At 43.0% G+C, this 103,697-nt stretch overlaps 7 protein-coding genes and 1 pseudogene across 13 annotated transcripts; 3 read left to right on the top strand and 5 right to left on the bottom strand.

Annotated features, from left to right (window-relative positions):
• Positions 1-1,068: 1,068 nt before the first annotated feature.
• Positions 1,069-6,122, bottom strand: LOC115131624 (transcription factor 19-like). The gene is made up of 4 exons (XM_029663473.2): positions 5,900-6,122; positions 4,361-4,979; positions 3,199-4,183; positions 1,069-2,985 (listed from the first exon to the last, which is right to left on the bottom strand). Exons 2-4 carry the CDS (start codon positions 4,617-4,619, stop codon positions 2,664-2,666), a joined length of 1,566 nt encoding a protein of 521 aa, XP_029519333.1. The 5' UTR covers positions 4,620-4,979; positions 5,900-6,122; the 3' UTR covers positions 1,069-2,663.
• A 935-nt stretch (positions 6,123-7,057) lies between these two features.
• On the bottom strand, positions 7,058-25,734 carry LOC115131623 (uncharacterized). Its single transcript, XM_065020492.1, has 9 exons — positions 25,621-25,734; positions 21,384-21,442; positions 20,978-20,998; positions 20,545-20,817; positions 19,901-20,200; positions 19,423-19,710; positions 15,919-16,097; positions 12,819-12,917; positions 7,058-12,562 (listed from the first exon to the last, which is right to left on the bottom strand). Exons 2-9 carry the CDS (start codon positions 21,427-21,429, stop codon positions 12,140-12,142), a joined length of 1,629 nt encoding a protein of 542 aa, XP_064876564.1. The 5' UTR covers positions 21,430-21,442; positions 25,621-25,734; the 3' UTR covers positions 7,058-12,139.
• An 880-nt stretch (positions 25,735-26,614) lies between these two features.
• LOC115131622 (tubulin beta chain) lies at positions 26,615-32,075 on the bottom strand. Its single transcript, XM_029663472.1, has 4 exons — positions 31,908-32,075; positions 28,881-28,989; positions 28,409-28,519; positions 26,615-28,237 (listed from the first exon to the last, which is right to left on the bottom strand). The coding sequence occupies exons 1-4, from the start codon at positions 31,962-31,964 to the stop codon at positions 27,180-27,182; spliced, it is 1,335 nt and encodes a 444-aa protein (XP_029519332.1). The 5' UTR covers positions 31,965-32,075; the 3' UTR covers positions 26,615-27,179.
• Positions 32,076-33,369: 1,294 nt separating this feature from the next.
• LOC115132743 (flotillin-1) lies at positions 33,370-49,626 on the top strand. 2 transcript variants are annotated; one of them, XM_029665473.2, is made up of 13 exons: positions 33,370-33,501; positions 34,134-34,196; positions 34,450-34,525; positions 34,663-34,753; positions 35,310-35,453; positions 37,649-37,768; positions 37,916-38,011; positions 43,146-43,298; positions 43,532-43,713; positions 43,962-44,007; positions 44,299-44,436; positions 44,657-44,821; positions 45,458-49,626. In XM_029665473.2, exons 2-13 carry the CDS (start codon positions 34,154-34,156, stop codon positions 45,476-45,478), a joined length of 1,275 nt encoding a protein of 424 aa, XP_029521333.1. In that variant the 5' UTR covers positions 33,370-33,501; positions 34,134-34,153; the 3' UTR covers positions 45,479-49,626. The 2 variants fall into 2 exon arrangements, with proteins under 2 accessions (XP_029521333.1, XP_064876563.1); XM_065020491.1 differs by having other exon boundaries at positions 34,134-34,525.
• LOC115131621 (zinc finger protein 384-like) lies at positions 48,716-67,462 on the bottom strand. 6 transcript variants are annotated; one of them, XM_029663469.2, is made up of 12 exons: positions 67,322-67,462; positions 65,975-66,042; positions 65,434-65,683; positions 65,102-65,224; positions 64,608-64,646; positions 58,936-59,087; positions 58,657-58,733; positions 58,253-58,477; positions 54,938-55,105; positions 54,334-54,412; positions 53,944-54,102; positions 48,716-51,711 (listed from the first exon to the last, which is right to left on the bottom strand). In XM_029663469.2, exons 2-12 carry the CDS (start codon positions 66,035-66,037, stop codon positions 51,313-51,315), a joined length of 1,734 nt encoding a protein of 577 aa, XP_029519329.1. In that variant the 5' UTR covers positions 66,038-66,042; positions 67,322-67,462; the 3' UTR covers positions 48,716-51,312. The 6 variants fall into 6 exon arrangements, 5 of the variants coding, with proteins under 5 accessions (XP_029519329.1, XP_029519327.1, XP_029519331.1 ...); XR_010464337.1 differs by lacking the exon at positions 67,322-67,462 and adding an exon at positions 56,448-56,665 and having other exon boundaries at positions 51,623-51,711; positions 65,975-67,214; XM_029663467.2 differs by lacking the exon at positions 67,322-67,462 and having other exon boundaries at positions 65,975-67,208.
• A 2,666-nt stretch (positions 67,463-70,128) lies between these two features.
• LOC115132575 (carboxy-terminal kinesin 2-like) lies at positions 70,129-76,115 on the top strand (annotated as a pseudogene).
• Positions 76,116-79,769: 3,654 nt separating this feature from the next.
• On the top strand, positions 79,770-86,350 carry LOC115131620 (zinc finger and BTB domain-containing protein 22-like). Its single transcript, XM_029663465.2, has 4 exons — positions 79,770-79,944; positions 80,710-80,939; positions 81,332-82,234; positions 82,395-86,350. Exons 2-4 carry the CDS (start codon positions 80,715-80,717, stop codon positions 83,355-83,357), a joined length of 2,091 nt encoding a protein of 696 aa, XP_029519325.2. The 5' UTR covers positions 79,770-79,944; positions 80,710-80,714; the 3' UTR covers positions 83,358-86,350.
• Positions 86,351-87,396: 1,046 nt separating this feature from the next.
• LOC115131619 (death domain-associated protein 6-like) lies at positions 87,397-98,654 on the bottom strand. The gene is made up of 11 exons (XM_029663464.2): positions 98,573-98,654; positions 97,429-97,682; positions 96,592-96,975; positions 96,296-96,427; positions 95,999-96,115; positions 95,565-95,796; positions 91,321-91,490; positions 89,797-89,956; positions 89,098-89,659; positions 88,853-88,985; positions 87,397-88,635 (listed from the first exon to the last, which is right to left on the bottom strand). The coding sequence occupies exons 1-11, from the start codon at positions 98,607-98,609 to the stop codon at positions 88,576-88,578; spliced, it is 2,241 nt and encodes a 746-aa protein (XP_029519324.2). The 5' UTR covers positions 98,610-98,654; the 3' UTR covers positions 87,397-88,575.
• Positions 98,655-103,697: the final 5,043 nt, after the last annotated feature.

The following is a 103,697-nucleotide window of genomic DNA, read 5'->3' as shown; positions in this document are numbered from 1 at the left end:
TAGGCCTCAGTAAGCCTGTGTGTCAGTCACACCACACCTCTCAGGCACCAGAGCACATATGGGTCAAACTCTCGCATCTGGACCTGTTTGGCTGGGGTGTCTGATAATATTCTGTGCCAATAAGTGTACTGTAATCCATCCATCCAAAGCCTAATTTTGTCCCTCGCAGTAACTTATATCAATATTGAATTCTCTTTGAATTGTGTAATGAAAACATATGATTTTCAGTGAAAAAAATTGGGAATGACTTCATAATTCTATCCAGACTTGGGTATTTTTATACCAGGCACTTATAAGTGATGTCAACAGCCATATAACGGAACAACACTGCCTTCTGCTGGTGAAAAATAAAAACGCAAAATAGCTTTTTAGCTCAATATTCTCATTAACACCCTCCCAATAACAGTATGGTATTTTCCCTCAAGACTACAATTATTTGAGCCAAATAGATGTTCTTCTCACTACTGTCCCATTTCCAATCCCCTCCAAGGTTCCAGAACTAACACTTGTCTGTCGCTGTGGCTGGCCCCCAAAAAAGTGTTGCCATGGAAACACGGACAATGTAATTTTCGCCCGTGAGGGTCTGGCGGCGTTTCCCCCCTCTGTATTCTGTTTCCTTGGCCGTCTGTGAGTCTGTCTGCACATATCGGACTTCGTATCATGTTAACCAGGGCTCTAGGGCACACCTCACTAACCTGAGAGCAGACATGCTCCAATTGGAGAGAAAAAATCTGGATGAAAACCTATTATAAAAGACCAGAGAATGTTATTACGACCCAGAGCCATAGATGGATATGTACCCCCAGAGGGCCCAAGTCTGAGTCATGGTAATATCATGGTGAATTGAAAAGAAGCTTCAGCACACACGGGCGATCTTGATGCTCCATGAAATCTGTGAAGCTGTTGCGTCGAGATCCCCGCTGTGCTAATTTCTTTTCAATATAGTAGTTTTTTATCCAGGCACTTGGTAACTCAATAGCCAATAGATGTGTTATAGTTTCACAAATAAGCATCATGGTGAACAGAACGGACTTGCGAAACTACAGGTCGAAAAATATATTCCATCAATACATTTGTGAAATACCTTTTATTTCTTCCCTGGTTAACTTTCAAGACAAATACCAATAATCGGAGGCATCCAACTGAGCAAACCCTACTCCTGGAGACGAAATGGGTGAGCAGGCTTTTGCTCTATTATATCTCACCTGTTTCAGCCGATCAAGGGCCTAAGGAGCAGCTGATTACTACAATCAGGTGAGTTATAGGGCTTGAACAAAACCCTGCACAAGGGTAGCTCCTCAAGAGTGTTGGTCATGCCTGCTCTACAACTTGATGAAGGAAAACTCCACCCACAAATCTTCTGGTATTTGTTTCATTAGTCCATTGTTGACACGTTTTCCTGACCAGAAATCAAGGGGCGGCAGGTAGCCTAGTGGTTAGAGTGTTTGGCCAGTAACTGAAAGGTTGCTGGATCAAATCTCCAAGCTGACACGGTGAAGATCTGTTATTCTGCACCCGAACAAGGCAGTTCACCCACCGTTCCCCGGTAGGCTGTCGTTGTAAATAAGAATTTGTTCTTAACTGACTTACCTAGTTGAATAAAGATTCCGAGATATGTAACTTTCAAAATACAGAAATCATCCCTGTATGATTCATCTTGGAAAAAAGTCGAATGCATCATATGGGGATGATCTGTCATTTAGAAGTGACATATCTTGAAAACGTGATTGCTGACGAGCAAAATAGTTTTGAGACTTATGTCAACAATGGACAAATACCAAACTAGTTTCTGGGTGGAGTTTCTCTAAATCGATGTGTGTCATGGACAGATATACGGTACACTGTTAAGAGACGTAAATCAAAGTCACCAGAAAGCTTACGTTAATTAGAAGACAAAAAAAACAAGTCCGCGTGTTATAGATCTGAATTCCCATATCAAAACAGTCTTTTAGAGAAGATTAAAACAACTACTAGATGGTAGGAACACAGAAAACACACGCTCCTCTTTGCGTAAACATCTCTACCCAACGGGATAGAACCAAGCTAAGCATATCCTTGCGCGATTCTTTTTGTGTGTGTGTGTGTGTGTGATGAGAGTATTGCAATGCATATTGTGCAACTGCAGATACGAATCCGGTGAATTCTCCAATACCACCTCCATTAGCCCCAATCAACAGCGGGTTATTCACAACCCGATATCGAAGTACTTAGCACATGAAGTTATAAACCTGCTCTCTGTCACTGTGCATCTACTTGTTTCCCAGACTTATACTGTACACCAGAGTAGCCCTTGTGTAGCTGAAATAGTTCCAACACAGTTCATATCAGTCCCCAGGGTCTCCACTGCTAACCCGAGTCCTAGCTGTCACTCGATTTGTCAAACAGAGCGAACGTGGAAGAACACTTTGAAAAATGTCAAGTTTAGGACCGCCTCTTAACTATCACGTAGATGAGACCCACCCCACTGTCCATGACAGCCTCAGTCACAGCTAAAAACCTCCACAAACACTGTACAACATCTACTTTTTAAAAATTCATACAATCCCCATTATACAACAATCGTCTTTTTTCCTCTCTCCATAAACAAGCCCCAAATTCCCTGTGGTATGATTAAGGCATTTAAGTGTGTTCTAGTTTAGGGGCTGTGACCCACTCCCGCTGTATCAGCAGCAGCCACAGTGGAAGTCTGCGTTGGGGTCCAGCAGGAGGTTCTTGCGGTCGCAGTGCAGGCAGTCCAGGTGGTACCAGGCGTCGCAGTCGTCACACTGGACCCACTGCACCGTGTCCTGCTGGGGCAGGCGGCAGCGAGGCGCGGCACAGGGCTCCACCCCCTGGGATACCACCCCCTCCTCTTCGTCTTCTGAGGAGGACGAGGAGGAGCTCGAAGAGGAGGACGAGGAGGATGTGGAGGAAGAGGAGGAAGAGGAAGGAGGGGGAAGGGAGGGCCGCGGAGGAGGGTGCTTCCTTGGTCGGCCTCGCCGCTTGCTGGAGAGAGGAGAAAAGCAAGGTGTGAGTGTCACATTTGACTTTCAATATATTAACTCGATTTCACAAAAAAATATATAATTTGAGAATGTGAAGAGAGAACAGAGCATATATATGTACAGGGAAGGAAAATGTCAAATGAAAATAAATGACTATGATACGATAGAGAAATATCACTGCAGTTTGGATGCTGTCACATGAGGGCATTCTCACCCAGTGGTGACATGAAATCTGGCAAACTGCCCTGGCCGTGCTCTCTCCTCTTTGCAGATCCTAAGGGACGGGGACACCAGCGAGTAGCTCTCTCCTCCCACCACCATAGGGGAGTACACTGGGGAGCTGTGAGCCCGTCGCCTTCCCCTCCCAGAAGATGGCGGCGGAAAAATACTCTGCTGGCGAAACACAGAGACGTTCATATTTGGGCCAGTCCTTTGATGGTTTGGGTCGATCTCCCGCCTCTGATTGATGTTGAAGGATACGTGGTTGAGTTTGCCGTTAGCGACGATTGCGTGACCGTTTGCAATCGGTTTAGGCACAGGCTTCAGTTCGAACTGGCGTGGTACATCATGGTCTGTTTTGGCTAAAGAAGCGTGGAAACCCTCAGACTCAGACTTGTAGAGGCGTCTTCTCTTCGTCCCTCTCTGGCTGTCCTTCACGCTTCGGTGGTTCCTGGCCTCATCCGAGCTGTCATCCTCCAGAAGTACAGTGTGGGCTGACTTGCGCCTGCTCTTGGATGACGCCGGGAGTGACTTGGATGAGACCACAGAGGTAGTGGGCGGGAAGGGAGGAGGGGTGGAGGGCGGGACCAAGGATGTGAAAGGCGGGGAGGTGGAGTTTAGGTCTGTGATACTGCCATCACTCCTCTTAAATGTCCAAGGACTCCCATTGATCTTGCTCAGGCTTCCAATGGAATTCAGAATGACAGTCGCCCTGTTGATTGACCAAGTGGAGAGATCCAAGTTGGCCACCGCCTTGCGGTCCAGGCTCGTTCTGATTCGGTTCTTCAGGTCGGAGGAGAAGGTGCCGGCCTTGGGGATGGTGATGGCGTCAAAGTCCAACGGCCGCACGCTAACCTTCTGGAAGAGAAAGTAGAACTCTGGGCTCCCTCGCTCTGATTGGCAGCCGAAGGTGAGTGTGTCACCATCTGAGAGCTCCCATTGGACACTGGGCTGCAGACGGACCTCATTCACCCAGGTACCTGGCATGGGAAGGTGGGGGAGAAAGCTCATTAGATGAAAGGCTTGTAGAATAGAGATTAATGAGACCTAAGGAAACTAAACACAAGTGTGTGTAGTTCTAGAACATGTAGATATTTCTTTATAAATAAATGTAAAAAAAAGTGCACTGTAATCATGTGGGATGGTGTGGAACTCACCATGGCTGCTCCGGTCCTTTAGCTGCACCTTCCAGCCCCCCTCGGCCGCCCCCTCCACCTCCCTCTCAGCATGCAGCTCGGCGTGGATCCGGGACACGGACGTCGAGTCCAGGGTGACATCACACAGCTCTGCCGCACGGCCCAGCCGAAACACTGAGTGGGTCAGCGCCGGCCGGAACGTGTACAGGTCCTGGGCCAAATCTGTGGAGGACGAGCCGATTCTCAGCAGCTGGAAACACGGCTGGACTCCGGACAGCATGGCCACGACTCACCGATCCCCACCCCAGTCAGTAACAGCTACTTTCTTACATAGAGCTTTCCATGGCTTAAATAGCACTTAAGTCAGTAAATGTGATAAAAAGCTGTCTGTAATGCTGGTAAAGGCTTTGTTCTTAGTATGTGGTGTTGAATGAATTTGAACAGAGTAAACATTAAAACTCTTGTTTTAAAAGTTAAAACCTATATTGTATACAATCTATAACCTGCACGGTTAGTTGCTGAGTAACGTCATCTAAATATCAGTTGTAAATGCTAATGGTTACAGTTGACTAAGCTAACTAGTTCAGAAATGGACACTAAAAGGCTGGGGGCTAGAACTGGCAGCTTGAGGTAGTTCAATCTGAAAAGAAGAGGGAAATTCTAAGACAGCATGCCCATGATTCTCACCAAACTATATATTTAAAAGAAGAAGCAAAGTAATTTAAGCATATTTGTTCATTTCAGTCTCCTCCATCTCTCATAACCGAAGTTATTTGTAAGGATCATTTTTCTGTTAATAATGGAAAGTTAACAGTTGTACAGAAAGACTCATGTGAAGGCTAAATTACAGAGGAGGAACTTATTGACGCAATTAAAGCCTTTAAGTCCAGGAAAACTCCAGGTCTGGATGGCAACTCCAGGTCTACAACAAAATGTCACTTAGGGACCCCAAAAGGCTAGGGCCAGCTCTGACTGCATGGATTGGTATCGAGGTGGGTATGAGCCACTGTGGCCCCCTCATGATGAGTTCAGATTGTGGCCCCCACCACCATCAAAGTTGCCCATCCCTGCCCCATCTAGTGCATTCATCTGGATCTGAGAGAAGTCACATAAATTCAAAATATGCATCAAAATAGACTTTTATATGTAGTTGAACAGTAGTAGGTGCTACCTTGGCGTTATGATCACTCACAAATATGATGCACATTGTGATATGAAAAACTAAAATTGCATGTAGGTAGCTAAATAGCTAACGTTACTGGATGCCTGACAGACAGTGCTCGTGATTTGCTCGTGTAGCCCAAAGCTCGTGCCATACTATGGCACAGGGACAAAGCAGGGGACAGCAAGTGAATCACTTTTGTTAGCTAGCTAAATTACAACGACTATTTTTGCAAAGATGACTCTACAAATGTCAACAAACTGTAATATATCGTTACACCGATTAAGAGGCGCATATCATTAGGAACTCAAAATACACAACTAGGAAAAATTATTTCACAATCGAGGCGTAGACAGCTGGATAGTTCCTATAATCCACATTGAAAGTAATAACGTTACCTCCACAAACGTGGTTCGAATCTGGTGCACTTGAATTCTCTTCCACTGCCTAAATATGATGCTAACGGTGCCGATTGTCTAAAACTGTGGATATACTTTAGTATTTTGATCACTTTTGACTTATGTCCAATTTAATCGTCGTTCTTTGCTAAACAGAGGTTTTCGCGTTCTTTTCCCCAGGAAGTCCTTTGAAATTTGGCGCGCCAGCCGTGCTTTCTTGCGCGAAATTCCACGCCACTTCCGCCCGCCTCCGTGCTGTCACTCACAGCTATGGCACAGTTTTATGAAACTCAGTCACTGCACAGAGGTAGCTAGCTGCTACTTCATATGAAACTTTTAGTTAGTTAGTTTAGTTAGTTAGAACAGTGCACTGCAGCACCTGCTGTAACTACAGATTGTAGGCCTACTACACCAGATAATGTTATATAACCATTACTAAATGTTACCGGTTTTCCTATACAAAACTGCTCCATAGATCTTTCAACGAACCTGCATTTGGCGATAGGCCTACTCTCTTCGTTCTCTATTCTGGAAAAAATAAATGTCCCTGTCCAGTTGCAGGTGGTTCTACAAAAAAAAAAAAAAACTAAGAAAGGTTCGTCACCATCTTAGCTGCCGAGCATCTTTGCCGGAACTAGTCGTTTCTAGGCAACAGTGCAAGTAAAATAAAGATACATGCAAGAGGCATATCTCACTCGATACAAATCATGGATTTACTATTTGAGTTTTCTCTGGTGTTTGCAGAACCACCTGCAACTGGACACTGACATTTATAAGATACCTGTTTTCCTGCATCGAGAATGAAGACAGTATCGCCAAATGCAGGTTAATCGAAAAATTGTTGGTATAGTTTTGTATGTAGGCAAACCTGTAACGTCCAGTAATGGACAACAAAAATCTTTGCTTATATCACATCATCTGGTGTAACAATCTGTAGCCACACCTGCAGTAGGCCATATGTCTGCACATTACAGGAGGAAACTCGATTCACTTCCAGAATTTGACTTCATTATGGAAATTACTTTCCCAATCCTGCTACACCAAGAAGGTTCCCTAGTGAGTTTACCTCAGCTTAGTATTTTTGTTTCTTATATTGGAAGAATATATTGCAGACAAGGCACTGACACAAGACACAATAATGGCATCCTTTTCCATCGCTATCTCTTCAAAATCCTTTAATGGGCATTGCTCATTCATTACAGAAAAAAACAACATATAAAACAAATTCTGTGCATGATGCCAAAAGTATTACATTTTATAAATTGTTAATTATAGCATACAAGGGCATAGTTGTTTCTACATGATAGCGAAGTATTATAAAAGTCAATGATAATATAGCTAGGGAAACCAACAGTAAGAATTCTGGACTTAAACCTAGCAGACAAGTTTGGAAAGGCATTCATTTTAAATTAAACAAAACAATCAAATGCAATAATAACAACCAAGGTTAGCATGCATCGTTTAATTTGCAGAAGCAGTTTTCCTGAATATATCTGACATTTTCCCACCAAGGGATCTGAAATAAACCTGCCAGGTAGATAAAAACATTCAGTTGATTTCAACTATGTACTTCGGGCTAGTGAACTCAACCCTGAAGTAGGTAAACTGGACATATATTGCTGAATACTAAATACTACTGAGTCTTGTTTAAAGGATGCACATACATGGTAGGCTCAATAATGAATGGTCAAACTTTGTCGCCAAAATCACACATTCTTTTCCTGTATATAGCATAAAGTCACCCCAAGACTTACTCTCCCCCCTGGGTGACCATTTGCTTGCATACCATGTAGGCTGACATCAATATTAAGAAAATAGAATTTAATGCAGGTCTACAAAAAACTTGACCTCTCTTTCTAGCATTCCGGCACGTTTTCTCCCTTTATTCTTCATGTTTTCTCAAGACAAACCTTTCCTACGTCGTCACATCATAGTAATAAACTACTCATTCCAATGAACCTCAAAAAAAAGAAAGAAACTGGTACACTTGAAAATTGCAGAGCTGATTTTGTCATGGCTTTTGCGGGTCGAGGTGTACATTATTCCAGTCTTAGCCATAGTAATATTGACATTTGAGAATACCTCATTGACTGCATGAACAGACACCAACAGGATAGGACCTACAGTGCAATTTAAATAGTGCAGTATTCCTGCTGTCTCACAGGCAATATACAGGTCAGCATGCAGCAGTAGCTCTTGGGAATACTACAGCTATGACAGCAGTTATCTGCATAAGAAGAACAAAAATATTAGTTATAGTCGTGATACTACGAGTTTTGACGAAATGTTCAAGCGCGTCAAGCATTTTTTCCAAAAACATTCTCAGGTGCTGATACTATTGAAAAAAAAAATGAAAAAAAGGTGCTGATACTATCGCGTGATAGGTAGATGATATGTGATGCAACAGAGAGCGGAAGAGAAAGAGAGACAGAAAAATAGGCATTTTACTGCTATTACGTCTTCTCAGCCACTCAGTCTAAGGCGTCTCATATATTATGTGTATCAGTATCTATCTACTGTGAACTTAGTGAAAGGATAAAAGACGCAATTCAGGGATATAAAATGTTGCATAACTTTGCAGTAAGAAACAGTATTGGCGATGCACATGCAATATATCTAGGCTATATACAAGGGTGCTTGAAAGTGAGCTTTGGGTAATGTTTGTAAGGTATAGTATGTGTGTATGAATTGTAGATATACTTTTTTTTTACCCAGTTAAAAAATACAATAATAATTTTGGTGCTACAGCACAGATATTGCTCAAGATTCAATCAGAAGTCAATTAGCTAAAATAGGAATGGGTCAAATATACCTCCCCAGACCATGGATTCAGTAGCTTGTTACCTGATATGGAAGGGTTAGCTTTAAAGATTAGGTGGCTTTTACATTGTCTTTAGTCAACGTTGTTATCCATCCTAATCTAATCAGTGCAAATTCAGTACCAATTTAACACACATCTATAAAATTGTAATACTCCACAAAACCAAGATAATAGCCGATAGAATATCAACGATCAAGTAGCTACATCATATATGATTCATTTATACATAAGATATTTATGCTGTCCAGTATTCTTATGTTGCATTAAAAACAATTAAACCTTCATTTTAAACAAAAAAGCAAAGTAGAATTATACTTGTATTTTGCAGGTAGTATTATTTACAACAGCTGCAATAAAAAACAAAAACATTTTAAAACATTTTTGTTACACGGGGACTTTTTCTCATGTAATTATATTTGTGCTTTTTCTTTCTGACACCAATCATGTTTGACTTACTCTCTTGAGTTCCTCTCACGGACATCCTAAATCGGTTACAACACGAGGCAGCGATATTGCTAGCAGATGCTGTCCCCCACCAACTACTACACCATGTCCCAGAATGCCTGGGACTGTTACACCCCTTCATTACCTTTGCTTTGACATTTTTAACATGGTCAGCTATACACCCACCTATTATCGACATACAGAATGCCTTCGTTAATAATATGCAGTACCTGATTGGACTAGAGTTGAAACCAATGGGAGGCCTTAGTGGAATGGTTCGTCAGATGTTGTAATGGATGTAATAATATACTGTTTCTGAAGCAAATGGACTGAGGGTGGATGTCTTTGTAATGTATATTTGCAGCAAATGGACTGATGTTATCTGAATGGTCGGCGAACGGTTCTGTGTTTTTCCTGTTCAGATTGAACAGATTGAATAGATCTGGGTTAACAACTCGAATAGAACTTAAGACAATACAATCATCACGAAATTGAAGAAGTTCAGCAATCACGGTGCTGGATAAGAATGATGTTCTATTTTGCATTGTGACTTTGCCGCTTCGTTGTAGTGTAGTCATTCATCCTCGCCTATCTGGAATACGACGCGTTTGCAAAAGATGCTGCACTGAATTGAGATGAGGCAGCTACTGTTATTCGTTTAGAGGTTCTGGGTGGGACGTGTGGTTCAAATAAGTGACTCTGGCATTGTATATTGTGTTAAAAGAGAATGCGTAAAAACCTTCCCCCATAAAGACTGTGATGAATGCAGCAGCAAATACATTGGATCTTAATAATGGCTTTAATGGCTTTGTTGGCGCTCCAGTCTCACTCAGTAAGCAGTGTTTTCAGTCTGTCAGGAAAGTAAGTTGGCTTAATTGTTAGCATTTATCAATTCAGCATTCAGTTCATTTTGGCTAAAAGGGCCATGGAGTCAGGCAAAATAGGAATGAAAAAGGACATCATGCATGTAATTCCTTCTCCATAAGTCTGCCTTACTTACTTGCCTTTATTAAAGGGCAGCGATCCAAACGTTCAGGACCCTTCCAAAGGGATCATTGTCATGTCCCATCTGTCAGAGACGTTCTAGATGTCTCTGTTCCAAGGCTTGTTCTGCAGTGGCTGGGGTTCTAATGAGAAACGTGATGTGGAGGGGTTTAGAATGACCTGATGTGAAGTTCCCGTTGTATTAGTTCCAGGTCATTTGTTTTGCAAGATGAGGGATGTAGTAAACATTTACTGTGCTGGGATTATGTCATCAAAAGTGGCAGAGATTGGACACCTTGTTACATGCTCAGGGACACTACTAGCTTTCTTGCATAGCATGGTGTTATTCAATCTACTAGCTTGTGTCAGTTAGCAAGAATGATGTAAGAAGATCTTGGGGGTTTTAGCTCTCCAACTCTGCTATTCTATAGAGGCTATATGCTGAGACAAACGCTTTCTCTGAGTTGGTGCCAAAGCCTAATGCCATGCCTGTACTTTCTGTTAATAGTGTCTCTCTGGATGTAATGAAATTGTAGCGGTATAGGCCTATGTCAGATACCCTGGGTTTATGTTTGTCAGAAGCATTTTTTTTACAGAGATTAATTAAAAAATAAAGTTGTCTTTATTGGTCTTGTTAATCTAGTATTACAATGTTATTTGTAGAATGATTTGGTCTATTACCATATGTCATATATTTTGCTGCTATGTCTATGTCCCCACAAACAGCTGCTATGTCTATGTCCCCACATACAGCTGCTATGTCCCCACATACAGCTGCTATGTCTATGTCCCCACATACAGCTGCTATGTCTATGTCCCCACATACAGCTGCTATGTCTATGTCCCCACATACAGCTGCTATGTCTATGTCCCCACATACAGCTGCTATGTCTATGTCCCCACATACAGCTGCTATGTCTATGTCCCCACATACAGCTGCTATGTCTTTGTCCCCACATACAGCTGCTATGTCTATGTCCCCACATACAGCTGCTATGTCTTTGTCCCCACATACAGCTGCTATGTCTATGTCCCCACATACAGCTGCTATGTCTATGTCCCCACATACAGCTGCTATGTCTGTGTTCCCACATACAGCTGCTATGTCTTTGTCCCCACATACAGCTGCTATGTCTATGTCCCCACATACAGCTGCTATGTCTATGTCCCCACATACAGCTGCTATGTCTATGTCCCCACATACAGTACTGGTGGTAAGAGCATTCAATGCTAATAAGAAATATAGATCAAATATATTTTCGCTGTCAAAAATGTTTACATTTTTGTCATTAGAAGAATTCTGGGATTCATTTTTACAGGGGTATAAAAAAAGTTACTCAGATATCAATGTATTTTCATGAATCATCATAATGACTTTTCCCTTAGTCCACCAAGTTATCTTAGATATTATCTCTGTCTCTGGTTCTTAGGCCAAAGAGGCATGCATGCACTATGCAGTCATCAATACTATAAATTGCCTCTTGGGCCAGCTAAGGCTAAATCCTGGCTTTTAAGTCTAATTTAAATGCACGTGTAACAGGGGTCAGTCTGCTGCTAACAGCTTAGCTTCCTCCACTGTCCGACTGCCCCAAACTGGGCTCAAACCAGTGATCCTCTGCTTCGCAACACACGTGACCGCCCTGCGTGACAACGTTCCAACGTGCTGAGCCTCCCAAAAGGTATCAATTGGATGGCTCCATCCGCGACATTTCAAGCTAGCTGTGGAGTGAGCTTACGGTACGTTCTTAACTCCGTTACACATGCATTTCCTGTATGCACAGAATTAATGTATTCTAATGAGCTAGGGTCTTGTATTTTTTATTTAGGGATTAAGTCGAGTGCATTTAGACTGGCAATTTTTACACCAAGCATTTTTGTGTAGTTTTAGTTTATAAAAGCAGTGCTCAGGATTTGGGTTATGTCTGCGTGAGGGGGTGGGGGGTAATTGAGGCTGAAGAGTAAAGATTGTCAGGGTGTCCGGTGGTTTGCGCTCAGGTGGTGGTGCTCTCTGCAGTGGCATTGGGAACTGACGGGCTGATAGCTTTATCGGCTGCCTCAAGTGCTGCAGACAGCTCGGTGCCACTGGATGCCCTTTCTGGCGTGGTGACACCCATCAGGTCTTCTTCAGGGGCGTCGGCCTCAGACCGGGCCTGGGTCACGTAGCTGGGGCTCATGGCAGAGTCGGGGGTCCGGTTGGCACTCTGGTCTCCCTCGGGGATGATGGTGGCGGCCACACTGTCAGAGTTGTTGAGGAGCAGCTTGTGGGAGGTGAAGGTCTGGGGCACGTCCGTCTCACATTCGCTGTCCAACGGGAGGGTGGAGGAGTTGAACTCTACCCCCGAGTCGCTCATCTCCAGGAAGTTCTTGTCCGAGGAGAGAGTGTGGTAGCGACCTGCTTTGGATACCTCCAGACCCTGTGGGAGGAAAGTAACGTGGAACATGAATAATTCATTTCGTATGTGTCTGCAAATGTAGTCTAGGTACTGCTTGGCGTGGAGACGGGTTATTTTCAGCCTCTTATAGAAACATTACCCCAGCATTTCTGTTTGTTCATCTACAGTTAAAACATTTGCAATTAATAATGGTGGGATGTGTTTTCCTCTTGCACTTTAACATGCTCACCGGTAAGACCACTTCCCACCACATTATGTGTCCCCGAGCACTGCTTACCTTAATGGTGACCTCCGTGCTCTCTGTAGCATTGCTGTTGTCCCACGTAGACGTCAAAGTGGATTCCTCAGCGAACCGTGTATAGGCCTCTTGAACAACCTACCGACGACAACACACGAGGGTCGTCATTTTAGCAGGAATTCCGCGGCAAAGCACATTACAGTAGCAATCACAGGTTCACTTCACCATGTACGCTGCGAGTCATAACGATTACGGGTAAATAGGAGTTGGCACACAAAAAGCACATGTACTGCACGCAAAGCTCTTATATGGATTTATAAGATCATCGGGTGTATATATAGTGACACATTGAGAGACTGGAGTTGTTGGCTCGGAAATAACACCCTGGAAGTTTAGAGGAAAAGGCTTCAGGGAACCATCGTTCTCGAGGGACAGGGAATCGCATACTAGAGTGTGTCAGGAGAGAGATCGAGGTAGATCAATCGATTTTCATGTCGGAACACGCCGGAAACTGCTGTTGCGACCGCAAAGCCAATCAGACAAGCTGTCCAGGTTTGTCGCTTAGTCTCCAGAAATCTCTGGCTAAATCCATAATGAAGTGGAACATGAAGCCTCGCTGCATTTGAATAGTTTTGTCTAAACCTCCAGAGGGGACACCTTACAGGGGGATTAGAACAGTAGAGGCCCCTCACATCATGTCACAATATATTCAATACATGTCAATTATCTACGGTACACCACGCTCAAACACAAAAATGTATAGCATCAGGTGTACAGAAATGACACCGACACACACATAGACACAGACAAAGACGAACAAACATAGAAACGGCACACCTTTGACACAAATTCTGTTGGGCTAGTAGCTGATTAAGCAATACCCCCCCCCCCCCCAAAAAAAAATATTTAAAAAAATAAATAATAATTGTAATCAAGAATAAGATCTTACATGGATGTACAGTGCCGCGAACTTTGAATAATTACTACAGTGCTTGAATTGGCCCGGCTTCCCAAACCCAGATTAAGACAGTAACTGGACTAAAAATCACCCTCAACAGAGATTCTCCATTGAGCATACATTTTAGACCAGGAGTAATCTGTGTCCAGGAAACCCATCCAATGCACAATTCTCTTGATGCAGTAATTCATGTGTAGGTCTATACACTCACTCCACAGTATTCCAATACTAGAGAACACTAATTGCTATTATACCAGAGTGTACGGCTGTGATAATCTTAGTCCAGGTGGCAACTTAATCCATACTATACAGCCTAATCCCACATTATGTCTGTGTACTCTGCATGTACTGTATGTGTGCTACTAACTACGTGTAAAAATCCTGCAATTCACAACGTACCACAGCATATAATCAAGAAAACAAGTGGTAGATCTAGTCCAGTATCACCATCCCAATTAATATGTTAATCGCTACTGCCCCGATCTTAGACAAACGCACTGCAAATACACACACACACACACACACACATCAGCACATACTCACACAAACACATAAATACATGTTTACCTTGTAACTCCGCCTCCAACAACAATATATGTGCATGTGTGCTTGAAAATAGCTGAATCGTATTGGACGGCTGCATCTGTATGCTTATTTGCACTGAGGCTAGGACTGCAGTTATCATGAATAAGTAACTGCTGCAGTTATTTGTCCGTTTGGAGATTAGCGAAAGGAGGGAGGGGTGAGGAATGGATGGCACAGACAAATAATCACTGACGGTGGTAGGAGGCCCACACAGCATAGTGACGCTATGACCATCCCCTGAGCGTTAGTACAAACACCAATACAGATTCATCCACTTAACACTACGGAATGAAGCCAGAACACAGTTCTCTCACCAAGCAGAGGCTCCGTCGGAGGCTCCTTTAAGAGGGAGAAACGTAACGCAAAGGCAAAACGTTAACTAGATTTTCCCCCCAATTTGTAATTAGGCCGACATCTATTGTGTGGACCAATTGAGATTGAGATTAAGATGACTGGTGGACAATGGCAACATTGTGGGCTGCAGACAAAACACTTGAAATTACAACTATGATGGAATCTGCCATATGGAGAGAGTGATGACTGATGATATATGGGTGATCTCATTTTGTGTAATTCAAAGCACCACACATGCAGGAAGCCGACATTGGGCAGACTGGTTTTGTTCCTTGGTGAATTCCAGCAAATTAATCAAAGTAAATTAGGACCTGAAGTCTAATTAAAGCTAATTGTCTGAGGTTTATAGGTCAAGACTAAAGACGAACACAGGAACGCACACTGCTGGAGGAAAAGAGAGCGGGACAGGCAAAGGTACACACAAACACACACAAATACAGTTAGATGTACACTGGCATCTTTCGTTGACCATACTTAAAAGGATAGTGCAACATTTTACAAAATTCCGTACTGGTTACCTTACCCTGTAAGCAGTCTATGGACAAGGTATGACAGCAACCCATGCTTTGGTTTGATTGAACTTTTTAGCATTTGTGGCACAAATCCAATGCAAGTCAATGGGTACAACATTACAATTTTCCCACTTCATGTCCAAATCATCTCTCAGTAACTACATTCATTTTCAAAACCAATTTTAAGATACTTTAGGATGGATTGGACATGAAGAGCGGAAAATACTAATGTTGTTCCCATTGACTTGCATTGGGTTTGTGCCACTGATGCTAAAGGGTTAGCAGTTGAAACAGTGGAAAGGTAAACAAAACAATAGCATGAATTGCTGTCATACCTTGTCCATAGACTGCATACAGGGTAAGGAAGCCAATAGGTCATTCTGTAAAATGTCTCACTATCCCTTTAAGAGGTCTTACCATCACCATTATTTCTCTTACAATCACTTTGCAATCTGCGACTTGTGTAATAGGAATATGGCATTATCATTTTGGCATCATATTGAGCCATTGTCGCAGTGTGCGATGGTCTACGAGTATATTAGGCCTGGAATCATAGTAACAGGGTTCCAAAATACATAAAAATGGCCGATAATTGTTAGTAAATTAAGTGTTTCGACGTGAGAATAGCATACATATATGATAAAGCAGATGCTGTTTAACTATAGTACAGGGGTTGGATCATGGTGTCTTAACGTCCCCCCCCCGTTGAGGAGGTGTTAGGGTGAGTTACCTTCACGAATGCATCTCCATCCCCCTTGCCCGCCTGCTGGGCGATGAGGGCAATTTGCCGCGCCTTCTCCGCCCGACGGCGCACATTTATCAGGCAGGAGAGCAGACACACCAGCAAGAGGAGGACCAGGAAGCCCAGTAAGGAGAGGATTGCAACATACAGCGTGGGTAACTTATAGGCTAAAAGAGAGAGGAAAGAAGATAGAGAGAGGATGGAGAAAGGAAAGACATAAGGGTAAAGGATGGACAGGAATATGATAAGGAAGATAGGAGAAAGACAAGCAGGCAGAAAGGAACACAAGAAAATAGGAAAGATGGGTGAGAGGCGAATGTGGAGCGTTACAACATCAAAACAAGAGAGTGAAATATACAGTGTCATCGATGACAAGAAGAAGAAAGGGAAAGGAAAGACCATTAATAGAGGTGATAGATGGATCTATAGAATCCATAGACTCTAACCACTTCTGGGAAAATTGGAAAACACTAAACAAACAACAACACGAAGAATTATCTATCCAAAATGGAGATGTATGGGTAAACCACTTCTCCAATCTTTTTGGTTCTATAACAAAGAACAAAGAGCAAAAACATATAGATGATCAAATACAGATCTTAGAATCAACTATTAAAGACTACCAGAACCCACTGGATTCTCCAATTACATTGAATGAGTTACAGGACAAAATAAAAACCCTTCAACCCAAAAAGGCCTGTGGTGGTATCCTCAATGAAATGATCAAATATACAGACAACAAATTCCAATTGGCTATACTAAAACTCTTTAACATCATACTTAGCTCTGGCATCTTCCCCAATATTTGGAACCAAGGACTGATCACCCCAATCCACAAAAGTGGAGACAAATTTGACCCCAATAACTACCGTGGAATATGTGTCAACAGTAACCTTGGGAAAATCCTCTGCATTATTATTAACAGCAGACTCGTACATTTCCTCAATGAAAACAATGTACTGAGCAAATGTCAAATTGGCTTTTTACCAAATTACCGTACAACAGACCATGTATTCACCCTGCACACCCTAATTGACAACCAAACAAACCAAAACAAAGGCAAAGTCTTCTCATGCTTTGTTGATTTCAAAAAAGCCTTCGACTCAATCTGGCATGAGGGTCTGCTATACAAACTGATGGAAAGTGGTGTTGGGGTAAAACATACGACATTATAAAATCCATGTACACAAACAACAAGTGTGCGGTTAAAATTGGCAAAAAACACACATTTCTTCACACAGGGTCGTGGGGTTAGACAGGGATGCAGCTTAAGCCCCACCCTCTTCAACATATATATCAACGAATTGGCACGGACACTAGAAAAGTCTGCAGCACCCGGCCTCCCCCTGCTAGAATCCGAAGTCAAATGTCTGCTGTTTGCTGATGATCTGGTGCTTCTGTCACCAACCAAGGAGGGCCTACAGCAGCACCTAGATCTTATGCACAGATTCTGTCAGACCTGGGCCCTGACAGTAAATCTCAGTAAGACCAAAATAATGGTGTTCCAAAAAAGTTCCAGTCACCAGGACCACAAATACAAATTCCATCTAGACACTGTTGCCCTAGAGCACACAAAAAACTATACATACCTTGGCCTAAACATCAGCGCCACAGGTAACTTCCACAAAGCTGTGAACGATCTGAGAGACAAGGCAAGAAGGGCATTCTATGCCATCAAAAGAAACATAAATTTCCCATTGCCCTTTATGATTGTGAGGTCTGGGGTCCGCTCACCAACCAAGACTTCACAAAATGGGACAAACACCAAATTGAGACTCTGCACGCAGAATTCTGCAAAAATATCCTCCGTGTACAACGTAAAACACCAAATAATGCATGCAGAGCAGAATTAGGCCGATACCCACTAATTATCAAAATCCAGAAAAGAGCCGTTAAATTCTACAACCACCTAAAAGGAAGCGATTCACAAACCTTCCATAACAAAGCCATCACCTACAGAGAGATGAACCTGGAGAAGAGTCCCCTAAGCAAGCTGGTCCTGGGGCTCTGTTCACAAACACAAACACACCCTACAGAGCCCCAGGACAACAGCACAATTAGACCCAACCAAATCATGAGAAAACAAAAAGATAATTACTTAACACATTGGAAAGAATTAACAAAAAAACAGAGCAAACTAGAATGCTATTTGGCCCTACACAGAGAGTACACAGTGGCAGAATACCTGACCACTGTGACTGACCCAAAATTAAGGAAAGCTTTGACTATGGTCCTAATCCAGGCACTTGTTATCTCCCGTCTGGATTACTGCAACTCGCTGTTGGCTGGGCTCCCTGCCTGTGCCATTAAACCCCTACAACTCATCCAGAACGCCGCAGCCCGTCTGGTGTTCAACCTTCCCAAGTTCTCTCACGTCACCCCGCTCCTCCGCTCTCTCCACTGGCTTCCAGTTGAAGCTCGCATCCGCTACAAGACCATGGTGCTTGCCTACGGAGCTGTGAGGGGAACGGCACCTCAGTACCTCCAGGCTCTGATCAGGCCCTACACCCAAACAAGGGCACTGCGTTCATCCACCTCTGGCCTGCTCGCCTCCCTACCACTGAAGAAGTACAGTTCCCGCTCAGCCCAGTCAAAACTGTTCGCTGCTCTGGCCCCCCAATGGTGGAACAAACTCCCTCACGACGCCAGGACAGCGGAGTCAATCACCACCTTCCGGAGACACCTGAAACCCCACCTCTTTAAGGAATACCTAGGATAGGATAAAGTAATCCTTCTCACCCCCCTTAAAATACTTAGATGCACTATTGTAAAGTGGCTGTTCCACTGGATGTCATAAGGTGAAAGCACCAATTTGTAAGTCGCTCTGGATAAGAGCGTCTGCTAAATGACTTAAATGTAAATGTAACTATGTACAGACTCAGTGAGCATAGCCTTGCTATTGAGAAAGGCCGCCGTAGGCAGACATGGCTCTCAAGAGAAGACAGGCTATGTGCTCACTGCCCACAAAATGAGGTGGAAACTGAGCTGCACTTCCTAACCTCCTGCCCAATGTATGACCATATTAGAGAGACATATTTCCCCCAGATTACACAGATCCACAAAGAATTCGAAAACAAATCCAATTTTGAAAAACTCCCATATCTTTTGGGTGAAATTCCACAGTGTGCCATCACAGCAGCAATATTTGTGACCTGTTGCCACGAGAAAAGGGCAACCAGTGAAGAACAAACACCATTGTAAATACAACCCATATTTATGCTTATTCATTTTATCTTGTGTCCTTTAACTATTTGTACATTGTATATATATATATAATATGACATTTGTAATGTCTTTACTGTTTTGAAACTTCTGTATGTGTAATGTTTACTGTTAATTTTGGTTGTTTTTCACTTTATATATTCACTTTGTATGTTGTCTACCTCACTTGCTTTGGCAATGTTAACACATGTTTCCCATGCCAATAAAGCCCTTGAATTGAATTGAATCTATATGTTAAAGCCCTAGTCTCCTCCCTGACCCACGGTTTACCTTCCACCTCCAGGTAGATGTTGGTCACAGGGAACCCCAACAGGTCTGTCACTCTGAAGAGCCCCATGTCACTAACCCGGACCCTCTCCAGAATGCACACGGAGCCTTCTACAGTCAGCCTGCCGTCCAGTGAAGGGTCCAACGGCACCACCAGCTCTCCTTGCTCTAGTATGACCCGGTCCTTACGGTCCCAGTCTGGAGTGTACATGAGGTTGACTTTGGTGTGGTCCACAAACAGGTTGATCTTCAAAGTACTGCCATATGATAGGTGGACGAAGTTCTGGTGCTCTTTGGAACAAAGTGGAAAGAGAAAAGGTTGTCAAATAATTCTGGTTGCTCTTATTTTGACTTGTGTCTTCAAGCTTTGTCAATCCTATTTTACCCACACCACTAACCACAATTTCAACCCCCCTAGATCAAGCATTATCTCCCTCTGACATTGACCACTGCCTCTCGGCCAATGTCTTCCTCATCTCACCTTTCACGTTCAGGCATGACCTCCTCCTGACTTTCCCATCGCGGTCCAGTACGGTGAAGCTTCCCTCATCTGTCCCCCGCACCATGCCTAGAGTCACCCTTTTCTCGGACACACTCAGACGACCCTTGTACTCTTCTGGGGGGGTGGAAGTCTGGTTGAGCAATACCACTGCCGGGGGCTCCGTGGTCTGATTGGCCTGAGCTTGACTGGACCTGAACTCCAGGGTGATAGGGCCCAAGATGTCACTGAGTGGGATGTGGTATGTCTCACCGTACTTGACCACCTGCTCCAGCGCGCAATCTGCCAGAGAGCACACAACAGCACAGCACTATCACTCAGGGCTCTTTGGGAGTATTTTCTTCCTATACAGTTGCATTCGCATCAGAACAATGATCGTAATCGATTGCAGACCAAATGCAACTACGTCAATAATGCAAAGAAACATTCATTTCGATTGACGTCTGCCTCTGAGGGTTACACAGTTGGCGCAGAGTTAGGATACAACCTTAGATAGTGAGTGTGTTGGATAAACAGTGGTTTTAAGAAGTATAGAAACAAGTCGATTTGCAACGTTGAGAAGAAAAGTTTGAAGAATTAGAAGAGCTGAAGATGAATGAACTGTGCAGCAAGAAGAAGAACAGTACCCCTGACGATGAGGATGATGTGTTTGACATCGGCAGGCGCCTCGGTGTTCTTGATCACGTACATGCCCTCGTTCTCCTCCCCCACATCCTCCAGGATGAGGTGCTTGAGGGAGTTGAGCTGGGCCTGGTGGCCCACCACCCGCCCATCCCTCATCAGGACCACCTCGGCGGTGCGGTTGGAGGCGGGCTTGAACAGAACATCAGTGCTGACTAGGGATGGGAGTGGGATATGCACATCCTCGCCGAAAAAAGCTATCTTGTGTTCTTCTTTGACTGAAGAGAGAGAATGTAAAAGAGGTAGAGATTGACAAGGGTATGCAGAGTTTAAGGAACAATATGTCAGAATCAGGGTAAAGTTACTGGTGGTATTCATACTTCATCTTCAGGTGTTGACAGTCCCTGAAAAAAATCAGTAGATCATGCGTGACTTTACCTTTCAGAGATGCAGTCAGAACTGTAAAGTAAAAGATAGGTTTATTTTAGCATTTCTTTACGTTCTTTGTCAATGTTTACAAAGATCCTTCAAGAAGTTAGAAATCATTTGTACTACTGGATGAGAAACTACTAAACTTGGCAAATATCACAAAACGTTTGCAATGTAAACGGCCTACATTCTCACTGCAAAAATAGAACTGCTGTCAACATCAAACCCTCCATAAATTAGTGAGGGGAAAAAAAGAGGAGCAGATAATAAATGACTCATAAATGATAAATAATAAAACCATTTTGTACTCATTTGAATCAAATCTGATATAATCATGTGACTGTGTCAAACATTCTTTATGCTCTTTCAGCCTCTCAACCTAAATCACTGGTGACTAATCCGCCAATATGCTTACCAGTGCAGAACACGGCTCCAAACACGGCAACACCAATTGTTTTCATCTTGATTGAATCTCTGAAAACACATAATACATTTTTCTTTTTTTTTACAGCAGGATATTCCTTATCTAAATATGGATTTAATTATTGTACATGCATGCACAGTATACAAATACCTTTCAAACTAAATTGTAGAGATACAGTATGAAGATTAAGAAAACATCATATGGAAGAGTTTAAATCTGGACATGCAGAGCTCAAATGTAATAATCTACTCCTAGTCAATTCTACTGTAACTGGGAGTCTGCCATGGTAATGACATCATTTCCTGAGGTTAATTAACAGGAGTGGTGTGTAGTTCCTCCGGGCATTAGTCAGCTCTTTTGTGTGATGAGGCTGACCACTATTAGACTAGAGTGGACATGAGCCTAGGCTTGAGCCACCATTCTGCCTACAGCGACAGGAGATGGGGAGTAGGAGAGGGGGAGGATCTAAGTGGCTCCAAGGATCCTGGTGTACAACCATGAAAGAACACAGAGTGCTGTTTAATAAGCATTGCCTCTTTCAGTGGCATAAATGAAGAAATTACAGAACTGTCTATTTGCATCTCATATTCGGGACACAGGCTGAAAAGGCAATGGGTTTCCAATGGGTTGGAAACATGATGTGTACACTAAAAACTAGGGGTTCAACAAGAGTTCTTCTAAGATCCTCAAAGTTCTTTGAAGAACCTTAGGGTTCTTGGGATTGAAAATGGCCCAAATGAGGAGGTGGGGTTCATTGAGGAACCTCCTTAGTTGGTGGGGGTTCTTGCAGGAACCTAACAGCCCAGATGAAACATTTGGATTCAAGGTTGAAAGGACAGCAGGCACAGGTACTCAATTTAAGGTAAGGTCTGTATGATCTAAATTCATATTGTTTTATGATAATACCATCTATCTTTTCATATTTGTGCAAATCTTTCTAAAACAGAAAAAGGACACAATTCAATGGATATCAATCAACAAAGAGGTAAGAATATGTGGGCTATAAGAATATGTTGACGGCTAGCTGTATTGGGTGCAGATGACTGAACTGCTCACTTTTGTGTCTGTGTCTTCAGGTATATAGAGGAGGAGGCACATACAGGTATGTCATTTGGTATTGGTATGTTATGCAGATCACATGCACCAGCTTCCTCCCTTACCTCTTCATGAAATATCCCATAGGCCTCTACATTATGGACAAGATGTGCGTATGAAAACCATTATCAAAACAGTTTTTTCATTCACATCTACCACAAAAACCAAGGTATGAATACTGTCGTATGCATGTTTTGTTAATCATCTGTATAATTACTCTTTTTTTGGATTCACAGACTTCACCCTCCCTACAACTCTGATGAATATAACAGGAAACATGTTCGATCACCATGCACTGCAAAATCATTCTGGCTATGGATACGGAGAACATCAACACATTAACATCAACACGCCAGAGGATAAACCCATTGGACTTGGGTCTCTTCTGGGATTTTACCTCATATTGATTTTTTTTTATTTTGCCTTGCCTCTAAAATCATAATTAACACTGACAACTAAAATATTGTGTTATTGTTATGCATATTGTTATTGTTAATAATAATAATAGGTGAGGGGAAGTAGTTCAGAAATGAACCCCAAAAGGTTCTCAAATGGTTCTTCGAGGATCCATTAAAAGGGGTTCTTTGAAGAACCCTTTCAAACTTTTCGGGTAGCCTTCCACAAGCTTCCCACAATAAGTTGGGTGAATTTTGGCCCATTCCTCCTGATAGAGCTGGTGTAACTGAGTCAGGTTTGTAGGCCTCCTTGCTCGCACACATTTTTTCAGTTCTGCCCACAAATGTTCTATGGGATTGAGGTCAGGGCTTTGTGATGGCCACTCCAATACCTCGACTTTGTTGTCCTTAAACCATTTTGCCACAACTTTGGAAGTATGCTTGGGGTCATTGTCCATTTGGAAGACCCATTTGCGACCAAGCTTTAACTTCCTGACTGATGTCTTGAGATGTTGCTTCAATATATCCACATAATTTTCCCCTCCTCATGATGCCATCTATTTTGTGAAGTGCACCAGTCCCTCCTGCAGCAAAGCACCTCCACAGCATGATGCTGCCACACCCGTGCTTCACGGTTGGGATAGTGTTCTTCGGCTTGCACGCCTCCCCCTTTTTCCTCCAAACATAACGATGGTCATTATGGCCAAACAGTTCTATTTTGTTTCATCAGACCAGAAGACATTTCTTTAAAAAGTACAATATTTGTCCCCATGTGCAGTTGCGAACCGTAGTCTGGCTTTTTTATGGCGCTTTTGGAGCAGTGGCTTCTTCCTTGCTGAGCGGCCTTTCAGGTTATGTTGATATAGGACTCATTTTACTGTGGGTATAGATACTTTTGTACCTGTTTCCTCCAGCATCTTCACAAGGTCTTTTGCTGTTGTTCTGGGATTGATTTGCACTTTTTGCACTAAAGTACGTTCATCTCTAGGAGACAGAACACTTCTCCTTCCTGAGCGGTATGACAGCTGCCTGGTCCCTTGGTGTTTATACTTGCGTACAATTGTTTGTACAGATGAACGTGGTACCTTCAGATGTTTGGAAATAGCTCCCAAGGATGAACCAGACTTGTGGAGGTCTACAATTTTCTTTCTGAGGTCTTGGCTGAGTTCTTTTGATTTTCCCATGATGTCAAGCAAAGAGGCACTGAGATTGAAGGTAGGCCTTGAAATACATCCACAGGTACACCTCCAATTGACTCAAATGATGTCAATTAGCCTATCAGAAGATTCTAAAGGCATGACATCATTTTCTGGAATTTTCCAAGTTGTTTAAAGGCACAGTCAATTTAGTGTATGTAAACTTCTGACCCGCTGGAACTGAATTATAAGTGAAATAATCTGTCTGTAAACAATTGTTGGAAAAATGACTTGTGTCATGCACAAAGTAGATGTTCTAACCGACTTGCCAAAACTATAGTTTGTTTACAAGAAATGTGTGGATTGGTTGAAAAACGAGTTTTAATGACTCCAACCAAAGTGTATGTAAACTTCCGACTTCAACTGTATCTCTTCAGTTTGACATCCCGTGTCGCTCTTCCGCACATACCCGCGCGCGCGGCATCTTTTTTTTTTTCTTCTATCGCTCGGCGGTAAAACAGTGTGCAGTCTGTACACCCGTGGTGCGACAAGGGCGTGTCACGCTTCGCTGCATGGGCTGTCCCAACATGATAAAACATAGCTTTGGTAATGATGAGGAATATACTGCACTGAGGAATTTGGAAGACCTGGGGAGACCCCTTCTCGTTCCAGCTACGATTTCTGTCATCCATGTGGATTTTGGCAACGCTCGCACTCTCTTTTTTTGCGCGCATCACACGCGCACAAAGGCTCGCTTTCTCGCGTTCCCCGTTCACCCCTTCGCACGAGACCAAGTGCCATTGAAAAACCTGTATTCTCTCTTCAGTACATTGAGTATGTGACCAGATCAAACACTTACTTAGCGACTATGCAAAATGTGCCATCTGTCGTTCCCATTAATTACGTAGCCTAACGATTGGGTGTCCTGGCAGGATGTCCACGCATGAACGCATTGGGCAGGACGTCAAACAAATATTGAAGAATAACCAATTTCACATTCAACTACTTACCATTCGTTCATCAATTACATAAACGATTGAGGGGGAGGGTGGATCAAATGTAATAGGCTTATGATTTGTCTTTTTTATTCACAGACCTATAATAAACTGCACCTTTGATGGGGAGAAGAATAGCCTAGAAAAAACGAACCCTCCTCATATTGTCTGTTCTGGTGTTCATTGTAAGGATATAGGCTAGAATCTGAAGGTGCAGAGACGCCGTTTAAGCTTTCGAAATAGCATAAATAGCCTATGAAATGCTGCCTGGTGCCCAACAATAGTCATTGTCCCCGTTTCAAATGTTCTATTATTAGCCTTTGTTTATGGGAAGTGCTTTACTTTACATGTAAAATAATCATGAGATTTTATGTTTTGTAGGTGAAGATGACGGTAATTACTGTCCTCCTACCCGTCTCTGCTGCATTACCGGTCTCACGCCCTAAATGACCCATATTAGATATAGCTGTTAGACATGCATAAAAAACAACCAGATAACCTGCCAGCAAACGAAAAAACTGCAAAATTTAACCCATACATTTCTCGGTGAAATAAAAAACCAGTAGAACTGAGTAGATATAGATGCATCATAATTGCTGGTAATTACCTTTCAGACAGGCTTGGATCCGAAAACAGCAAATGGGATTTACGGGGTACAGAAAGTAAGGTTTTCTACAAAATGCTGTTTTTTTCTTCTTAATATCTTCCCCCTCTCCCTCACCCCCAACCCGTCAAAGAAAGGGACTTCAATGGTGTTACGAATCGGGATTATCTGGAGAGTTTCGGTAGCTGTCGGCTTGTGGTCTGTTAATGATCGGTGGAGCTCGTGCCATTTCGTTAGAATCCGGATGGTCGGCTCTGGAATGCCGCCACTCATATTCATGTGGGATTATGATATGATATGACTTCACATCTTGTTTGCCTTGATGTTTGATGAAATAACAAATATAACACATTTATTGCAGGAAAGTACCAACAAATTGAATATATATATAAAAAAATATAATTTTACAACTTTAGATATCCTGTAGGCTACAATATCTCACGCATAGGTGGGTTAGTTACAGTGGTGACTAATGAATTAAACACATTCAAAATGGCCCTCCATTCACAACCTAATTAGTTTTTCATTTATCTGCTTTGACTCTTTCCCCCCCTTCTCCTTCTCCTGAGTTCTTTCCCCACTGGTGGTGAACTGTTTGTACTAGCGTCATTGGAGCCAAGGGATACTCCAATTCCATACCTGTGTTTAAGAAGTACGATGTGACAAATACAATCTGATTCGTCTGTCACTGCTTATGCCTTTTTTGGGCCCCATCACAGATCCAGGCGGAGGAATCCACATATTCTAATCTAGTGCTGGACAAGGTAGCAATATTTTTGGAAGAGCATTTGGGGCTGTCTGTTGTTTTCAAGTGCTTATTCATATTCACACCCAACAGTTTATTGATTTATTATTTGTTTCTATTGACCTGATTTTCAAAATGTTGCAATGCAACAGTGTTACAGTAAGTGTTTCTTATAGATTCCTTGTGAGTGTATTTTTGCTTCATTATACCACACTAATATCAATATTTTCCTTCCAATAATAACAACAGAGAGAGGTTTTCTAAAAATGCCTTTTTATTTCTCCCCGGAGGCACCTTGCTTTTCACTTTCTCAAGGATCAAAACAATTATAATACTTTTTATTTTATTTTTACATGCAAGAAGGTTGCAGTTTCAGTCCTTCATAGTGCAGTACAGATGTCAACAATACCTGACACTATAGCAGGGTTTGGACATATAGACGAACTGGCTTGACCTAAAATAACAATGGCTTCTATTTGAAAATTAGTTCAATGTGTAACCATTTACTAAAATGTTCTGTACACACACATTTGCTGAGGTTCTTTCAGATAATCTTGTTTCAAAACCTTGCTATTGTCTAATGGAATTAAATTCCTAGACCTCTCTATATTGTGTTCCAGGTCATTTTCAGATATGATCCTCCATTTATGGGTGTGCAATTGGGCTCCTCCTCTTCTCAGCTACGTATACTATTCCTCCGGTTTTCTTTTCGTACTTTACTTGTTTTTCACTTTTTGTGGTATTTTGAAAAAATTTCAGACTTTTTGTAGGACTTTTCGTCATTCTTCCTCCTCGGTCGTGTTGCTTCACTCCGTCTTTAAGCGTCCTCCTCAGCCTCCTCCTCAAACTCACCTTCCTCCTCAGCGGTGGCGTCCTGGTACTGCTGGTACTCAGACACCAGGTCGTTCATGTTGCTCTCTGCCTCAGTGAACTCCATCTCGTCCATGCCCTCTCCGGTGTACCAATGGAGGAAGGCCTTGCGGCGGAACATGGCGGTGAACTGCTCAGAGATACGCTTGAACAGCTCCTGGATGGCCGTGCTGTTGCCGATGAAGGTGACGGCCATTTTGAGGCCTCTTGGAGGAATGTCGCAGACGGCGGTCTTGACGTTGTTGGGGATCCATTCAACGAAGTAGCTGCTGTTCTTGTTCTGGACGTTGAGCATCTGCTCGTCCACCTCCTTCATGGACATGCGGCCACGGAAGACAGCGGCGACAGTGAGGTAGCGACCGTGGCGCGGGTCACATGCGGCCATCATGTTCTTGGCGTCAAACACTTGCTGAGTGAGCTCAGGCACGGTGAGGGCACGGTACTGCTGGCTCCCCCTGCTGGTGAGGGGTGCGAAGCCGGGGATGAAGAAGTGGAGACGGGGGAAAGGCACCATGTTGACGGCCAGTTTACGGAGGTCGGCGTTGAGCTGACCGGGGAAACGCAGGCAAGTGGTGACTCCGCTCATGGTGGCCGACACCAGGTGGTTGAGGTCTCCGTAAGTCGGCGTGGTGAGTTTGAGGGTCCGGAAGCAGATGTCGTAGAGAGCCTCGTTGTCAATGCAGAAGGTCTCGTCTGTGTTCTCCACTAGCTGGTGGACTGACAGGGTGGCATTGTAGGGCTCCACCACAGTGTCTGACACTTTAGGGGAGGGCACCACGCTGAAGGTGTTCATGATGCGGTCGGGGTACTCTTCACGGATCTTGCTGATGAGCAGGGTGCCCATGCCCGAGCCAGTGCCCCCACCCAGGGAGTGGGTGAGCTGGAAGCCCTGGAGGCAGTCACAGCTCTCAGCTTCTTTCCTCACCACATCCAGGACTGAGTCCACCAGCTCTGCTCCCTCAGTGTAGTGGCCCTTTGCCCAGTTGTTTCCTGCACCGCTCTGACCTAGAAACATCAGAGGAAAGGAGGGACATAAAGACCTCAAACACCTGAAATGACAGGACTGTTTCATAATGACTTTTTTCCTTGTGTTTCATTATCCTATGTGCCAACTAAAAGTGATGTGTCCCTTCAATGTCCAAGCAGTGCTAAACCCAAACCCCTCTAGTTCCTTACCAAACACAAAGTTGTCTGGTCTGAAGATCTGCCCGAACGGTCCGGATCTGACAGAGTCCATGGTGCCGGGCTCCAGGTCCACTAAGACCGCTCTGGGTACATACTTGCCACCTCCATGAGAGACAACGATAGAGAGACACACACCAGCTCAATACTGCAGGGAACAATGGGTTATTTGATGTCAAGAGGAGAGGAGCTCCTATCTGTCCACCAGGGGGAGGACAAAATACATCACGTCCTGTACACCACCACTAGTCCACGAATTGTGTGACCCTATCCAGTAACTCCTGCCACATGGAGATGTTCACCCATTACGTTACATTAGGGATAGAATTGAAATTAATCTCAATTTCAATAGAATAAATGCATATATGTACATGTATGTTTGCATATATGTACATGTCCGTGTAAGCACCAAAAGATGTTCTTCTGTTGAAAAGTTCTTTAACTGTAGAGAGTAGAGATGTGCTACCTGAAGCCTCGTTGTAGTAGACACTGATCCTGTCCAGCTGCAGGTCACTGTCTCCATGGTAGGTGCCTGTGGGGTCGATGCCATGTTCATCGCTGATCACCTCCCAGAACTAAAGAGGTCGAGACATGTCAACCGAGAGGCTTGAATTGACACAGGCCAGCACTGCTAAAATGCAGGTTGCGCTCAGTGGCTGAACTACCAACAGAATGTGGGGTGGTGTGAGGTCAAGTGGTTGGGAAGCTGAGCTAGTGGTAGTACATTTGGTTATTGTTGTTACTATATTATTACATTAGAAATGTCATGAAAAAATGACTATTGCTGTAAAGGTGAACAAGACCCTATACCATACAAGGTATCCTCTACAACACATAACATACAAAACATCATGCAATACACTCTATTATGTTAAGTTGAATCATATACCATATGGATATTCAATACACAACATAATTCCCAAACTATTCAAAATGTTATCCAGTTGGGTTGTCTATCTTGGCACAGTGTGCTCCTGACCTCCCAACTACCACAGGTGGAGAAAAAACACTCCCTGAGAATTCTCTCAGGGAGTATAGAGGCAAATCCAAGAAATAATTGCCTTCGCAGTCACAAGGCATTGAGCAGCACGTTCAAAATCGCATTTCTATAGCTGAATTGGTGCTTTTCGAGCTAGGCTACAGAGTCGTCGTCCCCCCGCCCCCTTGTGCAACGCACAGTGCAAGGACAGTTGTGGTGTGCTCGGCGTATTCATTAGTTCAGCTTCGCAGTCACACTGCAAAGCTATGGTGTGTGTGTGGTATTGCGAAGAAGTGTGTGTAGATGCATGAGTGTTCATGTGATGCCTGCACACATCCATGCGTGCATGGTCGTGTCACTACTACTGATGTCACTTTTCTGACCTGGGAGAGCTGCAGCAACATCAAGGGATTGGAGTAATGTGGAGAAACATCTAGCCTTGGAGTGGGAGACCAGCTCAAGAGATGGGCGTAAAGAGCTGCTTAAAACAACTCTATACTCTATATAGAATATCTACCGTCCATGAAGACGTGTTATAAACGGCTGAACAAGAGAAAGAGAGAGAGAAGTAATACTCTGTAGGCTACCACGTGAGCGGGCAAAGTGGAACCATCCCAGAGGAATTAGCCCACTGGGACAGATTGATGCGAACTCAACTGACCCTAATCTGAAATAGAGAGAGCGAGAACCTTGTTCTATATGAAACACCTCTTTGAGCGTTCACCCCACTTTACCATCTATTCTTGAACCCCTCTGAATATCAAGAAATATTAGTGAAATGGCCCATTTCTTGTTCACCGTGCTGTCTGGTAATACACATTCGCATTTAACACATCAACAAGTTAGGGCTACCAAGTTAGCCTATTGACACACTCTGTTTCCCATCAGAATTCCATTCACCACAAAGGGTAGGCCTGAATAGACTTATGTAGCTATTTGCTATAGACAGCATATTTAAAGAGAGTTATTGAGGCCTTGTGGATATTACATTATGTTGATGACGTTTCACTGGCCCACTGGACATGGCTGGTGTTGCCAAATGGTGTTGTGTAAAATAACTAAAGTTGTGGATAAAAACATATAGGCTACACTTAAGTGTGTACTCGACTCCTTATCACAAGCATGAGTCATTTAAACGATGTCATGTGCTCTCATAGTCCACAGCCTGCTCATATCCCTCCACAGAAGTCCCCTTCACAGTTGTTGGCGTTTTATATTTATTATTTAACTAGGCAAGTCAGTTACAAAAAACAAAAAATCGTATTTACAATCACGGCCAAACCTGAACGACGCTGGACCAATTGTGCGCCGCCCTATGGAATTTACAATCACAGCCGGGTGTGATACAGCCTGGATTCGAACTAGGGACTGTAGTGACGCCTCTTGCACTGAGCTGTTGTGCCTTAGACCGCTGCGCCACTCGGGAGCCCGATCATTAATCTCTCCCTTGCCTGATTCAGCAACTTTCCCCCTTTTTCCCCTTAAATTAAAGGACGTTGATTCAGCCCCAATAAGACAGCTGTAGTGTCCCCGCTATTCTCTTTAAATCACCATCGCGTTAATAATGGTTTATTTTACTGGTCGATTATGCGTACTCAGCCAAGATGCGACGTGTCAATGCGCAAAAGGACATGCGTTTTTGTTGTAAAAAGCCCATTACTCTTTTACAAGTTATGTTTAAAGTTTGACTCGTGCCACTGCCTAAAGATGACTCAATAGTATTATAGGAGGCTATCTAGAGACATAGCCTACTTAACTAAATGTGTAATGCAAGGGAATACACATAGTCTACTGAGACTAAAAGTATAGGAAATGTAAACTTGTCAAACCACAAAACAAAGTCTCGAAAATGCCATCTTTGCGCGTCAACATCTGTAAACCGCGGGGGGTGAACTAGCCTTTGTGAAGCTATACCGTGTCATAACTTTAGGACTAAGTGTCTTGTGTATAAATGTCTAGTTGTTTTTTTCATCTGTGTTTTAAAGTCTTCATTTTAGACATCTCTTTTTCGTAGTCTATTGAAGAAAAGGCTATTCCAGACACGAAACAATGAGCGTGGCAGAAAAAGCAGACAGACGCCCAGCGAAATCACGTCTCAATAGTCCCGGGGATATCTTACCATAATAAAATAACTGTCAGCGTTTTTCCAGTTGTGCTTTCTTCTAAGACTAGTTTACATTGGCAAAAGATAAATGTATATCCCATAAAAAAACAAAAACGACGTAGAAGCTTTACAACTGGACTGAAAAGCAGACAACAAAAGGCATATTAATTCCGGCACTCTTCATCCATTGAGAACTTTAAATGGCCTCATGTTAGAAAAAGAGACCATAACGGAATATACTGCATTGAATGTTCAACATTTAGGCTAAGTGGATTTTTAAAAACTTAAAATACCCATAGCCTAGAATACAACTTTTTGAGAAGCAACAAATAGTTTTAACAATGCATTTTTTTAATTAATTCCCAAATGTAAGCCTAGATATTGTTCGTTTAAGGTTTTAAGATTCTTACCTTGGCCCCAATCTGGTTACCGCACTGCCCGGCCTGAATGTGTACAATTTCCCTCATTCTGTAAGCGTGTAGTAATAGAAAATACAAGAGAATAAATTGAAGTGCTGTTATGTGGACGCTGTTGACACACTCACCACTGTGAAATATGTGGATGCCACCTTTGAGTAAGGCGGGACAACAAATGTAAAAGTCTGGACAGTGGCCAACCCGAAGTTTGCACTAATGATTGGTCAAGGACTTTGGAAACCCAATCTTGATTGGCTGAGGAAAGAAAATCAACGGGGTTTCTCTACCGTAAAGAAAGGGGCCGGAAGTCGAGAGGGAGTGCCGCGTCCCGTCCTGTTACACTGCCCTGTTGGAGCTGGCAGGACATGGAGCCAGCGCACTCGCTATCAAATATTTTCTAATCTAAATGATCATGAACTGTATGACTTGCCTCGAATCCTGTAAGACTCATATAAAATGGTAGATGTGGAAATAGTTCCTAGAATAAAACAATACAACAGTGATATTATGTACAGCAATTGATTCCCTTAAATCAGATCAGCCAAGACAAATGACGTACATATTGATAACCTTACTACAATAAAACCAAAATGATGTTCATCATCCTACATTTGGAGTTGAAAACAGATATAATGATTATGCAGAATACTATCTTCTGCTGTTTGGTTATAACATCCAATGGCCAAATATATATATGTAACCATGCTACGTGTTGTGCTGGTTACCCCGGTCACTGCGTCTGAGGCCTTAATAAGACAAATATTCAACGGGGTGGTTGTATGAAGCAACACATTTAAGCTCCACACCAATCAAATGTATATATAACAACTTTTTTTTTTTTTTTACATAAGCAGATGTCACAAAGGGTTTATACAGAAACCACGCCTAAAACCCCAAACAGCAAGCAATGCAGATGTAGAAACGCGGTGGCTAGAAAAAAAACTCCCTAGAAAGGCAGGAACCTAGGAGGAAACCTAGAGAGGAACCAGGCTCTGAGGTGTTGTCAGTCCTCTTCTGGCTGTGGCGGTGAAGATTATAAGAGTACATGGTCCTTAAGGCCAGATCGCTCTTCAAGATGTTAAAATGTTCATAGACGACCAGCAGGGTCAAATAATAATTACAGTGGTTATAGAGGGTGCAACAGGTCAACACCTCAGGAGTAAATGTCAGTTGGCTTTTCATAGCAGAGCATTCAGAGGTTGAGACAGCAGGTGCGGTAGAGAGAGAGGGGCGGGGTCACATCAAATAAACAACAAATAAAAAAGTGCAACTAAAGAGCAGAAATGCAATACTTTTGTTGACCTAGCTAAGTAATTCGATATTGTATCCTAAATACTGAACTATTTCACACTGATCATTGAATGAAATTAAATTCACCACCGCAACACCAGATGGCGACAGCACATTTTGTAATGGGCGTGAGACGATGGATAGACTCTTTTGACGGGAAGGGCTATAACGGTACAAACGCTTCATATATACATACAGTCATTGGACAGACGATAGCAAGAATAACGCTGCTGTATTTTGAGAGCAAAAACAAGTATCTATACATTTGCATTCTGCATTAGTTCATTCTGTCAAATTGGTAAGTGATTGGACATACTTCGCCTAATCATTCGATTGATTTGATGCATCTCGGATTGCAATGTATGTAAACAGCAGTGGGGTCTGGCAAAAAGGATAGTGGAATTGGACACATTTGTATCATTTGGTAACGAGTTGCTACACCCTTGCATGTTTTATTTATATCCTATTTGCATGTGTGTTGATACATTTGTTGATACATATATTAGCTTATGCTCTTTATCAGCAAAATGTCCTGAGTGATGATGCGCAACATTTACGCAAATTAAATTAGCTATCAGTGTTGTCTCGAGAACTTTCTCAAGGCTCCTGCCCCCTTGGATTTTCATGGAGAAGATCACAATAGTTCTAATACGGACTACCAGCTCAAATTCGGATTCAATCTGAATTGAAATATAGAAAACGTTTAGTCACATGTTACTTAATGTAGCTATATGAAATTATTATTAGGCCTACTATATAGATTCCAGTCAAAGCTGTCAAGCATGACTGATGAATGAAGCTAGAAATGTTTGAGCAATAGGCCAATGTAGGACTCTTAAGTAGGCCACTGTCAGGCCCATTGCCAAGCATTGAAGCTTGGTATATGAAATTGTTTAATTCAATTGTGTGTGTTGTTTTTTGTCTTTCTAGAATCTGAGGGAGAAAAAAACATGTTCTACACATGTGGTCCAAATGAGGCTATGGTGGTGTCAGGTCCATTCTCTAATCAATACAATTATATTCTCCATTTATAAACATATTACATTAAAGAGCTGTAAGATGGTAGTAATACTCGCATGCGTATCTCACCATCCTCTCGCTCTCCTTCTCTTGCTCTTTCGCTCTTTCTCGCTCTCTCTCGCTCTCCCTCTCTCGCTCTCTCGATCTCTCTCGCTCTCCCTCTCTCTCTCTCTCTCGCTCTCCCTCTCCCTCTCTCGCTCTCTTCCTCTCGCTCTCTGTTTCTCAGGGCTCTGCCGTTCTCCTCCAGTAATGATTTCTGGAGGCAGAGTGTTTGTGCTTCCCTGTGTTCAGAAGATCCAGAGGTGTGGTCTCTTTTCCTGTTCACGTCTGCAAACACATATATTGTCCGTGCGTTACCATTTGCCATTGTTTTGGGATATCATACTACAGCATTGTGGAATGACTATATCTCTCCCTTATTTCCTCTCCTCTCTCCCAGGATCTCCCTGAACACTCTGACGCTAAACGTGAAGAGTGATAAAGTCTACACCCGGCATGGGGTTCCCATCTCGGTCACTGGTATTGCCCAGGTTTGTCTCTCCATCTTTCTCTGTCTCCATTTCTTCCTGAGCCAGTGTAACAGCACTATTCTGTTACATCACCTTTAAGCCTTGTATCAACGACCGCAGCACAGCTGTGCTCAAAAGTTTACCTTCACAGTCAGGTGGGCAATAATGGCCCTAGTTTTGAACACAAATGTAAAGGCTCTCTTTAAGTAAGTAGGTATCAAGTAGCTAATTAAAACATGCCAACTGTTTTGCTTATATCATTCATTTATACACAGGTCTTAAATGATTAAATACCTCACTCGCTTGTGCTTTGGACAGAACTGAGTAACCTTGCCTGTTGGGAGTGTTAGTACTACTACTACTGCTGTGTAGTCGGGTAGTATACAGCAGATGCTTCTGTTTGTTTAGCAATGTGCACACCTGAGTCATGCTCATTAATCACCAACAACAGACTAAAACAGGGAGGGACTACCTGAACTTGCTCATAAAATGCACATTGTCTGTTTCAAAACATTTAAAAATGTTTTCGGTTGCGTGCCCTAATGAACTATTAACCTGTGTGCTCTCCTCCTTCCAGATGAAGATCCAGGGGCAGAACAAGCAGATGCTGGCCGCAGCCTGTCAGATGTTCATGGGGAAGTCGGAGGGCGAGATCGCCCAAATCGCCCTGGAGACGCTGGAGGGTCACCAGAGGGCCATTATTGCCCACCTGACTGTGGAGGTAAACTTGACCTTTTTAGCACAGCCGTGCTGCGGTCGTTGGTCCAAGGCGAAGTCGAGTACCTGCCGAGTACCCAATCACAATGCTTGTTTTGACCAACCTGTTGTAGAACATCTGTTTTGCAAGATGTCACAAACAGATCTGGGATCAGGCTACATTATAGCAGCTCACTCATTTTAGTGCAATATAGAAACATTTTGGCACCATTTGCCTTCTTCACGGTTGCATGAGGTTAACTGGATAGCACTCTTACTGGCCACATCCACAGTTACAGATAAACAAACAGCACATTATAGCATATCACGGATTTCGATGCTTTATAGCCATGACCAAACCCAAGAGCTATGGCCAGAGATACACTCCCCTACCCATTTATTTGGACAGTGAAGCTAAAACTTTTAATTTGGCCCCATACTCCAGCATTTTGGATTTGAGATCAATTGTTTAATATGAGGCGGCTGTACATAATGTCACCTTTTATTAGAGGGTATTTGTCTATGTACACCACCGTTCAAAAGTTTGGGGTCACTTAGAAACGTCCTTGTTTTTGAAAGAAAAGCACATTTTCTGTCCATTAAAATAACATCAAATTGTTCAGAAATACAGTGTAGACATTGTTAATGTTGTAAATGACCATTGTAGCTGGAAAACGGCTGATTTCTAATGGAATATCTACATAGACGTACAGAGGCCCATTTTCAGCATCCATCACTTCTGTGTTCAAATGGCACGTTGTGTTAGCTAATCCAAGTTTATCATTTTAAAAGGCTAATTGATCATTAGAAAACCCTTTTGCAATTATGTTAGCACAGCTGAAAACTGTTGTTCTCTGATTAAAGAAGCAATAAAACTGGAATTCTTTAGACTAGTTGAGTATCTGTGGCATCATCGAAGGCCAGCATCCCGGAGTCGCCTCTTCACTTTTGACATTGAGACCTGTGTTTTACGTGTACTATTTAATGAAGCTGCCAGTTGAGGACTTGTGAGGAGTCTGTTTCTCAAACTAGACACTCTAATGTACTTGTCCTCTTGCTCAGTTGTGCACCAGGGCCTCCCACTCCTCTTTCTATTCTGGTTAGCGCCAGTTTGTGCTGTTCTGTGAAGGGAGTAGTACACAGCGCTGTATGAGATCTTCAGTTTCTTGGCAATTTCTCGCTTGGAACAACCTTCATTTCTCAGAACAAGAATAGACCGATGAGTTTCAGAAGAAAGTTCTTTGTTTCTAGCCATTTTGAGCCTGTAATCGAACACACAAATGCTGATGCTCCAGATACTCAACTAGTCTAAAGAAGGCCAGTTTTATTGCTTCTTTAATCAGAGAACAACAGTTTGCAGCTGTGCTAACATAATTGCAAACAGGTTTTCTAATGATCAATTAGCCTTTTAAAATGATAACCTTGGATTAGCTAACACAACGTGATATTGGAACACAGAAGTGATGGTTGCTGATAAAGGGCCTCTGGACACCTACGTAGATATTCCATAAGAAATCATCAGTTTCCAGCTACAATAGTCATTTACAACATTAACAATGTCTACACTGTATTTCTGATCAATTTTATTTTATTTTAATGGACAAAAAATGTGATTTTCTTTAAAAAATAAGGACATTTCTAAGTGACCCCAAACTTTTGAACGGTAGTATTTGTACCATATGCAAAACAGCACATTGCATACTAGAAATGGCTTGTGACAGACCATAACAAACAGACCAAAACACACAGACCATAACAAACAGAACATAAACAGACCATATCAAACAGAACACAAACAGACCATAACAAAAAGACCGTAACAAACGGACCATAAACAGACCATAACAAACAGACCATAAACAGACCATAACAAACATACCATAAGAAACAGACCGTAACAATCGGACCATAAACAGACCATAAGTAACAGACCATAAACAGACCATAACAAACAGACCATAAACTGACCATAACAAACAGATCATAACAAACATACCATAACAAACAAACCATAACAAACAGACCATAACAAACAGACCATAACAAACTACAAATCAAACCGTATTATATATTTACAGTCGAACCATAGTCATATGGAAATCTATTTCTGGCTATGTGTTCAACTACATAGTAGCATGATGGAGAGGGAGCACTGCATCTTTTCATTGTCAAACGAAGGTATATCAACATAGGCTCTAACTCTGTTATTTCCCCCATCAGGAGATCTATAGGGACCGCAAGAAGTTCTCGGAGGAGGTGTTCAAGGTGGCCTCGTCTGACCTGGTCAACATGGGCATCAGCGTGGTCAGCTACACGCTCAAAGACGTTCACGATGACCAGGTGTGCTTTCTCTCTCTACTTTCAATGGAGACTCCATTTTTCCGCAGATGCTCCAATAAAAGGTAAATAATGGACACTAGATGGATGCCAGGTAAATAATCGACCCTAAACTAAAAGCATGTTGTCGTCTTCCTCTCTGTGGTTCAGGACTACCTCCACTCCCTGGGGAAGTCCAGGACCGCCCAGGTGCAGAAAGACGCCCGCATCGGAGAGGCCCAGTTCAAGAGGGATGCTGTGATCAGGGTGAGCCACCTCTCCCTTCTCTCTAGTCTCTCATTCTTTCTACCTTCTCTTCCTCAACCCGTTATCCTTTACCTTGCTCTTGTTTATTTCGGAATTCACCATCATATTCTGTTCACCTGATTTAGAATTCCTCACAATCAAATGTCGACCGCATTATCTACCAAGGGAATTCTCTTCGATTATAATCACAGCCATATATATTTCCCACCAAGCAGACACATCGATGGCTCTGAACGAACTTTATTTGACTCTTTGCAAACTGGAATCCATATAGCATATCCTGATGCTGCATTCATTGTAGCTGGGGATTTTAACAAGGCTAATCTGAAAACAAGACTCCCTAAATCCCTACCTCTTTCAGGAATACCTAGGATAGGATAAAGTAATCCTTCTCACCCCCCCCCTTGAAAGATTTAGATGCACTATTGTAAAGTGGCTGTTCCACTGGATGTCTTAAGGTGAACGCACTAATTTGTAAGTCGCTCTGGATAAGAGCGTCTGCTAAATGACTTAAATGTAAATGTAAAATGTAAATTGTATCAGCATATCGATTGCGCAACCAGGGCTGGAAAAACCTTGGATCATTGCTATTCTAACTTCCGCGACGCATATAAGGCCCTGCCCCGCTCTCCTTTCGGAAAAGCTGACCACGACTCCATTTAGTTGATCCCTGCCTACAGACAGAAACTAAAACAAGAAGCTCCCGCGCTGAAGTCTGTTCAACGCTGGTCCGACCAATCTGATTCCACACTCCAAGACTGCTTCCATCACGTGGACTGGGATATGTTTCGTATTGCATCAAACAACAACATTGACGAATACGCTGATTCGGTGAGCGAGTTCATTAGAATGTGCGTTGAAGATGTCGTTCCCATAGCAACGATTAAAACATTCCCAAACCAGAAACCGTGGATTGATGGCAGCATTCGCTTGAAACTGACCGGAAACATGACCGAATACAAACAGTGTAGCTATTCCCTCCACAAGGCAATCAAACAAGCTAAGCGTCAGTATAGAGACAAAGTAGAATCTCAATTCAACGGCTCAGACACAAGAGGTATGTGGCAGGGTCTACAGTCAATCACGGATTACAAAAAGAAAACCAGCCCCGTCACGGACCAGGATGTCTTGCTCCCAGGCAGACTAAATCACTTTTTTGCCCGCTTTGAGGACAATACAGTGCCACTGACACGGCCCGCAACCAAAACATGCGGACTCTCCTTCACTGCAGCCGACGTGAGGAAAACATTTAAACGTGTCAACCCTCGCAAGGCTGCAGGCCCAGACGGCATCCCCAGCCGCGCCCTCAGAGCATGCGCAGACCAGCTGGCTGTGTGAGAATACTGTTCATCGACTACAGCTCGGCATTTAACACCATAGTGCCCTCCAAGCTCGTCATCAAGCTCGAGACCCTGGGTCTCGACCCCGCCCTGTGCAACTGGGTACTGGACTTCCTGACGGGCCGCCCCCAGGTGGTGAGGGTAGGCAACAACATCTCCACCCCGCTGATCCTCAACACTGGGGCCCCACAAGGGTGCGTTCTGAGCCCTCTCCTGTACTCCCTGTTCACCTACGACTGCGTGGCCACGCACGCCTCCAACTCAATCATCAAGTTTGCAGACGACACAACAGTGGTAGGCTTGATTACCAAGAACGACGAGACGGCCTACAGGGAGGAGGTGAGGGCCCTCGGAGTGTGGTGTCAGGAAAATAACCTCACACTCAACGTCAACAAAACTAAGGAGATGATTGTGGACTTCAGGAAACAGCAGAGGGAACACCCCCCTATCCACATCGATGGAACAGTAGTGGAGAGGGTAGTAAGTTTTAAGTTCCTCGGCGTACACAACACAGACAAACTGAATTGGTCCACCCACACAGACAGCATCGTGAAGAAGGCGCAGCAGCGCCTCTTCAACCTCAGGAGGCTGAAGAAATTCGGCTTGTCACCAAAAGCACTCACAAACTTCTACAGATGCACAATCGAGAGCATCTTGTCGGGCTGTATGCCTGGTACGGCAAATGCTCCGCCCACAACCGTAAGGCTCTCCAGAGGGTAGTGAGGTCTGCACAACGCATCACCGGGGGCAAACTACCTGCCCTCCAGGATACCTACACCACCCAATGTCACAGGAAGGCCATAAAGATCATCAAGGACAACAACCACCCGAGCCACTGCCTGTTCACCCCGCTATCATCCAGAAGGCGAGGTCAGTACAGGTGCATCAAAGCTGGGACCGAGAGACTGAAAAACAGCTTCTATCTCAAGGCCATCAGACTGTTAAACAGCCACCACTAACATTGAGTGGCTGCTGCCAACACACTGACTCAACTCCAGCCACTTTAATAATGGGAATTGATGGGAAATTATGTAAAATATATCACTAGCCACTTTAAACAATGCTACCTAATATAATGTTTACATACCCTACATTATTTACATTTACATTTAAGTCATTTAGCAGACGCTCTTATCCAGAGCGACTTACAAATTGGTGCGTTCACCTTAAGACATCCAGTGGAACAGCCACTTTACAATACTGCATCTAAATCTTTTAAGGGGGGTGGGGGGTGAGAAGGATTACTTTATCCTATCCTAGGTATTCCTGAAAGAGGTGGGGTTTCAGGTGTCTCCCGAAGGTGGTGATTGACTCCGCTGTTCTGGCGTCGTGAGGGAGTTTGTTCCACCATTGGGGGGCCAGAGCAGCGAACAGTTTTGACTGGGCTGCGCGGGAACTGTACTTCCTCAGTGGTAGGGAGGCGAGCAGGCCAGAGGTGGATGAACGCAGTGCCCTTGTTTGGGTGTAGGGCCTGATCAGAGCCTGGAGGTACTGAGGTGCCGTTCCCCTCACAGCTCCGTAGGCAAGCACCATGGTCTTGTAGCGGATGCGAGCTTCAACTGGAAGCCAGTGGAGAGAGCGGAGGAGCGGGGTGACGTGAGAGAACTTGGGAAGGTTGAACACCAGACGGGCTGCGGCGTTCTGGATGAGTTGTAGGGGTTTAATGGCACAGGCAGGGAGCCCAGCCAACAGCGAGTTGCAGTAATCCAGACGGGAGATGACAAGTGCCTGGATTAGGACCTGCGCTGCTTCCTGTGTGAGGCAGGGTCGTACTCTGCGGATGTTGTAGAGCATGAACCTACAAGAACGGGCCACCGCCTTGATGTTAGTTGAGAACGACAGGGTGTTGTCCAGGATCACGCCAAGGTTCTTAGCGCTCTGGGAGGAGGACACAATGGAGTTGTCAACCGTGATGGCGAGATCATGGAACGGGCAGTCCTTCCCCGGGAGGAAGAGCAGCTCCGTCTTGCCGAGGTTCAGCTTGAGGTGGTGATCCGTCATCCACACTGATATGTCTGCCAGACATGCAGAGATGCGATTCGCCACCTGGTCATCAGAAGGGGGAAAGGAGAAGATTAATTGTGTGTCGTCTGCATAGCAATGATAGGAGAGACCATGTGAGGTTATGACAGAGCCAAGTGACTTGGTGTATAGCGAGAATTATTATTATTATTCATCTCATGTATACGTATATACTGTACTCTATATCATCTACTGCATCTTTATGTAATACATGTATCACTAGCCACTTTAACTATGCCACTTTGTTTAGATACTCATCTCATATGTATATACTGTACTCAATACCATCTACTGTATCTTGCCTATGCCGCTCTGTACCATCACTCATTCATATATCTTTATGTACATATTATTTATCCCATTACACTTGTGTCTATAAGGTAGTAGTTTTGGAATTGTTAGCTAGATTACTTGTTGGTTATTACTGCATTGTCGGAACTAGAAGCACAAGCATTTCGCTACACTCGCATTAACATCTGCTAACCATGTGTATGTGACAAATACAATTTGATTTGATTTGATTTGATATTTTCTTTTGCTTGGTTTTCCTTATCCGTTCTTACTTGATTTTTTGGGGGGTAGACCAACTTGAATATTGCAGATAGATTGTAGTTTCCATCAATGTAATTGTCTGCATCATTTACAATCCCCCATATATATATATATATATATATATATATATATATATATATATATATAAGAAATATATATATATACATATATCTCTCCTTCCAGACTCACATTAAGCATCTCCAATCTAAAATTAAATCTGGAATCGGCTTCCTTTTTCGCAACAAAGCATCCTTCACTCATGCTGCCAAACATACTCTCGTAAAACTGACTATCCTACCTATCCTTGACTTCGGCGATGTCATTTACGAAATAGCCTCCAACACTCTACTCAGCAAATTGGATGCAGTCTATCACAGTGCCATCCGTTTTGTCACCAAAGCCCCATATACTACCCACCACTGCGACCTGTATGCTCTCGTTGGCTGGCCCTCGCTTCATATTCGTCGCCAAACCCACTGGCTCCAGGTCATCTATAAGTCTTTGCTAGGTAAAGCCCCGACTTATCTCAGCTCACTGGTCACCATAGCAGCACCCACCCATATCACGCACTCCAGCAGGTATATTTCACTGGTCACACCCAAAGCCAATTCCTACCTTGGCCGCTTTTCCTTCCAGTTCTCTGCTGCCAATGACTGGAAGAACTGCAAAAATCAATGAAGCTGGAGACTCATACCTCCCTCACTAGCTTTAAGCACCAGCTGTCAGAGCAGCTCACAGATCACTGCACCTTTACATAGCCAATCTGTAAACAGCTCATCCAACTACCTCATCCCCATACTGTTATTTATTTTATTTATTTAGCTCCTTTGCACCACAGTATCTCTACTTGCACACTCATCTTCTGCACATCTATCACTCCAGTGTTTAATTGCTAAATTGTAATTATTTTACCACTATGGCCTATTTATTGCCTTACCTCATTTGCACACACTGTATATATACTTTTTCTATTGTATTATTGACTGTACGATTGTTTGCTCCATGTGTAATTCTGTGTTGTTGTATGTGTCGCACTGCTTTGCTTTATCTTGGCCAGGTCGCAGTTGTAAATGAGAACTTGTTCTCAACTAGCCTACCTGGTTAAATAAAGGTGAAATAAATAGATACATTACTTTTCTCTTTCCTGGTACTCCATCTCAAGCTTTCCTTGTCCAAACTCTTCTTGTTTCTTTTTCCCCTCTCTGTATCTCTCGTTGTAGGAGGCCCATGCCATGCAGGAGAAGATTTCAGCCCAGTATGTAAATGAGATCCAGATGGCCAAGGCTCAGAGGGACTATGAGCTGAAGAAAGCATCCTATGACATCGAAGTCAACACCAAGAAGGCGGAGTCCGAGATGGCCTACCAGCTACAGGTATGTCCATGATATTACGCTAAGACACGGATGTATTGTACTGCACACCCAATCTCGTTATTTGTTTGTTCTCAAAATGGAAAGCAGCTCACCAAACCAATTGAAACAAAACAACACAAAAGTAAAACACGGAATACAAAAAAAACACATAGAGGTCAAACGTAACCTCTTAAAAATGGTCACAAAGAGCGCCACTGAGATCTTGGTCTTACCGTTTGAACCCTCCCTGTCAGGTGGCCAAGACCAAGCAGCGCATCGAGGAGGAGAAGATGCAGGTGAAGGTGGTGGAGCGCTCTCAGCAGATCATGCTCCAGGAGCAGGAGATCACCCGCAGGGAGAAGGAGCTGGAGGCCAAGGTCAAGAAGCCCGCTGAGGCCGAGAGATACCGCCTGGAGAAGCTTGCCGAGGCCCAGCGGTGAGTCACGGCCACAGGGTCTCCAAATGACCTTTCACAAATTATATATTGTAGTTTGTGAAAGATGTATTGCGTAGACAATGAAAATATACTAGATAATTAATGTGTTCTATGGCGTATGAGACAGACAACAACAAAAAACACATATACAAACTATACTGAATATGTACAATGTACTATATCCGTACTGTATACCTCACTGGCCAACCAAGGTGTATGAGATCTAATAAATGTTTCTCTTCCCACAGTGCACAGCTCATCATGGAGGCAGAGGCTGAAGCAGAGTCCATTAGGGTGAGTGAGCATCACATTGTTCGAGATTCTGAAAATGACATTGTTACTGTTCCAAGCTTGTTTTACCCCTAAAAGCAGCTCATTCTTGTGTCTGTGACTCGTATAAGCAGAGAGAACTTTAATGGTAATAGGAGAAGTCCACATTCACCACACTGAAGCCATTTTGCTTGCTCAAATCAATACTACTAAATATTGCAGTCAACTTACGATAAGTTACACCCAAGGAGGCTGGAACAACATAGTGTGACCATCATAACAGAATGTTCTTCTCTTTTTCTCTCTCTCTCTCAGATTAAGGGAGATGCGGAGGCCTTTGCTGTGGAGGCGAAGGGGAGAGCCGAGGCGGAGCAGATGGCCAAGAAGGCCGAAGCCTTCCAGCAGTACAAGGAGGGAGCCATGGTGGACATGCTGCTGGAGCAACTACCACTAGTGAGAAACAAACCTTTGAAGAGACGAAGCTCAAATACACATATGAGATGTGGACGTTTAACGATCGCGTAAAATCCTTCATGGAATCGAAGATTTGCATGAAAAAGTCATAACACTGATAGAAAGTTAGTTCGTACACATAGTTGTAGAGCCCAAAATCGGATCACCGGGCATAGAAACTGGACGGACACCTCTCGTATGTGCCTGTGTCCTCCTCTAGATGGCGGAAGAGATCAGCAGGCCTCTGGCGCAGGCTCACAAGATCACCATGATATCCAGCGGCGGCGGCGAGGTGGGCGCGGCCCAGCTCACAGGGGAGGTGCTAGACATCATGACCCGCCTACCAGCGGCGGTGGAGAAACTGACCGGAATCAACATCTCACAGGTGAGACGGCCTAACCAACGATGTGCGTGATGTATTATATTACAAGATGACTTCTATTTGTCTGCGTAACAACATTCTCAGTCGGTCTCCAATTAATTATACCAGTTGTTACCCCCCAAAATGATAATAATAATGTTTTATTGTCACATACACCGGAGAGGTAAAACAAATGTGTTGTTTTACAAGGTCAGTCATGGTAGTACAGCGCCCTCGGAGCAAATTAGGGTTAAGTGGCTAACTCAAGGATATATCAACAGATCGGGTATTCGAACTAGCGACCTTTCAGCTACTAGCCCAATGCTCTAGAGTTATATTTCACAGGATAGGATATATGAATAACTTGCCAGATAACTGTGACAAACACGCATGTACATGTATAACTCTTCATTTGACGGTTTATGAAGAATGCTAAAGGTTAGTATGTGTCATCGTAAGTACCATGTACGAGATAGCATAGCATGCTGACTGCAGGTTAGTAATGTTTGTATTGTTGGTAAACCTAGTTGGCTAGCTCACTGATCCTACTTTGTCCTTACTCCTTCATTTTCTCTCTCTCTCCAAATCCCCCCCAACCCCACCCTCTCGCTCTCTGTCTCTCCATCTCCCTCTCTCTCAACCTGTCCCTCCATCCTCTAGGTGGCGACTCGTATGGGCTGAGGAGAGGCTCCGGGTGCTCAGGTAGACCTATCATCATACCCCTGCCTGGCTGTAGTGTCTGCGTATGTGTCTACTGTCACAGCCTTACCTTCTCTCCTCAAGTACGTTATGCCAACGACCTATCTGTTTCTATGATCAACCCTTTCTATCGATCCCCTCTTCTTTCCATGTGTCTTAGTGCCCCTTTTCTCTGCCTGTCTCACCTTTCACCTCTAACCCGTTTTCTATTTGGCCCTGGATTCCTCCTCCTAACTGCCTGTGTCCACTGTCTTGCTGCCAAGCCCTAAGTGCATCTTAACTGGCGAGTTCAATGCAAGCGCACAATCAACTCGTCCATCCAGTATTGTCATTCTCAGCGCTCGGTCTTACGCATCAGAAGAAAAGGGGACCTGACCAAATCCATGTTTCAGTCTTTCATTGTTTTTAATGTTACTGGTTGTCGTTTTAGTCTGACAAAATGTAATTGGTTAAGAGAAAATGTCATGGCTCTGTGGGGACTAAGTTTGAGTAACAATGAATGTAAAAAATATTCACCATTCAAAGTATCCAATATTCTAATCTATACCTATATCTCTTTGGGAGAAGTAGTCTGAATAGGCCAGTCAACTTGTTTCTCAATATATTATTATTTTCTATGGATTTCTATCTGTGAAATGTGTGCTTTCCCATTGATGTGTGTCTACAGTCACTGTTACGACACGTAACGTGCGTGTTTTTTTATGTTGTTTTCGTTGTACTTTCTCACACTGAATTATCCTATTTAATCAATATTCGTTAGAAAGGACCTTCTAGTCAAGCAGATTATGTAGCAGTTCTCACAAATGTGACTTGCATTACTTTTGTCCAGAGTGCTAGGGGACTGGTTTACTGCTCTGTTATAGCTGTCAAAATGTAATATGACCTTATAATCTTGGAATTATTGCACTTCTGCCTAACGCTACGTACTGTAATGTCAAGCTGTACTATTTATGTTAATTGAGATGTACTGTTAGCATTGAAGCTACATTATTCTTAAGGTGGTCCTCAGATCAACGGAAATAGTAGCTGTGATAAATGAATAATAAAGGGAGTGATTTTCAGTTAGAAAAATGTTGATTGTCGTCAGAAGTAGAAAGAGAGGAGGTGTCATGTAAAAAGAAGAAATTCGGAAAGCATGTACTCTCTTTTTGGGAACCTTTTGAAGCCCAAACTAAAGCTAGCTGTGTCGTATTGTACTACTAATAGAAATAACTACTAATGGACATAACAGCATGATATACAAGCATTGAGTACATGGCACATACAGAATATACATCCATTGTTGCCCTCAGAACAGCCTAATTTCATTGGGGCATGAACTCCACAAGTTGTTGAAAGCGTTCCACAGGGATGCTGGCCCATGTTGACTCCAATGTTTACCACAGTTGTGTCAAGTTGGCTGGTGGACCATTCTTGATACACACGGGAAACTGTTGAGTGTGAAAAACCCAGCAGCGTTGCAGTTCTTGACACAAACCGGTGCACCTGGCACCTACTACCATACCTCGTTCAAATGCACTTACATTTTGTTGTCTTGCCCATTCACTCTCTGAATGGCACACATACACAATCCATGTCTCAATTGTCTCAAGGCTTAAAAATCCTTCTTTAACATGTCTCCTCCCCTTCATCTACACTGATTGAAGTGGATTTAACGAGTGACATCAATAAGGGGTCATAGCTTTCACCTGGATTCACCTGGTCAGTCTATGTCATAGAAAGAGCGGGTGTTCCTAATGTTTTGTATACTCACTGTATTTCATGACACTGCATTTCATCAGAGGAAAGACAAGTGGTCATTCCTCATCCCCGTATGCATTGGCTGGTGCAATCAAGTTTCCCCTCTGGGGGATTAATAAAGTACTATCTTATCTTATCGTCCAATCAATGTCTCAGATCAGTATGTTCAATGGAAATCATCCAGATAGCATAGCGTGCTAGCCCTGTGTGTCTCATGGCATTGTCGGGTCTAGTGAGATGACTGATTCAGTATAGGAAGTGAGGCTGACTTGCCTTATCCCCCACACACTGTCACCCTTGACCTCATCGTCACCACACAAGATTGCGTCTTATGTACTGATGATGTTACACAGAATAGTCTGTAATGTATTGAATTGTATATTTAATTTCATTGATTTTTTGTTGTATTTATTTATGGTTTTTTTTTCTATGAAATTTGTCAGGAGCCTGAAGGCATGACCCATAACAGGTACTCCTGCTATGGATAAGTAACCAAACCAGGGACTGAACCAGAGGTTCAAAATATGTCCAAAGCATCAAAATAAGGGATATTTTGGATGTTGTAATTACTGTAGAAATGCATCTACAGTACCTGTTTTAGTGAAGTATTTTAAAATGTGTGTTCAATTTAGCTTAAAACATGTTGTACTGTACTCAAAGATAAGAAAATCATATCTGAAATCAGCTGTTTATGTCTTGTTGTCACATTTATCATACTTTCTTAAACCTTCTGAGCTCAGCGTCTTGGCCTGGCTTGTCAAAAAGGGTTTACCTTCAGTTGCATCACAAGACAAGAGTAATCAAACCTCCTTATCCTGACTAACACAATGTTACCCTGTTTCTGTGTTGCATCTTACTATAACCAGGACATAATCTACTTTCATGGTTGTCTCTTGTTTTACCAAGAAATAATACCAACAGTTGCTGTATTATATATTCTTAAATGGCATGTTTCAGTGAAAACCAAACCAAGCTTGGGAAAAAGTTACATCCTATACATTTAATGAAAATAATGAGACGAATTCCATGGCAAGCAGATTGTATCCAGGACTGGTTTCATGTCGTTTTCTTTGAGTTATATTAGAATAGTGTGTTGTTTAAAACTTGCCAAAATTGTAATGTGTCTCTGTATTGTTTTCAAATGGCTGTGCACTAGTGTCATGAGGAACCTTAGACATTTGTATTTTATAGGAAACATATATCCTTAAATGATATCAAATACAGAATTCCTTTGATTCTATTAACCACAACCCTCGTCTTCCCTCGTCTTCTTTGGTGCTTGTGTGTAGGAAGGTTGTGAAATGGGCATGGCACAGGGGACACTAATGGCAAATTAGTGTCCCTAACACAATAACCTAGCATACACAATATTCTACACTATTTCAATGTATAATTTACCTGTGTACTGTACATTGATACAATACCTTCAAACTGACTGGCCACGGCATGCAGGAAAAGGTGAATCGGACAGAAAGATCGTCATCTCCGACTGTCTCACTTTATTGTCCTTACAAGGAGAAACAGTCTGTTCATATGAATGTGTACTGTGCATATACAGCGAGTGTAGCATAAGGGTAGTTAATAACGGCATTAGGAGCGATAACAATAAGAATAATGAGAACTGTGTTATTTCAAAAGACACATAATGAAGTACAAGGAGTATACGTAAGATGACCAGCCAATCACAAGCCAGCTCAATAAATACAGAGCAGAATAGAGCTCTGTGATTGGATGGGTTACAAATACATGTCAACGATTCATACTTTTGAAGTTATTTTGTTTTCTTTTTCATATGTATTTAGATCTCTGTTTTTTCTTTACAGAGGCAGTACATCATTCCCTTTTTTGAATGAAAAAAAAGTCACTTCTATATACAGTACCAGTCAAAAGTTTGGACACATACTCATTCCAGGGTTTTTCTTTATTTTGACTATTTTCTATATTGTAGAATAATAGTGAAGACATCAACACTATGAAATAACACACATGGACTCATGTAGTACCCCAAAAAGTGTTAAACAACAACTCATCCCAAACCATCTCAAATTGGGTTGAGGTCAGGTGATTGTGAAGGCCAGGTCATCTGATGCAGCACTCTATCACTCTCCTTCTTGGTCAAATAGCCCTTACACAGCCTGGAGGTGTGTTGGGTCATTGTCCTGTCGAAAAACAAATCATAGTCCCACTAAGCGCAAACCAGATGGGAAGGTGTATCACTGCAGAATGCTGTGGTAGCTATTCTGGTTTGCCTTGAATTCTAAATAAATCACTGACAGTGTCACCAGCAAAGCATCCCCACACCATAACACCTCCTCCTCCATGCTTTATGGTGGGAAATACACAGGCAGAGATTATCCGTTCACCCACACCTCGTCTCACAAAAACACGGCGGTTGGAACCAAAAATCTCCAATTTGGACTCCAGACCAATGGGCACATTTCCACCGGTCTAATGTCCATTGCTCGTGTTTCTTGGCCCAAACAAGTCTCTTCTTCTTATTGGTGTCCTTTAGTAGTGGTTTCTTTGCAGCAATTTGACTGTTACTTAACTCTGTGAAGCATTTATTTGGGCTGCAATTTCTGAGGCTAGTAACTAATGAACTTATCCTCTGCAGTAGAGATAACTCTGGGTCTTCCTTTCCTGAGGCGGTCCTCATGAGAGCCAGTTTTATCATAGCGCTTGATGGTTTTTGGCGACTGCACTTGACTGACCTTCATGTCTTAATAAAGTAATGATGGACTGTCATTTCTCTTTGCTTATTTGAGCTGTTCTTGCCATATTATGGACTTGGGTCTTTTATCAAATAGGACCATCTGTATATAGGACCACCATTCTGTATTCCAACTATACCTTGATTGGCTCAAACACATTAAGGAAAAAATAAATTCCACAAATGGACTTTTATCAAGGCACACCTGTTAATTGAAATGCATTTCAGGTGACTACCTCATGAAGCTGGTTGAGAGAATGCCAAGAGTGTGCAAATCTGTCATCAAGGCAAAGGGTGGCTACTTTGAAGAATCTAAAATATTAAATATATTTTGATTTTTTTACCACTTTTTAGGTTACTACATGATTCCATATGTGTTATTTCATAGTTTTGATGTCTTCACTATTATTCTACAATGTAGAAAATAGTAAAAATAAAGGCGTGTCCAAACTTTTGAGTGGTACTGCATATCTACATAGATTACAGTATCTTCCAATGGATAATAATGAGGATAACATTGATAGTTGCGTACAATAAGAATAACGAAGGTACTAATACTCTTTATGAAAGGTAAAAAAAAAAAAAAAAAACTGTTAAAAGTACCTCATTGTTTCAACACAATCCGCCTTTCTCCCCCATACCCCTTGCTTTGCAAGAATGAGTTGGGAATATAGAAAATGATCATTCTTAAATACAAAATCTGCTCTGTTTCTTGATGTTTCTTTTCACTCACTTTCCTTGCACAATCTTTTTACTTTCCCATGTCGTTCGTTAACACATTCCAATGTTGGTAGAAAAATACATACATATGATAATATACATACAACTAATACGTGAAACATTGAGAAACCATGAGGGTAAAAATACAAGATTGATCAAGTGCCTTCTTTATATCAGCCCCCCCCTCATCTCTTTTCGATGTCTTCTCCTTTAAGTGCCTTCTTTGAACCATTCATAGATTATCTCTTCATTCAATACTGGACTACATATCCCATACTTCCTCTTCATCTCAGGTTCCCTCTTCACGCCCTCCTTTCCTTCTCTGATTGGGTCTTGCATCGCCAAACCTCATTCTTCCATCCATTCCTTCGCCAACCACAAGGCAGTGTCGCTTTTACGTAGTCCTTTCTCCCTGTCAGTGTAGGCTGGTGGGAGGAGAAATCGGAGAACGGCCTCATTGAAATAGCTGGAATCAAACACATTGATTGTGTTTGACACAGTTCCATTTATTCCATTCCAGCCATTGTAATGAGCCTATCCTCCCATTTAAAGTGACACCAGCCTCCAACTCCCTTCCTCCCTCTCCATTCTGTCTATCTTCTGCTCTGTCCAAACTCCTCTCCTCCCCTCTGTCCATCCTCCTGCTCTATGAGTTCATGTGCTCCACCTGGATGGCTGAGGTGGACACGGTCAAGCAGAGGTCCTTATGGGCCGATAGATCAGCCACGCTGACTGGCTTGTACTGGATCTCGCCGGCCGACACCGTCTTGTACTGGTGCAGGTCGAAGGAGCATGGCACGCCCTCCGTATGTGGGTAGCTGCCCTGCTGGGGGTTGTTGGGGTTCTGGGACTGGTTCTGCCCCGGGTTCTGGCCCGCCCCTCCAGGACCACCCACTGCATTTGCCCCGCCTCCTCCTCTCCCACGGCCCCTCCCCCTGCCCCCTCCTCCGGGGGTGTGGCCCTGAGCCTGCTGGGCGGCGATGGCTGCCGCCACCGTGAGGGGGTCAGGGTTGTGCTTCCGCATGTGTTTCATCAGGTAGGTCTCCTGGAGAAGAGGAGTGGGGAGAAAGATGGTGAGGGAGGTGGACAGTGCAGTGAACTCTTACTAAGCAGCGGGTCTTGGGGACAAAATGCAAGGGATTGGCAGCACCTACACCTGAAGTCGGAAGTTTACATACACTTAGGTTGAAGTCATTAAAACTCGTTTCTCAACCACTCCACACATTTCTTGTTAACAAACTATAGTTTGTCAAGTCGGTTAGGACATCTACTTTGTGCATGACAAGTCATTTTTCCAGCAATTGTTTACAGACAGATTACTTCACTTATAATTCACAATTCCAGTGGGTCAGAAGTTTACATACACTAAGTTGACTGTGCCTTTAAACAGCTTGGAATATTCCAGAAAATGATGTCATGGCTTTAGAAGCTTCTAATAGGCTAATTGACATAATTTGAGTCAATTGGAGGTGTACCTGTGGATGTATTTCAAGGCCTACCTTCAAACTCAGTGCCTCTTTGCTTGACATCATGGGAAAATCAAAAGAAAGTGAAGCCAAGACCTCAGAAAGAAAATTGTGACCTCCACAAATCTGGTTCATCCTTGGTAGCAATTTCCAAACACCTAAACGTACCACATTCATCTGTATAAGCAATAACACGCAAGTATAAACACCATGGGACCACACAGCCGTCATACAGCTCAGGAAGGAGATGCTTTCTGTCTCCTAGAGATGAACGTACTTTGGTGCAAAAAGTGCAAATCAATCCCAGAACAACAGCAAAGGATCTTGTGAAGATGCTACGGAGGAAACAGGTATAAAAGTATCTATATCCGCAGTAAAAAGAGTCCTATATCGATATAACCTGAAAGGCCGCTGAGCAAGAAATAAGCCACTGCTCCAAAACTGCCATAAAAAAGCCAGACTACGGTTTGCAACTGCACATGGGGACAAAGATCGTACTTTTTGGAGAAATGTCCTCTGGTCTGATGAAACAAAAATATAACTGTTTAGCCATAATGACCATCGTTATGTTTGGAGGAAAAAGGGGGAGGCTTGCAAGCCAAAGAACACCATCCCAACCGTGAAGCACGGGGGTGGCAGCATCATGTTGTGGGGGTGCTTTGCTGCAGGAGGGAATGGTGCACTTCACAAAATAGATGACATAATAAGGAACAAAAATTATGTGGATATATTGAAGCAACATCTCAAGACATCAGTCAGGAAGTTGAAGCTTGGTCGCAAATGGGTCTTCCAAATGGACAATGACCCAAAGCATACTTCCAAAGTTGTGGCAAAATGGACAACAAAGTCAAGGTATTGGAGTGGCCATCACAAAGCCCTGATCTCAATCCTATAGAAAATTTGTGGGCAGAACTGAAAAAGCGTGTGCGAGCAAGGAGGCCTACAAACCTGACTCCATTACACCAGCTCTGTCAGGAGGAATGGGACAAAACTCACCCAACCTAATGTGCGAAGCTTGTGGAAGGCTACCCAAAACATTTGACCCAAGTTAAACAATTTAAAGGCAATGCTACCAAATACATCATTGAGTGTATGTAAACTTCTGACCCACTGAGAATGTGATGAAAGAAATAAAAGCTGAAATAAATCATTCTCTCTACTATTATTCTGATATTTCACATTCTTAAAATGAAGTGGTGATCCCAACTGACCTAAAACAGGGAATTGTTACTAGGATTAAATGTCAGGAATTGTGAAAACTGAGTTTAAATGTATTTGGCTAGGGTGTATGTAAACTTCGACTTCAACTGTACATACAAACTCAGTCATTTGTAGTCTATGCAAATTACTGGAAGGAAATATGGGCCAAGCGTATATAAACTACAGTAGAGGGGGGGGCAGTGTTTTTAACTACATAGCCAAACGCCTATCTGTACAGTACTATACAACACTATAGGTTACCATCAAGCCAAACTACTGCGTGTACTTGTTCATCTACTCTTCTACTGGTTGTTCAACTGTTTTCACTACCAACCAACTTACAGTAACCTGAAGTACTGTAGTCCTTCAAGTAATCTAATATTGCAGTTACTGAAAGAAGTACATACAATGAATTAATCTCCACCCTCACAATGCTCTAGCCCCTCCCCTAAAATATGACATTGCTGAACACCACTTTCATTCACCAGGCCCCTCACAAGTGGGGAGGCCCCGCATCTAGAAAGCAAAAGTGGGTGTGACTCTTGTAAAAGGGGTGGGACTTCATGTAGTTGAGGAGGAGGTAGAGGTTTTAGGGTGATTGGCAGGCGTACCGAGGTGTAGGCGCGGTTGCACAGGCCACAGGAGTAAAGCTTGGCGTGTTTGACCGTGTGAGTGGTCAGGTGCACCTCCAGACTGGCCGCATCTGTGTAACCGCGGTTACAGTTGTGGCACTTATACGGCTTGTCTTTGTTGTGCTGCCGGCGGTGAGACTGGGGTAAGCAGCAATGTAAGAGTTAATACATTATGATTATTGTGACTATAACGTTATCATGCCTACATCATATCATTATGCTTATGGTATTAACTGTACATAGTTCATTTAAAGATAAGTGCATTTTTGCTATGAGAAACTTACAACCAAATAAATTGAACTTGAGATGATTATTGTCCAAATTTGAGATCTATTGGACTTGTGAATTGGATGTAGAAGTCCTGCCTACCTGTAAGTTGGACAGCTGAGTGAATGCTTTCTCACAGCCAGGATGGATACACTTGTAAGGTCGATCCCCCGTGTGGATCCTATGGAAGTGAAACACAGTCTGTAATGAACTACAGCTCCCCGAAAACCCCAGTAGCCTGACTACTTTCATTACAGTGTCACTCACTCCAAGGAACTGACAGGAAAGATGGAAAGAGAGAGATCCAATCCCAAATCAACCACACTAACTAATGGTCTTTCTTGACGGCCTCTCATAGATAGAGTTTCCACCATAATACTTACTGGTAAATCCAACCAGTCCATTCAGATGTCAAAGTGTAAGGGATACGTATATTGGCAACAGCCTCATGTCCAAACTGATGCTGACATGAGGGAGGAGCTAGAAAATGTAGCAAACTTTAATGAGACTTGTAATCACATCAATTTATCCTAAACACTTTATTAAATAACTCTGTGGGTTGTTTTGAAATTGAGCAAGAAGATAAAAGAATGAGACAACGATTGAGAAGGAAAGAGAGAAAAAAGCAAAAAAAAGAGGAGTAGATGGAACTAGAGAGGGTGTGTGATGACGTGACTGCCCACTATCCCTGTTTAGTAGTGTTTACCTGTGGTGTTGCTGTAAGTGACTGAGCTGCCTGAATGTTTTCTGGCAGAAGGAGCAGGTGTAGGGCTTGGACCCGCTGTGGATGCGGATGTGCTGGGCAAGGTAGCTGGAGTTGGAGAACGATTTGGAGCAGTGGGGACACTTGTGCGGTTTGCCCTCAGTGTGGTTTCTAACAAGGGGGTGGGGAGATGGAGAGAGAAAAAGAGAGAGATTTATAATGTATCAAATCAGCGACAAATTATCCTGAGATCAAATCATAATCAAATCACCCCAAATCAAGTTTAGAGCAGTTTGATTGACAGTGTGCACTTTTTCGTTGTTGCTGTGTCTGAGTTGCAAAACACAGTACGAAAACAGACAGCAGGCAGTCCCCCTTTCCTTTCTCTCTCTCTCTCCACCTATGGTGTGCTAACGATATTGTGTGGTAATTCTACAGAGGCCTACAACTTAGACATTTGAGTGAAGGCATGTGCTCACCTTTCTCTTGAAACATAAGGCAAAAAAACTGTGAGGGGCATGTGAGGGAGGAAATGCAATAGAGAAGGCAAAGGGAGCACTTTATTCTAACAGAACAGTGAGGGTGGGAGGAAGGGAAAAGCAATTTATTTAATTCCTCAAACATTCAAGAAACCAAAGACTGGTTGAAGAGATGGTGCACAGATAGAACTGAAAGTGTCAGGGAAAGCCATCCAAATAAAATGAAGAACTCGATATGGAAAGATGTAGTCTTTGGATATCTAAATGTACAGATAGAGCCATATTATTTGTCTGAAATAAAAACATTTACGTTATGACGCTCTTTCAGGGATAGTTTACCCAAAATGACATCCTTTCCCCAAAGATGCACGTGACTTATTAGACTTTGCTATGGTTCTCCAGCCATCTAAAAGGAAGAATGCAATCTGTCACTTTCAAAGAAGTTAACCCCTCTTCAGATCAAATGTGGTGTTGCTTGGACCTCTATTATTTCTAGTTTACCAAACGCATAAAAACTACTTTTTCAGATTGTGTTTGTCAATAACATAAGGAACTTTAATTCCCCCAAAAATCTGCAAACTACACATAAAAACTATAGCCTCCAAGATAGCAAACAACGCATACACTTATTGTGATCTCTCTTGAATACAACCACGGCACTCAATCTGTACTACACTTGAAGCCTGAACTGTGCTTTTTGACCTCCCCTACACATTTTGTTTTTAACCTAGCACTGAATGTTGTGTCAAAAAGCTTTGTCTACGTCCTTGGTAATGGTTATATACGGTATCACTGTCTTCCATATGTTCCTGCTTGTATGTACAGTACCAGTCAAAAATTTGGTCACACCTACTCAATCTAAGGTTTTATTTATTTTGACTATTTCCTACATGGTAAAATAATAGTGAAGACATCAAAACTATGAAATAACACATATGGAATCATGTAGTAATCAAAAAAGTGTTAAATGAATCAAAAAATATTTTGCAATGATGACTGCTTTGCACTCTTGGCATTCTCTCAACAAGCTTCACCTGGAATGCTTTTCCAACAGTCTTGAAGGAGTTCCCACATATGCTGAGCACTTGTTGGCTGCTTTTCCTTCACTCTGCGGTCCGACTCATCCCAAACCATCACAATTTGGTTGAGGTCGGGGGATTGTGGAGGCCAGATCATCTGATGCAGCACTCCACCACTCTCCTTCTTGGTCAAATAGCCCTTACACAGCCTGGAGGTGTGTTGGGTCATTGTCCTGTTGAAAAACAAATCATAGTCCTACTAAGCCCAAACCAGATGGGATGGCATATCGCTGCAGAATGCTGTGGTTGCCATGCTGGTTAAGTGTGCCTTGAATTCTAAATAAATCACAGACAGTGTTACCAGCAAAGCATCTCCATACCATAACACCTCCTCCATGCTTTATGGTGGAAAATACACATGCAGAGATCATCTGTTCACCCACACCGCGTTTCACAAAGACACAGCGGTTGGAACCAAAAATCTCCAATTTGGACTCCAGACCAAATTTCCACCGGTCTAATGTCCATTGCTCCCATTTCTTGGCCCAAGCAATACTCTTCTACTTATTGGTGTCCTTTAGTAGTGGTTTCTTTGCAGCAGTTTGACCATGAGGACCTGATTCACACAGTCTCTCTGAATAGGTGATGTTGAGATGTGCTTGTTACTTGAACTCTGTGAAGCATTTAGTTGGGCTACAATCTGAGGTGCAGTCAACACTAATGAACTTATCCTCTGCAACAGAGGTAACTCTGGGTCTTCCTTTCCTGTAGTGGTCCTCATGAGAGTCAGTTTCAACATAGCGATGGTTTTTGCGACTGCACTTGAAGAAACGTTCAAAGTTCTTGACATTTTCCAGATTGACTGATCTTCTTGTCTTAAAGTAATGATGGACTGTCATTTCTCTTTGCTTATTTTAGCTGTTCTTGCCATAATATAGACTTGGTATTTTACCAAATATCTTATGTATACCACTCCTACCTCAAGCTGGTTTAGAGAATGCCAAGAGTGTGCAAAGCTGTCATCAAGGCAAAGTTAGGCTACTTTGAAGAACTTGTTTAACACTTATTTGGTTGCTAAATGAATCCATATGTGTTATTTCATCATTTTGATATCTTCACTATTATTCTACAATGTAGAAAATAGTAAAAATAAAGAAAACCCCTGGAATGAGGTGTATCCAAACTTTTGACTGGTACTGTAAGTGAACATGTGGAACCGAGAGCGGGGAAGCAGACAGTCAGAAAAGTCAAATGAGGGATAAGGATGAGATAGGAAGAAAAGATGGATACCACAAAATGAAGAGGGCACACGCAAAGAAATCAACAGAAACAAGGACATAAACTGAACAAATTCATCAAATTTCACAAAAAGCAATTTGGCAAGAAAAAACATGTCAAACAGCACACACTCTGCTTAGAAAAGTGGTGACATTTCGACAAGAGAGGAAAAAGGTGGTGCTGCTTTTTCACACGTCACCAGAAATATAACTATTGGGCTTGTTTATTCTAAATCTGCAGTCATAGATGAAGTACAATAAGACGTTTTTAAATCAGTATTCTTGGGGATAATAATGTATTATTTGCATTGTCAAAATAAAAACCCATGTATCTAATGCAGAGTAGTTACTCATATTGTAATGGTCAAATCCAAAGCCAAATGTGGAAAGGTACATTGGTATCAATATCCCTGAATTTGTAGTGATAGTCTTTACTACCAGCCCTTCATTCTTGTGTGACAGTCTATACTCTGCAGTCACACACCTATTCCCTGAAATCAATCATCACACACACACTCACACACGCCAGGGAGGCAGCAGTACCGTGTGTGCTGCTGTAAGTGACTGAGCTGCCTGAATGTTTTCTGGCAGTAGGAGCAGGTGTAGGGCTTGGCCCCGCTGTGGATGCGGATGTGCTGGGACAGGTAGCTGGAATTGGCGAACGACTTGGAGCAGTGGGGGCACTTGTGCGGCTTGGCCTCCGTGTGAGACTTGGCGTGGATCTGCATGTCCGACTTGCTGAAGAACGTCACCGCACACATCCGGCACCTGGAATATGGGTATGAGAGAGTGGCAGGTGGTGGAAATGGAGAGAAAACAAGAAGAACAGAGATACTGTATAGACACAGGGATACGTTGAATGGGGAATACATTACAGGGTCAACTTGGGTAACAAATTGTGAGAGTTAAGGGGTAAAAAGTATGTAAGCACAAAGTCTCTAATCTACCTGTATGATTTGGTCCCATCTTTGTTCCCATGCTCATCCTCATCATTTGATAAGTCATAATGGTCGGCAGTGTGGTGCTGTAAACAAACAATATTTGTTTTTATAAACAACACTTTGCTTCACTAATCCTGAAATAATGACACTACATTATGTAGTCTTAACCTATTTTATCACTATGGATTGGATTGACTGGGGAGTTGATCTAAACACAACATAATACTCAACATAATTTCTGTAGAGGCTTAGTTCTTATGTGACATCCCTTAGACTCTCAATCACCTGTCCCCCAGCAGCCAGGTGTGCCAGAATCAACGCATCACTTCCTGGGGGGAGGGTGGCGCCCGCCCTCGGCATCATTGACTTCTTCTTCCTGCCCCGCTTCCCGGGCGTTGGCATGACAGCAGGAGGGATGACCAAATCCTCTTTCTTGCCTGAAACGGGTGCAAAAAAACGGGGTGGGGAAAGGAAGGATAGAGGGAAGGGGAGAGAACGGGGGGGATACAGCTTTGATTAAAAGACACCAAACACCACACTACATATCCCTTGGGCCTCTTCTTGGTGAGTATCATCCAAAACGGTGTCGCCTGGTATGCAATGGTGAAAGCAACAACGTGTGAGTGGTATATAACCCCAAAACACTGAGGCATTTTAATCTCTTCACCCATGTCATGACTGTCCTGTGAGGATCCGAATGAGTCATATCAGATTGGCAAGGGATGACAGTAACCACAGAGGGGGGAGAAGGGAGCTGGTGGATGGTTGACACCTCACACCCTGTTGTAAATTAAAGGAGAGGAGATCTAGAGTCTCCCTCTCCAAAATTCACACAGGAATGTTAATTTGTCTCCAGAGACCGTTTTCCCGCTGAAACTCTTAACACGTTCTAAAGCGAATACTGGAACAATATTTCTAACATAGAACGTGTGGAATGGTCAGAGATAATCTAAAGAATAATAATGTCATATGGGTTGTTATTTTGTGATGTCATTAAAAAGGTTATAAAGGAAATACTGTAACTTGAAAAGTATATACCGTAATTGCTGGACTATTAAGCGCACCTGAATATAAACCGCACCCACTGAATTATTAAAAAATATGTATTTTGTACATAAATAAGCCGCACATGTCTATAAGCCGCAGGTGCCTACCGGTACATTGAAACAAATGAACTTTACACAGCCTTTAAACGAAACACGGCTTGTAACAAAAATAAATAGGCTTTAACGAAACACGGCTTGTAACAAAAATGAAAACAGTAGCCTATCAAGAAAGTCATTGGTCACTATCTTCCTCCTCCTGTGCACTGAAACCACTGAAGTCATCTCCTTCGGTGTCGGAGTTGAATAGCCTCAGAATTGCTTCATCCGATGTTGGATCGTTTTCATTATCGCTCTCGTCACTTTCATCCGGAGGCAAATACCCCGCTGAGCTCATGCTGCCCCTTCAACACGCAGCAGTCCAGCCTTTCGAAACCCGTTGATGATAGTGGATTTTTTGACAATGCTCCACGCTGTCAGGACCCACTGGCAGACTTGACCATAAGATGCTCTTCGCCTGCGGCCCGTTTTAGTGAAGGATTTCTCCCCACTTGTCATCCAAGCCTCCCACTGAACAAGGAGCGCCACCTTAAATGCACGATTTACACTGATGTCGAGTGGCTGCAAATACTTTGGGCCATCTGCTTTTCTTCCCTCTGAAAGCTTTTGTTGTCTTTCTGCACTGAGTCAGTTCCTCACGCTGCTGTTTCCAACGTCTTATCATCGACTCATTAAGGCCAAGCTCCCATGCAGCAGCTCGATTTCCTTTTCCAACAGCCAGATTTATCGCCTTCAACTGGAAAGCTGCATCATATGCATTTCTCCGTGTCTTTGCCATGATGAGGGTGTCAAAATTACTACCGTAATCAGAATGATGGGAAGTTTGAGCGCGCTCGATTTACGTCACATTATGTGACGGTGCTCAGTTTTTTGGCGGCATGAATCTTGTGAAAGCGGGAAAAATCCATAAATTAACAACGTCATTGTATAAACCGCGAGGTTCAAAGTGTGGGAATAAAGTAGTGGCTTATAGTCCGGAAATTACGGTACACTACATGTACGAAGTCTCCATCCTCTACTTTGTATATGAAATATGAAAAACGATTATTGTATTTTTGTTAAGATAGGAATGTGATTTTAGGAGCCATAAGAGATAATTTATCTCGAATAAACTTTGCACAGTAAGTAGCCACACCCCGAGTGAGGTCAAATAGCATGTCAGCTTGACAGAACCATCCCTTTCGTCATGAGTTCATAAAAGGATTAGTAAAGAAATTAACATTTAGTCCAGGAAAGACCAGGTGTTGCAACCCACATCTAAAGTGGTTTGAACACTGAATCTCAACACGAGGTTGAAACAATAACGTCACCTTCCAGACAATCACTGGTACGGCTGATTAGCTGTCCGAAGTAAAATCTCTTCGAAAGTGAATTTAAGTGGGACTATTCTGTCAAATCACCATAGTGCGCTACTCTCATCACAGCACGGCTGGCTAGCCTATCTTCAAAGAAACTTCAGGAGAAAATGAGAGAACAGAGAAACACCTTTTGGACAATCAGAGCCTTACAAGCGTGCAGAGGAAAAGCCCAACACCCTTCCTAAGGAGGCCTGGTTCAGACAGAGAGATAAACGGCAAACGAAGGCATTCACATGTAAATACATTCATGATTTCTTACACCAAACGGGCCGCAGTTGGTGTGCAAAGTATATGATTACTGTGAGAGTAGTTCCTAAAATGTATTAACAATTAAGTGTCTCTTTCTCTCTCTCCCCCTCCCTTCCATCTCCTTTGTAACAAGCCACCATAGGTTGTGTCAGTCCGCTAGGGGCCCTTCCTAATGTAGTAAGTGTGTATGTTTATCCTGTGTTATTTATTTACCAGCTAACTTAATGATAATTAAACCAATTTGTGTAGTACCGAATCATAAGTAAGGCTGGGGTTTTGCAGATGCAGGAGGTTACGACTGTTCAGAATTAGTTTCTTATTTAACCTTTATTTAACTAGGCAAGTCAGTTAAGAACAAATACTTATTTACAATGATGGCCTACCGGGAAGAGTGGGTTAACTGCCTTGTTCAGGGGCCGAATAACCGATTCTTACCTTGTCAGCTCGGAGATTCGATCCAGCAACCTTACTGTCCCAACGCTCTAACCCCTAGGCTACCTGCCACCCCTGGCTAGCTTGTCTTCAAAGAAGAATGATGATATGAGGTTATGATTAATACGTTGACTGTTTTATGGTTTTGATAGGTAAAGACCTTTAGAGTTTAATTCGGGAGATGGTAACTCTTTAAACAACCACTCTCGTGGTGCCCCAAATTCCTAATGAGTTAATTGTTACATGATTAATTTAAATCGGGTAACAATTAAACATAGTTAGTTGATTCGATAAATAACAGTCATCAGATTAATGAAAGTAAAGTCACAACAGCCATATACTGAAATACCTGATAGACTTCATCGCTGCAAAAATATTAGTTTACACTCAACTGCCTATTTTGACAGCATTGCACAGTTACACAACTAAACAAAATTGATTTTGCTTTTTGAATGGGCCAGATACTGTAGTTTATATATTTTGGACATTAATCCAGGACAATGGTTTTCATCAATCTTTGGATGATCACATTCATGAATGGAATAGCACCACCAGAGAACATGGCGGCGTACTCCAGATCACTCCATTGGTCCTCCAGATAACTTGCTTGGACCATTAGTGGATGTGCATCAGATAATATTCCTAGACTTTCAGATATCATTTTTGGAGTTACACACTCAGATAACTCTACTAGACCATCAATAGGTCGCAGATCTGATCATCTTCATAATATGTTGTGAGATTTATAGTGTGAGCTTAAGTCCAGTAAAACTTAACATCCAAGACATTTTCTTTGCAGCTTATAACAGGCCTTTCAGCAGCGTTTCCCAAACTAGGGGGTCGCCTGATTTGAAAATGGTGTGGCGAAAGAAACTCTGAAAGAAACTGCACTTGGTTCATAGAACTGGGGTTACGTCAGTAACCTCCGATAGCCGCTAGATGCGGTTGTAATAAACAGAGTGGTTTCTGTTTTCTTCCTACAATTGTGGCTCTATCTTTTGAATGATTTAAGCTACAACATATGACCCCATCACTGAAACACAAGACGTACCGTGGTTCCTCCATTAAAAGTTGTGAGCTTACACCGCGGGACGTAAAGGTAATTTGTGGTTTAGTACGGTACCCTGCGTCACCACTTCATTGCTCCTGACCAGTGCAAGGGCGACATAAGCCTAAATAGAAACTGATAATTGAGCACGACTTCAGTATTACTTACTAAAACGGTTGGTACACTAAGGTTTTTATTATTTTATTATGATTATTTTGCTCTTAAAGTAGTACTGTAGGCCACTCCCGACCAGTCACGTTGTACAGTACCTGAGTGGTGCAACACTTCATAGGAGTGCAAGCTGTGTTGCTACAGATGCTGGTTCAATATCCGTGCTGGCCTCGACTGGGAGTCCCATGAGATGACAGTAGGTTTGAGTTTTTTCTTCAAAAACAGAAATAAATTATTCTAAATAACAAACTGGCTTTATTTACAAATTAGTAACAATGTCTCACCCCCTGTTCAAGAATGGCCTTTTTCTCACTCATTTCACGTTATTTGAAAATGAAATCATCTCCAAAATATTTAGGTGGCATTGCACTAATAATGGAGCTGACTAGGGAAGCGTTCCCGCTGTTCTGTTCTTAGTGCCAGTCTGCACGTTCAAACTAAAACAATGTAACTAATAATGGCATCTTTATGCTTTCGTTAATAAAAATAATGATAAAAACCTCTTTCAAAATGCCGATGTTTATTTAGTTTTGGATCCATAATGAAGTACTATGGGAATAAATATCACTTAATTACAGAAATATCCCCCAATCCTCTATATGTAATTATTGGCGGAGAGTCCCGTCATATTTTTCAATATACTGTAGGCCTACTGTAGGTGACATGAGTCTCACTAGTGTAGGTCTTATTTATTTAAAGAGCATATTGAAGTTAGAAGCAATAGCCTACAACTATTTTAGCACTGTTCCACGCTGCTCTGAGACAAGCATGGGGACTGGTCTTGATAAATCGATTAGATTTTTATTTTCACTGAATCTCCGTTTGAGTATTGGTTAGACTAGAATTAGAAAATTAGGGTGTAGACATGTTATGCTCTTAGTGTAACGTTATTTAACTAGGCAAGTCAGTTAAGAACAAATTATTCTTTACAAGGACAGCCTATTCCTTCCTCCCCGTCGGGGAATTAAACCCCAGTCTCCCGCGTGCCGCAGGACACTGGATTCTTTAGCTAAATAGCCCAGTACTGTACTCCCGACCGTCACGTTGTACAGCGCCATATTTTCCTTCAATCCTAACGGAAACCCAAAGGGATTTTAGTTTTCCTTGGAATAGAAACACCATAATATTAATCAAATTAATCCCAAACTCTAAAAGTAATTGTAAAGGTAGATACAAATTATTTGTGACATTGTGGTTACAATAAAGAACGTAAACAAGATGCCGTGTTTTTATATGCATTTCAGTCACTTCAAACATACTGTCAAAAGTACTGTCAGACTGATTTGTAAGAAACGGTCATAACACCAATTTAAAAAAGTAAACATTGGCTGTTGATTACATCACCATTTTTAATGGGAACCCCTGCCTTACAGTATCTCCACGCAGACAAGTAATCTAGAAAGCAACTCAACTGCACATCCAAACCAGCAATCAAACAGTTCAGAGTGCAAGTAAACACAACACAACCACAAGACTGAACATGGGCTAATGTTGCAGGGCTTTGCTGCTAAGCAGTAGGGATGGTTGATGGCATATGGGGAGGGAGTAGTCAGCTAGGTGGGGCAGGGTGGAGGGGAGATGGAGGTGGGTACTCACTGTGGCTGTAGAAGTAGAGAGAGGAGTGCTGGCTGCTCTCTGACAGAAACCGAGAGAAGAGAACACACTCAACACACGGAGCTCACTACCCGGCTCGATCCCTCTCGCTCACACCGCAGAGGGTGGGGGTGGGGGGGCTGGATCAGGTCATGGGTTAGTGGTTGGCTGCTGGCTGCTGGCAACGCGTTGCAGGGGTTAGCTCAAGCAGCAATGAGTGTGTTACTGTGTGTGTGTGTGTGTAAGTGCATCTCTGTGAGTGTTGAGTCTAAAAGACTTTAGAACGTGGTGCCCCCCTTGCTGGGCAAGCCCATATCAACCATATTTTTTTAATGCTCCAATGAATGTACAGTATGTGTGTATGTGAGTGTGTGCCAGTGAGTCTGCTACGGTTGTTGATAAGCCAGGACAGGTTTGCAAGCTGCTCAGGCACACAACCTATCACAATGTGGAGGGGAAAGGTAAACAGATTTGGGGGAACGGGGTGGAGATTTTACCTGTGTTTGTGGGGTGCAGTGAGGACACTATCATGGTGGTGGCAGGGGGTCCGGACACAAAAGATTGTGTGGAGGTGGGTTGAGAGACCAGGGTGCCTTGGGGAGTGGTTATCACTAGCCCCGCTAAGAGGGAGAGAGAGACTGTGACCTGACTGCACCACGCCCCTCCAAGAGAGAGCTGAGGCACACACTAGACACCCAATGAAATACAGAGAACGTTTGACAGACATCACTATAACATGATTAAGCCAGACAGAAACAGGGAAAAGATACACATAGAACAACCACAGAGGATCGCCAGACAAACGGACACTGGTGTTTCGTCTTCTCACCTGCCGTCATGATGCCCGTGGACTGGACGGGCACCACCGTGATATTCTGTGAGGTGTGCGGCTGGTGCAGGTGCCCACCTATGGCGTTCAATTGGACGCCTCCACCTTCCTGTTTGGGCACCACCCGGCCTCCAGCGTCCATGGTGAGCACGGCGGTGGGATAGTGCGAGGAGTGAGGGAACGATGGAGAACCCTTATTGTCTGGACTCAACTGCTCCTTCATCTTGTTCAGGAACATGGCATTTTCAATCTATAGTGGAGGGGGAAGGTGGATAGGAAAGGAGAGGAGGGAAAGACAGGCAATAGAGAGAATGGGTGAGATGCCAAAAGGAAATAAGTAGAGGTGGTAGAGGTTGATAAGGGAAGTGGGAGAGAGGGGTAGAAGTTATCATTTAGGGAGGCTCATTGTTTTGTTACTTACACATGAATTACAGTAAATTGTATGTTTTTCCATCCTCACCTAAGGTGTAAGCTCATTAATAGTGCCAACTAAAATGTATTATGTACAATTCAAGATAAGGTCCAGTAATAAGGTTTCTACCTGTCCTTGTACTGTAGGAACGGGAGACCAAAAGTATGATGAGTTGAAATGGGAATCTTCCATTATTTCTGTAATTGAAAAGCAACATGACTTATAAACACCTGCTCGCTCAAATGAGACCATGCCCATCTCAACTGATGTCTGGCAAAAGTTCTTGGTCTCTTGCAACTGCTAAGCATATCCAAGAAGTTGAGTAAAAGAAAGATTTTTCCTCAAGGGAATGGGGAACGTTGAATGATACAAATGTTTTTTCTTCACTGGTATGCATTTTTCCCACTGCCAATAATTTAACTAAGATTAAAAAAAGGGTGAGCCATATTGTATGTAAGAGTCCGTGGCCCCCGGACAGAGAGTGTTGCTGTTGGTCAGGATTGTAAATGGCATGTTATTGTTCACATACAAGTAAATGCATGCAGAGCACAGTAGTGGGGGTGTACAAGAAAGTATGTTTCATCAATGGCTACTTAAACTTATAACAGTCTACAGATGAGATAACAAAAAATGAGGGATACATTATATTGCATACATAATAGAATATTTAACAGAAATATGTAAATATGCCATGCATGGAGTGGGCACTATACATTTTAAGGAACAATGAATGTCAAGTCTGTCATTGAAAATCATCCAGCTAGTAGGTGTAGAACAGTGGAAGTTATTTATTGTAGATTTGTAACTCAATACACCAGCAACAGAGAGGTGTCTGCAAACCATTCTGAAGTGGAACATTAAGTTCTGTCAAGTTATAGTATGTCCTATCCCAGGCCAGGGCACACACACACAAGACAGCTTGCCAGCCAACGGGATAGCCGCCGACCGTCACCTAACGTTACAATAAAACACTCGCCTACCCTTTCTTTCAGCTAAATGTCTGGTGGCAAGCTTGATAGACTGCTATTGATGTTATCTAGCGAGTTAATTATCTAGCAACAACAGAGGAGTGAAATCTGAGCTAGTTAGTTAACGTAGAAGCTAGCTAGCTCCTTGAGGTTAGCTGGCTAGCTAACTTGCCTCCATTAATTTCAGCTTTTGTTAGCTAGCTTGCTACTATGCGGCCTATTTTTAAAGTCGACAATAAACAAATAAACTCCCGCTTGAAAACAACAATGCCACAACCCCTTAAGCCTCCATCCCTCTCCCTGTTCGTCACACTGAGAAAATAAAAAAACAAAAAAAACCTCACGAATAAAAAAAACACAGAAAAAAACGTCGACGCCAATGCCCCTGTGCGAGACGCAGCTTCATGCAGACTTCCGGCTGTCCAGATAGAGGAAAGCAGCAGCTCCTATGAGCTGCTCTGTCATACAGAAATAATTAACGATAGAGTAATAACTCGATGTTAATTACCGGTGTTGTCGATTCCCTCTCAACCCCGGGGGTCCCGCGGGTCGGGACAGTTCGGAAACTCAGTCCAAATCCGCCCGAACCCTCAGATTCGCCGATTTTTTTCCACTAGATTTTTTTTCTTTTTCCCTCTTGTGGGTCTGCTCCGCTCTACACTTCCGGTGCCGATACATTGATTTCCGGTCCTTGGAGTCCTGTACAGAACTCTTAAAATGTATATAATCATATATTATATGAATATTTAGTTTAATTTATGACTATATGGAATTTACTGTTGGTAGCCTTCCACTATCAATGATGGCTAATACAGGTATGCCACAGTACAGGCAAAGACACTGGTCCCCAAACTGGAATCCTGGTCCAGTTTCCAACAAGGTGCAAGAAAAAAAAAAATGCTCCCCCATCAGATATTGTTCCCCCACTATATTGCAGCGAACAGAGGGAGCGGGAAGTGCACCCTGGTCTCCGGCGTGAATACCCTGGTCTCCGCATCGAGTCTATAGGTTTAACCCACTTGGTGGGAAATGTAATGTGGCTCATATAGCGAGGATTGCTACATTGCCCTCTCTGAACGGGAAGCCACGTCCCCTTAATTCGACTAGATTCAGCCCCCTCATGTCCCGGACTGTGTGTTACGATGACCTAACGGCCACCATCCCACTTCTGACACCAATGTAGCGAACGCAAAGAGCAGGAAACAAATCCTGGTCTCTGGCATGAAAGTCAAACACCCTAAGCATCGCCCCAATATGGTTAACCCACTTGGTGTAAATTGTACCATGGCTCATATAGCGAGGATCGCTACAATATACTGTTCTCTATCAGATACTGCTTTCCCATCATAAAGGCCTACTGTTGTTCCCACATCATGGCCATAATTGACATTGCTGCATGTGAAATGGACAACAGCTGAACATGATGGCCTTAACCTGCTTAATTCCTGCTGAGACATTACCACGCAACCCTAAATAGCCTGGGATACATGGGTCCAAGTCAGCAAAATATTACTAAACCCATCCAAATGCAAAACCACCTTCACCAAAAGACCTCAACCCATAATAATCTTACTGTGTATAGAATACGTGCCCCAGGTCACCCACCCAATGAGCAACCCTGCTTAGCTTCAGGGGCAACCCAGCGGGTGGGATGGCATGGCTGCTGGCAATCTATAGGAAACCAACTCCAAACATTTTTTCCTCTGATGGCTCAAAAGACTAGGAGTTTCCAGGGAGGATCTCACCAATACTACTCTGGGTGCATCCACCCGACACAGTGCACATGCAACCCAAACAGTACATATGCAGCCCCAGCTGGTCTTTGATCCCTGTTATAGCTCCCTAACAACAGCTCTAACAGAATGTGATAGGAAATGAAAAGTTGTTATTGGGTATACAGGTATCTTAAACAATAGTAGCCTATCTGATGGGGGAACATAATGGGTGAACAGTATTTGCTAGGGAACAGTATATGATGAGAGAACAATGTATTTTAGGTCCAGTAGGTTTTGATCATTGTGAAAATTTATAGTATTTTATATCCATAACATAATAATTCATTCCCCCCCCAAAAAGTTTGCCAATGTGTTGTGGAAATATTGTGGGTAAAAAAAGCTAGATTTTAATGAGTTCAAACAGATAATGAAAACTGGTTTACGTAATAATTCAAATGTAGACTAGAAAGTGATTGTGTGAATCCATCTATGTTTTTGTTTTCTCTCAATTCCTTCTTGACTGTATCTGACCGAAGTTCCATATTCATTTTGCTCATATGTCCATATTTAATTGAATATTGTTATTTTATAGAGCCAAGATGATGATTCAGAGCTATATTTCTATTTTATATTCGATATCAGAATACATTTCATTGATCCAACGACTGATCTGATCAATGGATTTTCTGTATTGGGAATGGAATTGGCGAAAAATTGCCCACCCCTTGAACGACTTTCATTTACATTGGATTGGGTAGTAAAGCAAAATGAAGGCGGGATTGTGTTTCCTGTAACGGGATGTTATAAAGTCAACCAATTACATTGGACGGTGTAAAACGGTCAAACGGGTGTGGTGTCTGTAGCGAAACCAGTGTGAATGCCCGGATTGGTAAATAAATATTGCTCAATTCAAATTTGTGAAATGTCTTGTTTATATGTTTGTAAGGCTGTTGCATTTTGTATGTCTGTTATGGCTTTACCGTTCCCTCAGCTTTATCACGACTTGCTGGGTGTGTAAAGTTAGCCAACTAAGGTTGGCTATTTAGTTAGCTACTGTAAAGTAAGCCAGTTCATTTTAGTTACTCTAACCACATATTATTATAGTAAATTACACTCCTGCTAGCTTGCTATTTTCACACGACTAAAACATGGATCTCTAGCTACATGAATCTATACGAAGTTGCAGTTCGTAATTCAACCCACCATTCTACTTGGCTTGCTAACGTTAACGAGCCAATGGTTTCTTTTTTTAACTAGCCCTATGTCATGCCATTGATTCCATTATGGTTAACGTTACATGTTGACCCCTCTGTTTAGGTACATACAAATGCAAGTCATATGAATAAAGAGGTGAGTGGGACTCTGATATAACTAGCTAACTATCAACCCAACGTTAGCTGTCAGTCTGAATTGGGTGATTTTGGATATCATCAAGCTTAGGCCAGGAACTAGTCAGTTTACTCTCTCTTTCTCTATTGACAACTACAGAAAAACATGTAGCTAATTGGAGTGCCTTCTGCAATCTGTTATCACGTTGTAACATTAGATTTAAAAAATATATACATATTTCACTAACAAATATTCCTCCCTCTGCCGCCTACCAGTCATGTCTGGTAAGAGTCCTCTAGCAACAGCAGTGAAAGCATGAACTCTGACCAACAACCTGTTCAGGTGTGGCTATCTTCTGCAAAACTGTAATACAGGCACTGATGACAAACATGTTAAGTTCCTTTATACAGCACAAACGGTTAGATGTGTCCGGTTTCCAATGTGTCCTTATTTACCAGTAAAAAAAAGCCTCCTTTAGAAAAAGATGCGAAGGGTTGATTCTGACCCAAAGATGAGACAGGCAGTTAATGCGATGGGAACAAAGATGCCCCCTCCACCCAAGCGAGCTGTTAGTGACTGGTCCTCTCAAACACTTAATTGACTGGCTTGGTCAATGTCATCACCTCTTGTTTCTTATAGTTTTAGCACAGTCTTTCTGTAATTCCTGTATGTGGTTTAATAAAAAATAAAAATAAACATTAGGTCTCTTGCTCCTTCCCTTCCTCTCTTAGCAGTCAAACTGATTCAGCCCACAAGAGCAGCCACTATAGCTGCTGCTCCGTCTAGAGGTGAGGTGCTGTGTATTGAGAAAGATATACATATATTTATAGCTAACCGTACCAGTCTACTGTCTTGTTTGTAGGGCTGACCCAATTTAGTCGACTGGTGATTGTTTGGTCGATAGGCTGTTGGTCGACTGAGATTTCTTTAGTCGAGCAGTAGGGAAAAGAATCGCTGTGGGGGTGGCACAGGCCATCAGTCTAAGACGTGTTACTGAAATTGTAAACTCAGCAAAAAAATAAACGTCCTCTCACTGTCAACTGCGTTTATTTTCAGCAAACTTAACGTGTGTAAATATTTGAACATAACAAGAACATGAACATAACAAGATTCAACAACTGACACATAAACTGAACAAGTTCCACAGATGTGACTAACAGAAATGGAATAATGTGTCCCTGAATAAAGGGGGGGGGGTCAAAATCAAAGTAACAGTCAGTATCTGGTAGAGGTCGACCGATTATGATTTTTCAATACCGATTTATTGGAGGACCAAAAAAAACCTGATACCGATTAATCGGTAGATTTAAAAAAAATATATATATAAACATTTTAAAAAATGGATTATTATTTTTTAAAAATTTTAATATATATTTGTAATAATGACAATTACAACAATACTGAATGAACACTTTTAACTTAATATAATACATCAAACTCAATTTGGTCTCAAATAAATAATGAAACATGTTCAATTTGGTTTAAATAATGCAAAAACAAAGTGTTGGAGAAGAAAGTAAAAGTGCAATATGTGCCATGTAAAAAAGCTAACATTTATGTTCCTTGCTCAGAACATATGAAAGCTGGTGGTTTCTTTTAACATGAGTCTTCGATATTCCCAGTTAAGAAGTTTTAGGTTATAGTTATTATAGGACTATTTCTCTCTCTACCATTTGTATTTCATATACCTTTGACTATTGGATGTTCTAATAGGTACTTTAGTATTGCCAGCCAAATCTCGGGAGTTGATAGGCTTGAAGTCATAAACAGCGCAATGCTTGAAGCACAGCGAAGAGCTGCTGGCAAATTCAGGAAAGTGCTGTTTGAATGAATGCTTACGAGCCTGCTGCTGCCTACCACCGTGCTCAGTCAGACTGCTCTATCAAATCATAGGCTTAATTATAATATAATAACACACAGAAATACGAGCCGTAGGTCATTAATATGGTCAAATCCGAAAACTATAATTTCGAAAACAAAACATTTATCCTTTCAGTGAAATACGGAACCGTTCCGTATATTATCTAACAGGTGGCATCCCCAAGTGTAAACATTGCTGTTACATTGCACAACCTTCAATGTTATGTCATAATTATGTACAATTCTGGCAAACTAATTGCGGTCTTTGTTAGGAAAAAATGGTCTTCACACAGTTCGCAACGAGCCAGGCGGCCCAAACTGCTGCATATACCCTGACTCTGCTTGCATAGAACGCAAGAGAAGTGACACAATTTCCCTAGTTAAAATAAATTAATGTTAGCAGGCAATATTAACTAAATATGCAGGTTTAAAAATATATACTTGTGTATTGATTTTAAGAAAGGCACTGATGTTTATGGTTAGGTACACATTGGTGCAACAACTGCGCTTTTTAAATCACCCGTTTGGCGAAGTGGGCTGTGATTCAATGATAAATGACCAGGCACCACATCGATTATATGCATTGCAGGACAAGCTAGATAAACTAGTAATATCATCCACCTTGTGTAGTTAACTAGTGATTATGTTAAGATTGATTGTTTTTATAAGATGAATGCAAGCAAGCACCTTACCGTGGCTCATCACAAGTGTAATTACACTGTTTAGCTCACATCTAAAGGCTGGGGGGGGGGGGGGGGCATTTAGGACGTACTGTAGATCGCTACAATATCCTCATGATTATGATCACACTTCCTCAATTCAAATATTATGGCGACACTATAGGAAAGATGGTTTGGTATGGTTTAGATTAGACACTTGGGATCCAAGCTGGAGTTATCAGTGTGGCCCCATCACCTGAAAATGTTGAAATACTGTATCTTCACGCCTAGAATAAAAACCTCCAGGCTTCCGTCATAACTGTCAATTTCTTGGGGGAAAATAAAGGATTACATGGGGCAGTTTTGGAGAAGGAAAAAAAAACACTAATCCTGTCCAAATTGTCCTCTGGAATAACGGAGAGTAATAATGACAACCAACGTTCTCTATTAACACTAGTCCCGTGTGACTAGGGTTTTGGTCTGGTGCATACGATGCATACAGGTGTCACATAAAGAGAGCAAGTGTTGAGGGAATAGGGAATGTTTTTGTCTAAACAAATTAGGGATTTAGGAAACAAAACTTTCCAGACAGAAATGGCTGCAATTATGTTGCAGCTTCACAAAATGGACAGCGAGTGATAAACACTTTGATGTTCTGTGGTGGTCGCTGCAGCACAGAGCGAGACAACTGGTGCTAGTCACTGTCACTCGCTGTGTCTTTTTAAATTTCAATACAGCGCAGCAAGTCTATGCCTGGCCCAGCACAATCAAATAGATTGCAGGCCGGACTCCAGCTAGTTATTTGTGTGTCTTTTTGAATTATTTAATCAACCTGTTTGCTTAAAGCATCAGACAAACTCAGTGAATATAGTTGACTTGATTAAAACGCATAGGATGTCTATATATGGAAAAATACACCACATGATTGGTAGAAATAACAGACGACTCTAGGTCGACCAATATGTTTTTAGTCTGGGACAGCCCTACGTATTTGCTATCATTTTGTGTGTGTGTGTGTGTTGTGTGATTTATATTTATATATATATATATATATTTTCCTATACCATGAAAAGGTTTTCAGAAGCCGCCCATTGCATCCGCCACTATAACAGGTAACTACCCTAGTCTGTTTTTTCCACATGGTCCTTAACATTTTCTGTATCTTGTATCCACAAACATTCTCTTCCATATCTTAAGACATGAGGGTGTTGAATGTGTTTACTTAGCACCAACAGCAGCTGTTCACGGCGGCCTGCATGGGACCTCAAGGGAAAAGTTACTGACAGGGCGGGCAAGATGTCCTATTACCAGAGCAAAGTCAAAACGGTGGACCAGGAGAACGAGAGTCTGAAGGAGTCTGTAGCTAAAAGCAGACGGAAGGAAGCACAGATGACTTCAGAGCTACAAGAACTCCACACTCAGCTCGGGTACATGGAGCAGTACCATGGAGCATGCATAGGGTGGACCATTATGTGAAAATGGGTGTAGTGGCATGGGAAAGGGCATTGTAACCACATAGGAAAGAGTGACTTATTTTGCGTAAGGAACGTCAGAGGCAAGCGTTGATTTAGCAAAACAAGTGGGCGTATAGCTGACATGATTTCTCACCTTTCTTGAGTCCTATACCAGTCATAACTTTATGCATACGTTTAGCCAGTAGTGCAGTAATAATAACATGATAGCATCACTACATGTTACTCTTTTGGTCCCTTTGGTGTGTTTGCCAATCTTAGCCAGTTTTGGTCTGTGTTGCAGCCATTATGAGCAGGAGCTGGCTACCCTGTCTGGTGTCAAAGAGCAGCTGACCATTGTAGCCAGTGAGAAGGCCTCCCTGGAGAAGACCTCAACCTCACTGAGGAGCACTATGTTCTTCTGGGCTTGAGAAAGAGCCTGAAGGCCGAGCTTCACAATGTGCAGGTAGAACATCTTCTTCGGTGGATTATTATGGCAGACTACAACCCAAAAAGGTGTAATGCCCCGACCAAATGGACAAGGAGGGAAAAAATATATTTATAAATCCCGTACGTGACAGGATAAACATACTTAATCCAGCCAAAATAAAGCTATCAAAAAACACATTGACAGAACTTGTTCTCCCACACAAGAAGGGAAATAGCACGCAGGCCTACTCATTGTGACAACTGATCACCTTGACTGCTGTGACATGAGATGAATGGTGTATAGCTGTATTGAATGAGGCAGTCTTGCCTCTGCTCCTTGGTCAGAAATAGGAAGGAAGTCTGGCATAATCATTTTGTCCAGCCTCATTCAAACCCACTGCCATTACGTCTCTTTGCCAGAAACCCCTTTGCAGCCCAATATATATATATATATTTTTTATGTGCATCTGTTGGATCAATGTCTGACTTCTCTCTTCGTACCAGACCCAGCTCTCTGCAGGGCTCCACTCTTTCCCGTTGCTAGACAACCCTGAGGGAGACCCAGGACATGGTCTGCAACTTGGCGGAGACTGTGACCCGCCAGACAGGGGTGATTCACTGTGGAGAGATGGATCGCAGGGAGCTCCACAACGCAATCCAAGAGCTCAAGGCAAGTGGGTCATACAGTAGGGTGAATGCTCAATGCCCTGAATATAGGATTGCATACAATGAAATTGTAAATCTCCCGAGCCTATTGAATTAGTTTTTTTTCTCTTATATTTCTGCTTCAAACATACTGTATGTTCTCGTTGGATAGGCCCCTGTCCATTTCAGCTCATAATAGGAACAAAACGTTGCAATGCTCTTCTCAAAATAATAAGACTCTGACCGCTCTATTGTTTCTATAGGGAAACATCAGTGTTCTGCAGAGTGCGCCCCCTGCAGACCGGTGGGCAGATTGACCATATTCAGCGACAACAAGGCTCTCACACTGGCCAAGACTGTGGAGGTAACAATGACACACCTGAAGCACAATCTTGAAATAAGTCACCATATAATATAGTTTTTTGGTAATTGTATGTTTTTCAGTGTGGTCCTCTAATCTTACTTTGCAAGTGTCAAAGACGGCAGAATTTATTTTCCTTATCACTCCCCCATTTCCATGTAGTCTCACATAGGGCGCTCTGGAGACACCCAGAAGAGCGACAACTTCACACCGGGTGTTTGGGCCCTCCACACAGCAACAGGATGTATTTGAGGAGATTTACCTCCTGGTGCAGTCAGCCCTGGACGACTATGTCTGCTGCTTCGCCTACGGCCAGATGGGCAGTGACAAAACCTACAGCATGGAGGACATGCGTGAGGTCATCCCCCGGGCCGTGCAGCAGATCTTCCAGGCCTCCAAGAAGTTACGGGAGCAGGGATGGCAGGTAGTGATGATACCATTGGTTTTCATCAGTATGCGTGGTAGCTGTCTCTTCAGCTGAAACAGTTCTATTACACTGAGCACGGAATTTGAACTTGTTCATTTGACATTTACTGTATCAATGCGTTTCTGTTTTTCAGATCATGTATTTCCCATTGAAGTGGAATGAGTTGAAGCTGGTGTAAATGCATGGTACTTGCAACATTTCACTTTTTTGACTGGATTCTTGTTCATTTTTCCCAGTTTACATTTAGTGCCAGTTTCGTTGATCTTCAATGGAACTCTGCGTGATCTCCTCTACACTGGCAAGGCCGACAAGAGACCGGAGCACGAGATTCGCAAAAGTGCCTACAACGAGGTCACCGTCACCAATCTGACCTACCAGAAGGTCAACTCTGAACATGTGGTCATTTCAACACTCATATTAGCCTAAATTTGACTGTTCGATGTATTGTATTTGTACATTTTAGATTTAAAGGTAGACTCAGCAAAATCATCAAATTTATTTATATAGCCCTTCGTACATCAGCTGATATCTCAAAGTGCTGTACAGAAACCCAGCCTAAAACCCCAAACAGCAAGCAATGCAGGTGTAGAAGCACGGTGGCTAGGAAAAACTCCCTAGAAAGGCCAAAACCTAGGAAGAAACCTAGAGAGGAACCAGGCTATGTGTAATAAAGTAATCTCACGACTCTACAATATGATGTAGATGCAGAAAAAAAACTCATAGTGGGTCAATTGTTTTGGTCTTGTGGCTACCATGTTGTAAAAGCGTGAAGCGAGCCCATGCACATGCGCAGATGCTGTGTGAAAGCGAAGTTGTGTATCTCACTCATCACAATATCTGCGGTGCTGCTTGTGGCAATGTAATTTTGCTGAGTCTACCTCGTTTAGATGGCACTTATCCAGAGAGACATGAAGAATTGTCTAGAATTAAAGTATAGATATGTACTAGTGATGGGGAAGTTGGCCTCTTGTTTTCACGACTGGATCATTTCGAAATGTTCCGTAAAAATAACGAATGGCGAATGATGACCTGAACATGAAAGAGTCATGATTCCACGAGCTTCTCGTTCAATATGTCTTTCACCATAGGGAGCTTATTGGAGCTGTCATTTGTGACTGATTTATAAATGTGTGCTTTAAACAATGTAGATTTTTTTATTGCTAGGCATACAAATATGATTATTTCTTGGTACATTTGAAACGAGGTCTAGTTTTGGCCGCAGCCGGAATATATTGTAAACCACTCTTGGCAGAATGCATTGCTTGTGAAAAGTAATCTCACGACTCGCACTAAATTATTCTGCCGCTCTGTCGTTCTCAACATGCATCTCATGATGCCGAAAAGGAACTAGCGTCTGTGGGCGTGGCGTAGAATTTGGCTGGCTCAAGGAGTCTGGGCAGCCAGGCAAGGTGACGGACACAGTCATTTGCGAACTGCAGCCCCTCCAGGGATTTGTTTTGAGTTTGTTGAACGGAGTTGTGTCCATTATAACATTCAATAATCAATTAATTGCAGTCATCCTTACACCATTCGGTCCATTACCAGTTCTAAACATGTATTTTTTTCTTCTCTACGCTCATGATGTATTTTCCTGCGTGCATATGACAGACTGTTAGTTGGTGGTCGGAGCACGTCTTGAGCCTCTGAGCTGGGGGAGGGTGTATCAACCCTGCTGTTGGAGTCGCTGCGGCCAGCATAAGCAGGTCAAACGAACGACTAAAATGAATGAGTCAGTCAGAAAAAATGAATCATGACTCAAGTCTGTGAAAAGTAGTTAAAACTGCAAATCACTAGTGTGTACAAATGCATACCAGTATTGCTGTAGGGGTGCTGTACTATATACCATACATTTCACTGCACGTATCTGGTGTATGGGACAAGAAAACATATATTGCAAAGTGATTTGAACGTCCACTACAGGTTTATCAGAACTGCTCTACCTCCCGTGTTCGACATGTAGGACACTTTAACCACTATTGAGGTAATGTATTTATAGTGGGGCAAAAAAGTATTTACTCAGCCACCAATTGTGCAAGTTCTCCCACTTAAAAAGATGAGAGGCCTGTAATTTTCATCATAGGTACACTTCAACTATGACAGACAAAATGAGGGGGGGAAAAATCCAGAAAATCACATTGTAGGATTTTTAATGAATTTATTTGCAAATTATATGGTGGAAAATAAGTATTTGGTCAATAACAAAAGTTTATCTCAATACTTTGTTAGATACCCTTTGTTGGCAATGACAGAGGTCAAACGTTTTCTGTAAGTCTTCACAAGGTTTTCAAACACTGTTGCTGGTATTTTGGCCCATTCCTCCATGCAGATCTCCTCTAGAGCAGTGATGCTTTGGGGCTGTTGCTGGGCAACACGGACTTTCAACTCCCTCCAAAGATTTTCTATGGGGTTGAGATCTGGAGACTGGCTAGGCCACTCCAGGACCTTGAAATGCTTCTTACGAAGCCACTCCTTTGTTGCCCGGGCGGTGTGTTTGGGATCATTGTCATGCTGAAAGACCCAGCCACGTTTCATCTTCAATGCCCTTGCTGATGGAAGGAGATTTTCACTCAAAATCTCATGGCCCCATTCATTCTTTCCTTTACACGGATGAGTCGTCCTGGTCCCTTTGCAGAAAAACAGCCCCAAAGCATGATGTTTCCACCCCCATGCTTCACAGTAGGTATGGTGTTCTTTGGATGCAACTCAGCATTCTTTGTCCTCCAAACACGACGAGTTGAGTTTTTACCAAAAAGTTATATTTTGGTTTCATCTGACATTCTCCTTCTGGATCATCCAAATGCTCTTTAGCAAACTTCAGACGGGCCTGGACATGTACTGGCTTAAGCAGGGGGACACGTCTGGCACTGCAGGATTTTGAGTCCCTGGTGGCGTAGTGTGTTACTGATGGTAGGCTTTGTTACTTTGGTCCCAGCTCTCTGCAGGTCATTCACTAGGTCCCTCTGTGTGGTTCTGGGATCTTGTGATCATTTTGACCCCACGGGGTGAGATCTTGCGTGGAGCCCCAGATCGAGGGAGATTATCAGTGGTCTTGTATGTCTTCCATTCCCTAATAATTGCTCCCACAGTTGATTTCTTCAAACCAAGCTGCTTACCTATTGCAGATTCAGTCTTCCCAGCCTGGTGCAGGTCTACAATTTTGTTTCTGGTGTCCTTTGACAGCTTTTCAATGACAGCCTATGTAATGGGTTAACTGCCTGTTCAGGGGCAGAACAACAGATTTGTACCTTGTCAGCTCGGGGGTTTGAACTTGCCAACTTCCGGTTACTAATCCAACGCTCTAACCACTAGGCTACCCTATCATTTGAAAGGAAACACTTTGAAGTTTGTGGATATGTGAAATTAATGTAGGAGAATATAACACATTAGATCTGGTAAAATATACAAAGAAAAAAAAGCACACCTTTTTTTGTTCCATCTTTGAAATGCAAGAGAAAGGCCATTTAAATCAATAGTTTAGGCACAATTTAGATTTTGTACACTGCTGCCATCTACTGTATGCAGCGTTTTAAACTGATCCAATGAACCACTGCATTTCTGTTCAAAATGTTGTATCAAGTCTGCCCAAATGTGCCTAATTGGTTTATTGATATATTTTCAAATTCATAAATTTGCATGCTCCTCAAACAATAGCATGGTAATCTATCACTGTAATAGTGACTGTAAATTGGACAGTGTAGTTTAACAATAATGTACATTTTCTGCCCATACCAAATAAGTCTGGGAAATGTTCTTGTTATTTACAACCTCATGCTAATCACAGTAGCCTATGTCCCGCCAAGCAGAACGCCGATCCCAAATGCTTATTTTAATGACCGCCTACTCCGGCCAAACCCTGACGACGCTGGGCCAATTGTGCGCCGCCCTAGTGTCTAGAATAAGCCCAATACTTTTCTTTGGGCTTAATATGGAGTCCTAAACTTGTCTCCTGCCTTCCCGTCTATGGTGGAGACATGAGCATCTCGTCATTATATACACCTCTATGGTTTAATAAACATTTTACCAATTTGACTAAACGCCACAAGAGGTCGTATTTGTCATAGCTTGGTTTTAGTCGGCTGGTCAGTATGTCTGACATTTCGTCAAAGGCGGTGCATGACGGGTTGTCTGCCAAATATGATGGGAAACAAATCATATCATTGGAAATGTATATGTAATCAACGAATAGACGATAGCTTGTCAGGATAGAGAGAGTCTGGCTTTACGTAATTGTTTCAAAGGTGCACATTCTAAAACGGTAAGTGGTGTTTAGCTTGCTAGCTAGATACATTTTAGCAGGCTAACGTTAGCTAGCAAGAGAGACATTTAAAGGCAGTTTTTAGTTGTAGCTAAATTATGCTCTCATGGTTGAGAGCTTGAAGCTACTTATCTATGCTTTGTCATGAGAGAAACTCACAACACTGCCTTTCCAACGCATGTCCACCGTCGCAGACTGCTGACAAACCAGCTTGCTTTGTTTTTCGCTATATTTGGCTACAAATGCTGGCTGGTTAGCAGGATTGATTGACTGCAAGCATGTGCTAAGCTAAATAACGTTAACTAATTGCATTACAATATACTATGCATGTGGCAAAATAAAGACTACTACGCATCACGTTTTAATTGTCTACTGCCAGTTGCTGTAGGCTGTTGCATTATTTATCAACAATATTGTTTTTTCCCCCACAGTGTTCGTAAATGTTTTTGAGTCTCAAGCAAGGTGGTGTCTGTCAATCAGATACATTTGAGTCAGTGCATTATAAGAAAGCATCAGTAGTGATTTTTAAAGCTTACATTAAAGGGGTCTTGATTGGTTAATTGACCACCTAGAGCAATTTCATATGACTGTTTTGGGAATGTGGTTGACTTTTTTTTGTGTAGGCAGTAATAAGCACTAATAAAGGGTTAATCTCAGGAAAACGGTTAACTACTTGTAAGTAAATGAAAGGATATACACTATTCATCCACCACGTCATGTAATGAATTATTCCTTCACAAACGACATTTTCCATCTCTTCAAAAGCCTAGATGCATTCTCTGTCCATGGGGCAGGGCTGTAGCAGCAGCTCAGGTGCCCCCTCTGGCTCGGTGGTACAGGTGTGCTTCCCCAGCTCCCAGGCGTCTGTACTGGACAGCCTGAACAGGCAGCGCGAGGAGGGCCAGCTCTGTGACCTCTCCATCCAGGTCCAGGGGCAGGTGTTCAAGGCCCACCGCTGTGTGCTAGCTGCATCCTCACCCTACTTTCACGACCAGGTGTGTGTCGTTTTGTTTGCTAGGGCGTTGTATAGCCGGACCGAACAAAAATATAAATGCAACATGTAAAGTGCTGGTCCCATGTTTCATGAGCTGAGGGGTGCCAAACTCTGATATACCCTCCCAGGCCCACCCACTTGGGAGCCAGGCTTTCAATTGACTGATTTCCTTATATGAACTGTAACTCAGTAAAATTGTTGCATATTGCTTATATATTTTTGTTCAGTATAGTTTAACTCTAACAGCCACTGATTGTGTCTCATCTAGATGGTTTTCATCCAAGGCCGATTGCAACTTGCTACACTGACGTGAGAGTTTACATCAATAATTTTGATCCTGTGCACTGATGTTGCCAACCATCATTAACAGTCTCATCAACCCCCTCCCCCCAGGTGCTCTTGAAGAACATGTCCACCGTCTCCATCCCTGCCGTCATGGACCCACTGGCGTTCGAGAGCGTCCTGAGCTGCGCCTACACGGGCCAGCTGCGCATGCTCCGCGAAGACATCGTCAACTACCTCACCGTGGGCAGCGTTCTGCAGATGTGGCACATCGTGGACAAGTGCACAGAGCTCCTCAAAGAGGGGCGGGTGACGGGGAGTGGTAGTGAAACCCAGGGTGTCATTGGGGGAGCGCAGGGGAACCCTGGATGCAGTAGCAGTGAAAGCTCCCTAGGGGCTGGGAGTGCCCAAGCTGGGGGAAGCAACACCCAGCCAGCCCCTCCCCCTCCCAGCCGCTCGTCCCTGAGTGAGAGCCAGTCTCCCAGCAGCACCAACTACTTCAGCCCCAGAGACACTAACTTCGGAGGGGGAGCGGCGGCCGCTGGAGCTGCAGGGGAGGGAGGCGTGAACTCCACCCCCAGCTACTGCACCCCTTCTGGGGGCGAAGAGGCTTTCCTCATCGAAGAAGAGGATGAAGAGGAAGAAGAGCTCCTATACCATAGGAAGCGAGGGAGCAGCAGGAGGAAGCCGACAGCCTCTGTCTCAGACCAAGAGGTTGGAGTCAGCGACAGCTTCGGGGTGTCGTCCTACCAAGACGGGGATGCCTCCCCTCTCCAGAAGCGGCCCACATACAGCCAGCCCAGCATCATGCCCCGGAAGCAATGGGTGGTGGTAAAAACAGAGAGGCCCCAGGACGATGACCTGATCGTGGTGTCGGGTGAGGAAGGACCAGATGAGGAAGAGGAGAGAGGGTTGGAGATGCTGAGGGAGAGGGAGAGGACGTTCAACATATCCAACATTAGGACTCTGTCTGGAGAGTTGAGCAGCAAAGCGGACCATGAGATGGAGACACAGGTTAGTCAAACCCTTGATGCAAAATATGTTTGTCAGTGGACGTGGCTAATTACCATTCTAACTTATCAGGAGGACAACTGTATTTGATTGGTGCATTTGGAATGAGTGTCAGTTTCTGTATTTTTGGATCGTTACCAAACTGAATCACTTTCTCTCATAGATGGATTACTGCCAGTCTTCTGAAGACTACCTCAAGTTTGACAGTGGTTTGATGGACCAGACTCCCCCACAGCACCTTCATGACAGCGCTGGTCAGGGTGGTGGCAGAACTGTCTCAGCCCTACTAGGCCAAGTCCAGTCTGCTGCTGCTGCTAGAGCTCAGCTCTTTCCCATAGACATGCAAGGCAACCAGATCCTCATGTACAGACAATCCTCTCTAGATTCCTCTCAACCCATAGGAATGGGAGGTGGTATGGCCGGGGCACAATTTAAAGGGCCAAACCTGGAGCATGGAGCAGTCCATTTGTCAGCACAGGGGGGTTTGGGCGGTGGCTTAGATGGACTGGACGGGGGTGGTGGCGGGAGTTCAGGGAAGGTGTTCATGTGCCACTGTGGAAAGACCTTCACCCACAAGAGCATGCGCGACCGTCACATCAACATGCACCTGGACCTGCGGCCTTTCAACTGCCCGGTTTGCGCCAAGAAGTTCAAGATGAAGCACCACCTGACGGAGCACATGAAGACCCACACGGGGCTCAAGCCCTACGACTGCCACGGCTGCGGCAAGAAGTTCATGTGGCGCGACAGTTTCATGCGGCACCGCTCCCACTGCGAGGGACGGAGCGGAGCGGCTGGCAGGAGCGAGGATGGGGGAGGGTCAGACCGCGCTGATGGGATCTCCCCACAGCATCTCCCTCATCTCCCTCTCTCGATCAGCGAGGCCGGTCACGGTGTCGTTGGTGGCAGGAATGGGAACTCTGTCTTGTCCCCACATCATTCCAGTACAGGTAGCAGCAGTAATGCTGTCTCTTGCCTGACCATGGCCAGTTCTGGAGTGCTCTTAGGGGTCAACTCTCAGAGCGTGATGCAGGGTCAAGGTTCATCTGTGTTTGGTCTGGGTGTCAGCCGAGGTGGGTGTGAGGAGGAAGTGTGTGAGGTTGGTGCTAATGATAGTGTCACTTAAACACTCGTGTTGTTCACCCGTTTGGTTAAGACAAGAGGCTTTGAAAAGGCATTCCAATGACCATTGGAAAGTGCCCCCCTTTGGCAAATGGCTCGGGACCATTGTACAGTTAGTTCAGTATACTCTTAAATGTCAAGTTTATTCTCTGTATGACTGTTTAGTGGCACATTCTATGTCAAGAAAACCAAAAATCAAGAGACAATAACTCACCAATGACAGCTTTGGCAAAATGCTAACTAGAGTTCGAGAGGAAAGTTGCTGTTGTAAGTGATGTGTCCTATGATATTATACGCCTTTTCTGCCAGAGAATGTGCATTTCAAGTAAGTGTCTGAAGAAGACACTTGCAGTACTGCCATCTTGTTTCACACTGGTGATGTGTCCACTATCCAATTGCAGTGTTATGGTACAGTATTACTGTAAATATAATCCTATTATCAGTTACTAATCTGTTACCATTATGATAGGTGCAAAACTATACAGTGTATAGTGTGTTTTTACAAGTAATCCTCATAAGTAGATGGTAGACAAAAGCATTAGTCTGGAGATTAGGTTTCTTACCGATCGTTCCCTACTCAAACTGCCAAATTCCAACGCCTGCCTTGAGACATTGACTACTATTAACAGTAGGGTGGCTAAACAAAGCAGCAGCCACCGTGATTCTGTATGTTTTTAACCGAGGTTTTACCTTCTATGAAGGCTCTAGATGTATTTTTCTGCAGGAGAAAAAAACTGGTCTGGATCTAAGAGAAAGACGTGGTGTTTTTAGTTTATACTTATCTGTTAGGTCAGGATTGGTCAAATGTATGAAAGATGTAAGCTCGTGTTTGCAGCAGTTTGATGGATGAAATTTGATTTGAAGTGAGCTTAAACTAAGTGTATATAAAGATATTTATGTTTAGATAGATTTATCAAATAGGGAATATAGAACTATTTAACTCTAATTTGTCATTTGACTGCCTTACTATAGCATACAGTGGGCGTAAGGTTAGAAATTGACACCCTTGATAAAGATGAGCAACAAATGACTGTAAAGTAATTGAAATACTGAGCTATATTGTATCCCCCCCCCAAAAAAAAGATAATTGGGAAATGATTTTATACTGATACAATTGCTCAGAGATTTTGTTTAACAAGTAATATTCATTCTCAAAAGGTAGGGCTCAAACTTATTGACACCCCTGTTTTCAGTACCTTGCGAGGATAACAGCACTGAACCTTTCTCTAAAATGGTTTATGAGTTGGAGAACACGTTATGAGGGATCTTGGACCATTCCCCCATACGAAATCCATCCAGATCCTTGATATCCGTTGTCTGTGCTTATGTCAAGTCCGGAGACAGACTTTAAGGTAAACACGGCATCATGAACTTTACCCAGAACCAGGAAATGTATGCCAAAAACCTGGTTACCTCCAGTGGTGTAAAGTACTTTTTTAAAGTTTTTTGTTGTTGTGAATATCTGTACTTTACTATTTATGACAACTTTTACTTCTACATTCCTAAATAGAATAATGTACTTTTACCTCCATAAATTCCCTGACACCCAAAAGTACATTACATTTGGAATGCTTAGCAGGACAGAGAAATGGTTAAATTCACACACTTATCAAGAGAACATCCCTACTGCCTCAATCTGGTGGACTCACGAAACACAAATGCTTCATTTGTAAATTGTTGGTGTGCTCCTGGCTATTCATACATTTTTTTTTAAAGAAAATGGTGCTGTCAGGTTTGCTTAATATAAGGAATTTGAAATGATTTATGGTTTTACTTTTGATACTTAGTATATTTTTGCAATTACATTTACTTTATATTTAAAACAAAACACTTTTACTCAAGTAGTATTTTACTGGGTGACTTTCACTTTAGTCATTTTCATATTTAAGGTATTTTTAATTTGACTAAAGTATGAGTATTGGGGACATTTTCCACCACTGGATGCCTCTGCCAGGAATATAAAACTGGTCCACAAGTGGATCTTCCAGCAAAACAATAACCCCAAGCACACATCAAAATCCACAAAGGGTTAATTAAAAAAGAAAACTTCAACAGCCATCTGTCTCCAGACTTAAACCATTGAAAACCCTGTGGTTTGTATTGAAGAGGGCAGTCCATAAATGCAGACAAAGGATCTGGAAGGATCCTGTATGGTGGAATGGTCTAAGATTCCTTCCAATGTGTTCTCCAACTCATAGCATTTTTTTGATAACAGTTCAGTGCCATTATCCCCACAAGGTGAGGTATTGAAAACAGGTATACATTTTTTACCCTTAGAAAATAAAGTATTAAACAAAAAGCAATTTCTCTGAGCAATTGTATTAGTATAAAATAATAATTTCCCTTTTTTGTTACATACAATATAGCTCAGTATTTGAATTGTCATTTTTGCTGAACTTTATCAAGGTTGTCTAATTTCAGACTTCACTGTATTTAGAGATAAAGTGCTTCTGGTCAATAGTGATTATTGTATTGACAGGTGTGAGTCACAGGCTCAAAAGAAAGAAGTCTAGACTCCCTCTTAATAGTCAAGTTGGCTGCTATTTGTGTGGGACTGAAAGGGAATTCCATTGACTGTTCAATAACTTGCCTGGCTGCATTTCATAGCATTTACACCACATAATAATGAATTCAACTTCTTGTACTGTAGCACCTTTTCATCCAATCTCAAAGTTCGTACCATTGTTTGAGGCTTAGCAGCCGTTATTCAGTTGTCATCTTTATGGCAGGACAAATACCTTTTTTTCATCAAGGGAAAAATGTAGAAAGCTTGTAGCTGCTGCACACTAGGTCTGACACAACGCTACTGTTCTTTGCATCTTCTGAATAGTGCATATTTTGGGTTACATTTGATTTGATATTGAACACATGATTGTTGTTGCACATGCTTATAGAGCCGGAGTTGTCTTTCTTGGCCTACGGTAACAATGTCTAAGTACATCAATGTTATCTTTACTAATCTGTATCAAAAGGCTAAAATAAAACTGGTGTAATTTAGCAAGCTGTGCTTGTGTGATCTATTTCAGAAAATAACTTCTCAACTTCTCTTAAAGCCCTTCAGTTGTCTTGATACAGTCTTATACTCAGCTGGCCCCTCAGATTTCGCATTGAACGCTCTACAACAAAGCTTTCTTACGTCTCCAGCAAGCTTTCGCTGCCCTTAACCTTGTTCTAAAACACCTCCAAAACAAAAGGTAATGTGGTTTGGTCAGAATGCTCCTCTCCCCACTGGTGTGATGACTACCTCTGAGGGTGTAAAGCTTGACAAGTACTTGGGAGTGTGGCTAGACGGTACTGTCCCCTCAGCACATATCCAATCTGTTCTTGTCTATTAATGTTTTGTATTATGTCATGCTGCTGCTTTTGCAACCGCTAATGGGGATCCTAATAAAATACCAAAAGCTGCTAAATCTAAACTTTGTTTACTCGCTGACAAACCAACCCCGATTCAGATGACCATCCTACCCATGCTAGATTACAGAGACGTAATGCTCTTTACCATTCAGCCATCAGATTTGCCACCAATGCTCCTTATAGGACACATCACTGCACTCTATACTCTATAAACTGGCCATCTCCATATACCCATCACAAGACCCGGCTGGTTGATGCTTATTCCAACTGTGACATTCTGTTAAAGATCCTCAAAGCATACACATCCCTGGGTCGCTCCTCTTTTCAGTTCGCTGCAGCTAGCGACTGGAACGAGCTGCAAAAAAACCCTCAAACTGGACAGTTATCTCCATTGCTACATTCAAATCATGGACACTTACTGACACTTGTGGCTGCTTCCCGTGATGCGTTCTCTACCTTTTTGTCCTTCGTGCTGTCGTCTGTGCCTAACAATGTTTGTGCTGCTACCATGTTGTGTTAGGCCTCTCTTTATGTAGTGTCACTTTTGTCGTGATGTGTCCTACATTTTTTATCCCCGTCCTCACAAGGGGGCCTTTTGGCTCTTGGTAGGCCGTCACTATAAATAAGAATTTGTTCTTAATTGACTTGACTTGTTAAGTAAAGGTTCAATAAAAACATTGTCTTCAAAGTTCATTTCTGTAATCTGTATTAGCATGTCACTCTTCTTGTTTTCCAAATGTACAATTCATGTTTTACTTTACCTTATGCCTTTACCCACAAAGCACCTGGTGAGCGTTATCAAAGTTTATTTAAAAGGAAATGTGCCCTTTGCTTCTCAGTGTACTAAAAGGAAAAATGGATAACAATTAAGCAGTCTTCCCCCGTAATCTTATTGAATTGGTAAAAACAAGGGAATCCAACCAAAGCATTTTAGGGAGATTTGAAAAATATTGAGTTTGATTAATCATTACCACTGTTTGCAGTCTCAAGCAAGAGGGATTCTGAACATTCCTTTGATGCAAACCAACCCAAACACCACCTTACTACATGCTGAGATGGGCATTGTTGGAGGTGTAGTCCATCACCCTGAACACAACTATTTCTGCAAAGTCAATGTGGGGGTTATGTCTGCATTAAGTAAGACACTGCTCTACAGTTCACGCTAATGCAAAGCTGTACCTGGTCATTTAGGTCAACGCATCTGCTTAATTGTATTCGTTTGGCATCTTGAACACAATTAAACTGACGGCCAGTCTGACTGCATATTACTTGGGTGAAATAGCGGCGTTCAGGCCACAAGGTGTCACTATGTGGACATAGCAACACCAAACGTACAACAAATGATTCATGACAAAGTTGATGTAGATCCTGTATTGGCCTTGTATAAATCTAAGTTACAGTACTCCTGTGTTCAACTCGTTCATCTTCTATTGCCAGCATTCTAGCATACTAACCCCAGACACCCAATTCATTCACCCATCTAAAATAAGAAGCAAAAAAAAATCTAAGAAAACAGGTCAAATAATATCTAATTTAACTAATTTTTACAGCTAAAATAAAAAAAATAACCTGACGTGATGCTGCTCCCTTCCTGCTCAATCCAGACACTGGGAAATAAAATTGGCATATAAATATGAATGTAAACATTGGCGGTAAACTACCACGTCCGTCGCCAGTTTAAATCTGTGGTGAAAGGTTTGCCCTCTCCCGTCTGAAAATGCGTACATTTTCAAGAGTTCACATTAGCAGGCACTAGTTTGGAAGTCAAGTGGGATAGCCTGGTCTCAGATCTGTTTGTGCAGCATAAACAGACCTGGTTTCAGACTAGTAATGGGAAGCGTGAACACCCAGAACGGTGGGGGCAGAGGTTATTCCGAGTCCGATAGGACGATCACTTCGTCCGGGTCACACTGGGTGGCCACGTTGACCTGAAAATGACACAAAATGGACGTTGGTAAGAGGTCTGCATACTGTACCGACAAAGGTTTTTAGTGACATGTCATGGCTGCGGAGCATGTGTATGACACACAGAGGTGACATGTTTTTGTTTTTTTAGAGGGGCGAGACGTGTTTCAGTGCAAGGGTACGATGTGCTGAGCATATGTGGGGTGGGGAAAAATGTGTAGTGATATCATTTACTCTCACCTTGTTTTTCTTCGGTGGCGGGGTGGACTGGGAGCTGGTGACCATCTCCTGGGTGGGAGTGTCTGCCCTGGTGGAGTCTGCCTGCAGGAGGCTACTGGTCACCACGCCCATGTCCAGAGGGATGTCACTCTGACTGCAGATGGAGAGAGAGATAATTCATTCATTCAAGTCTCTACAGTTGAAGATGGATAGATATCATCCATGGACTTTATTTAAACATAATTAAATGTGGGTGCTAGACTCACCTCCCATTGTGGTGCCTTAGATCCCCGTTGTGAAACTTCCTGGATTCCACCTCTTCTTTCCTCCTTCTCTTCCTGCCTCTGGAGGTGTCTTTGGGACTGGGTGGCCTGGGGCTGCAATTTGCTGACCTCGTCTCAGTGATGACCGTGCAGGAGTCCTCATTGGTCGAAATCAGCACTGGTGACGGAGGCAAAGAGACCTGATTCGCCGCCATGGGGGAGGCTGAGGAGTCCTTAGTTTCCACACTAGTGCTTACAGAGACAGCCGAAATGTGATTGGAGGAAACAACGTCTTCCTTTCTGAAGTTGGTATCGGATGATTCGTTCCCCTTGTCGGCCTCTATCGCCTCCGATTGGCTGGGGCTGTCTGTGGGGGATTGGTCGACTAAGGAGGAGATCCGCGGGGTGTCACCCCGGGAGACGGGGCTGATTCCTCTCGTCACAGAGTCTGTGTCCTCCTCAGCGTTCTCTTCTTTCTCTCCTCCAACCTGGTCTCCGTCACTCCCCCCATCAACCTCGGTTTCACTCTCGATTGCTGCCTCTACCTCGTTGTCCTCCTCCTCCTCTGAAAAAAATAAAACTCAAGTCAGTTGAAACTAGATTTTTATTTTATCTATCTATGTTGTCGCCAAAACCCAGGCCAACCAGTGTTAAAACACAATTTGAGAAAGGTGCTATGTAAATGCAAATGATCATCGTCACCTGGCCCTGCTTGTGCTTTGCTGGCCTGGATCTCCTCCTCGATGTCTGGATCAGACGACTCATCGTCTTCATCATCCTCTTCCTCAGCTTGTTCCTCACAATCATCCTCTCCCTTCGTCAAGGGATTGTCATCGGCTGTGGTGGCCTCCTGCGCCAATGACTGATACACAGAACAGACAGTGAGTGGTGCCGAGTGGTGACATAAGTCATTCATATACAGTTGAAGTCGGAAGTTTACATACTCCTTTGCCAAATACATTAAAACTCAGCGTTTCACAATTCCTGCCATTTAACCCGAGTACAAATGCCCTGTTTTAGGTCAGTTAGGGTCACCACTTTATTTTAAGAATGTGAAATGTCAGAATAATAGTAGAGAATGATTTATTTCAGCTTTTATTTCTTTCATCACATTCGTGGGTCAGAAGTTTACATACACTCAATTAGTATTTGGTAGCATTGCCTTTAAATTGTTTAACTTGGGTCAAACATTTTGGGTAGCCTTCCACAAGCTTCCCACCCAGTTGGGTGAATTTTGGCCCATTCCTCCTGACAGAGCTGGTGTAACGGAGTCAGGTTTGTAGGCCTGCTTGCTCACACACTTTTTCAGTTCTGCCCACAAATTTTCTACAGGATTGAGGTCAGGGCTTTGTGATGGCCACTCCAATACCTTGACTTTGTTGTCCTTAAGCCATTTTGCCACAACTTTGCTTGGGGTTATTGTCCATTTGGAAGACCCATTTGCGACCAAGCTTCAACTTCCTGACTGATGCCTTGAGATGTTGCTTCAATATATCCACATCAGTTTCCCCCCTCATGATGCCATCTATTTTGTGAAGTGCACCAGTCCCTCCTGCAGCAAAGCACCCCCACAACATGATGCTGCCACCCCAGTGCTTTTGTACCTGTTTCCTCCAGCATCTTCACAAGGTCCTTTGCTGTTGTTCTGGGATTGATTTGCACTTTTCGCACCAAAGTACGTTCATTTCTAGGAGACAAAACGCGTCTCCTTCCTGAGCGGTATGACGGCTGCGTGGTCCCATGGTGTTTATACTTGCGTACTATTGTTTGTACAGATGAACGTGGTACCTTCAGGCTTTCGGAAATTGCTCCCAAGGATGAACCAGACTTGTGGAGGTCTACAATTGTTTTTTTGAGGTCTTGCTGATTTCTTTTGATTTTCCCATGATGTCAAGCAAAGAGACACTGGGTTTGAAGGTAGGCCTTGAAATACATCCACAGGTACACCTCCAATTGACTCAAATGATGTCAATTGGCCTATCAGAAGCTTCTAAAGCCATGACATACACTTCTGGAATTTTCAAAGCTGTTTAAAGGCACAGTCAACTTAGTGTATGTAAACTTCTGACCCACTGGAATTGTGATAGATTATTTCACTTATAAATCAATGTTTCTAATCAATTGTTGGAAAAATCATTTTTAAAGCAGATGTGGAAAAGCTTTGGCTGATAATAACAGGTGACAATTACAGAATTGCCACCACGTTTCTCCTTCTACGTCTCTTACCTCTTTCTTCTGCCTGTCTCTCTCTATCCGTTTACTCCTCTCCTCCTCCTCCGTGTCGTCCTGCTTCAGGGCGTATTTGGAGATGACCTGCTCCAGGCTGGAGAGAGCCACCTCCCGGTTAGAGCGCAGCTTACGGGCCAACGTGGGGTCCAACAGGGCAGGGTCAGTAGCTGGTAAGAATGGGCAAAATGAAAGAGGGACAAAAAATGGTGGGAGTTAGTAACTTTGTAGTCAAATCTTCCTAAATAGTTTTCCCACGTTCGACCCGAAATGCATTTTTGTTTTTTACTTTTATTTAACTAGGCAAGTCAGTTAAGAACAAATTCTTATTTACAATGATGGCCTACCAAAAGGCCTCCTGCAGGGACGGGGGCCTGAGATCTTTATTTATTTTTTATTAAAATAAAATGTAGGACAAAACACACATCACAACATAAAGAGAGACCTAAGACAACACCATAGCAAGGCAGCAACACATGACAACACAGCATGTTAGCAGCACAAAACATGGTAGAAACATGATTGGGCACAGTCAACAGCACAAAGGGCAAGAAGGTAGAGACAATGTACTGGTGCATACTGCTGTCACTGTATCAACTACCAGGTTTTCACAGCTTGGTGAATGAAGTGTGTTACAGCTATTTTTAAATAATAAAATCGATACAGCAACATAACGGGATATTACCAATTTTTTAAAACGTTATATCATATAGTTTTGACAATATCACAATATTATTTTTGCACTAGTTGGCTGTACCTGCACCAAAACTCCAGTATTTTTCCATTCTAGCTTGTTCTCCATCTTATTTTGAAATAGCCTGGTTTTCAGCACTTATTTCCATGACTGATCAAAACTCTCTTGTGGCTCTCTCTTGTCCCTCTGCTGCAGACAGATGGTGAACATTATGTTTGGAAAATCAGATTGTAATAAAATCACAGTATCTAATTGCAATACATAAATGGCGCGGGAAGAAAAAGAAAATGGCGCCGGAAGAAATGGCAGCAGTTTTATGCCCAACCAATTGTGTGGGAGTTTATCACGTTATTTGTAACTTACTTTGTACATAATGTTTCTGCAACCGTATATTACGGGAAAAAGAGCTTCTGGATATCAAGACAGCGATCACTCACCTCGGATTAGACAAAGATTTTTTCTTCAACAAGCAGGAAGCACAGGACCTTCTCCAAACACCCGACAGGGCCAACATCCCCGTTATTTGCAAGAGGAGGAGACACAGGTAGAGGACACAGAGCGGGATGCCTCGTGAGGACCCGCAGGAGGCGAGTGGGAAAGCTGCTATTACCGTCAATATTAATCGCTAACGTGCAATCATTGGACAATAAATTAGATGAGGTACGATCACGAATATCCTACCAACGGGACATCAAAAACTTTAATATCCTATGTTTCACGGAATTGTGGCTGAATGACAACATGGATATTCAGCTAGCGGGATATATGCTGCACCGGCAAGATAGAACAGTACAGTAAGACGAGGGTGGGGGGGTCTGTGCATACTTGTAAACAACAGCTGGTGCACGAAATCTAAGGAAGTCTCTAGATTTTGCTCGCCTGAAGCAGAGTGTATTGTGATAAATTGCAGGCCACACTACTTGCCTAGAGAGTTTTCAGCTATACTTTTCGTGGCTGTTTATTGTTTATTTACCACCACAGACATATGCTGGCACTAAGACCGCACTCAGTCAGCTGTGTAAGGAAATAAGCAAACAGGAAACCACTCGCAGAGGCGGCGCTCCTAGTGGCCGGAGACTTTATTGCAGGGAAATTTAAATCAGTTCTACCAAATTTCTATCAACATGTTAAATGTGCAACCAGAGGGGGGAAAAAATTCTAGATAACCTCTACTCCACACACAGACACGTACAAAGCTCTCCCTCGCCCCATTTGGTAAATCCGACCACAACTCTATCCTCCCGATTCCTGCTTAAAAGCAAATATTAAAGCATGAAGCACCAGTGACTCGGTCTATAAAAAAGTGGTCAGATGAAGCAGATGCTAAACTACAGGACTGTTTTGCTATCACAGACTGGAACATGTTCCGAGATTCTTCCGATGGCATTGAGGAGTACACATCAGTCACTGGCTTTATCAATAAGTACATCGAGGACGTCGTCCCCACAGTAACTGTACGTACATACCCCAACCAAAAGCCATGGATTACAGGCAACATTCGCACTGAGCTAAAGGGTAGAGGTGCCGCTTTCAAGGTGCAGGACTCTAACCCGGAAACTTACAAGAAATCCTGATATGCCCTGCGACGAACTATCAAACAGGCAAAGCGTCAATGTAGGGCAAAGATTGAATCATACTACACCGGCTCCGACGATTGTCTTATGTGGCAGGGCTTGCAAACTATTACAGACTACAAAGGGAAGCACTGCCGCGAGCTGCACAGTGACACGAGCCTACCAGACGAGCTAAATCACTTCTATACTCGCTTTGGGAAAAGCTGCACTGAGGCATGCATGAGAGCATCAGCTGTTCCGGACGACTGTGCAATCACACTCTCTGTAGCCAAAGTGAGTAAGACCTTTAAACAGGTCAACATACACAAGGCAGCAGGGCCAGATGAATTACCAGGACGTGTGCTCTGGGCATGTGCTGACCAACTGGCAGTTGTCTTCACTGATATTAACAACATGTCCCTGATTGAGTCTGTAATACCAACATGTTTCAAGCAGACCACCATGGCCCCTGTGCCCAAGAACACAAAGGCAACCTGCCTAAATGACCACAGACCCGTAGCACTCACGTCCGTAGCCATGAAGTGCTTTGAAAGGCTGGTAACGGCTCACATCAACACCATTATCCCAGAAACCCTAGACCCGCTCCAATTTGCATACCGCCCAAACAGATCCACAGATGATGCAATCTCTATTGCACTCCACACTGCCCTTTCACACCTGGACAAAACTAACACTTATGTGAGAATGCTAATCATTGACTACAGCTCAGCGTTCAACACCATCAAAGCTCATCACTAAGCTAAGGATCCTGGGACTAAACACCTCCCTCTGCAACTGGATCCTGGACTTCCTGACGGGCCACCCCCAGGTGCTGATGGTAGATAACAACACATCTGCCATGCTGATCCTCAACACTGGAGCCCCCCGGGGTGCATACTCAGTCCCCTCCTGTACTCACTGTTCACCCACGATTGCATGGCCAGGCACGAGTCCAACACTATCATTACGTATGCAGACGACAACAGTGGTAGGCCTGATCACCGACAACGATGAGACAGCCTATAGGGAGGTCAGAGACCTGGCCGGGTGGTGCCAGAATAACAACCTATACCTCAACGTAACCAAGATTTAGGAGATGATTGTGGACTACAGGAAAAGGAGGACCGAGCACATCCCCATTCTCATCGATGGGGCTGTAGTGGAGCAGGTTGAGAGCTTCAAGTTCCTTGGTGTCCACATCACCAACAATCTAGAATGGTCCAAATACAACAAGACGGTCGTGAAGAGGGCACGACAAAGCCTATTCCCCCGCAGGAAACTAAAAAGATTTGGTATGGGTCCTGAGATCCTCAAAAGGTTCTACAGCTGCAACATCGAGAGCATCACTTCCTGGTATGGCAATTGCTCGGCCTCTGACCGCAAGGCACTACAGAGGGTAGTGCGTATGGCCCAGTACATCACTGGGGCTAAGCTGCCTGCCATCCAGGACCTCTACACCAGGCGGTGTCAGAGGAAGGCCCTAAAAATTGTCAAAGACCCCAGCCACAGACGGTTCTCTCTACTAACGCATGGCAAGTGGTACCGGAGTGCCAAGTCTAGGACAAAAAGGCCTCAACAGTTTTTACCCCCAAGCCATAAGACCCCTGAACAGGTAATCAAATGGCTACCCGGGCTATCTGCATTGTGTCCCGCCACCCACCACCCCCTCTTTTACAGTACTGCTACTCTGTTCATCATATATGCATAGCTACTGTTATTTTTCACTGTCTTTTTACTGTTGTTTTTATTTATTTACTTACCTATTGTTCACCAAATACATTTTTTGCACTATTGGTTAGAGCCTGTAAGTAAGCGTTTCACTGTAGTATTCGGCGCACGTGACAGATAAACTTTGATTTGACATTGTATCGTGAGGTCCCTGGCAATTCCTAGCCCTAGTGTGTAATTCTCTTTATTCTTTGACACAGAAAGACAGAATAACACACACACACACCCAACCAGGAATGTAGAGATGCGTGTATACTACATTCTCTTACCGGGTTTGTAGAGGTCTGTGAGGTGTGAGCCGAAGTTGTAGACCATGTCGAGGTGGCGTCTCTCCTGCAGTCGGTTTCCAGTCTCGCGGAAGGCATCCTGGGAGATCTGGGTCAGTTGCTTTCTGCTGAGGTTGAGGCCGTGGCGCTCGTTGGCCCGACGGACATGCTGCAGGATGTCCGTGTAGTCGGGGGGATTCAGCTGAGCCTCGGGACTATTGATGAAACGCTCAATCTGGATGTGGGAAAGGGTCAGAGTATATCGTTATGTTTTCATGCATTTATTTCCTAGTTATACTTATTTCCTTGATTTCTCTCCTACTTGGTTAGTTATAAAGCTCATTTTCACCCGTCGTCTATTTAACTAAATGAACAGTGGTCAAAAAGCATTGGGTTGTCAAACAATGAGTCGGTTGATTATGTCACGTGTTGGTTACCTTTCTGTTGACCTCAGGGTAGCGTGTCCCTTTGTATTGGATCCTCTGCTCGATCACTCGGCCTGTCAGACTGCTGCAGCCCTTCAGCTCACAGAGCTTATCATAGATCTTCATCATCTATACGAGAGAGAGAGATTTTCAGTGACTCAAAAAACAGTCGTTTCGCAGATACTTCTATCAAAGCCACGTACAGTTAACACATGTATTACTATGTGGCTCATGCAGGAATCAAACAAACCTCTGGTTTTACAAGCACCACACTCCAACCAACTGAGCGATTGGCCTTGGTGATCTGACCTTTCGTTTTAGCTTGTGCTCCTGGATATAGCTGGAGTCCTCCTCCTCCAGCTCGTTGACGCTCAGCTCCTTCTCCTGCAGCCGCCGGATCTCATCATTGTACATCTTCAGCAGGTTCTCCAGGTACGCAATCTGAGAGACCGAGAGTGATGGAGGTATGCCTGGTATATTTAATCTAGACCAATACAATGCTTTTAAACCCTTGAGGGTGACCAAGTGCACACTTTCAAAAGAAAAGGAATGGGGATAAAGCTATAGAGAACTCATGGACACTGTCCATCTATGGTACTGCTGACCTGTCTCCGGGAAGCCTTCTTCGTCTTCTTCTCCTTCTCGTCCTCCAACGCCTCCTCCTCCTTCTCTTCCTGCTGCCCTGAGGTAGACGGTAGCTCCTCTGTCGGTGCCTCCTCTTCCATCTCCTCCTTCTCCCCAGCGGTAGGCCCCACCTTCACAACACTCTGCCTCCTCTTGTCAGAGTGCTGTTTGAGGACGGTACACAGCTCGTTGATGTAGACGAAGGTCTTGGTGCGGCTGGCCTGGGCGCGCGTCAGGCAGCGGCCCAGCGTGTTGCGGAACTCCACCGAGGACAGAAAGTCCGGTGACGCCTTGGAGTGCTTTGCGTGCAGGAAGGTCATGACCTCGGGGCAGTCCTGCGTTTGGGCCGAGCAGTAATCTACAAACTGAACAAATGGAGGCAGGGGAGTGAACGAGGGAGAGAGGTTTAGAGGAGTGTTCTTCAATCTTTGCACTGGTTGGGACAGGGGGCGGGGCCAGAGCGGGGGGGGCTCCAGGGTGGACCCACAGAGTGGGTGCAGACTTCTGTTCCAGCTCAATACAAGGGCTTAAGGTTAGTGGATTAGTTATAAATCAGGTGTGTTAGTGCTGGGCTGGAAAAGAAGCTTGCACACACTATGGGATTCGAAAAACACTGATTAAGAAGTTCCAAATTCGAGAGTATCACGCACAATCACGTTATGATTTCAGTGACCTGACAACATTGTGATGAACTAATAGCCAGCAAAGACTCAGTCACATTAGCAGTGTTGCTTGCCAGTGTTGCAGCGCAACTCATGTATTTGTAGTGTGACCGTACCAATCATCCCCACTATCCATCCATTAATGTACCCTCTTACCTCAGTAAAGAGCTTCTGGTTCTCTGCTTTAAGAACATGGCTCTCTTTCTTCACCATGGCGAAAGGAGATTGGGTGATGTGAGTAGGAGCGGGCTGCTGGATTTTGGGGGGAGTACGCTGATTGGCTGAGAGTTTAGAGGAGGTGGTGGAGGATGAAGGCTGAGGCCTCTCCTCCTCTTCATCATCATCAAGGATTACAATACTGTCCATCACTGCTGCTGAGGCAACCGCCATCAGATAGGGACTATTCTTTGCTGAAGAAAGGCAAAAACAATGGTGTTAAAATGATGCCTCAGGCAAATTCAAAAGTAACATAGCACTGTTATCACTGTCATGCAATCTGAAACCTAGGCCTATATCCTGCTCTGTTCAGTGATTCCTACTGTAGTTCAAATAACAAGGTGTTGGTTTAGTGAGTCTATCTAATGCAAGGCCTACGCCCTTCAACGTTTTGTTACATTTATGGTCAACCATTTTTACAATATGAGAATGACACAGGATCAGGCGCAGTCACAAACACCCCTGGATAGCTCTGGCTAGGCCAGGGCTTGCTACACATTATCCAATGCAATCTCCACCCCTGTCTTTTTTTCACACGCCCGAATCACAACAAATATAACAAACATTGTTTGTACGCTTACGTTATCTACAACGAAAATAGACTGGACACGGACCATCAGCTCAGACAGTCAGTAACGTTAACTAGCTAACTTAGCTAGCTAAACGTAAGGAACTCTTGCTAGCTAACTTAATTACTTAGCGCGTAACGTTAACAGCTAAAGTGGAGAAGTATTATGTGATTAAACGAGAAGGCGCTGATTGAAACCTATCAGGAAAATACCACATTTACCAGATTGTTTACTGTCAACCTCAACTGCATCAACACTCCAAAAACCATTGTTGGGTGTGCTGATGACTAGCTAGCTAGCGTGCTAACGTTAGTTAGCAACAAGCTAACTTTAGCTGGCTGGTCAGGAAAGCGCCAACATCTCTGGGTAAAATGGTATCGGTGTGACAAAGACAACATGTAAACAAATAATTTGACTATCTTTATGTATGAAATGCAGATGTATATAATACAGCTACTGTTTTCAGACAGTGGTTAGACGGTTAGCTATGGACAAAACAATGATAGTCAACTTACGCGCTCGACACCGAAATTTCTCCCTGCGCGAGAACATTCATGCCTACCATTGGTTGGTTGTCATTCAGTAACGTCGTCGATCATTGGCTATTCACTTGTTTTTTGTCCAAAGTGTCTCCATTTGCCGGTCAGGTTTTTGTACATATTAATAGCATTAACATAAAATATTATAATAACATATATATATTCCTATATATTTATATATAAACTACCGGTCAAAAGTTTTAGAACACCTACTAATTCAAGGGTTTTTCTTTATTTTTACTATTTTCTACATTGTAGAATAATAGTGAAGACATCAAAAGTATTTAGTCAGCCACCAAGTTCTCCCACTTAAAAAGATGAGAGAGGCCTGTAATTTTCATCATAGGTACACTTCAACTATGACAGAAAAATGAGCTTCTTAAAGAAGGTCTGTGAGAGCCAGAAATCTTGCTTGTTTGTAGGTGACCAAATACTTATTTTCCACCATAATTTGCAAATAAATTCATTAAAAATCCTACAATGTTATTTTCTGGATTTTCTTTTCTCATTTTGTCTGTCATAGTTGAAGTGTACCTATGATGAAAATTACAGGCCTCTCTCATCTTTTTAAGTGGGAGAACTTGCACAATTGGTGGCTGACTAAATACTTTTTTGCCCCACTGTAAGTATTCACATCCTTGAGTCAAGTTGTGTGGAAGCAGAAGCACCCCTAGTCAAAGATCCTAGGATTTTCATATGATAAGTACTTCTTATCTACTTATCACATGACCAATAACACAAATTAAACAGGCGAAACTGTTCTGAAGATGAACAAAGGCTTTATTACATCCCATCACAAATAATCTTAATTTACTCAAAGTTGTTGCTCATTCCTGACGACACATTAATCTAACAACTCTGATGTGATGGTAGGAACATCAATAAGAAAAAAACGATTCACAGTAGCCTATACTGTCTATACAAGGCAAGATATCATTAAATATTACCCAAAACAAACTAAATGTAAACAATATATAAACACACTTCCATGATGAAAACAAATCTATATTCTAATTGAAAAGATTACCTTCAGAATCCATAGAAAGCAAATAATGACAGGGTTCAATCTTCAAATACAGGGTCCATTAACCAATTAGAACCACTAATAACACAACATAAAATTATCTGCATCCACATGTACACACGCTCATATGCACAAGTCTCTTAGTCTCCTAGTGGTTAGAGGGTTGGACCAGTAACCGAAAGGTTACTGGATCGAATCCCTGAGCTGACAAGGTCAAAATCTGTCATTCTGCCCCTGAGCAAGGCAGTTAACCCACAGTTCCCCGGGCTCCGAAGACGTGGATGTCGTTTAAGGCAGCCCCCCCGCACCTCTCTGATTCAGAGGGTTTGGGTTAAATGCGGAAGACACATTTCAGTTGAATGCATTCAGTTGTACAACTGACTAGTCCCCATTTCCCTTTCCCCTTCTTTGAGAGATTAATTTTCATACTGTTATAAAACAGTAGTTTAATTTGTCAATATTTAAATCAGTCATCTATTAAAATACGTTTTACAACTAAAATATTTTTTACAATATTCTTGTCAGGTAAATTCATTGTCAACTGCTGTCAGAAACTAAATATCTTATTTCCATGTGCCACCTTCCACATCCTTCCAAAACTGTACACTTTTATTCCTGAAATTCCAGCTTTGTTCCATTACACACTCACCTGGAAGTCCCAGGTGTTATCACATTTACTTCACTTTCTGTAATTGAGAGAGGATGAGGATGACCCCAATGTGTGTAAACTAACAAAACAGACAATGGGAGAAATCCAAAGATCTCATTCAAAATTCACTAATACACAAAAGATAATGTCTTCATATTATATAGTAATCCAGGGGCTGGAGTTTTAACTAGAGGGACAGAGCTTGAGATAAAAACAGTTTTGGGCAAGACAGTGTAAGCTGGGAAATATACATAGATACAGTGTATTTGGAAAGTATTCAGACCTCTTTGTCATGCCCTGACCTTAGTTATCTTTGTTTTCTTTATTCTTTTGGTTAGGTCAGGGTGTGACAAGGGTGCTTTGTTTAGTTTTTATATTTGTCTAGGGTTTTTAGTATGTCTAGGGTTTTTTGTAGCTTTAGGGTTTTCTAGTCTAGGTGTTTATAAGTCTATGGTTGCCGAGATTGGTTCTCAATCAGAGGCAGCTGTTTATCGTTGTCTCTGATTGGGGACCAAATTTAGGTAGCCATATTCCTTGGGTATCTTGTGGGTTGTTATTCTATGTTTAGTTGCCTGTCTGCACTAGCCATATTAGTGTCACGGTTCGTTTTGTTGTTTTGTATAGTTCAGTGTTCTTTCTTCAATAAAGAAGTATGTACGCTTACCAAGCTGCGCCTTGGTCTCCTCCATATGACGACCGTGACACTCTTCCCCTTTTCCACATTTTGTTACTTTACAGACTTATTCTAAAAGTTATTAAATAAACATTGTCCTCATAAATCTACACACAATACCCCATAATGACAAAGCGAAAACAGGTTTTTAGAAATTTAATAAAAAAACAGAAATACCTTATTTACATAAGTGGTCTCCATCATTCTTAAATGGAAGAAGTTTGGAACCACCAAGACTCTTCCTAGAGCTGGCCCCCTGGCCAAACTGAGCAATCGGGGGAGAAGGGCCTTGGTCAGGGAGGTGACCAAGAACCGGATGGTAACTCCTACAGAGCATCCGAGTTCCTCTGTGGAGATGGGAGAACCTTCCAGAAGGACAACCATCTCTGCAGCACTCCACCAATCAGCCCTTTATGGTAGAGTGGCCAGACGGAAACCACTCCTCAGTAAAAGGCACATGACATACCATTTGGAGTTTGCCAAAAGGCACCTAAAAGACTCTCAGACCACGAGAAACAAGATTCTCTTTTCTGATGAAACCAAGATTGAACTCTTTGGCCTGAATGCCAAGCGTCACGTCCTGGCACCATCCTTACGGTGAAGCACGGTGGTGGCAGCATCATGAGGTGGGGATGTTTTTCAGTGGCAGGGACTGGGAGACTTGTCAGGATCGAGAGAAAGATGAACGGAGCAAAGTTTAGAGAGATCCTTGATGAAAACCTGTTCCAGAGCGCTCAGGACCTCAAACTGGGACGAAGGTTCACCTTCCAACAGGACAACAACCCTAAGCACACAGCCAAGACAACGCAGGAGTGGCTTCGAACATCTCTGGAGAGACCTGACAGTGACACTCCCCATCCAACCTGACAGAGCTTGAGAGGATCTGCAGAGAAGAATGGGATGAACTCCCCAAATGCAGGTGTGCCAAACTTGTAGCATCCTATCCCAGAAGACTCAAGGCTGTAATCACTCTCAAAGGTGCTTCAACAAAGTACTGAGTAAAGGGTCTGAATTACTTACAGTATGTAAAAATAATATGTCCGTTTTTTTATTTTATACATTTGCAACATTTTTTGCTTTGCCATTATGGGGTATTGTATGTAGATTGATGGGGGGGGAAACACAATCTAATCCATTTTAGAATAAGGCTGTAACATAACAAAATGTGGAAAAAGACAAGGGGTCTGAATACTTTCCAAAGGCACTGTACAGAGTAGTTACATGTAACTACAAAATATGTCTGACAACATTTAATAAAGCGTAATTACCTTTTCTTGTGGGTTAACATCATCAAACCCTTTAAAGACAAGAAAAGGACAAGCATTAGATTGACAAACAAGATACAAATGCATTCTTTGGATGGACACAGTCGCTTTACGGCTTCAACATCGTACGTTACATTAGTGTAATTTGTGTGTATCTTAGTTCAAACTGATTGTAGTTACCAGAGCTAAAAGTCCAGGAGACGACCTGGATCAAACCATAGATCCCCAGGGCCACAGCAACCATCGCCATATAGTCCTCAATGGAGGGAGCACTGACACCTGATTGGGGTGAAGAGGTAGTGAGTACATTGAAGACATATGCATGAGTGTTGTATTAAATCAAATGTATTTGACTTTTCAGATCAAAATAATTGCATATCAGTAATAATACTAGTATGCCAAGAGACACTGACCATAACCACAGATCTAGGATCAGATGACCTTACCCCAATCATAACCTTTGCCTTTACAGGGATATAAATATCTGGCTCTGAATCAGTGGATAGGGGTAACATCCATAAACTTAATGCAGCTCTATTAAATTCTCTCACCAGCGATATTGAGGGTGACGCTGGCCCGCCGGGTGCCTCCATTGTGGACGGCCACACAGGTGACCTCCCCGCCCAGGTCCAGCTTGGCTGAGTCCAACTCCACACGGCTGGTCTGGCTGAAGGTGCTGTCTGGACCCTGTCTGTGGCCTGTCACGCTGCCCTGACCCAGGGGCCTGACCTTACCGTCCAGCCCTGTTAACACCCAGCGGAACTACAGGGAGAGGGGGTAGAATCCTGACGCCTCGCACTGCACCGTCACCACCTGGCCGGGCATGGAGAGAGGGAGCGGGGAGCGGAAGATGGAGAGGGAAGGAGGCTCTGGAAGAGATAGAGGGAGAAAGAGGAGGGAGAGAATGAGGTAAGATAGGATAATACACTGTCATGACGTTGGCCTGGGGGGTAGGTTTATGACAGTCATAAATACCTCCTCCCCCTCTTTTCCTCTCTCTACCCTACTGATGTTACATTTGCAAAACCCTTGGTTAACATAGAGATTCTGGGAACATCAGAAGGTGGTGGGAAATGAACTATATTCTGGTAATCCGACCAATTGAACATATGCGGTGGTACTTAATGAATATGATGTCAGTTTGGTTGTCATCTGAGACATTCTCAGATGACATAAACTCTACAGTGGAAAGTCTACACATCAGAGTTATCGGATTCACATGGAATTGTTGTTCAATTTAAATGTTTGAATATGAAATTATTCGTGATGGGATGAAATGTGATTTTAGCTTCTAAAATGTGAGATTTGGGTTTTCATAAAGTAGGGCTCTGCTCAATCAGTGGTCCGTCCCTGTGAAGGGACATGGGCTATAAAACTTTTCAAACACGCCCTCCTTTCCCTTCCTATATAAAGCCTTGACGACAATGTAACCTCCTGTTCCGAGGACGTGAGGACGACGGTCCGATGTCAGAATGGTTCAGATAATAACT

Source organism: Oncorhynchus nerka, linkage group LG7, assembly GCF_034236695.1.
Source record: "Oncorhynchus nerka isolate Pitt River linkage group LG7, Oner_Uvic_2.0, whole genome shotgun sequence".
Classification (NCBI taxonomy): Eukaryota; Metazoa; Chordata; class Actinopteri; order Salmoniformes; family Salmonidae; genus Oncorhynchus; species Oncorhynchus nerka.
This window is presented reverse-complemented; position numbering and strand designations above follow the sequence as displayed.

Excerpts from the sequence above, each read along its gene's own strand:
- LOC115131624 (XM_029663473.2), bottom strand. The coding sequence starts at position 4,619 with ATGCTGTCCGGAGTCCAGCCGTGTTTCCAGCTGCTGAGAATCGGCTCG. Across the intron at positions 4,184-4,360 it reads AAAGGACCGGAGCAGCCATG|GTACCTGGGTGAATGAGGTC; the intron begins GTGAGTTCCACA and ends TTCCCATGCCAG. Across the intron at positions 2,986-3,198 it reads AGATTTCATGTCACCACTGG|CAAGCGGCGAGGCCGACCAA; the intron begins GTGAGAATGCCC and ends TCCTCTCTCCAG.
- LOC115131623 (XM_065020492.1), bottom strand. The coding sequence starts at position 21,429 with ATGAAAACAATTGGTGTTGCCGTGTTTGGAGCCGTGTTCTGCACTG. Across the intron at positions 20,201-20,544 it reads CATCATCCTCATCGTCAGGG|ATTGCGCGCTGGAGCAGGTG; the intron begins GTACTGTTCTTC and ends GCTCTCTGGCAG. Across the intron at positions 19,711-19,900 it reads GTCATGCCTGAACGTGAAAG|AGCACCAGAACTTCGTCCAC; the intron begins GTGAGATGAGGA and ends TTTGTTCCAAAG.
- LOC115131622 (XM_029663472.1), bottom strand. The coding sequence starts at position 31,964 with ATGAGGGAAATTGTACACATTCAGGCCGGGCAGTGCGGTAACCAGATT. Across the intron at positions 28,990-31,907 it reads GTAACCAGATTGGGGCCAAG|TTCTGGGAGGTGATCAGCGA; the intron begins GTAAGAATCTTA and ends CGACCTCTTTAG. Across the intron at positions 28,520-28,880 it reads CTACTACAACGAGGCTTCAG|GTGGCAAGTATGTACCCAGA; the intron begins GTAGCACATCTC and ends TCTCTCATGGAG.
- LOC115132743 (XM_065020491.1), top strand. The coding sequence starts at position 34,176 with ATGAGGCTATGGTGGTGTCAGGTCCATTCTCTAATCAATACAATTATA. Across the intron at positions 34,526-34,662 it reads TGTGTTCAGAAGATCCAGAG|GATCTCCCTGAACACTCTGA; the intron begins GTGTGGTCTCTT and ends CCTCTCTCCCAG. Across the intron at positions 43,299-43,531 it reads AGATGGCCTACCAGCTACAG|GTGGCCAAGACCAAGCAGCG; the intron begins GTATGTCCATGA and ends CCTCCCTGTCAG.
- LOC115131621 (XM_029663467.2), bottom strand. The coding sequence starts at position 66,103 with ATGGGCATGGTCTCATTTGAGCGAGCAGGTGTTTATAAGTCATGTTGC. Across the intron at positions 59,088-64,607 it reads TCTCTACTTCTACAGCCACA|GCAAGAAAGAGGATTTGGTC; the intron begins GTGAGTACCCAC and ends CACCCGTTTCAG. Across the intron at positions 58,478-58,656 it reads GATGGGACCAAATCATACAG|GTGCCGGATGTGTGCGGTGA; the intron begins GTAGATTAGAGA and ends CCCATATTCCAG.
- LOC115131620 (XM_029663465.2), top strand. The coding sequence starts at position 80,715 with ATGCATTCTCTGTCCATGGGGCAGGGCTGTAGCAGCAGCTCAGGTGCC. Across the intron at positions 80,940-81,331 it reads CACCCTACTTTCACGACCAG|GTGCTCTTGAAGAACATGTC; the intron begins GTGTGTGTCGTT and ends CCCTCCCCCCAG. Across the intron at positions 82,235-82,394 it reads ACCATGAGATGGAGACACAG|ATGGATTACTGCCAGTCTTC; the intron begins GTTAGTCAAACC and ends TTTCTCTCATAG.
- LOC115131619 (XM_029663464.2), bottom strand. The coding sequence starts at position 98,609 with ATGTTCTCGCGCAGGGAGAAATTTCGGTGTCGAGCGC. Across the intron at positions 97,683-98,572 it reads GAAATTTCGGTGTCGAGCGC|CAAAGAATAGTCCCTATCTG; the intron begins GTAAGTTGACTA and ends GCCTTTCTTCAG. Across the intron at positions 95,797-95,998 it reads ACCCTGAGGTCAACAGAAAG|ATTGAGCGTTTCATCAATAG; the intron begins GTAACCAACACG and ends TCCCACATCCAG.